The sequence below is a fragment of the Hyperolius riggenbachi genome, chromosome 11, assembly GCF_040937935.1.
Source record: "Hyperolius riggenbachi isolate aHypRig1 chromosome 11, aHypRig1.pri, whole genome shotgun sequence".
NCBI lineage: Eukaryota > Metazoa > Chordata > Amphibia > Anura > Hyperoliidae > Hyperolius > Hyperolius riggenbachi.
Genome location: NC_090656.1, coordinates 83,159,179 through 83,303,357, shown reverse-complemented (window position 1 = coordinate 83,303,357; position 144,179 = coordinate 83,159,179). Strand labels below are relative to the sequence as shown.

Here is a 144,179-nt window from a genome sequence, read left to right as displayed (position 1 = left end):
TGGGTGGGGAGGAGGGTAAGGGTGCCCGTGGGTGGGGAGGAGGGTGAGGATGGGTGCACAAAAAAAAAATGACCGAGGCGCCAGCCGCGCGTGGCATGCGGGATGCGGCCATATCATTACTACCTCCCTCCCTCCTTCCCTTGAGATCTGCCCCCCTGTGTCCCCCGTAGCAGAGTGCGCAGCGAGCGGAGCGGGCTGTCATTACCTGCGTCCATGCACGCATACCGATGTCCGGCTTCACTCTGCTTCCTGTGATGTCACAGGAAGCAGGAAGCTGGAGAAAGACATCGGTATGCGTGCATGGACGCAGGTAATGACAGCCCGCTCCGCTCGCTGCGCACTCTGCTACGGGGGACACAGGGGGGCAGATCTCAAGGGAAGGAGGGAGGGAGGTAGTAATGCTATGGCCGCATCCCGCATACCACGCGCGGCTGGCGCCTCGATCATTTTTTTTTTTTTACTGCTGCCCACTGCCGCCGGGACTTGGGGGGCTCATACCGTGACAGCGGGAGAGCTCCCCCAAATCGTGACAGTCCCGACGAGATCGGGACGGTTGGGCCCTCTGAATCACCCCGTCACCACCTGTCACTGCTACCCATCAGATTAGACCCTAATCTGCCCCTTGCGGGCACCCAATCACCCGCCCACACCCTCAGATAGCCCCCCAGACCCGCTCTGATCAACTCACCAGTGCATTGCTTGCATATATTCTCCCCTGTAAATCACCTACTGATCACCTATCAATCACCCCGTCACCCCCTGTCACTGCTACCTAGGGCTGCACGATTTTAGGGAAAAATCGAAATTGCGATTTTTCTCTCAGAAATTGCAATTTCGATTTTTCCCTGATTTTTTTCAAATGCTGGGGGTGGCCGCACTGCCCGGTCTGCTGACTGTAATACTTTGCTTCTGGCCCCGCTGTGCGCGGATTGGCCAGAAGCAGTGAATATGTATGAGTGTTAATGAGCAGGGGGGGGGGGGGGAGTGGCGGATCCACTCGAGCAAGTGGCCGGGCACATACAGCATTACCAATAAGTGGCTAGCGATGGAATGACGGCAGCGGTAGGCGGAGCTGGATGCTCTGTACAGCTCCGCCTACCACTGCCGTCATTTCATCGCTAGCCAGTGATTGGTAATGCTGCTGTATGTGCCCGGCCGCTCGCTCGAGTGGATCCGCCCCCCGCTCATTAACACTCATACATATTCACTGCTTCTGGCCAATCCGGTCCGCACTACCCGGTTCACTGTCTGTAATACCTTGATTCTGGCCCCGCTGTGCGCTGTGAGCATACAGCTCCGCCTACCGCTGCCGTCATTCCATCACTAGCCAGTGATTGGTAATGCTGTATGCAGGCATGGGCGCAAATTCGGCTTCGGGTGAGTCCAGATAGTTCTATCCGGATCTCACCCAGTAATGCTGTGCGGTGTGGGCGGGGAGGTGAAGCTTACCTATCTGACGTCTTCTTCGGTCGTCCCTCAGAGCCTCCCACGATGCGGTCCACACGCGTCACATGATTACAAACACTTCCTCCGAAGGAGGAAGTGTTTGTACTCACGTGACCGCCACTTGGAGCGCATCGTGGGAGGCGCCGAGGGACATACCTAAGAAGACATCAGACAGGTAAGCTTGACCTCCCCGCCCACACCGCACAGCATTACTGGGTGAGATCCGGATAGAACTATCCGGACTCACCCGAAGCCGAATTTGCGCCCGTGCCTGGCTGTATGTGCCCGGCCGCTTGCTCGAGTTGATCCGTCCCCCCGCTCATTAACACTCATACATATTCACTGCTTCTGGCCAATCCGCGCACAGCGGGGCCAGAATCAAAGAATTACAGACAGCGGACCGAAAAACCGAAGGTACTGACGTTTAGCAGATCGTCTTGCCACGAACCGCGGTTTCGGTTTTAAACTGAAAAACCGTGCAGCCCTACTGCTACCCATCAGATTAGACCCTAATCTGCCCCTTGCGGGCAACCAATCACTCGCCCACACCCTCAGATAGCCCCCCAGACCCCCTCTGATCAACTCGCCGGTGCATTGCTTGCATATATTCTCCCCTCTAATCACTTACTGATCACCTATCAATGATTCCGTCACCCCCTGTCACTGCTACCCATCAGATCAGACCCTAATCTGCCCCTTGCGGGCACCCAATTACCCGCCCACATCCTCAGATAGCCCCCCAGGCCCCCTCTGATCACCTCACCAGTGCATTATTTACATCTGTTCTCCCCTGTAATCACCTACTGATCACCTATCAATCACCCCGTCACCACCTATCACTGCTACCCATCAGATTAGACCCTAATCTGCCTCTTGCGGGCAACCAATTACCCGCCCACACCCTCAGATAGCCCCCCCCCCCCCCCCCCCCGACCCGCTCTGATCAACTCGCCAGTGCATTGCTTGCATATATTCTCCCCTGTAATCACCTACTGATCACCTATCAATCACCCCGTCACCCCCTGTCACCGCTACCCATCAGATAAGACCCTAATCTACCCCTTGCGGGCATCCAATCACCCGCCCACACCCTCAGATAGCCCCCCCGACCCCCTCTGATCAACTCGCCAGTGCATTGCTTGCATATATTCTCCTCTGTAATCACCTACTGATCACCTATCAATCACCCCGTCACCTCCTGTCACTGCTACCCATCAGATCAGACCCTAATCTGCCCCTTGCGGGCACTCAATCACCCGCCCACATCCTCAGATAGCCCCCCAGACCCCCTCTGATCACCTCCCTAGTTAATTATTTACATCTGTTCTCCCCTCTAATTACCCACTGATCACCCATCAATCACCACCTGTCACTGCTACCATCATACCCATCAGATCAGACCCTCATCTGCCCCTTGCGGGCACCCAATGACCGGCCCACACCCTCAGATCACCCACAGATACCCCCGATCACCTCCCCAGTGCATTGCTTGCATCTATTCCCCCCTCTATTCACACACTGAGACACCCATCAATCACCTCCTGTTACCCCCTAGCACACCTACCCATCAAATCAGGCCCTAATTTGCCCGATGTGGGCTCCTGATCACTCGGCCAAACCCTAAGATCCCCCTCAGACCCCCTTCCGATCACCTCCCCAGTGCATTGATTGCATCTATTCTCCCCTCTAATCACCCACTGAGACACCCATCAATCACCTCCTGTCACCTCCTATCCATCAGATCAGGCCCTAATCTGCCCCCCTGCGGGCTTCTGATCACCCGGCCAAACCCTCACCCGCCCCACTGCAGTGACAGAATTTTTTTTTTCTGCTCACTGCTGGTACAACTTAATTGTGGCCAACCGTTATGCCACACAATACGCAACCGCCAATCCAAGAAGCTACTATGCCCAGCCTTTTCGGTGGAAGCCACTCCAAGTTTCCGAATGTAAAATTTTTTGGGGCCTTCTCCTTAATATGGGTCTAGTCAAAAATAATGTATTGCGGTCTCATTGGTCTACACACTCAATACATCACATGCCATGTTCTCTGCTGCCAGGTCACGATTTGAGAACATCCTGCGCTTCCTGCACTTCAGTGCCAATACAACCTGTCATCTAAGAGGCCTCCCTGCTTATGACTGGTTCGACAAAATTCGGCCCCTCATAGACCACCTGTCATCAAAATTTGCAGATGCTTATACCCCTGAACAGTCATTTTGAGGCATTTGGTTTCTAGACTACTACTCACGGTTTAGGGCCCCTAAAATGCCAGGGCCGTATAGGAACCCCACAAGTGACCCCATTTTAGAAAGAAGACTCCCCAAGGTATTCCGTTAGGTGTATGGTGAGTTCATAGAAGATTTTATTTTTTGTCAAAAGTTAGCAGAAATTGATTTTTATTGGGTTTTTTTTCACAAAGTGTCATTTTCCACTAACTTGTGACAAAAAATAAAATCTTCTATGAACTCACCATACACCTAACGGAATACCTTGGGGTGTCTTCTTTCTAAAATGGGGTCACTTGTGGGGTTCCTATACTGCCCTGGCATTTTAGGGGCCTTAAACCGTGAGGAGTCTAGAAACCAAATGCCTCAAAATGACCTGTGAATAGGACGTTGGGCCCCTTAGCGCACCTAGGCTGCAATAAAAGTGTCACACGTGGTATTGCCGTACTCAGGAGAAGTAGTATAATGTGTTTTGGGGTGTATTTTTACACATACCCATGCTGGGTGGGAGAAATATCTCTGTAAATGACAATTTGTTTATTTTTTTTACACACAATTGGCCATTTACAGAGATATTTCTCCCTGCAATAAAAATCAATTTTCGCTAACTTGTGACAAAAAATAAAATCTTCTATGAACTCACCATACACCTAACGGAATACCTTGGGGCGTCTTCTTTCTAAAATGTTGTCATTTGTGGGGTTCCTATACTGCTCTGGCATTTTAGGGGCCCTAAACCGTGGGGAGTAGTCTTGAAACCAAATGTCTCAAAATGACCTGTGAAATCATAAAGGTACTCATTGGACTTTGGGCCCCTTAGCGCAGTTAGGGTGCAAAAAAGTGCCACACATGTGGTACCGCCGTACTCAGGAGAAGTAGTATAATGTGTTTTGGGGTGTATTTTTACATATACCCATGCTGGGTGGGAGAAATATCTCTGTAAATGACAATTTTTTTATTTTTTTACACACAATTGTCCATTTACAGAGATATTTCTCCCACCCAGCATGGGTATGTGTAAAAATACACATACCCCTTACAATTTAGCACCCCCCAAAATGCCAGGACAGTAAACACACCCCTCAAATGACTCCATTTTGGAAAGTAGACATCCCAAAGTATTCAGAGAGGGGCATGGTGAGTCCGTGGCAGATTTCATTTTTTTTTTGGTCACAAGTTAGCAGAAATGGAAACTTTTTTTTGTCACAAAGTGTCATTTTCCGCTAACTTGTGACAAAAAATAAAATCTTCTATGAACTCACCATGCCTCTTAGTGAATACTTTGGGATGTCTTCTTTCCAAAATGGGGTCATTTGGGGGGGATTTATACTATCCTGGAATTCTAGCACCTCATGAAACCAGACAGGTGCTCAGAAAAGTCAGAGATGCTTCAAAATGGGAAATTTCACTTTTTGCACCATAGTTTGTAAGCGCTATAACTTTTACCCAAACCAATAAATATACATTTATTAGATTTTTTTTTTAATCAAAGATATGTAGCACAATAAATTTGGACAAAAATATATATAGAAATTCTACTTTATTTGAAAAATGTCAGCACAGAAAGTAAAAAAAAATCATATTTTTTTGGGCAAAATTCATGTCTTTTTTGATGAATATAATAAAAACTAAAAATCGCAGCAGCAAACAAATAGCACCAAAATAAAGCTGTATTAGGGACAAGAAAAGGAGGTAAAATCATTTAGGTGGTAGGTTGTATGACTGAGCAATAAACCGTTAAAGCTGCAGTGGTCTGAATGGAAAAAAAGTGTCTGGTCCTTAGGGCTGGTTCAGACTGGCGTTTTTGTGGCGTTTAACGCAGCGTTTCAGACGCAGCGTTTTTTGGGATCTACTGCCATCGCATGCAAGTGAATGGGAGCGTTTAGAGCTGGCTTTTGCAGGCTTTCATGAAAGCCTGGCAGTAGATCCCAGCGTTGCGTCTAGTCTCAAAAGCAACATGCTGCTTTCAGAGGCAGTAAACGCGAGGAAACAATAGCAGAGACCAGAACTGCTAGCCTTGAACGCTTTTCAAAAGCTTTCAAAAGTTAGCTTTTAAACGCTGGCGTTTAAACGCTGGCGTTTGAACGCAATGCCAAGCAAAAGCTCAGCAGACGCCCGTGTGGACCAGCCCTTAAGGGGTTTTATGACTGCAGTCCTTAAAGAGACTCCGTAACAAAAATTGCATCCTGTTTTTTTATCATCCTACATGTTCCAAAAGCTATTCTAATGTGTTCTGGCTTACTGCAGCACGTTCTACTATGACAGTCTCTGTAATAAATCAATGTATCTTTCCCCTGTCAGACTTGTCGGCCTGTGTCTGGAAGGCTGCCAAGTTCTTCAGTGTTGTGGTTCTGCTATGAACTCACCCTTTCTGGCCCCTCTATGCACACTGCCTGTGTGTTATTTAGATAAGAGAGAAGAGAAAAGCTGCTCTAATCAGCTGGATAAATCATCCTCTGAGCTGGCTGGGCTTTCACATACTGAGAAATTACAAACAAGGGCAAAGCTGTTTGCAAGAAGAAAAGAGCAGCCTGAAACTTCAGTGCATGAGAACAGGGGGAAAGAAACACACAAATGATCTCTTGAGATTCAAAAGGAATGCTGTATACAGCCTGTTTATGTATGGATGTATTTTCTATGTGTGGACATACTGTACATCAACCTACTTCCTGTTTTGGTGGCCATTTTGTTTGTTTACAAACAAACTTTTTAAAACTGTTTTTAACCACTTTTAATGCGGCGAGGAGCGGCGAAATTGTGACAGAGGGTAATAGGAGATGTCCCCTAACGCACTGGTATGTTTACTTTTGAGCGATTTTAACAATACAGATTCTCTTTAAGTGGTTAAACAAAACAATCAATCAAGAAAACTGATTGTATTTAAAAGAGCTGAAGGAAACATTTGATGGTATGTGGCCACCTTTATATAGCTTTTGGCACACAGGGCTTTAACCCTTCAGCACTTACATTTATGTATCTATACTGGTATGTGTTGGGTGGTATATCTGTTATGTGGCACCTTGCTGTTTATTGGGGCTCCCAATCTGTACATTACATGTGCTGCAAGGCGGGAGGCATCTGCTCTATTGTTGGACTGGAGTGATGTGATTGTTTCTATGACATTGGATCTTATGGGTGGGTCGCTGTTTTTTTTTTCTTGGTTTTATCTTTTCATCTATTGAGTTTCTGTCTGACCTGGTCTTTATTATGTGTAACTGCTACGGCAACACACACGACTGCTGACAGGACAATGACTATTCTGTTATTATTTCTCCGACAGATTATGGTGCAGACGATAATGGTGCACACTACATTTACCAGCAGGAAACTCCATTGCAGAAAATATACACAGCAGACGTCACCATGAGGACAAATCACCACATCTCTCCAATCCTGAGGAATCTTCTGATAGATCCTATCCTGTTAGCTCACATACCCATCCTTTTTATCTTCCGAGTGTGGGAAATGTTTTTGTTTGAAAACTGGTCTACGTACACATCACAGAATTCACACAGGATAGCGTCCTTTCTCATGTGCAAAGTGTGGGAAATGCTTCAGTCAGAAATCTGATCTTGTTAGAAATCACAAAGGAAAGCGTTCTTATCCATGTTCCGAATGTGGAAAATCTTTCCGTGTCAAATCAAATTTTATTAACCACTTCCCGACCGCCTAACGCACAGGGGCGGCCGGGAAGTGGAGTTCGCAAGGACCAGCTCACCCACAGAGGCGGCGGTCCTTTTAGGGGCATGGGCGGAGCGATCGTGTCATCCGTGACGCGATCCTCCGCCGGCGCCTGACTCCGCTCACCCGCCGCAACATCCCGCCGGCCATACGGAAGCGCCGGCGGGATGTTAACCCCGCGATCGCCGCATACAAAGTGTATAATACACTTTGTAAAGAGGAACTGTAAGCTCAAAATAATTTATTGCCAGCAGGTAGCCTATACCCAATTTATAGATGAAAACCCAGTATTTTCTGCTAGAAATCCAGCATTTTGCTGGAATTACACCTTTAAGTAGGAAGCCACGCCCCCACTATCAGGTCAGCGACATGTGTTTAACTCTCCTCATCCCAGCTGGAATCCCTCTTGTCAGCTCTTCCTACAGCCTCCGATGATCTTATAGCTCTGCCTGCATGTCATGTGCATTCACCCGACATGCAGGCAGAGTTAGATCATCGGAGGCTGTAGGAAGAGCTGACAAGAGGGATTCCAGCTGGGATGAGGAGAGTTAAACACATGTAGCTGACCTGATAGTGGCAGCGGCAGCTTCACAGGGCAGAGAGGGATGATCAATCATCCCATCGGAGGCTGCAAGATAAACTTCTTCAGCCTCGTGCACATGTCCCACCTTGATGACAGTGAGGACTGCTGTTTTTCCCCCCTCTTAGCAACCCATGATGTCATTACCCAGAAGGCAGTGCGCACAAGCTTAATGAATATACAGCCGCGGAGCAGCCTCATGAGGGGGCGTGGCTTCCTACTTAAAGGTGTAATTCCAGCAAAATGCTGGATTTCTAGCAGAAAATACTGGGTTTTCATCTATAAATTGGGTATAGGCTACTGGCAATAAATTATTTTGAGCTTACAGTTCCTCTTAATGTTTACAAAGTGTATTATACAGGCTGCCTCCTGCCCTGGTGGTCCCAATGTCCGAGGGACCACCAGGGCAGGCTGCAGCCACCCTATGTCGCACCCAAGCACACTGATTTCTCCCCCCCCTGCCCCAGATCGCCCACAGCACCCCTCAGACCCCCCCTGCCCACCCCCCAGACCCCTGTTTGCACCCAATCACCTCCCTAATCACCCAACAATCACTCCCTGTCACTATCTGTAAACGCTATTTTTTTTTATCCCCTCCCTGCCCGCTCCTGATCACCCCCCCACCCCTCAGATTCTCCCCAGACCCCCCCCCCCCCCTGTGTACTGTATGCATCTATCCCCCTGATCACCTGTCAATCACCTGTCAATCACCCATCAATCACCCCCTGTCACTGCCACCCATCAATCAGCCCCTAACCTGCCCCTTGCGGCCAATTTGATCACCCACCCACACCAATAGATCGCCCGCAGATCCGACGTCAGATCACCTCCCAAGTGCAGTGTTTACATCTGTTATCTACCCTAAACACCCACTAATTACCCATCAATCACCCCCTATCACTGTTACCCATCAGATCAGACCCTAATCTGCCCCTTGCGGGCACCCAATCACCCGCCTACACGCTCAGATTGCCCTCAGACCCCCCTTATCAATTCGCCAGTGCAATATTTACATCTGTGCTTCCCTGTAATAACCCACTGATCACCTGTCAATCACCCATCAATCACCCCCTGTCACTGCCACCCATCAATCAGCCCCTAACCTGCCCCTTGCGGGCAATCTGATCACCCACCCACACCAATAGATCGCCCACAGATCCGACGTCAGATCACCTCCCAAGTGCAGTGTTTACATCTGTTCTCTACCCTAAACACCCACTAATTACCCATCAATCACCCATCAATCACCTCCTATCACCACCTGTCACTGTTACCCATCAGATCAGACCCTAATCTGCCCCTTGCGGGCACCCAACCACCCGCCTACACGCTCAGATTGCCCTCAGACCCCCCCTTATCAATTCGCCAGTGCATTAGTTACATCTGCTCTTCCCTGTAATAACCCACTGATCATCTGTCAATCACCCATCAATCACCCCCTGTCACTGCCACCCATCAATCACCCCCTGGCACTGCCCCCATTAATCTGCCCCTAACCTGCCCCTTGCGGGCACCCAATCACCCGCCTACACGTTCAGATTGCCCTCAGACCCCCCCTTATCAATTCGCCAGTGCATTAGTTACATCTGTTCTTCCCTGTAATAACCTACTGATCACCTGTCAATCACCCATCAATCACCCCCTGTCACTGCCACCCATCAATCACCCCCTGGCACTGCCACCCATCAATCACCCCCTGTCACTGCCACTCATCAATCAGCCCCTAACCTGCCCCTTGCGGGCAATCTGATCACCCACCCACACTAATAGTTCGCCCGCAGATCCGACGTCAGATCACCTCCCAAGTGCAGTGTTTATATCTGTTCTCTACCCTAAACACCCACTAATTACCCATCAATCACCCCCTGTCACTGCTACCTATCAGATTAGACCCCTATCTACCCCTAGGGCACTCAATCACCTGCCCACACCCTCAGAATGCCCTCAGGCCCCAGCCCTGATCACCTCGCCAGTGCATTGCTTGCATCTTTTCCCCCCTCTAATCACACCTTGAGACACCCATCAATCACCTCCTGTCACCCCCTAACACACCTACCCATCAGATCAGGCCCTAATTTGCCCCGTGTGAGCTCCTGATCACTCGGCCAAACCCTCAGATCCCCCTCAGACCCCCTTCCGATCACCTCCCCAGTGCATTGATTGCATCTATTTTCCCCTCTAACCACCCCCTGAGACACCCATCAATCACCTCCTGTCACCTCCCTAGCACTTCTATCCATCAGATCAGGCCCAATACAACCTGTCATCTAAAAGGCCACCCTGCATATGACCGGTTCCACAAAATTCGCCCCCTCATAGACCACCTGTCATCAAAATTTGCAGATGCTTATACCCCTGAACAGTCATTTTGAGACATTTGGTTTCCAGATTACTCACGGTTTTGGGCCCGTAAAATGCCAGGGCAGTATAGGAACCCCACAAGTGACCCCATTTTAGAAAAAAGACACCCCAATGTATTCTGTTAGGTGTATGACGAGTTCATAGAAGATTTTATTTTTTGTCAAAAGTTAGCGGAAATTGATTTTTATTGGGTTTTTTTTCACAAAGTGTCATTTTTCACTAACTTGTGACAAAAAATAAAATCTTCTATGAACTTGCCATACACCTAACGGAATACCTTGGGGTGTCTTCTTTCTAAAATGGGGTCACTTGTGGGGTTCCTGCCCTGGCATTTTAGGGGCCCTAAACCGTGAGGAGTAGTCTAGAAAACAAATGCCTCAAAATGACCTGTGATTAGGACGTTGGGCCCCTTAGCACACCTAGGCTGCAAAAAAGTGTCACACATGTGGTATCGCCGTACTCAGGAGAAGTATTATAATGTGTTTTGGGGTGTATTTTTACACATACCCATGCTGGGTGGGAGAAATCTCTCTGTAAATGGACAATTGTGTGTAAAAAAAAATCAAACAATTGTCATTTACAGAGATATTTCTCCCACCCAGCATGGGTATGTGTAAAAATACACCCCAAAACACATTATACTACTTCTCCTGAGTATGGCGGTACCACATGTGTGGCACTTTTTTACACCTTAAGTACGCTAAGGGGCCCAAAGTCCAATGAGTACCTTTAGGATTTCACAGGTCATTTTGCGACATTTGGTTTCAAGACTACTCCTCACGGTTTAGGGCCCCTAAAATGCCAGGGCAGTATAGGAACCCCACAAATGACCCCATTCTAGAAAGAAGACACCCAAAGGTATTCCGTTAGGAGTATGGTGAGTTCATAGAAGATTTTATTTTTTGTCACAAGTTAGCGGAAAATGACACTTTGTGAAAAAAAAACAATTAAAATCAATTTCCGCTAACTTGTGACAAAAAAATAAAAACTTCTATGAACTCACCATACTCCTAACGGAATACCTTGGGGTGTCTTCTTTCTAAAATGGGGTCATTAGTGGGGTTCCTATACTGCCCTGGCATTTTAGGGGCCCTAAACCGTGAGGAGTAGTCTTGAAACAAAAATGACCTGTGAAATCCTAAAGGTACTCATTGGACTTTGGGCCCCTTAGCGCAGTTAGGCTGCAAAAAAGTGCCACACATGTGGTATCGCCGTACTCGGGAGAAGTAGTATAATGTGTTTTGGGGTGTATTTTTACACATACCCATGCTGGGTGGGATAAATACCTCTGTAAATGACAATCTTTTGATTTTTTTACACACAATTGTCCATTTACAGTTATTTCTCCCACCCAGCATGGGTATGTGTAAAAATACACCCCAAAACACATTGTACTACTTCTCCCGAATACGGCAATACCACATGTGTGGCACTTTTTTGCACCCTAACTGCGCTAAGGGGCCCAAAGTCCAATGAGTACCTTTAGGATTTCACAGGTCATTTTGAGAAATTTTGTTTCAAGACTACTCCTCACGGTTTAGGGCCCCTAAAATGCCAGGACAGTATAGGAACCCCACAAATGACTCCATTTTAGAAAGAAGACACCCCAAGGTATTCTGTTAGTAGTACGGTGAGTTCATAGAAGATTTTATTTTTTGTCACAAGTTAGCGGAAATTGATTTTTATTGTTTTTTTTTCACAAAGTGTCATTTTCCGCTAACTTGTGACAAAAAATAAAATCTTCTATGAACTCACCGTATTACAAATTAGCACCCCCCAAAATGCGAGGACAGTAAACACACCCCACAAATGACCCCATTTTGGAAAGTAGACACTTCAAGGTATTCAGAGAGGGGCATGGTGAGTCCGTGGCAGATTTCATTTTTTTTTTTGTCGCAAGTTAGAAGAAATGGAAACTTTTTTTTTTGTCACAAAGTGTCATTTTCCGCTTACTTGTGACAAAAATTAATATCTTCTATGAACTCACTATGCCTCTCAGTGAATACTTTGGGATGTCTTCTTTCCAAAATGGGGTCATTTGGGGGGTATTTATACTATCCTGGAATTCTACCCCTCATGAAACATGTCAGGTGGTCAGAAAAGTCATAGATGCTCGAAAATGGGAAAATTCACTTTTTGCACCATAGTTTGTAAACGCTATAACTTTTACCCAAACCAATAAATATACACTGAATGGGTTTTTTTTTAATCAAAAACATGTTTGTCCACATTTTTCGCGCTGCATGTATACAGAAATTTTACTTTATTTGAAAAATGTCAGCACAGAAAGTAAAAAAAAATCATTTTTTTGCCAAAATTCATGTCTTTTTTGATGAATATAATAAAAAGTAAAACTCACAGCAGCAATCAAATATCACCAAAAGAAAGCTTTATTAGTGACAAGAAAAGGAGCCAAAATTCATTTAGGTGGTAGGTTGTATGAGCGAGCAATAAACCGTGAAAGTGGTCTCAATGGAAAAAAAGTGCCTGGTCCTTAAGGGGGGTAAAGCCCACGGTCCTCAAGTGGTTAAACATCAGAGAATTCACACAGGAGAGAGTTCACATTCATGTCCAGAGTGTGGTAAATGTTTCACGCAGAAAGGTAGTCTTATTATACATCCGAGAAGTCACACAGGAGAGTATCCTTTTACATATTCTGAATGTGGGAAATGTTTCATTCGTAAATGTATTTTTCTTAGACATCACAAAGGAGAGCGTCCTTATTCATGTCCAGAGTGTGGAGAAATCCATTTGGAGCAGGCACCACCGATGTAAATAGTCATCACTTTATTAATCACATAAGTTTAAAAGGCAGCAATACAACGACAGACCGCTGTTTCGAGCCTCCTGGCTCTTTATCAAGTTGTCAAAACTTGCAGTTTTGACAACTTGATAAAGAGCCAGGAGGCTCGAAACAGCGGTGACTAATGACTTTAAAAAGGTTTGGAACCATGGACATAGATGGTTGAAGTGTTTTTATTTAAAACAACATTAGTAATAAAAAAAAAAAAACACAAACATCTTGGCAAAAAAATTGGCCATGGTTAAGGCAACCATATATCTAGCGATGATGAGCCGACCAAAATACAAATCTCTCTGTAACCGAATTTGATTAGGAATCTGAGAGAGATTGATCAGCTAGAGATTGATCAGCTGACCATACACTGAGGCCGATCACCGGTCAATTTCATGCTGAAATGCCACTGTAACATTGCTGAAATTGATCACGTATTGGCCTTGTGACACTGCATCTGGCCACCTCGCTTGTGATACTATATCCCCTGTAATGTTAAATGTTCCCCCCCATTGCAAGTTATACATTACCTCTCCGCCGTTTGGCCTCTGCTGGCTCCTGGCTTCCTCCATTCTCCGTACACGCATGCTCCACGTGGTTGCCTAGTAACATCCCCGCGTGTGTGACATCTGACATCACACGCGCGTCCTTACTAGGCAACCACGTGGGTCGCAATTGTCAGGAGAACGTAGCCAGTGGAGGATACGGATAGGTAATGTATCACTTGCACTGGGCAGTGGGGGAACATTTAACATTAGGGGAGAATACGCCAGTCGCATTCTCAGTCGTGCATGCACTTGTCGCCACAGATTTTCATCCAATTCAATTATAATAATATAATTGGATGGTCGATCATCCACCAAGTCATCTGATGTATGGTTACCTTTACTCCACTTGTGCACAAGGCATTGCTACAGATGGTGATTAGTGTATTCCACATTCGAATTACAAAACTTTAAAGGAACAATTACAGTGTTCTCATTACTATTGTTTGAAAATATTTTGAGGTTGCAAGTACTTTCTAGCCAGCAATTACATTTTCACACACCTTTGGAGCCTCAATGAACATTGTACACAAAAAAGTCATTGTAATGAAAATGCTAGAACAGATAACAAGTAGCCATTGTTTTGTGGCCTTTTGAAGGGACAAGTAACCTGTTTGCAACATTAGAATATGTCTGACAACGTACTCAGGGTATGTGTACAAACACCAGCTGAGAGCACTACAACAACTGTGGAATAACTACTTGTTATGGTCAAGAGGGAAGATCAGAAGGGGACTTGGAAGGGTAGGGGAGAACAGAAACGGAACGCCGTGGCTGTGACCATGGATGCAACAGGATCTCCTCTGTTGCAGATGCCCATCTTGCCAGGTCGTCATCGCCTGCGCAAGCACGTGTCACTCACAATAGCGCTCGCATAATCTGGAATGATCTGCGCAGGTGAAGAACTACTGCACCTGCACAGAACACTCTAGACCAGTGCTGTCCAACTGGCGGCCCGCGGGCCGCATCCGGCCCGCCAGGCCTCCTGTTGCGGCCCGCTCCTCTCCCCGGGATGCAGGCATGGCGTGCGCTATGGGCACCATGCCTGCTCCCTCTTGTGTGGCCTCTCCTGTGTCCCCGCTGCCTCACAGCTCACTAGCTCAGACCTCACAGATCGCGGCGACTGAGGCTAACAGAGTGCGCATATTACCCGCATGGAGTACGTCACATGCGGAAGTAAAATCAGTCACTTCCGCATGTGACGTTCTGCCGCGCGGGTGTTATGCGCGCGCTCTGCTTGTTTCAGTCGCCGCGATCTGTGAGGTCTGAGCTAGTGAGCTGTGAGGCAGCGGCAGCGGGGCACAGGAGAGAGGTAACGGGCGAGGCAATGGGGGAAACGCCTGTCACTCTCACTGGGGGGCACCTGTCACTCTCACTGGGGGGCACCTGTCACTCTCACTGGGGGGCACCTGCCACTCTCACTGGGGGGCACCTGTCACTCTCACTGGGGGAACACCTGTCACTCTCACTGGGGGGCACCTGTCACTCTCACTGGGGGGCACCTGTCACTCTCTAACTTGGGGGGCACCTGTCACTCTCTAACTGGGGGGCACCTGTCACTCTCTAACTGGGGGGCACCTGTCACTCTCTAACTGGGGGGCACCTGTCACTATCTAACTGGGGGGCACCTGTCACTATCTAACTGGGGGGCACCTGTCACTCTCTAACTGGGGGGCACCTGTCACTCTCACTGGGGGGCACCTGTCACTATCTAACTGGGGGGCACCTGTCACTATCTAACTGGGGGGCACCTGTCACTATCTAACTGGGGGGCACCTGTCACTCTCACTGGGGGGCACCTGTCACTCTCACTGGGGGGCACCTGTCACTCTCACTGGGGGAACACCTGTCACTCTCACTGGGGGGCACCTGTCACTCTCTAACTGGGGGGCACCTGTCACTATCTAACTGGGGGGGCACCTGTCACTATCTAACTGGGGGGACACCTGTCACTAACTGGGGGGACACCTGTCACTATCTAACTGGGGGGACACCTGTCACTTACTGGGGGGGCACTCTTCTGCCTATTTATGTGAAATGCTCTCTATTTATGTGCCTCATGACTGCTGAATTTGTCGTGTTGGGGGCCTCATGATTGCTGAATTTGTCTTGTTGGGGGCCTCATGATTTGTTGGGGGCATCACGATTGCTGAATTTGTCTTGTTGGGGGCCTCAAGATTGCTGATTTTGTCTTGTTGGGGGCCTCAAGATTGCTGATTTTGTCTTGTTGGGGGCCTCAAGATTGCTGAATTTGTCTTGTTGGGGGCCTCATGATTGCTGAATTTGTCTTGTTGGGGGCCTCATGATTGCTGAATTTGTCTTGTTGGGGGTCACATGATTGCGAACTGCGAGACTATGGAAAAGCTGAATCGTCATCATGAAACAATAGCGTTAAACCTACTTTTTTAGCTTTTTAAAACGGAAAATAAAACTGGGAGGTTCTAAAACCCCCCACATTTTTCAGGAGTAGGATGGATGAAATTGTTTATCTTCACAGTTTATTTTCAACTTGGATTTTCCATAATGTTCATGTGTGAGTTAAAACCTTTGTATGTAGTTTAAATTGCTGTTTCCACTTTGCGATAGATAAGTGACTTTTGGGTTGCAGTTTGGACACTCGGCCTCCAAAAGGTTCACCACCACTGTCCTAATCTAATGTCCCACATTGCTAAATTCATGTAAATTTGTCTCCACCTGTGGCCACACCCGCATTCTGGTCCATGGCCACACCCATTTTTCGGCGCGGCGCGCTACGCTCAACGGACCCCTTGTGGTTTTTGGCACGCTGCGCGCGCCACACGTCTTCACCAACATCTTAAATTGCATTTTGTGGAAAGTGCTGCCAATCTAATTGTCCTTTAATTGCATTTTTTCCTGGGGGGGGGGGGGGGGGGGGGTCTGCGACACTAGCAAGAACCTTCGGCTCTCCACCATGGGGTCTGAAAAAAAAATGGCCCTCCATGCCCATGAAGTTGGACAGCACTGCTCTAGACTACGTGAGTGCGATGGCGAGGTGGGCATCTACTTAAAGCCAATGGGAACCGGGGGTTAAGGGTGACCACTGACGATCCAATCTTTTTCACCCAATCTTACCAAATCTATGTAGTAGAAGAGTAAACTGAGTGATTATACTTGAACAGATACTATAGGCAGGCCCTTCTATTACATAGAAATGGTAAGATTGGATGAAAAAGATTGGATGGTAATGGCCACCCTAAAATACAAAGCCGGATACTTACCCCAGGAGAGGGAAGGCTCTGGGTCCTAATGAGCTTTCCCTCTCCTCTCCCGGTCCTCTTGTTCAGGCGGCAGCTCCTGCATTCATTCAAATCCCCTGCTGCGCGGGACTTCAGGAGCCGAGTTCTTCCCGAAGACAGGTGGCTCCAAACTGCATACACACGAGTGCTGGTGAGTGGCCGCTCGCCCATGCGCAGTGTAGAGAGGCCCATCTTCAAGAGCACTCGGGCTCCCAAAGGCTTTTCCAAGGCTCCGTTCCAAACAAAAACGCAGCATGCAGTACCGATTAAAAATCGCAAATCGGAATTGCATGCTAAACCACATCAAAATCTCAATCACATATAATGTGCAAGAGGCCAGAGCCAAAAAGATGAGAAAGTGAGGGAGATGGCATGTACGATGAGCTGTCCAGATGCCCACTGTTCTCCACCTTTGCCTGATAAATTAACACCGGCAACCCCTTCTGGGTCGCCAGGCAGCACCACGCCTACGCTGGACCGGCTGCGTACACCCGACAGCACTCGAACCCAACTGGGAACTCTCTGCGCATGACGTCAAGATAACATCTTGCGCAGTGCACTCCTGGCCACAATTGCGTGCTGTATGATGCGCACAGGTGGGCCAGGGTGAGCACGGTGCTGCCCATCTTCAGCGAGCCGGGGGGGAACTTAGCAGGCAAAGTAGGGGAACGGGGGGAGTGGTGGTTATCAGGAAAGCTCATTGTACTTGCCTGTCCCCCCACATTTCTAATAAGCGAGTCGGCTCCGGTATCCTTTATGGTGACTTGCTCTTGGAATTCACCCTGACTGCACCAAAAACAATACTTTACTCTGTGACTGGACACATACTTAAGGGGCCTACTTAAGGGGCCCATACACCTAACGATTTTTCCGCCGAAATACGGGCGTTTCGATCACAGTGATCGAAACGGCCGTGAAATCGCTGCGCACACCGCTGACAGAACAATGGATTTCCGTCCGAAATCCATCGTTCCCGTCGATCCATTCGTGCGGAAGATTTTTCTCGGTCGCTGGCGGGTCGGGAGTGCGGTCGAATGCCCGACGACCATCGCAATACAGCAGGTATACATTACCTGCTCCGCTGGCGCGAGTCCCCTGGTCTACCTCTGTCTTCTCAGCCTGGTCCCGGCATCTTCTCCGCATCAGCTTCCGCATCCCGGCATCCGGCATAACTTCCAGTGTCACTGCAGTGACAGCGGAAGTACAAATAGAGGGCGCTCTATAAAGTTATACGCGGACGCCAGCCGGGAGCCGATGCGGAGAAGATGCTGGGACCAGGTGGAGAAGACAGCGGTGGACCAGGGGACTCGCGCCGGCGGAACAGGTAATGTATGCGGGGGGGGGGGGGGGGGGGCGCAGCTCCACAGATTGTGATCGGTTTCAGGCTGAAATCGATTCACAATCTGTTTGCAGTAAAGGTGGCCATACGATCCCTCTCTGATCAGATAGGGATCTATCTTTTGGTAGAATCTGATGGCAAATCGACCAGTGTATGGCCACCTTTAAACTCCATGGTAACAGGTCATCGGGACAGATAGTGTCAAGACAATATATACGATGTGTAAAATGTTGGCGCTATATAAATACTAAATAACGATAATATATCCCAACTAAAAAGTGTCTTTGCTCCTGGTAGTTATGTCACATAAAATAGGTCTCTCCCGTTAAAAAAAAGAAGTGCAGTGACTGTATTAATGTGGAAACTGAACAGCAGCTCGACGGCTGATTGGATTACACTCTCAGGCCTCAATTCACTAAGCTTTATCAAACACTTTATCGAACGTTTGATAATTTACCTCATGAGTAAAATCTAATTTTGAATTCACCAAGGTGTTATAGATTTATTGAATGTTTTATCGTTAAAATGTTCAATACATTTATAACACTTTAGTGAATTCAAAATTAGATTTTTCTCATGAAATAAATTATCAAACATTTGATAAAGTGTTTGATAAAGGCTCGTTTCCACTAGTGCGGTGCAGAATCGCCTGGATTCCACCGCTGATGAAATCGCATGCGGATGCGATTCCCCATGCGTTTTTTTGCCGCGAATTCGCATAGGTGAGGGTATATGCGATTTTAACCATGTCACTGCCTGTGTGAATTTACATTGGTACCTATGCGAATTCGCGGCAAAAAACGCATGGGGAAACCGCATGCGATTTCCCTATTAAATACATTGCATGCGATTCGCATGCATTCCACTCGCAGGCGAATTCTGCGGCTTTTGCGCGTTTTTTTCACCGCTGAAAAAAAACGCTTCTCAACAACGCTACAGTGGAAACAGGCCCATCCACTTGCATTACATGTGCGAATCCGCATGCGTTGGACGCATGCGGATTCGCGATAGTGGAAACGAGCCCTCAAGCTTAGTGAATTGAGGCCTCAGTATTCTAATCAAGCACTTCTGACTGCTGTCTGCCCTGCAAATTAACCTAACCTCCTGTCCTGTCAGTAATCTTCTCCTACAATCAGCCACCTTCAGCATTATGCTGGATACACACCATGAGTTTCCGCGTCGAATGCGATTATTTCCGAGCATTTCCGAATAAATTTCAATGATTTTTAGGTCGATTGCTATGTAAAGTATGGCAAATCGACCTAACGATCCATCGAAGCTTGAAGCGGACATGTCGGAAATAATCGAATCGACGCGTATCGACGGACGCCTCGAACGCGGAAACGCATGGTGTGTATCCAGCATAACAATAGACCCCATTCACAGCAGGGAAGTGCTGTGGAATTAATTACCATTGGAGGGCAGCTCTGCAGAAGCACAGTCTGAGCTGTGCTATGTCTGATTGTGCTGCCTTCTCTCTGCGGAATGAGGAAGTGATCTCCACAGAATGAGGAAGTGATGTCTGCACATGTCTGCCATGGAGAGCAGCTTTGAGGCAGCGTAATCAGACATTACACCGGCGGGGCAGAGAAACAGGAAATCTCCCCATCGGCATGGACGAGCTCAGCTCGTCATTAACGTTTTTTGCTGGACGAACTCAGCTCGTCCATACCGCCAGGGTGGCTACACCAGCCCTGGATATAGTGGAAGCATTTCAGTAAGTATTTGCAGCTCACCTTGTTCCATTCATTGCAGAACTCACATCCTAAGTTCTTCAGCCAGCGTCTTCCACCATGCTATGACATGGCTATTGTAACAGACACGATGCGAGTGGTAAGAACTATGGGGTTGTGTTGTGGATGGTCACATTAGATCTCCTATGACCATCCACAGCACAACCCCACTCTAATGTGAACGTAGCCTTAATCCTTAGACTTTAGAGGGAACCTTAACTGAGAGAGATATAGAGGTTTCCTTTTAAACAATACCAGTTGCCGGGCAGTCCTGCTGATCTCTTTGGCTGTAGTAGTGGCTGAATCACACACCTGAAACAAGCATGCAGCTTATCCAGTCTGACTTCAGTCAGAGCACCTGATCTGCATGCTTGTTGAGGGGCTGTGGCTAACAGTATTAGAGACACAGGATCAGCAGGAGAGTCAGGCAACTGGTATTATTTTAAAAGGAAAAATTCATAACCTTCTCAGTTTAGGTTCCCTTTAGGCATTGACCTAGCCTTAGCAGCTAGAACGGCTTCAACTATTCTGGGAAGGCTTTTCACAAGGTTTAGAAGGGTGCTTATGGGAATAATTTCCCATTTTTCTGGGATGAGAAGGCCTGGCTTGCAATCTCTGCTCAGCTGTTTTATCCCAAAGTTGTTCTATCTCGGGGGTGCCCAATAGGTCGATCGCGACCGCCTATCTGGTAGATCGCGGCCACGTCACTTAAAATTTTGCTAATTCAGTTGAGGAAGGCTGGAGAGCACAGGCACTGAGGGCAGCCTGCTTCTCTATTGGCTAGCGGCCAGCAGCAGAATTTGATGGGAGCTGCCGGCCGCTAGCCAATAGAGAAGCAGGAGAGGTGAGGCAGTGCTGCAGTGACATCATGGCTGGGGTTGGCGCCGAGCACAACGTAACTACGCACGCTACCCCCCCCCCCCCCCCCCCCCCCCCCCCGCCGGAGCTTTCCCTCAGCCTCCGCTCTGCACTCCAGCCTTCCTCAACTGAATTAGCAAGACAATGACCAGCCACACCACCGCTTCAGGGAGGTAAGTGGCTACCTACACTGCGGGCACATCTACCTGGCTACCATCTCGTTTTTCTTTCCTGTGCAAGAGTTCAGGTCCACTTTAAAGGATACCCGAGGGGACATGATGAGATAGACATGTGTATGTACAGTGCCTAGCACACAAATAACTATGCTATGTTCCTTTTTTTTCTTTCTCTGCCTGAAAGTAGTTAAATATCAGGTATAGTTGTGTTCAAAATTATTCAACCCCCACTGAAATTGAGTGTTTTGGCTAGTTTGACATTGATTTTGATCATTTCAGTCATCTTATTTACAATTAAAATTAAAGCGGCACTTGTAAGTCAGACAAATATAACAACATTAATAATGAAATAACCACAAATGTATTTTCTGTGCTCACATCATCAGTTTTATTCAACCTCAAGTGACATTCATTCTTAGTACTTAACACAACATCCTTTTCCAGTTATAATAGCTTTTAAAACGTGAAGCATAGCTTGACACAAGTGTCTTGCAGCGATCTACGGGTAGCTTAGCCCATTCTTTAGCGGCGCTATAGCGGCGGTTTAGCAGGGGCACACGTGCCCCTGCTAACTATGAGCTCTGAAACGAGATTTATTCTCGCTTCAGAGTATCTTTAAAGGGAAGGTTCAGGGACAGTTGGTAAAAAATAAAAATCCGAATCCACTTACCTGGGGCTTCCTCCAGCCCGTGGCAGGCAGGAGGTGCCCTCGGCGCCGCTCCGCAGGCTCCCGGTGGTCTCCGGTGGCCGACCCGACCTGGCCGGCAGCCAGGTCGGGCCTCTTCTGCGCTCCATTGTGCGTTCCACGCCGGCGCGCCGACGTCATCGGACGTCCTCCGGGCTGTACTGCGCAGGCTCAGAACTACTGAGCCTGCGCAGTACAGCCCGGAGGACGTCCGATGACGTCAGCGCGCCGGCGTGGACCGCACAATGGAGCGCAGAAGAGGCTCGACCTGGCCGCCGGCCTGGCCAGGTCGGGTCGGCCACCGGAGACCACCGGGAGCCTGCGGAGCGGCGCCGAGGGCACCTCCTGCCTGCCACGGGCTGGAGGAAGCCCCAGGTAAGTGGATTCGGATTTTTATTTTTTACCAACTGTCCCTGAACCTTCCCTTTAATTGTAAACAAGATGACTGAAATGATCAAAATCAATGTCAAACTGTCCAAAACACTCAATTTCAGTGGGGGTTGAATAATTTTGAACACAACTGTATGTACGGTAAGTGGCTGACTCAGTCCAGACAGAAAGTGACTACTGTGCGACCCTCACTGATAAGAAATTCCAACTATAAGGCTGGTTTCACAGTGTGACGTTAAAGTTTCACGTTACAGCAGCCAGTAATGCAGCCTAAGGGCCCTTTTCCACTAGCAATCGCTAGCGTTCACGCTGAACGCTAGCGATTGCTGAATCGCAATTACTGGCGATTCCCCGACGTTCGCGGCCGCGATTTTGCTATGCTATGCACTGCATAGCAAAATCGCGGCAAATATCGCTCCGCCGCGCATTCGCGTTCCCGGCAAAAACGAATCGCGGTAGTGGAAATGACCTACCGCGATTCCTATGTTAAAAAGCAAACCGTAGCGATTGTAAAATCGCTAGCGGTTTGCGTTTTTGCGATTCAGCCAGCGCTGGTGGAAAAGGGCCCTAACAGACAGCACTGTAAAATCAATGTGCTGTTCACAGTGCACACGTTGCATCAGGGTATAATGCTGCACGTTAAATGAAAGTGCAGCATGCTGTACGTTATACCTATATAGAGCTGCGTTAGATTGTTTGCACATGCTCAGTGACTAGCCACATGGCTAATTAATATTCACTGCACTGTGGTGACTCGTGGGACTCGTAGTGTTGTCCGGATCATGACCGAATCATTCATTTGATCTGGATTTTTTTGCGGGTCAAATCATCCGGATCATCACAATGAAAGATTCGGTTCACAGTGGCTATCTGTTTCGAAGAAACAGGAACATACAGAATGTACAGTGCAGGGAAACTCCTGTCCTGCTAGTCATTTCACCCAGTCTGCTTCCCTAGTAAAATGATTCAAATGATTTGGTTCAATGATCCGATTCGAATGATCCGAATCCTTAAAAAGATCCAGACTTCCCATCACTATCCTGGAGCGGCTGCTTTGAGAGCCGCATAACGCAGCTCAATCTGACGTCCAACTTCAACACTACCACACGTTGCGTTAGGGGCACGTTATGCGACCTTAACGTCCCCTAAAACGCAACATCTTGGTGGGAAAGAGGCCTAAAACAATTTCCTAGCAGAAAATGGCTTCTGAGAGCAGGAAATAGATTAAAAAGGTCAAGTAGTTCATAGATTTTTAGCTCTGGTATACTTCAATGAATGGGTCATGGAGCAGAAACAATAAACAGTTAAAACTTAAAAAGTAGATTTAAATATAAAATGAAACTGTGGAATATCTTAAAAAGTCATTTTAGGAGAAAGAAGATGCAATCGTTTATCTCATTAGTTTATTTTCTCCTCGGGTGTCCAAGCTTGTTTTTTCTATTTGGAGATCGGAAAGCATTAGAGCATGAAGTGTGCATAAGATTTGAATGATTTGGTAGGACCGCCTTTTATTTCTCTCTTTTGCATATTGCAGCACAGACATAGGGAGTTTACAAGTAGCACTTACCTTTGATAATCTCTTAAATACTAATCCTTTCCACACATGCAAATTAAGCTTAAAGAGTAACTGTCAGGCTGCAGAAGCTAATTTAAACCTCTATTCTCCTGTGTTAAACAGTTTAGACGGAAGCCAAAAAGGCAATAGTGAAGATAAAAATCTCTCTTTCATTTGATGTGTGCTTATCAGCAAAGCTGTTAGACCCAAGCTAGGACGCAAGCCGCATACCATACTGCAAAGCATTCTGGGGCCCTCCCCTCGGCTGCTAAGGAGAAGTTACAGGATCAAGTTTCAGCAGCTTGTTACTCAGTCCAGCGCACAGCACTGATAAATTGATAAATCTCCCGGCAGAGTACACTGCAGGAGTCCGCTATTGTTCCTAGCCACATGGCTAATTAATATTCACTGCACACTAGTGTTATTCAGTACAAGTTTTTCTGTGATCAGGAAGCAGGGAGGACATGACGACACATTTGGCTTCATAGGAGACAGACAAACATGGAACCTGCCATGAGCTGTCAGGAGCATCAATCTCTGCATATACTATATACAAACACTCGTACTACATGGGAGGTGGTAAAATTGGACAGTGATTGGCAAATCATAACTGAAACTGTTTACCAGATGGGCCAAGCATGCACAGAACAGCCGACTGGCAAAACTGAGCCAGATTACTTGGAGTGATTGCTGCTGAATGGAGGCATTCAGGAACATGGCAAGGGACGCATCAGTGCTCATGGGGCTGGAGGAACCCCCGGGTAAGTAATAAATCTTTATTCCAACATCTCATGTTTCCTTTAAGGTGGAACTACAGTTATTTACTCTAGAAAAAAAAATACTGCTTGTTTTTAATACCTATATAGATTTTATTTTAGGTTCACTCTATTTTATTTTTGGTCAAGCCAAAAAGCCTCTTTACCGTAACTTCCCTGTGCTGTGTTTACGTTTTGTTTCTCACAGGAAATTGCTACCTGCCAAGTTTGGCTTACTCAGTGTGTCTGCAACTTCCTGTAGGAATATTCATACAACCACATCCTAGGTTAAATTATAAAAACTTTCTGAAGGTTTGTGTGCAAAAAAGTAAGCACAGCATAGAATCTTAAAGCGGTTTTGTCACCATAAAAATCAAATTTCAACAGCAACCGGTCTGGGTGTTTAGTGAAATAGAGATCCTTATCCTGTATTCAAAATTAAAAAAAAAAAAAAATGTCTGCAGTTATGGTTTTGTTATTGCAGCATAATGCTGTACTGGACCTTTATTTTGCTGTCGCCTAGCACGCTGAGGGCTCTCCTATCTATAATATATTCACTAATTTCCCCTCCTAAACCACCCACCCCTCACTTGCTTCCCCACCCACATCTCTCCTCTTCCCTAGTTGGCTGACACCGCATGTGACGTCTATACTAGACGCCACAGGTGTCAGTCACAGCCACCGTGGGAAGAGGAGCTTTTATCGCTTGAGGAAGCCTGCCGCTGCCCGCAGCACTGCCGCTGCCCGCAGCCCACATCACCGCCGCTGCCCGGAGCCTGTGCAGCCTTCAGGGAAGAAGTGGAGCCCCATCGCCGCTGGAGGAAGAGAGTACGGCAGAGGAGCCGGTATAGCCGCCGGCCGCCGCCCGGATGGAAGCCTGCGCAACGCCGGGAGATGTGGAGCCCCATCGCTACTAGAGGACACTTACCCGCCGCCGCCTGCAGGCAGAGGAGCCAGTATAGCCGGCCCGATGGAAGCCTGCGCAGCTACCGGGAGAAGTGGAGCCCTGGAGGGGGAGGATCCCTTGGGTGCTGCTCTTACACTCAATCTCTCACACTCTGACTCTCACTCCAACTTACACTCACTCTGACTCACTCCCTTACACTCTCTCTCCCTCTCAGACTCACTCTCTCTAACATCCTCTCTCTCACTCACACTCTCTCTCACATTCTCTCACTCACGCTCTCACACTGACTCACTCCCTCACTCTCACACACTCATCCTCACACACACTCTCTCACTCTCACTTAACTCACTCGCACACTCTGACTCTCACTCCCTCACACTCATTCACATCCTCACCCTCTTTCACATCCTCACATTCTCTCACTCACTCTGTCTCACACACACTCACTCTCACACTGACTCTCACATCCTCACACTCTCTCTCTCACACACAAACTAACTCTCACTTACTTACACTCACTCTCACTGCGGGGAGAATGAGCCGTCTGAGGAAAGCCTGCGGGGAGAAGAGGAGCCGCTGGAGGGAAGCCTGCATGGAGCAGCTGAAGGGAAGGCTGCGGGGAGCAGAAGAGCCGCCGGAGGGAAGCCTGCGGGGAGCAGAGGAGCCGCCGGAGGGAAGCCTGCGGGGAGCAGAGGAGCCGCCGGAGGGAAGCCTGCGGGGAGCAGAGGAGCCGCCGGAGCTGTAAGGTAAGGCTCACACACACTCTCTCACTCCCTCTCTCACACTCACTCCCTCTCTCACACACACACACTCAAACTCACTCACACTTTCCCTCAAACTCACTCTCACACTTAGTTTCACTCTCACTGCAGGGAGAATAGTAGCCGCCGGAGGGAAGCCTATGGGGAGAAGAGGAGCCGCCGGAGGGAAGCCTGTAGGGAGAAGAGGAGCCACCGGAGGGAAGCCTGAAACCTGCGTGGAGAAGAGGAGCTGTAAGGTAAGGGTCACACTCATTCTCTTACACTCAAACTCTGACAATAACACTCACTCACGCACACACACTCTCACACTCTAATTTCCACTCCCTCACACTCTCTCAAACACACTTACACTCACTCTCACACACTCAAACTCACTCACACAATCTTACATTCTCACTCCCCCTCTCTCACATCCTCACACTCCCCCTTACTCTCACACACTAAACCTAACACATACACACACACACACACAACCTCTCTCTCACTTCCACTCTGACTCTCACACTCAAAACTTACACTCTCAAACTCACTTTTACACTCACTCACACTTTCCCAAACTCACACACTGTCCCACTCAAACTTACTTTCCCTCACACTCTCACATTCACTCTCTCACTCACATTCCCTCTCTCTCAAACACTCACTCACACACTTTCCCAAACTCATTCACTCTCACACTCTGTCACACTCACTCAAACGCACTCTCATACTTACTTTCACTTACACTATCACACTCTCACACTCTGACTCCCTCACGCACTCTCACACTCACTCTCTCACACAATCTCTAAAACTTACACCCACACTTTTACTGGGGAATCCTACCTAGCTACACTTTTACTAGGGGAACCTACCTACCTCAATTAAGTTATTAAATAAGTTATAGGGAGCCTAGGTAAAGAAGTTATTAAATAAGTTATAGGGAGCCTAGGTAGCAATTAGTATAAACCTTTAATTATTTCATGTCAAAATCAAAGCTAAGACATACTTTTAAAAGTGTAATAGATTATATCTATAGGTGAGACGGTTACTATACAAGTAGTTGATATCCCGCATAAATTTTGTGTATTGTTTAGAACCTACCTACCTGCCTATACTTTTACTAGGGGAACTTACCTGCCTATACTTATACAGGGGGGACCTACCTGCCTATACTTATACTCAGGGAATGTACCTGGCTATACCTAAACTGAGTGAACCTATGGGCTATACTGGGTAAACTATCTGCCTATACCTATACTGGGGTAAACTACCTGACTACACTTTTACAGGGGGAACCTACTGGCTATACCGATCCTGGGGGAACCATATACTGAAGGAAACTACCAGGTTACACTTATACTGGGGTACCTACTGAGCTATACCTATACTGGGGGCAAATACCGGACAACACCTATACTGTGGGAAACTACTGGCTATACCTATACTGGGGGAAACCACTTGGGTACACTTATACTGGGGGAACCTACCTGGCTATACCTATACTGGGGGAACCTACCTATTTACCTAACGCTCACCCCCTCTATCCTATGCCTAAAGGTGTGACCCCCTTGGGTGCTGCCGCTGTTGGAGGGAGAGACCGTAGACACCGGAACCGGAGGGAGAAGAAAACTAAAAGCCTATGGACGCCGCTGCCGGTGTGAGAGGACAAGGACTGGGCGTGGAGAGAAGATCCCAGTTGTATGAGGAAATGCAGTAATGTATTGAAATGAGTTCTTTTGAGGGTATTTAAAACAAAAAACTGACACTTACCTGGAGCTTCTATCGGCGCCTGCAGCTGTCATGTCCCGCGTCGTCCTACGATACACTGATCTCTCTTCCCCTCTGCCTGACTCTGGCCTCCCTTCTCCTCTGCCTGACTCTGACCTCCCTTCTCCTCTGCCTGACTCTGACCTCCCTTCTCCTCTGCCTGACACAGGCAGAGGAGAAGAGAGGTCAGAGTCAGGCAGAGGAGAAGAGAGGTCAGAAACTGGCCTACCTTCCCCTGCCTGACTCTGACCTCCCTTCCCCTCTGCCCGACCTCCCTTCTCCTCTGCCTGACTCTGACCTCTCTTCTCCTCTGCCTGACCTCCCTTCCCCTCTGCCCGATTCTGGCCTCCCTTCCCCTCTGCCCGACTCTGGCCTCCCTTCCCCTCTGCCCGACTCTGGCCTCCCTTCCCCTCTGCCCGACTCTGGCCTCCCTTCCCCTCTGCCCGACTCTGGCCTCCCTTCTTCTCTAGCTTAAAAAAGAAAAAAAAAAAAAAGCTTTACTTGGAGCTTCCTCCAGCCCAGCCCCACAGCTGTCCTGTGCTCTCGTCGCAGCTCCATTGGCTCCTGACCCACCTCTGGTGCAGATGCCGACCTTGCCGGGTGTGCAACTACTGCACCTGCTCAAGCTCCACTGTTGATCACACTCACGTTGTCTGAAGCATTCTGTGCAGAAGTACTGTGCTTGCGCATAATGCTCCAGACCACATGAGCGTGGTTGAAAGTGGCTCAGGCGCACTAGATGCAGACCTGTGAATGCATTTGTTTGAACATTTGCATGTGAGAGTGCGAAGGGTTAATTGATTTTTGCTGTTTCTAGCCACACCCCCTTCAGCACCTCCCTTTCCCTAATAATTTATTTAATGTCCTAACTAGAGGCGATGTGCCTGGATATATGTATGTTTATTCTTATCATTGACCCCTGTGGCTAGGGTCCAATTCGGTGCACTCCCTCCTTCCCCTGTATGTTTGTCAGCATGCAGACAGCTTATGCTGGTGTATGCGCATGGTGCACATGGACAGATAACGTTAGCTCCCTTGTGCGATTGGTAAGATGCACTGTCTTTCCCAGGAGAGGAAGTTAGGATGTGTGCTCCTAATCCATTGATAGGTTTGATGCAATGAATGTGTTTGCATGTCTGCACTATGCATGTTACAGGGCCAGAGTTAGGACACCTATGTTTACCTGGGTACTTCTACGCAGTATAGGTGACTAAGCATAAGAATGCATTCTTCTGTGAACTAAAACCCTGGCTTTTAATTTAGCTGTAGGGATAACAGTTGTGCCTGGATGAGTAAATCTGTGAATGCATTTGTTTGAACATTTGCATGTGAGAGTGCGAAGGGTTAATTGATTTTTGCTGTTTCTAGCCACACCCCCTTCAGCACCTCCCTTTCCCTAATAATTTATTTAATGTCCTAACTAGAGGCGATGTGCCTGGATATATGTATGTTTATTCTTATCATTGACCCCTGTGGCTAGGGTCCAATTCGGTGCACTCCCTCCTTCCCCTGTATGTTTGTCAGCATGCAGACAGCTTATGCTGGTGTATGCGCATGGTGCACATGGACAGATAACGTTAGCTCCCTTGTGCGATTGGTAAGATGCACTGTCTTTCCCAGGAGAGGAAGTTAGGATGTGTGCTCCTAATCCATTGATAGGTTTGATGCAATGAATGTGTTTGCATGTCTGCACTATGCATGTTACAGGGCCAGAGTTAGGACACCTATGTTTACCTGGGTACTTCTACGCAGTATAGGTGACTAAGCATAAGAATGCATTCTTCTGTGAACTAAAACCCTGGCTTTTAATTTAGCTGTAGGGATAACAGTTGTGCCTGGATGAGTAAATCTGTGAATGCATTTGTTTGAACATTTGCATGTGAGAGTGCGAAGGGTTAATTGATTTTTGCTGTTTCTAGCCACACCCCCTTCAGCACCTCCCTTTCCCTAATAATTTATTTAATGTCCTAACTAGAGGCGATGTGCCTGGATATATGTATGTTTATTCTTATCATTGACCCCTGTGGCTAGGGTCCAATTCGGTGCACTCCCTCCTTCCCCTGTATGTTTGTCAGCATGCAGACAGCTTATGCTGGTGTATGCGCATGGTGCACATGGACAGATAACGTTAGCTCCCTTGTGCGATTGGTAAGATGCACTGTCTTTCCCAGGAGAGGAAGTTAGGATGTGTGCTCCTAATCCATTGATAGGTTTGATGCAATGAATGTGTTTGCATGTCTGCACTATGCATGTTACAGGGCCAGAGTTAGGACACCTATGTTTACCTGGGTACTTCTACGCAGTATAGGTGACTAAGCATAAGAATGCATTCTTCTGTGAACTAAAACCCTGGCTTTTAATTTAGCTGTAGGGATAACAGTTGTGCCTGGATGAGTAAATCTGTGAATGCATTTGTTTGAACATTTGCATGTGAGAGTGCGAAGGGTTAATTGATTTTTGCTGTTTCTAGCCACACCCCCTTCAGCACCTCCCTTTCCCTAATAATTTATTTAATGTCCTAACTAGAGGCGATGTGCCTGGATATATGTATGTTTATTCTTATCATTGACCCCTGTGGCTAGGGTCCAATTCGGTGCACTCCCTCCTTCCCCTGTATGTTTGTCAGCATGCAGACAGCTTATGCTGGTGTATGCGCATGGTGCACATGGACAGATAACGTTAGCTCCCTTGTGCGATTGGTAAGATGCACTGTCTTTCCCAGGAGAGGAAGTTAGGATGTGTGCTCCTAATCCATTGATAGGTTTGATGCAATGAATGTGTTTGCATGTCTGCACTATGCATGTTACAGGGCCAGAGTTAGGACACCTATGTTTACCTGGGTACTTCTACGCAGTATAGGTGACTAAGCATAAGAATGCATTCTTCTGTGAACTAAAACCCTGGCTTTTAATTTAGCTGTAGGGATAACAGTTGTGCCTGGATGAGTAAATCTGTGAATGCATTTGTTTGAACATTTGCATGTGAGAGTGCGAAGGGTTAATTGATTTTTGCTGTTTCTAGCCACACCCCCTTCAGCACCTCCCTTTCCCTAATAATTTATTTAATGTCCTAACTAGAGGCGATGTGCCTGGATATATGTATGTTTATTCTTATCATTGACCCCTGTGGCTAGGGTCCAATTCGGTGCACTCCCTCCTTCCCCTGTATGTTTGTCAGCATGCAGACAGCTTATGCTGGTGTATGCGCATGGTGCACATGGACAGATAACGTTAGCTCCCTTGTGCGATTGGTAAGATGCACTGTCTTTCCCAGGAGAGGAAGTTAGGATGTGTGCTCCTAATCCATTGATAGGTTTGATGCAATGAATGTGTTTGCATGTCTGCACTATGCATGTTACAGGGCCAGAGTTAGGACACCTATGTTTACCTGGGTACTTCTACGCAGTATAGGTGACTAAGCATAAGAATGCATTCTTCTGTGAACTAAAACCCTGGCTTTTAATTTAGCTGTAGGGATAACAGTTGTGCCTGGATGAGTAAATCTGTGAATGCATTTGTTTGAACATTTGCATGTGAGAGTGCGAAGGGTTAATTGATTTTTGCTGTTTCTAGCCACACCCCCTTCAGCACCTCCCTTTCCCTAATAATTTATTTAATGTCCTAACTAGAGGCGATGTGCCTGGATATATGTATGTTTATTCTTATCATTGACCCCTGTGGCTAGGGTCCAATTCGGTGCACTCCCTCCTTCCCCTGTATGTTTGTCAGCATGCAGACAGCTTATGCTGGTGTATGCGCATGGTGCACATGGACAGATAACGTTAGCTCCCTTGTGCGATTGGTAAGATGCACTGTCTTTCCCAGGAGAGGAAGTTAGGATGTGTGCTCCTAATCCATTGATAGGTTTGATGCAATGAATGTGTTTGCATGTCTGCACTATGCATGTTACAGGGCCAGAGTTAGGACACCTATGTTTACCTGGGTACTTCTACGCAGTATAGGTGACTAAGCATAAGAATGCATTCTTCTGTGAACTAAAACCCTGGCTTTTAATTTAGCTGTAGGGATAACAGTTGTGCCTGGATGAGTAAATCTGTGAATGCATTTGTTTGAACATTTGCATGTGAGAGTGCGAAGGGTTAATTGATTTTTGCTGTTTCTAGCCACACCCCCTTCAGCACCTCCCTTTCCCTAATAATTTATTTAATGTCCTAACTAGAGGCGATGTGCCTGGATATATGTATGTTTATTCTTATCATTGACCCCTGTGGCTAGGGTCCAATTCGGTGCACTCCCTCCTTCCCCTGTATGTTTGTCAGCATGCAGACAGCTTATGCTGGTGTATGCGCATGGTGCACATGGACAGATAACGTTAGCTCCCTTGTGCGATTGGTAAGATGCACTGTCTTTCCCAGGAGAGGAAGTTAGGATGTGTGCTCCTAATCCATTGATAGGTTTGATGCAATGAATGTGTTTGCATGTCTGCACTATGCATGTTACAGGGCCAGAGTTAGGACACCTATGTTTACCTGGGTACTTCTACGCAGTATAGGTGACTAAGCATAAGAATGCATTCTTCTGTGAACTAAAACCCTGGCTTTTAATTTAGCTGTAGGGATAACAGTTGTGCCTGGATGAGTAAATCTGTGAATGCATTTGTTTGAACATTTGCATGTGAGAGTGCGAAGGGTTAATTGATTTTTGCTGTTTCTAGCCACACCCCCTTCAGCACCTCCCTTTCCCTAATAATTTATTTAATGTCCTAACTAGAGGCGATGTGCCTGGATATATGTATGTTTATTCTTATCATTGACCCCTGTGGCTAGGGTCCAATTCGGTGCACTCCCTCCTTCCCCTGTATGTTTGTCAGCATGCAGACAGCTTATGCTGGTGTATGCGCATGGTGCACATGGACAGATAACGTTAGCTCCCTTGTGCGATTGGTAAGATGCACTGTCTTTCCCAGGAGAGGAAGTTAGGATGTGTGCTCCTAATCCATTGATAGGTTTGATGCAATGAATGTGTTTGCATGTCTGCACTATGCATGTTACAGGGCCAGAGTTAGGACACCTATGTTTACCTGGGTACTTCTACGCAGTATAGGTGACTAAGCATAAGAATGCATTCTTCTGTGAACTAAAACCCTGGCTTTTAATTTAGCTGTAGGGATAACAGTTGTGCCTGGATGAGTAAATCTGTGAATGCATTTGTTTGAACATTTGCATGTGAGAGTGCGAAGGGTTAATTGATTTTTGCTGTTTCTAGCCACACCCCCTTCAGCACCTCCCTTTCCCTAATAATTTATTTAATGTCCTAACTAGAGGCGATGTGCCTGGATATATGTATGTTTATTCTTATCATTGACCCCTGTGGCTAGGGTCCAATTCGGTGCACTCCCTCCTTCCCCTGTATGTTTGTCAGCATGCAGACAGCTTATGCTGGTGTATGCGCATGGTGCACATGGACAGATAACGTTAGCTCCCTTGTGCGATTGGTAAGATGCACTGTCTTTCCCAGGAGAGGAAGTTAGGATGTGTGCTCCTAATCCATTGATAGGTTTGATGCAATGAATGTGTTTGCATGTCTGCACTATGCATGTTACAGGGCCAGAGTTAGGACACCTATGTTTACCTGGGTACTTCTACGCAGTATAGGTGACTAAGCATAAGAATGCATTCTTCTGTGAACTAAAACCCTGGCTTTTAATTTAGCTGTAGGGATAACAGTTGTGCCTGGATGAGTAAATCTGTGAATGCATTTGTTTGAACATTTGCATGTGAGAGTGCGAAGGGTTAATTGATTTTTGCTGTTTCTAGCCACACCCCCTTCAGCACCTCCCTTTCCCTAATAATTTATTTAATGTCCTAACTAGAGGCGATGTGCCTGGATATATGTATGTTTATTCTTATCATTGACCCCTGTGGCTAGGGTCCAATTCGGTGCACTCCCTCCTTCCCCTGTATGTTTGTCAGCATGCAGACAGCTTATGCTGGTGTATGCGCATGGTGCACATGGACAGATAACGTTAGCTCCCTTGTGCGATTGGTAAGATGCACTGTCTTTCCCAGGAGAGGAAGTTAGGATGTGTGCTCCTAATCCATTGATAGGTTTGATGCAATGAATGTGTTTGCATGTCTGCACTATGCATGTTACAGGGCCAGAGTTAGGACACCTATGTTTACCTGGGTACTTCTACGCAGTATAGGTGACTAAGCATAAGAATGCATTCTTCTGTGAACTAAAACCCTGGCTTTTAATTTAGCTGTAGGGATAACAGTTGTGCCTGGATGAGTAAATCTGTGAATGCATTTGTTTGAACATTTGCATGTGAGAGTGCGAAGGGTTAATTGATTTTTGCTGTTTCTAGCCACACCCCCTTCAGCACCTCCCTTTCCCTAATAATTTATTTAATGTCCTAACTAGAGGCGATGTGCCTGGATATATGTATGTTTATTCTTATCATTGACCCCTGTGGCTAGGGTCCAATTCGGTGCACTCCCTCCTTCCCCTGTATGTTTGTCAGCATGCAGACAGCTTATGCTGGTGTATGCGCATGGTGCACATGGACAGATAACGTTAGCTCCCTTGTGCGATTGGTAAGATGCACTGTCTTTCCCAGGAGAGGAAGTTAGGATGTGTGCTCCTAATCCATTGATAGGTTTGATGCAATGAATGTGTTTGCATGTCTGCACTATGCATGTTACAGGGCCAGAGTTAGGACACCTATGTTTACCTGGGTACTTCTACGCAGTATAGGTGACTAAGCATAAGAATGCATTCTTCTGTGAACTAAAACCCTGGCTTTTAATTTAGCTGTAGGGATAACAGTTGTGCCTGGATGAGTAAATCTGTGAATGCATTTGTTTGAACATTTGCATGTGAGAGTGCGAAGGGTTAATTGATTTTTGCTGTTTCTAGCCACACCCCCTTCAGCACCTCCCTTTCCCTAATAATTTATTTAATGTCCTAACTAGAGGCGATGTGCCTGGATATATGTATGTTTATTCTTATCATTGACCCCTGTGGCTAGGGTCCAATTCGGTGCACTCCCTCCTTCCCCTGTATGTTTGTCAGCATGCAGACAGCTTATGCTGGTGTATGCGCATGGTGCACATGGACAGATAACGTTAGCTCCCTTGTGCGATTGGTAAGATGCACTGTCTTTCCCAGGAGAGGAAGTTAGGATGTGTGCTCCTAATCCATTGATAGGTTTGATGCAATGAATGTGTTTGCATGTCTGCACTATGCATGTTACAGGGACAGAGTTAGGACACCTATGTTTACCTGGGTACTTCTACGCAGTATAGGTGACTAAGCATAAGAATGCATTCTTCTGTGAACTAAAACCCTGGCTTTTAATTTAGCTGTAGGGATAACAGTTGTGCCTGGATGAGTAAATCTGTGAATGCATTTGTTTGAACATTTGCATGTGAGAGTGCGAAGGGTTAATTGATTTTTGCTGTTTCTAGCCACACCCCCTTCAGCACCTCCCTTTCCCTAATAATTTATTTAATGTCCTAACTAGAGGCGATGTGCCTGGATATATGTATGTTTATTCTTATCATTGACCCCTGTGGCTAGGGTCCAATTCGGTGCACTCCCTCCTTCCCCTGTATGTTTGTCAGCATGCAGACAGCTTATGCTGGTGTATGCGCATGGTGCACATGGACAGATAACGTTAGCTCCCTTGTGCGATTGGTAAGATGCACTGTCTTTCCCAGGAGAGGAAGTTAGGATGTGTGCTCCTAATCCATTGATAGGTTTGATGCAATGAATGTGTTTGCATGTCTGCACTATGCATGTTACAGGGCCAGAGTTAGGACACCTATGTTTACCTGGGTACTTCTACGCAGTATAGGTGACTAAGCATAAGAATGCATTCTTCTGTGAACTAAAACCCTGGCTTTTAATTTAGCTGTAGGGATAACAGTTGTGCCTGGATGAGTAAATCTGTGAATGCATTTGTTTGAACATTTGCATGTGAGAGTGCGAAGGGTTAATTGATTTTTGCTGTTTCTAGCCACACCCCCTTCAGCACCTCCCTTTCCCTAATAATTTATTTAATGTCCTAACTAGAGGCGATGTGCCTGGATATATGTATGTTTATTCTTATCATTGACCCCTGTGGCTAGGGTCCAATTCGGTGCACTCCCTCCTTCCCCTGTATGTTTGTCAGCATGCAGACAGCTTATGCTGGTGTATGCGCATGGTGCACATGGACAGATAACGTTAGCTCCCTTGTGCGATTGGTAAGATGCACTGTCTTTCCCAGGAGAGGAAGTTAGGATGTGTGCTCCTAATCCATTGATAGGTTTGATGCAATGAATGTGTTTGCATGTCTGCACTATGCATGTTACAGGGCCAGAGTTAGGACACCTATGTTTACCTGGGTACTTCTACGCAGTATAGGTGACTAAGCATAAGAATGCATTCTTCTGTGAACTAAAACCCTGGCTTTTAATTTAGCTGTAGGGATAACAGTTGTGCCTGGATGAGTAAATCTGTGAATGCATTTGTTTGAACATTTGCATGTGAGAGTGCGAAGGGTTAATTGATTTTTGCTGTTTCTAGCCACACCCCCTTCAGCACCTCCCTTTCCCTAATAATTTATTTAATGTCCTAACTAGAGGCGATGTGCCTGGATATATGTATGTTTATTCTTATCATTGACCCCTGTGGCTAGGGTCCAATTCGGTGCACTCCCTCCTTCCCCTGTATGTTTGTCAGCATGCAGACAGCTTATGCTGGTGTATGCGCATGGTGCACATGGACAGATAACGTTAGCTCCCTTGTGCGATTGGTAAGATGCACTGTCTTTCCCAGGAGAGGAAGTTAGGATGTGTGCTCCTAATCCATTGATAGGTTTGATGCAATGAATGTGTTTGCATGTCTGCACTATGCATGTTACAGGGCCAGAGTTAGGACACCTATGTTTACCTGGGTACTTCTACGCAGTATAGGTGACTAAGCATAAGAATGCATTCTTCTGTGAACTAAAACCCTGGCTTTTAATTTAGCTGTAGGGATAACAGTTGTGCCTGGATGAGTAAATCTGTGAATGCATTTGTTTGAACATTTGCATGTGAGAGTGCGAAGGGTTAATTGATTTTTGCTGTTTCTAGCCACACCCCCTTCAGCACCTCCCTTTCCCTAATAATTTATTTAATGTCCTAACTAGAGGCGATGTGCCTGGATATATGTATGTTTATTCTTATCATTGACCCCTGTGGCTAGGGTCCAATTCGGTGCACTCCCTCCTTCCCCTGTATGTTTGTCAGCATGCAGACAGCTTATGCTGGTGTATGCGCATGGTGCACATGGACAGATAACGTTAGCTCCCTTGTGCGATTGGTAAGATGCACTGTCTTTCCCAGGAGAGGAAGTTAGGATGTGTGCTCCTAATCCATTGATAGGTTTGATGCAATGAATGTGTTTGCATGTCTGCACTATGCATGTTACAGGGCCAGAGTTAGGACACCTATGTTTACCTGGGTACTTCTACGCAGTATAGGTGACTAAGCATAAGAATGCATTCTTCTGTGAACTAAAACCCTGGCTTTTAATTTAGCTGTAGGGATAACAGTTGTGCCTGGATGAGTAAATCTGTGAATGCATTTGTTTGAACATTTGCATGTGAGAGTGCGAAGGGTTAATTGATTTTTGCTGTTTCTAGCCACACCCCCTTCAGCACCTCCCTTTCCCTAATAATTTATTTAATGTCCTAACTAGAGGCGATGTGCCTGGATATATGTATGTTTATTCTTATCATTGACCCCTGTGGCTAGGGTCCAATTCGGTGCACTCCCTCCTTCCCCTGTATGTTTGTCAGCATGCAGACAGCTTATGCTGGTGTATGCGCATGGTGCACATGGACAGATAACGTTAGCTCCCTTGTGCGATTGGTAAGATGCACTGTCTTTCCCAGGAGAGGAAGTTAGGATGTGTGCTCCTAATCCATTGATAGGTTTGATGCAATGAATGTGTTTGCATGTCTGCACTATGCATGTTACAGGGCCAGAGTTAGGACACCTATGTTTACCTGGGTACTTCTACGCAGTATAGGTGACTAAGCATAAGAATGCATTCTTCTGTGAACTAAAACCCTGGCTTTTAATTTAGCTGTAGGGATAACAGTTGTGCCTGGATGAGTAAATCTGTGAATGCATTTGTTTGAACATTTGCATGTGAGAGTGCGAAGGGTTAATTGATTTTTGCTGTTTCTAGCCACACCCCCTTCAGCACCTCCCTTTCCCTAATAATTTATTTAATGTCCTAACTAGAGGCGATGTGCCTGGATATATGTATGTTTATTCTTATCATTGACCCCTGTGGCTAGGGTCCAATTCGGTGCACTCCCTCCTTCCCCTGTATGTTTGTCAGCATGCAGACAGCTTATGCTGGTGTATGCGCATGGTGCACATGGACAGATAACGTTAGCTCCCTTGTGCGATTGGTAAGATGCACTGTCTTTCCCAGGAGAGGAAGTTAGGATGTGTGCTCCTAATCCATTGATAGGTTTGATGCAATGAATGTGTTTGCATGTCTGCACTATGCATGTTACAGGGCCAGAGTTAGGACACCTATGTTTACCTGGGTACTTCTACGCAGTATAGGTGACTAAGCATAAGAATGCATTCTTCTGTGAACTAAAACCCTGGCTTTTAATTTAGCTGTAGGGATAACAGTTGTGCCTGGATGAGTAAATCTGTGAATGCATTTGTTTGAACATTTGCATGTGAGAGTGCGAAGGGTTAATTGATTTTTGCTGTTTCTAGCCACACCCCCTTCAGCACCTCCCTTTCCCTAATAATTTATTTAATGTCCTAACTAGAGGCGATGTGCCTGGATATATGTATGTTTATTCTTATCATTGACCCCTGTGGCTAGGGTCCAATTCGGTGCACTCCCTCCTTCCCCTGTATGTTTGTCAGCATGCAGACAGCTTATGCTGGTGTATGCGCATGGTGCACATGGACAGATAACGTTAGCTCCCTTGTGCGATTGGTAAGATGCACTGTCTTTCCCAGGAGAGGAAGTTAGGATGTGTGCTCCTAATCCATTGATAGGTTTGATGCAATGAATGTGTTTGCATGTCTGCACTATGCATGTTACAGGGCCAGAGTTAGGACACCTATGTTTACCTGGGTACTTCTACGCAGTATAGGTGACTAAGCATAAGAATGCATTCTTCTGTGAACTAAAACCCTGGCTTTTAATTTAGCTGTAGGGATAACAGTTGTGCCTGGATGAGTAAATCTGTGAATGCATTTGTTTGAACATTTGCATGTGAGAGTGCGAAGGGTTAATTGATTTTTGCTGTTTCTAGCCACACCCCCTTCAGCACCTCCCTTTCCCTAATAATTTATTTAATGTCCTAACTAGAGGCGATGTGCCTGGATATATGTATGTTTATTCTTATCATTGACCCCTGTGGCTAGGGTCCAATTCGGTGCACTCCCTCCTTCCCCTGTATGTTTGTCAGCATGCAGACAGCTTATGCTGGTGTATGCGCATGGTGCACATGGACAGATAACGTTAGCTCCCTTGTGCGATTGGTAAGATGCACTGTCTTTCCCAGGAGAGGAAGTTAGGATGTGTGCTCCTAATCCATTGATAGGTTTGATGCAATGAATGTGTTTGCATGTCTGCACTATGCATGTTACAGGGACAGAGTTAGGACACCTATGTTTACCTGGGTACTTCTACGCAGTATAGGTGACTAAGCATAAGAATGCATTCTTCTGTGAACTAAAACCCTGGCTTTTAATTTAGCTGTAGGGATAACAGTTGTGCCTGGATGAGTAAATCTGTGAATGCATTTGTTTGAACATTTGCATGTGAGAGTGCGAAGGGTTAATTGATTTTTGCTGTTTCTAGCCACACCCCCTTCAGCACCTCCCTTTCCCTAATAATTTATTTAATGTCCTAACTAGAGGCGATGTGCCTGGATATATGTATGTTTATTCTTATCATTGACCCCTGTGGCTAGGGTCCAATTCGGTGCACTCCCTCCTTCCCCTGTATGTTTGTCAGCATGCAGACAGCTTATGCTGGTGTATGCGCATGGTGCACATGGACAGATAACGTTAGCTCCCTTGTGCGATTGGTAAGATGCACTGTCTTTCCCAGGAGAGGAAGTTAGGATGTGTGCTCCTAATCCATTGATAGGTTTGATGCAATGAATGTGTTTGCATGTCTGCACTATGCATGTTACAGGGCCAGAGTTAGGACACCTATGTTTACCTGGGTACTTCTACGCAGTATAGGTGACTAAGCATAAGAATGCATTCTTCTGTGAACTAAAACCCTGGCTTTTAATTTAGCTGTAGGGATAACAGTTGTGCCTGGATGAGTAAATCTGTGAATGCATTTGTTTGAACATTTGCATGTGAGAGTGCGAAGGGTTAATTGATTTTTGCTGTTTCTAGCCACACCCCCTTCAGCACCTCCCTTTCCCTAATAATTTATTTAATGTCCTAACTAGAGGCGATGTGCCTGGATATATGTATGTTTATTCTTATCATTGACCCCTGTGGCTAGGGTCCAATTCGGTGCACTCCCTCCTTCCCCTGTATGTTTGTCAGCATGCAGACAGCTTATGCTGGTGTATGCGCATGGTGCACATGGACAGATAACGTTAGCTCCCTTGTGCGATTGGTAAGATGCACTGTCTTTCCCAGGAGAGGAAGTTAGGATGTGTGCTCCTAATCCATTGATAGGTTTGATGCAATGAATGTGTTTGCATGTCTGCACTATGCATGTTACAGGGCCAGAGTTAGGACACCTATGTTTACCTGGGTACTTCTACGCAGTATAGGTGACTAAGCATAAGAATGCATTCTTCTGTGAACTAAAACCCTGGCTTTTAATTTAGCTGTAGGGATAACAGTTGTGCCTGGATGAGTAAATCTGTGAATGCATTTGTTTGAACATTTGCATGTGAGAGTGCGAAGGGTTAATTGATTTTTGCTGTTTCTAGCCACACCCCCTTCAGCACCTCCCTTTCCCTAATAATTTATTTAATGTCCTAACTAGAGGCGATGTGCCTGGATATATGTATGTTTATTCTTATCATTGACCCCTGTGGCTAGGGTCCAATTCGGTGCACTCCCTCCTTCCCCTGTATGTTTGTCAGCATGCAGACAGCTTATGCTGGTGTATGCGCATGGTGCACATGGACAGATAACGTTAGCTCCCTTGTGCGATTGGTAAGATGCACTGTCTTTCCCAGGAGAGGAAGTTAGGATGTGTGCTCCTAATCCATTGATAGGTTTGATGCAATGAATGTGTTTGCATGTCTGCACTATGCATGTTACAGGGCCAGAGTTAGGACACCTATGTTTACCTGGGTACTTCTACGCAGTATAGGTGACTAAGCATAAGAATGCATTCTTCTGTGAACTAAAACCCTGGCTTTTAATTTAGCTGTAGGGATAACAGTTGTGCCTGGATGAGTAAATCTGTGAATGCATTTGTTTGAACATTTGCATGTGAGAGTGCGAAGGGTTAATTGATTTTTGCTGTTTCTAGCCACACCCCCTTCAGCACCTCCCTTTCCCTAATAATTTATTTAATGTCCTAACTAGAGGCGATGTGCCTGGATATATGTATGTTTATTCTTATCATTGACCCCTGTGGCTAGGGTCCAATTCGGTGCACTCCCTCCTTCCCCTGTATGTTTGTCAGCATGCAGACAGCTTATGCTGGTGTATGCGCATGGTGCACATGGACAGATAACGTTAGCTCCCTTGTGCGATTGGTAAGATGCACTGTCTTTCCCAGGAGAGGAAGTTAGGATGTGTGCTCCTAATCCATTGATAGGTTTGATGCAATGAATGTGTTTGCATGTCTGCACTATGCATGTTACAGGGACAGAGTTAGGACACCTATGTTTACCTGGGTACTTCTACGCAGTATAGGTGACTAAGCATAAGAATGCATTCTTCTGTGAACTAAAACCCTGGCTTTTAATTTAGCTGTAGGGATAACAGTTGTGCCTGGATGAGTAAATCTGTGAATGCATTTGTTTGAACATTTGCATGTGAGAGTGCGAAGGGTTAATTGATTTTAGATGCAGACCTGGTGAGGTCAGCATCTACATTGGAGAGGACCAGGAGCCAGCGGAGCTGCGGCGAGGGCACAGGACAGCTGGACGCAGCCACCGTAGGGTTTGATTATATTGTATGAGGATGAAAAGTGACTACTTGCTTCATGGTGGATTTTGTGGATACAAACTCTTGCGAGTAATCCTTACGTTGTTGAATGTCTCCTTTGTTTTGTAATTTTGTTTACTTTGTATTTAAACGTAAAAAATGTTTGTGCTGAAAACATTTTTTAACCAGCTGAGCGGTCTGGACGAGCTCAGCTCGTCCAACACCGCCAGCGGCTGCCGCTCAGGCCCTGCTGGGCCGATTTTAACGAAATAAAAAGCAGCACACGCAGCCGGCACTTTGCCAGCCGCGTGTGCTGTCTGATCGCCGCCGCTCTGCGGCGATTCGCCGCGAGCAACGGCGAAAGAGGGCCCCCCTAGCCGCCTGAGCCCAGCGTAGCCGGAACAAAAAGTTCCGGCCAGCGCTAAGGGCTGGATCGGAGGCGGCTGACGTCAGGACGTCGGCTGACGTCGATGACGTCACTCCGCTCGTCGCTATGGCGACGATATAAGCGAAACAAGGAAGGCCGCTCATTGCGGCCTTCCTTGTTTATTCTGGGCGCCGGAGGCGATCGGAAGATCGCCTCCGGAGCGCCCTCTAGTGGGCTTTCATGCAGCCAACTTTCAGTTGGCTGCATGAAATAGTTTTTTTTTTATTTAAAAAAAACCCTCCCGCAGCCACCCTGGCGATTTAATCAGAACGCCAGGGTGGTTAATAAACATCATTTCTTACACAACCTGTAAAAACAGGAAAACTATGTTGTCAATGAATATGTATGTATGTCTATGCGGAGGAAGAGACCACCCGCAAGAGACCGGCGATTGGAACACAGGGAGGGGAGTAGCTGAATACAGCGCTTACCTGCGCTTTACTCTGCCGGGGAGGGGGGGCGGAGGGGAAGGGAGTTAGAAGTTGGGCCGCCCTCCCCGTGGCTGACTCCCCCCCTCCATTACGGAGAGGAAACCTACCTATCTAGCCTATACTGGCGGCACCTACCTAGCCTATACTGGTGGCAACTATACTGGCTATCTATATTGGAAGCACCTAAGCCATACTGGGGGCACCTATCTAACCTATGCTGGGGGCAACTATTCTGGCTACCTATATTGGAGGCACCCACCTAGCTAACCTGTACTGGGGGCACCTACCTATCTAACCTATACTAGGGGCAACTATACTGGCTACCTATACTGGGGGCACCTACCTGGCTAATTTATACTGGGGGCAACTATACTGGGGCACCTCTGCCTGGCTACTTATACTGAGTGCAACAAGACCTGGCTCCAAGGGGGGCGGGCCAATGTTTACACCCTCAACCTGGGTGCATTTTGGCCTAGAAACTGCCCCAACTGTATTGTTTCATATTTTCCCTTGGACGGAGGAGTGAAAAGGCGTGGCGAAGGAATTCAGGACTCAAAGGTAACACTGCTTTGCCAGGATGCTAGAGTACAGATAACTCAATTGCCATAGACTCGTTTTCGCATGTTGTCTTTTTTTTCTGTTCATGAACTCTGCAATAAAATGGATTTTGTTTTTTTTACCCTGTAAATGTTACGTAACCCGATTTCTTATGCAGGACACCTCCACTGTGTATGGTGCATTGATCACTGACGCCAGGCACACCTTATCTGTATCCATACTTGTGTTACCTGTGCCCTGGCTCCTAGCGGCACAAACCACTGTGCAGCATGAGGTGCTCGTATAGTGACAGCATCCACATTCCAGCTTTACCAGCACTCCGTGCTGTGCAGGTCAGGTACTGCTGCCTGTGTCCTAAATGTTTGCGATATGACCGCAAGCACAGAAACCTATTTCACAGCATGAAGCTCTGGCAAAAGGAAATCCAGGTGAATCTTTCATTGCCAGCTATGGAGTGCATGGTGGCTCTTGAAACCGGTGATTTTTGCCACCAAGCCACACTACCAGCAGCACAACAAGGTGCTCAGCCAAAGGGTGAACCAAATGAGTCTCCTATTGTCAATGCACCTTGTTATGTGGCGTGTTTTGTCGCTAACAGCAAGAGATGGACTCTACACCAGGTGCCCTTTGACCAGTGCATATTATCTCGATGCGGGGCAGTTTGGTGCGAGGTGACGGCTCTCCCCACTACTGCTAAACTCCCTGGAGGCTTTACTTATTATTCCCTCGTTCGCATTGTAACTCGGAGGGAGATGTAATTCAGGGTCTGGCAATGTGTGTCATGTGACACAAGAAACAAAAGTTCAACTATAATATTGTATTAGGCAGGATCAGGAACATTTAAATATGCTTTCTTTGATGGATTAATCACGAAAACAATTTACAATACCACTGAGATTGTACCATGTGTGACCTGAACAAAGATTCAATAAGATTTCTCAGTTTTGTTTTCAAAACCCATTCAAGATTACCATTCTTTCATTAGCATGGTTCCTGGGAGTAATCGGAGAGCACACACATCCTGAAGGGACAGCTGAAATCCGATCTCTGCAGACACAAAGTGTGCTCTGAAATCACCCTGCTTTTGTGATGTAAACACAGCTGTACTGAGTTGCACAATGATGACATAAGACAGTGCACTTCCTAGTATACACCTCAGTGGGAGTGTCTAAAGACTCTGGAAAGAGAGCAGCTAATGAATATACAATGAGAAAGAAGGGAGGGGGGGGGAAAAAAAAAAACTCAGGGAGGATAGGATGTCAGCATTAGCTAGGCAAAATGGCCACTGCCTAGAAAAGGACTTTCTGCTTCTCATTTATAAAATTCTCAGGAATCATAATGTGGACAGTGCAATACATCTGATATATAAGTTGAACTAGTATTTATCTATTTAAATATGTGCTTTTTATTTTTAGGTTAGCATTGGTGTCGCTTCCGCTTTAAGGCTGCAAAGAAAGCAGCTTTATTCTTTGTCGACAAAGGCCTCGATTCATAAAAGTGCTGTCGGGAAGGTAACGTCGAGCGGGGAAACACCGCTGTCGGTATTTCCGCCTTCAGGGTGGTAATTCATAAAAATTTTGCTAGTTGTGACAGGCGTGCGGAGATATTCCGCTGTAGGCAGGTGTTAGGCTGTCGGGAGACATGCGGAAACAGGAGAAGCAGGCGGAATCCCTCCGTGCGGTGTTCTCTCTGCAGCTGCTTGGGAGGTCTGTCCCATTCACTGCAATGTATTCCGCACGCTTCTCGCCACATCAGAGGTAGCGGTAATACCCGTCCGCATACCGCTACCTCTAATCTTTATGAATTGACTACTTGTTACTTTTGCTATGATAATCACCGCGCAAGGCGGTGATTTATCACTCTTCTCGCGAAAGTCGGCTTTTCATGCGGAAAAAGCCTTTATGAATAAAGAGTCTGCTGTGTGGTCGGTAAAGTGTGCCATTTTCAGCATTCCCGCATGCGGGAATGCTTTATGAATCGAGGCCAATGTACACATAAAGGTTCACAAAGATTGAACAGACTTGACATGTTCAGACACCATCATTGTTCTGGCTTTGGATTTTGGTATGTCCTTTCAGATCCCACACAGATCATACATTAAATCTGACAACACCACACAGTGTCAATGAACCAAAGTCAAATGAGTCACATATACAGTGGAGGAAATAATTATTTGACCCCTCACTGATTTTGTAAGTTTGTCCAATGGCAAAGAAATGAAAAGTCTCAGAACAGTATCATTTCAATGGTAGGTTTATTTTAACAGTGGCAGATAGCACATCAAAAGGAAAATCGAAAAAATAACCTTAAATAAAAGATAGCAACTGATTTGCATTTCATTGAGTGAAATAAGTTTTTGAACCCTCTAACAATAAAAGACTTAATACTTAGTGGAAAAACCCTTGTTTGCAAGCACAGAGGTCAAACATTTCTTGTAATTGATGACCAAGTTTGCACACATTTTAGGAGGAATGTTGGTCCACTCCTCTTTGCAGATCATCTCTAAATCCCTAAGGTTTCGAGGCTGTCTCTGTGCAACTCTGAGCTTGAGCTCCCTCCATAGGTTTTCTATTGGATTAAGGTCCGGAGACTGACTAGGCCACTCCATGACCTTAATGTGCTTCTTCTTGAGCCACTCCTTTGTTGCCTTTGCTGTATGTTTTGGGTCTTTGTCGTGCTGGAACACCCATCCACGACCCATTTTCAGTTTCCTGGCAGAGGGAAGGAGGTTGTCGTTCAGGATTTCACGATACATGGCTCCGTCCATTTTCCCGTTAATGCGATTAAGTTGTCCTGTGCCCTTAGCAGAAAAACACCCCCAAAGCAAAATGTTTCCACCCCCATGCTTGACGGTGGGGACGGTGTTTTGGGGGTCATAGGCAGCATTTTTCTTCCTCCAAACACAGCGAGTTGAGTTAATGCCAAAGAGCTCTATTTTGGTCTCATCAGACCACAGCACCTTCTCCCAGTCACTCACAGAATCATTCAGGTGTTCATCGGCAAACTTCAGACGGGCCTGCACATGTGCCTTCTTGAGCAGGGGGACCTTGCGAGCCCTGCAGGATTTTAATCCATTGCGGTGTAATGTGTTTCCAATGGTTTTCTTGGTGACTGTGGTCCCTGCTAATTTGAGGTCATTCACTAACTCCTCCCATGTAGTTCTAGGATGCTTTTTCGCCTTTCTCAGAACCATTGACACCCCACGAGGTGAGATCTTGCGTGGAGCCCCAGAGCGAGGTCGATTGATGGTCATTTTGTGCTCCTTCCATTTTCGAACAATCGCACCAACAGTTGTCACCTTCTCTCCCAGCTTCTTGCTAATGGTTTTGTAGCCCATTCCAGCCTTGTTCAGGTCTACAATTTTGTCTCTGACATCCTTGGACAGCTCTTTGGTCTTTCTCATGTTGGAGAGTTTGAAGTCTGCTTGATTGATTGATTCTGTGGACAGGTGTCTTTTATACAGGTGACTAGTTAAGACAGGTGTCCTTAATGAGGGTGACTAATTGAGTAGAAGTGTCTAACCACTCTGTGGGAGCCAGAACTCTTAATGGTTGGTAGGGGTTCAAAAACTTATTTCACTCAATGAAATGCAAATCAGTTGCTATCTTTTATTTAAGGTTATTTTTTCGATTTTCCTTTTGATGTGCTATCTGCCACTGTTAAAATAAACCTACCATTGAAATGATACTGTTCTGAGACTTTTCATTTCTTTGTCATTGGACAAACTTAAAAAATCAGTGAGGGGTCAAATAATTATTTCCTCCACTGTACTAATCTACTCCCATGACCTTCCAGCTAAAAAAGTTTGAATGACTGTCACTGAAATGGAGCTGCCAAACTGTGATTACCCCCTCTGGCATGGCTAAGAAGCATCACCCATTATACAATGACAGTCACCATAACCCCCAACAGGATCCCATCCTCAAAGAATTAAAGTAAAAGATCAATCCACACACTATGCAGTTTAGAAGAGGACATGCTTTATTCACTTATGTGCATAAGGGATATCACATCAACAATTGTTTTGGGACCCCGTAGGCAGGGCTGTGGAGTCGAGGAGTCGGAGTCAGGGCCATTTTGGGTACCCGGAGTCGTGATCTCAAACTAAGGAGTCAGAAGATTTTTGTACTGACTCCACAGTCCTGCCCGTAGGTCCTTCTTTGGCAGGTTATGATACACCCAATAGCATGCAACTGGGTTCTCATCATAACTTGACAAAGGAAACCCTGTGTTGCCCCAAAACAAGAGGTTATCCATTCTGCATGTAACAGAACACAAGGTGTGCATATTGCTTTATTTCATTATAAAAAGGGGATTACATTAATGAAGTGCCAATAGGCAAAAGTTGCTCTCATTATAAACGGAGATTAAAGGACAACTGAAGTGACGGGGATATGGAGGCTGCCATATTTATTTCCTTTTAAGCAATACCAGTTGCCTGGTAGTCCTGCTGATCCTCTGCCTCTATTACTTTTAGCCATAGACCCTAAATAAGCATGTATTTATTGTATTTATAAAGTGCCAACATATTACGCAGCACTAGACAAGCATGCAGCAGATCAGGCGTTTCTGAAATTGTCATATCTGACAAGATTAGCTGCATGCTTGTTTCTGGTATTATTCAGACACTACTGCAGCCAAATAGATCAGCAGGGCTGCCAGGCAACTGGTATTGTTTAAAAGGAAATAAATATGGAAGCCTCCAAATCCCTCTCACTTCAGTTGTCCTGAAGTGAACCTAAATCAGCATATAAGGGAAAAAAAAGCAAGTGTAACTTACCTGGGGCTTCTACCAGCCACCTGTATCCAAGAAGGGCGCTGCAGGGTACCAGAAGATCATTCAGTGACTGTGCGGGTACAGGGCGGCTGCAGGGGGCTGATAGAAGCCCAGGCAAGTTAAAAAAATGTGCTGTCAAGCAGTGCTTAAAGTGAACCTAAAAAAGCATACAATAGTAGGGCTACTTAAAAAAATGAGGAATGGCTTCTTTGGTGGTTTTCTCTAATCCCTTGTGGAGCTGGCTTCCTGGATATAGACAGACTTGCTCCTAAATTCCATATTTATCTGTCCACCGCCTGAGTTGAAAGGTGAGCTCCAAAGGTCTGGTAACCCTAAAAAAAAAATATGGTTCATACCACCTAGTCACAGATGCCTACCAGGATTCATCTTCAGATCACCCACTTAAAGACAAGCACGCGTATTACAACTTCCTGCTGGAGCCTCTTAACTGCTCCAGGACGTTTTTATAAGTTAAGCAGCGCTGCTGCTGTGCACGTGTGTCCCCTCGCGCGTGCACATGAGAGAAGTTAAAAACCACAGAAAAAAATACACTTTTTTCCAAATAATATATTGTCACCATACTTTGTACTAGGGACATCATTCACATCTTGTAATAACCAGGACAAATAGGCAGATAAAATGTGTGGGTTTTGTGTACAGTAGCAGTGTTTATTTAAACTATAGGGGATGAAATTTGAGAAATAGAGCTTTCATTTTTTCCTTGTTTTTCTTTTTTAAAATGCACAGAAAATAAAATTACTGAAAACAAATAACCCCAAAAAGCCTAATTGGTGGTAAAAAAATAAAATATATAGATAATTTCTATGTGATTAGTAATGAATAAGTAGTGATTAAGGTATTGGTAAATGAAAAGTATGAGCACTAAAAAGGTGACAATAGCTATTGTCTGTTCGGGTAAAAACCCCTTTGGGTGGAGTGGTTAATGTTCTCAAATCACATCAATTGTGGTGTACGGAAAAAAAAAAAAAAATTGTCAGCTGACAACCGTGGACAAGCATTTTTATCCATGCAAATTGACTACGCTGTATAGTTGCGGCCAAAGGTTAAAGGGACTCCGAGCTCATAAAAAAAATGAAAGTTGTACTCACCTGGGGCTTTCTCCAGCCCAGTGCTGGCCGGGAGGTCCCACGACGGTGTCCTGGCTCTTCTCCCTGCTCCGGAATGGCTGACAGGCCGCAGCCCGGGCGACACTCGCCCGAGTGTCGGGCTGCTCCTTCCACGTATGACGCAGATTACGTCACACGTCGGCCGCCTTGCGTCATCACGGCGGCCGGCGTGGCAGTACGGCGCATGCGCGCTTTAATCGCGCATGCGCAGTACTTTCACGTCGGCCGCCGTGTGACGTAATCCGCGTCATACGCGGAAGGAGCAGCCCGACACTCGGGCGAGTGTCGCCCGGGCTGCGGCCTGTCAGCCATTCCGGAGCAGGGAGAAGGAGAAGAGCCAGGACGCCGTCGTGGGACCTCCCGACCAGCACTGGGCTGGAGAAAGCCCCAGGTGAGTACAACTCATTTTTTTTTATGAGCTCGGAGTCCCTTTAAGTGCCATTTCTGAATATGTCTATGTCCCAGGCATAGTATATGAGGACGACAAATATTAAATGCAATAGTGCAGGGTATAGTATTAAAACCTGTACAAAAATCTTAGTTTTGTGGGTTTTTTTTTTATAAACAAGATCAAAAAGGTTTAAAAAAAAAAAGTTATTTTTGGCAACAACTTTCAACCCAGAATATTTTCCTTTTCAATGACAATTTTAGTGCATAATCATCAATAAATACAACTCCAATTTTATACGGCAACTAAAAGTTTATTTTACCTTTTCAGAGAATACAAAATGAGTACTGGAATTATAACCATAATGTTCCAAAATACAAGTGAAATGTTCAAACTAAAATTGCAATATGAAAAATAGGATAGCGTTACACTGATGAGTATACTTCTTTTGTACATAAACGTGCAGCACAAAAAGTGGCATTAAATGCCATATGTACCACAAAGAAAAAAAAAAAAAAACCTGATTTTTACTCTGTAGGAAAAATTTACTAAAATGTTGCAGTTTTAAAAAGCATCAAATCAAATTTCTACAAAGATGAGAAAGATTACGCCACAGGTGTATAACCCCTTCCTAAAACCTGGAGGATAAAAAAAACAAAAAAACAAAAAAAACCTTATTTGGACTGAGAAAAATAATGGTGCTTTAGGGAGTCTAGTAGGTAACAGTCCATTACCCGTTTCTGTGACAAACTAGCAATCACACACACACACACAATTCAGTAACTTGCAGTGCATATTCCCATACTGAAAACTGAATCCTGGGTCAAGTACTGGGAAGACAAGTCAGTAGACGAATAGTGGCCAGTTTTCTCCAGAATGGAGTCAGCTATGCACTTTTCATGGAATGTACCAGCAGAGGCCATTCCTAAACGCTTATTTATGTTCACTGCAAGAAAGCAATTTGCAGACCAAATCTATAAGGACTTTAGACAAGTTAAAAAACCCAAATATTTAAATGCTTAATCTAGTTGTGGAAGCTACATTAACATGACCACATTTTACATTAAATTTACCACAAAAAGGTCAAGACACAAAAAGTGTATGGTTCTCCTTTAAAGGACTCCATGTGTGAGATTTCATATACTGGTCATTCAGCAAGAACATTTGTAAGTAGAGGTTTTTTTTTCTTTGCCTTTAAGTTTGCCCTATAAGTTTAGTTGCAGTAGTTCTCAGTCCCAAAAAACACACCTCTACACAGTTGTCAGCATACATCCTTAAAAAAAAAATGTATCCTATCAAATCCTTAATTTATAGTTGACAGAAATTGTTTTTTTTCTTGACTGGAAAATTAGGCAATGTACGCACAGGAATCAAATTGGAAAAAAGTTTGCTTATTACTGGGGTGGATAATTAGAAAAGCTCACTAAACATTTGATTAGATTGAAAACATGACTGCTTGATACACGCTTTTCTGCTTTTAGAACCATCTTTCAAAGCCAAGCATGCATGTGTTTGTATTAATCATAAATGATGTGAGTCTAAACTATTCTAATACATGGAATAGCTTTTAGCACTAATCTATCATCAGTTATGGCAATATAGGTATGTAAATTCCTATGCTCAGGAACATCGGAAAAACTTCAGGTAACTTTAAAAAACTGTTTTTATTCAGCTATAGTTGTAAAGATTACGGTTTAACATTCGACATAAAGCCATGGACAAGTCAGCTTTCTTTTCACGTATGTACACAAAATTAAAGCAAGACCATGAACGGGGGTGAAATAAAAAGAAATAAAAAAAAATCTTGATTTGAAATTCCTGCATTTGATATCATGCAGAAAATGCTCTTAACCTATAGACATTTTCCAACCACCCTGCAACATGTTTACATACGGCGCTGATAGCCAGGCGCGGCTGGCGCTCTCATGTACTCGCTGTAAGAGTTTGCCGAATAATCAGAATTGGGTTCAGCCATGCGACGGTAGTCCATCTGAGATTTGGGCGGCGATCGGCGGAAAGGATCTGCTGGCTCCTGTGTTAAACGGCGGTAATCAGCTAATTCTGAGTAACGGCGGTCAGAGGCAAGCCGGCTGTCGAAACACAAAAGGAAGTTTTAATTGGAGAAGAAATGCAGTAAACGCCATTAAGAACACCAAGGTTGTATTATAATATACTGCAGATGTTAATATGCATTCTTTTGACTTTAAACAGACGGAATGGGTCTTCAGAGCCAAGTACGTTTCTGCAAATACCAGTACGAAGACATAGAATGCGCACTAAGTAAATCAAGTGACATCTTATTGGGTAGCACTTTCATCTTCCAATGTAACACTTCACGCTCAAGATGGACCACAGGAGTTCTAACATTGTACAGCTTCTAAATGCCTCGATTTCAAGTTAGAAATATTGCAATCGTGATATTTTGAAGTAACATTCCCCAAATTAAACAGCATGCTCTACTCCATTAACACCTCAAAGAGTTAGGAAATAAGGTCTGTCCGCAATTATGCGCCTAGAAGCTGCCACAAGACATTACTACAGGAATAAAGTATGGCAGCTCAGCCACCATACAGATACTACACTTTAACTGCTCCCGAACCATTCATAGTTTGGCCACAATCACCCCTTCACTTACAAATAGTCTATAATAGTGTGCTTAAAGCCAGATATAGGCGATACATGCTGCAACTGCTATTTTGTATCCATTATGTGCATCCTGTGATACCACAAGTGTGAAGTGTACTATGTATGAGGAAAACCAGGCAAGCAGTGGCACTAAAGAGTTGCGTGCAGCAGCCAGTGTGACCGTGCCCTAGAACTTAGGATGGTCCCCCAGTAGCGTTGGCATTTGAATTCTTATCCAATTCTGAACAGTCAACTGACCCCATCTGCTTGTTCAGTATGGATATTGTGCGTTTCTGGAGAATTTGGGTGTTCAAAATTCAACAACACTAGTTCGAAAACCAACACTATTGAATGAATGGTTTGGTTCTTGCCCATTAAACTACTAAGGTCGCAATTTCACCTACAGTCACTTTTTCATGTGGTCCCTATACAGTATGAATGTGTGAGCCAGTATTCGCCTGAATACATTCACTTACCCAGTCTTACCTCACCCCATAGCAAATTCTTTCCTCATATACATTTAAACAGTTGCAACACAATGCATGTTAGCCCAAAAGTGCTTGGAAAGACACACAAGAGGCCAAAAAGCAAAGAAAACAGTGGGAACATAAAACAGACGGGAAAGGCACTGAAGGATCATATTAGCTTAGTGAAGGATGGTCCTGGGAGCAGAGGAAAATAACTGCAGGGAAAAGTGGACACTGAAGGAGCAAGAGGGGGGGAAAAAAAAACGCATGTTTGCCAGGCAACAGCAGAAACAAGCACTGTAAAACAGATCTGCCTAATGTAAATACCCTAAAATGTTTAAGCCAATACTAACAGATTCTTCAAGCACCAAACATGGTAAAGAATACTAAAAAAGAAAAGCTTCCCATATCTGTGCCTAAAAGGTTGGTTAAAAGGTTTATCCACCTAGCAGACAAGGATTTTCAACTTCTGGTTGCTAGCTAGGTCAGGAGAATGGCCAATAGATGATTTACTGGACAGTGTCTTGTGTGCAGAGTTCATGCATAGTTGAAGTGGTAGGGCTCCTTGATAGTGCCACTCAATTCAGCAACATGCAGATAGGTGGCAACCAATGCCAAGACATTCACACAACCACCCAACTGCTGCTTGTGTGGTTAATGAGATGCAAACAAGTTGATGCAGGATTAAGCCAATTGTGTGTGCAGCCTGAAATTGGACCATTTCACCTTGGCAGGATTGGTCCATTTTCAAGCTGCATATATTTGCAAAATTCCATATCAACTCAGATTTTCATCTCAATGACCATCCCTGCGGCTAATCCCTACATCCCATGTGGATAGCTACAGTTGCATGCAGTTAGGCCTAGTGCACACCAAAAACCCCTAGCAGATCCGCAAAACCCTAGTCGTTTTTGAAGCGTTTTTTTCTTATGAAGAGTTGTGGTTTTGTGTACTTTTTTTGTGTAGCAGATTACAGATATTGTTACAGTAAAGCTGTTACTGAACAGCTACTGTAACAAAAACGCCTGGAAAACCGCTCTGATCTGGCGTTTTATCAAGAGTTTTGCGTTTTTCCTATACTTAACATTGGAGGCAGAAACTCCTCCGAAATAAAAAAAAAATGCTGCAGCCTGGGAGTATGCGTTTCTGCAAAACGCCTACTGCTCTGGTGTGCACCAGCCCATTGAAATACATTACCCAAGCGGATTAACAGGCGGAGGCGGCCGGCGGATCACATCCAAATCCGCTCGATGTGCACTGGGACTGAGTGAGTGGGTGTCAATCCCAGTGGCTGAACCATATGGTATTGGTGGTTCAACCACAACTGTGAGAAGAAGCCTCAAGTGCCTATTCCTTAACCCTGTGGGTTAATGCTACAAGACTCCATTCTTCTCAAAAGCTTCCTCAAGTGCACAAGCAAAGCTGTGGAGGAGCCACAAGCTCCATCTCAGCTCAGTTTTTACAGGTGCTTAGATTAAAGGGGGTAGCTGATGTCTCTGGTACACTTTAAAGGACAACTGAAGTGAGCGGTATAGGGAGGCTGTCATTTCCTTTTAAGCAATACCAGTTGCCTGGCTATCCTGCTGATCCTCTGCCTCTAATAATTTTAGCCATAGACCCTGAACAAGCATGCAACAGATCAGGCGTTTCAAACATTGACAGATCTGACAAGATTGGATGCATGCTTGTTTCTGGTGCAATTCACACTTCCGCAGCCAATTAGACCAGCAGGGCTGCTAAGCAACTAGTATTGCTTAAAAGGAAATGACAGCCTCCACATACCTCTCACTTCAGTTGTCCATTCAGCCTGACAGGGTCTGGTATTTGAACCCTAGGGCGACACTGCAGAGCCAAGGCTACCAGCCTGCAGTCTAAAGCCCAATCTACATGATACGATTCTTTGTACGATTCTATTTACGATTCAATTAAATCCGACATGTCCGATAGGGATTCGATTCAGTTTGATTTGCAAGTGCAAAACAATGGCAAATCGAATTGCATCGAATCCCGATCGGCCATGTTGGATTTAATCTAATCGTAAATAGAATCGTAATTAAATCGTATAAAGAATCGTACCATGTAGATTGGGCTAAACAATGTGTGCTTTTGCTATGCAGAAAGGGGTGGGGTGGAGAGCTAGCAGAAAGGCATGGGAGTGACGTTATGCGGCAGCAGCCACGGTGAGAACAACGCTCTTGGCTGGCAACCCGCTGAATTGAACCGCCGGGCCGATTAGTGGCTGTGGCATTGGGGGCCACTGCTTACACACTTCTCAGCAAAGGTGTCGTATCTGCTGCTTTGTCAAAGTTTCATCTAGCAAGTGTAAGAGGCTTTTGGTTCAGCTCATGCTACAAAACAGAAAACTGAATGACTGTTTAGTTAGCCGGATCGCAGCCAAAGCAGAAACGGAGGTCAATAGATCCTATGTTAAAGGGTTCGTTCGCATCTACCCTTGACCAGAAGGTTAATAATTGGGAAGAGATTGGAACACAAAGCCCTAAGCCGCATGATAATCTCCTGGTACGGATATGTCCTCCATAAGACTATATCGTTTGGAACACAGATGACGTGTGAAAGTCACCCCGAGCAGTACAGTGCATCAGATATACTTAACTACAAAATGCAGTTCCTGGAACTCACTGGCATTAGCAACTGTGGAAACCTCACCAATATGAGGGAGCACGAGTCTGGCAGGTGCAAAAAGCCAATAAGTAAAAAATCGAGGTCAGGCGCTGCTTCAATTCCACCATTAAATTTTATAAAAAAAAAAAAAAAAAAAAAAAAAAAAAAAAAAGGTCATACAAAACGCTGATTAGTCACTAAATGTGTCACTTTAAAAACATTAAAACACACTGCGGAGATGTACATTGCACAGCCGGCTGGGCTCACACACAGCACAACAAACGCACCAATCGCATCTGGGATCCCACCATACAGCAACTAAGTCTGCACTATTCCCTAGGGGGAGGAGTCCTGTCCCTGCCAAATTGATTTTCCACTTCAAGGAGTTCTTCCTTATAAACGAAAGTGAAGCTTCCACTAGGTCACAGTCATTAAACAGTTGGAACGTATAGGCATAACTCAGCAGATCCTTTACCTTCATGCAGCATAACAACTACAGTTTATGAGCATATAACATGGTTCCACCTCAAAGAGGCTCTCACCACTCAGCAGCGCTGCAAAGGGCCATCCAGCATCCTGTAGGCTACAGGTAAAGGTTCAGTGCATGGGTTGGATTCTAGCCTCTCCCACCGATAGATCCATGTGCAGTAATGGTGGTGGGCTCCCCTTGATAGTATTAAGCTGGGGCGGTCGTGTAAGATAGTGCGCAACATCTGTCTCTGGTCAGCCACGCTGCCCCTCGTTTCACTACCTCCCGCATGGTCCGGCGCCAGACAACAGCGTTGGTATGCTGCATGAAGGTAAAGGATCTGCTGAGTTATGCCTATACGTTCCAACTGTTTAATGACTGTGACCTAGTGGAAGCTTCACTTTCGTTTATAAGGAACGCCTTGAAGTGGAAAATCAATTTGGCAGGGACAGGACTCATCCCCCTAGGGAATAGTGCAGACTTAGTTGCTGTATGGTGGGATCCCAGATGTGATTGGTGCGTTGTGTTGTGTGTGAACCGAGCCGGCTGTGCAATGTATATCTCTGCAGTGCAGTTTTAGGTTTTAAAAGTGACACATTTAGTGACTAATCAGCGTTTCGTATGACTTTTTTGAATAAAATGTAATGGTGGAATTTAAGCAGAGCCTGACCTTGATTTTTCCTCATCAGATATACTGGCTGCTCTGGCTGGCCAGCTTTCAGTGTGAACAGAGCCTAATGTCTGGTACAGAATGCCATTTCCTGTCGGACTGACGATCAAATCAATTTCCGACAGGCCTGATGTTTGTAAAGAAGTGATTGGAAAATCAATCAGAAAAATGTTTGGAAATTAGATTGGACTTGTTGGAAATTTACTAATTCGACCATCAATCTGACAGGAAAGTGCATTGCATGTACCAGGCATAAGGGCGCAGGTTTTAGGTTTCAGTTTTCCGTACGTAGAAAAGCATTAGACTATGGAACGCAGATGAAATTTGAAGTCCATATTCTATGAAATGCAGATAAAGTGTAAACGCCACCAGATCAGTACTGTGCATCGGATATACTGTCTGCTCTGGCTGGCTCACAAATTGGGGATGATTCACAAAGCTTTTTCTTCAGTTTCCCTCAGTTTTCACACATTAAGCTCCCAAAGAGCAAAAATACATATAATAGAATATAATTAAGGTAAGAAAAATATTGAAATTAAGTTTATCAGGAACAACTTAGTTTGAGGGATCATTTTTTCTTCTAAATGTGCTGAAAGGTTTTTTTTTTTTTATCAATTAGGTGATAAGTCATTTCTGAGAAGTTTTGCAAATACAGCCCATTGTGTGCACCAAGCCTAAAGGTGACCAGTTTTAGGTTTCAGTTTTTACCACACGTACAAACTTATTACAGTTGATGGCCCAAGTTAATCAATGGGCCGTGACCTAAAGCATTTTTGTATAAACAAAAAAAAAAAAAAAACTTGCAACATGTTACTTTAGTTCAACATGTCATTTGTGTTTCCATTACAATTCATTTCACTACTGCCGCACATTTAAACAAACGGGTACACGCACTAATTAAAACGGAATTGCGATATTACAGGCAAGGATAACAGTTGTACAGCCGATTGCCACTGACCGATTCCTGCAATTTTTTTTTTGCCTGATCCAATCATTTTCTTCATCAGAAATAGGATCTGAAACGAAAATTGCATATGTACCAGCCTTAACATCACGAATGTCACAGTCTGACACATGGTGGCGTTACCTGGTGGCAAAGAACGCGTCTAAGTACGGCTGCTCTCAGATTTGGTGGCTATCAGTTCGGCGCCGGTGCTAAGCACTAACAAGCGCCCAGCTGGTGCACAAGAACAGCTTGTGCAGCAGTCTTCAACTGCCCATGGAAAAGTGGTAACAGAGATAGGGAACCTGACGTGAGAGGGATATGGAGCTGCCATATTTAACTCTTTTTGAAGGGACTCCGAGCACCTCATGGGCATGCCTTTAAGCCAGACTTCCAACAAAGTCGTGCTATGACCCCTCTGGAGGAGCCTCTTGCAATGGCCATGCGCGTCACTTCCTGTTCCTGCTTCATTCAGTGATGCACTTTTTTTTAACAGAGAAGACAGTGGTGATCCAGAAGTTATAACATAGCCAAGATGGCAGCCACGATTTTTAAACTGATATCGAACAAAAACTATTTGGTGTAGAACGGTGATTCAGGCATCAAATGAAAGGAGAGCACAAGCTACAGAACGGTATGAATCTTTAAGTACTTTGCAGTACTGGTCGGAGTCTTTAAGCTGAGTACACACGTACGATAACGATCGTTCGAAAACGAACGATAACGACAATCGGACCGATAATCGTGCGCTCCAAATTTTCCAACGATCGTTTTTTTTGGACGATAACGACCGTTATCGTTCAATCCGACCGATCCAACCCGGCGGATTTTTTCGAAAGATAATCGTTCAATCGTTGCAGTGTGTACAAAGATCGTTCGATAACGCATGTTCTTATTGCCTGTCATAACGTCACTTCCGTTTGCGCACGCATTTTTTAATCGTTCGTCGTTCAGTACTTTATACTTATATCGCTCACGTGTGTACACAATCGTTCATTACGAACGATCTTTTCAGTCTAATTTGAATATCGTGTAAACGTCACGAATCGTTCGTAACGAACGATCTTTATCGGACGTCTATACGAACCCTTAAAGGCATAACCATGAGAGGGGCTCGGGGTCCCTTTAAACAATACCCGTTGCCTAGAAACCCGCTGATCTTTCATGCATTAGTAATGTCTGAATCACACACCTTTAACAGGCATGCAGCTAATGACCTGATCTACAGGCATGGACTACATGTATTAGGGGCTCAGAATGACAGCCAGGCAATTTTCATCGTTTAAAAAGGAAATTAATATGGCAGCCTTCACACCCCCTCTCACTTCAGGTGTCCTTTAACATAATGGTAAATAAAAATCATAATTTGATTTCAGGTGAAAGTTTTTTTTGTTTTTTTTAAATATCCCTCTACAGACAACGCTGTTGAGATGTCTGCTGAGCAGCCTGTTCTGTTCTTGGGAAAGGGAAGACGAGTGGGAAGCAGAGCTGTGGAATCAGTACAAAAACACTCATCCAACTCAGTTTATGAAACCACCGACTCCATACCCAAAATTGCTCCAACTAATGGTGTGTACACACTTGAAAGATAAATGAAAGATCTTAAAGAAATTTTACCACCTTCCATGTAGTATGAGAGCTTACGCTACACAGTCTATTCTATGGAGCTGAACTCCCCATCAGAAAAATCTTTGCAAGATGCTGTACACATTTAAAAGATCAGTATATGCAAAAGATCTGTTCCTGCAAAATGCATTCATAGTCTACGATATCTGCAGATCCTCATACACACCTTGTTTTAAGCCCCATCTACACGATACGATTCTTTGTGAGATTCGATTACAATTCTATTTATGATCTGATTAAATCCGACCGGTCTGATTGGGATTCGATTTGCCATTGTTTTGCAATGGCAAATCAAATCTACTGCCGATCGGACATGACGGATTTAATCGGATCGTAAATAGAATCGCAATCAAATCGCACAAAGAATCGTATTGTGTAGATTGGGCTTAACAGACATTCATCTGCAGATCAGATACACCAGGATGGATTTTCAAATCTGCAGATGATTGTCAGATATGCAGATGAAGGTCCGTTAAACAAGGTGTGTATGAGGATCTGCAGATATATAGACTATGAATGCATTTTGCAGGAACGGATCTTTTGCAGGAACAGATCTTTTGCAGATACTAATCTTTTGAATGTGTACAGCATCTTGCAAAGATGTTTATCTGATGGGGAGTTCGGCTCAATAGAATAGACTGTGTAGAGCAGTCTTTCTTAACCCTTTTACCTTGGAGGAACCCTGTAAATAACTTTTGGATCTCAAGGAACCCCGGCAAACAATTTTTTGGTCTCGAGGAACCCCTACATTTATTTTTCAGGAGGCATAGTCTAAATAGGTTAGGCTGCTAATTTCACTATCTCCTAACACTGCCACTCATACTGTCTCCTGACACCCCAATTTAGTGCCTCTTGTTACAGTACCACCTATTATAGTGTATTATTTTATTACATTATACTTCCCCCACGATGGGGTAAAATGCCAAGGAACCACTGCAGAGTCCTCAAGAAACCCTGGTTGAGAAAGCCTGGTGTAGAATATGGCTCTCATACTACATGGAAGGTGGTAAAATTGGTCTAAGATCTTTCATTTATCTTTCAAGTGTGTACACACCATAATGCTTTATTTTAATACTTACCAGTAGGTATGGTCAATGCAAATGTATGAGATGCATGCATTTTTGCATACATAATTTGCATAATCCTGCACCAACCCAAAATTATTTGCATCTCATTGACCATCCCTACTTACCAGGGCTGTGGAGTGTACAAAATCCAGACATGCAGCTGCAGTGACAATAGCAGCACTGAACTGTTTTTCTGGCTCTAGTAATTGCCACTGAAGAGCCCACTATTATTGGCAGACAGTAGTACACACTCCCACCTGATCTAATGCTGAACAATGGCACCACCAACTGACAAAAATAAAACATGTGTACATAGCTGTTCAGTGATGTGTTGGCATTCACACATGCTACCTATTCTTAAAAAGTCTACGCTAGAGTACAAAATGAGATTTACCAGATGAGAGGGAATCCTCAGGATCCTATTGAGGCCTCCCTCAGTGCTCTGATGCCCCCCCTCAGAGTGCGGCTCCCAGGAATATTGGAGACTAGGCATTTTAGCCTATCATATCAGGGCTGCACATCACCTCTTTCCATCAGCATGCCCACGCATGCACAGTAAGCCGGAGCAGCTCAGAACTACAACGCATGCGCAGCTGCACTTGTAATAGGAGAGGAGCGCGGAACCAATGTGAAGGGAGGTCATGCTGAGTAAGGGGGGGGGGGGGGGGGGGGAGGCGCATAGGTGCACGAAGGGAAGCCTCAATAGAATCCTGAGGCTTTCCTTTCTTTAGGTAACATCCCTTTTTGAACAGAGCTTCGGCTTGGGTTCCCTTTAAGCCTCATACACACTTGATTACGGTCATCTGGAAGGGATCGGGACACAATCCCTAGGGTGACAGTTTGTGCCTGTACAGACAAATTGCAAGCCAGTGGGCTACGGACAATCTGCAGTGTACGACAGAGGAGGCAGAGCAAGGGAGAGAATAGTGTACGACAGAGGCAGAGCAAGGGAGAGAATAGCGTTGGGCTTGCAGGACCACTTGCTACATTCTTACCCAAGGCAGTCTATTAGTTGCCTCAGCTAAGTTTTTTTTTTTTTTTTTTTAAAAAGAGAGGGGGATGGGAAGTGGCCACCCATGCTAATGCAAAAACACAACTAAATACACAAGCAGTGCCAATACACGACTATGGTGTTTTAGATGCGATGTCAAAAAAAATGTTAAGCAGGCACTTTTTTCCTTGCATGCGAATCAGAACTTATTTTAATAGGTTGCGTTTCCGCATCCAAATTTTCATGCTGCAAATCGCCTACTATAGCAGATTTGCAGTTCTTCCTGGCATGAGAATTTGGAATCGCAGCCCAACAAAATCAGTAGGCCAATTCCGATTTGTATGTGGGGAAAGGTGGGAAACCTAATCCCCTAAGAAATTGCTCAGCCTGCTCAAGGGCTTCAGAAATGCATACATGTAAGAAAAAAGGCGCCAAGTTAGCCGGTAGTAGAATCTTGCTAAAATTAGCGATTTTCTACTACTAAATGTCCATAGTAGAATATCTGTATTATGTACAGATATTTTACTATTGCTAAACCTAACCCTACTCTTACATGAAACATTCCCCTAACCCTCCTGGTGGTGTCTAAACCTAACCCCCCCTCTGCCGCAAAGCCACGATATGCGGCTAAGGTAAATTTGGGCACCCAATTACTGGCAAGAGGGGACTTTTTTCCTCACAGGCTTGCAGATATATATTGCAGCACTGCATAGCGGGTGCGGTATTCTATGCAGCAATATAGGTATCTGCAAGCCATTTTCTTTTCTGCAAACCTGTGCAAGGGGGGGGGGGGGGAATGTCCCCTCTTACCAGTAATCAGGCGCCTCAATTTACCTTCATAGGCTTCAATTCACTAAGCAGTTTAGACTAGTCTACTGATGGTTGGTCAGTTGCATTAAAGGGGAATTCACTATTACCAAATGTTACAGGTCAGATCTCGCCGTGGCCGATTCCCCGCGAGCGAACAATAGCGGGGAATCGAGCGGAAGATAAGCGGCGCTGGCGGGGACAGGGGGGGGGGAATCGAATCCAACGCACGGACAGACGAGCGGGTACACGGCAGAGTCGATCCGGGACCCGGCTTTAGACTTGGTCAAAACCATTTGGTAATTAGGTGGGTAAAGCAGGGGAAATGATCAAAAGATGCAATTCACAAATGAGTAGCTATGACTGACATCCTTCTCCTTTGATGAGCTCTCTGCATACAATTAAACTCCTGCATAATTAATTCAAAAAGGTTCCATCCTCACATCTAAAATACCTCACAGAATTAAGCTGGCCATTCACTAGGCCGATTCCCCGCCAATCGACAGAATCGATCACCGGGATCGAATCTGCTGTCAAATTGTTAACGCTAAATTTCGATCTATTTCGTGCCGAAATAGATCGGTCCCGTCGATCGCTCCGTGCGGGAAATTACCGCACGTCGCTAGCACCACAGATTGTGAACGGTTTCAGGCTGAAATCGATTCACAATCTGTTTGCAGTAAAGGAAACCATACGATCCCTCTCTGATCAGATTCGATCAGAGAGGGATCTATTTGTTGGTCGAATCTGATGGCAAATCGACCAGTGTATGGCTACCTTTACTTTACCAACAAGAAATCAGCTGGTCTAATCTGTTAGAAAAAGTGGGCCTGGTTACTCCTCGTTTGCCTTTGTGAATTGTGTAATTACTGAATGTTAGTCCAGGTCTAAAAACAGAATACATTTGAAATCGGTGCAGGAAGACTTTAGCGCAGGATACAGCCTGTATATGGCTGATCCTGCTTCTGCACAAGTCCTGGCCATGTTAATTACTATTCCCCCTACAGGTCGCCATGGATAGTGGGGAATGACATAATTCGGCTTCTAGCCATTGGAGGCCGAATTATTGTGTTTTAAAAGCAACTTCAACTCCGTCTGACGGCGCTGACGTTACTCACCGAGTGCCGCTATAGATGAAATTACTATTACAGTCTATGGTGGCGCCGGCTGCGCGCAAATCCTCCTGCGCTGAAAAGCACTGCTCTGCTAAAAACAGGTCTAAAACATTACACCAAACCATCAGTAGACTAAAAACCATCTGTAGAATAGTCTGAACTGCTTAGTGAATTGAGGCCCTAGTCACATATTTTACCTTCATAGCCATATATTATGGCTTTGTGGAAACCACGATATGCGACAAACATGGTATAATCGGGTGCTCTAAAGGCGCCTGATAATTGCAGCCGTCATGCGCCCAAATTTCACCCTAATGGTGCTAAATGTGGCTTTAAACATAGGCGCCTATAGCAGCACCATTTTTTTCTTAAGGACTCCGGTGCCCTTTTTACCTGCTCCATCAGAAACACCCTCCACAGTGTTCTTACCAAGTCCCATTAGCGAGATGCTAGCCTTCTGAACTATACAGCAAAATACTTACCCATCAGGCCAGATACACCCCTATATGCATAGTTACAAATGCTGATCTTGAGTTGCATCACAGTGAAATAGCATGATGCTCATTGATAGGCAGCCCACTGGCTGAACTATGCAGCGAGCGTGCAGTATGGTTGTCCGTGTCAAAGGAGTCTATTAAAGTTAACGCACACTTATTTCAATACTGCAACACAATACAACCTAACGAAACTTCAACGTTAACATGCGCATTTTCTTTTGGCGCAACAAATACTTCGATTACCAGGCACACCACCAGTACTGCAGGACGCTTGTAGGTCTTAAGCTACATACCTTTTGTAACTATCCATTGCCTTCTTATAGCTGTCAGACGCAGACACAAGCGGCGGTGAAAGACGGGTGCGCTCATAGCCTGGAGCAGATAGCGATGAGTAAGCAGACTGCATTCCAAGATCAGACATCTGAGAACTCTCATAAGCAGATGACATTTGCTGAGGGCGATATGTACCGGCCAGTGCAGAGGACGCCGCATAGGAGGATCCAGCTGACTGTGATGCATAGGGATTGGATGATTGTTGAGAGGTGTAGGACGCCGCCATTGCAGATGGGTTTAAACCATAAGCTGAAGACATAGACGACCCTTGAGAGCCATAGGCTGCAGAACTATGGGAGCTGTAGGAAGAAGGTGTTTCCATCCCGAAAGTGGAAGACTGGCTTTCATAGCCTCCCTGATTTCCATAGGCAGAGGACATTGCACCGGTTCGGCCTCCATAGGCTGAAGATAAAGCAGCGGACTGACTACCAAAAGCCGAGGATAAGGAAGACTGTTGGTCCGCATAGGAAGACATGGACCCAAAGCCTGATGATGCAGAACGGTATTTTGATGCAAGGGACGCGGCGGACTGAGCAAGCCCATAGGGTGATCTTGTGGGTGATCTTCTTATAGGACTTCTGTCTCGTGCAAAGTAGGGTGGAGAAGGAGGACGCATTCTACCTTCAAGGGCCTCATAACGGGCAGTATCACCCATATAACGCTCATATGGCGATCTTACAGCAAAGGATGCATAGGCTGCTTCAGCGGCCCTCCTACGATTATAGGACTCAGAGCGGTTCTGTGGGGCTTCTCGAAAATCTGGAGGCCTACGTGAGCGATTAGGAGCACTGCCGTTAGTGCTTCCAGGCTTTGATGTTTTATTGGACATCTCCACGTTAATCCGCTTGCCTTTTATTTCCTTTCCATTCATTTTCTCAATAGCTTCCCTAGCTTCACTTTCTCTCTCCATATGAACGAACGCATAATCTGATGAAGAAGTACACATGGGAAGGGGAAAAAAAAAAAAAAAGTGTTATAGACACGGAAAACATAAGCAGAATAACTGAAGTTAGTTCAAAGCTAGACAATTCTCAGGAGCCAAATTTACACCTGGAACAAACATTTTAGGCAAATTGCCAGCAAAGCTGGCTCCAATATTTCCTTCTGCCTCTTGGTTTTGACGCTCTTTAATTCCATATTTAATATGGCCACCGCTAGTATAAATATAACAGCTGTGCCAGCTTAAGTTGGTGGGAATGCCATCTCTCCAGACAGCATCCTGTGACAGCCCATGTGGCCTCTGTATTGTGCCTCATTTTCAATTGCCAGCAAATACTTTGTGCCTCCCAACGAGAAACATGTATACTGAGCTTTAGTCAAGTAAAACACAGCAATCTTCTCATCCGAACCATCTACTAACAGGATTCACTTTCTGCTTATTTACTAGAAGGAAGGGAGGGCAAGGCATCAAAGAACACATGGGCTGATGAAGGAGCCTGCTGGCCATAAAGAATTGATCCCACTAAAGCTTGCTTAAAGGGTACATATAATCAGAATAGGAAAAAAAAAAAAGTTACTTACCCCAGTAGGGCAAAGCATCTGCATAGTCCAGAGGCTTCTTCGGTCTTCCTTCACCGCACTGGGACCCTCTTAAAGTGAGCCTGATAGTTTGCCATCGCCAATTTATACTTACCCGGGGCTTCCTCCAGCCCCATGAGCAACACAGTCCCTCGCCATCCTCTTAGGCCCCTACGACTCCTGATAATCCGGGCAGTCACTGGCTTTTGCACATGCGCAGCTGGGCCAAAAGCAGACCCCTTGGTCGTGCTCACAAACGCTCCAGGGGACTGGATTACTGGGAGTCGTACCACCAGAACGGAGGGGCTGAAGAGGACGGCAAGGGAAGCCAAAGTGCTTATGGGGCTGGAGGAAGGCAAGCCCCAGGTAAGTATAAATTAGCAATAGTGTACCATCTCTGGTACACTTTAAGAATCATCAACATGAAAGTCTGCACAGTAGCACATAGCTGCTTGTGCACCACTCTGCTGCACAGGTGTCCATGCGCCTGAGCAATGTGGCCATGCTCTTACATGGAGGAGAGAGTGTGGCTGCAAAGTGGGTCCCAGCCAACAGCGGAAGGGTAATTGGCATTGGGGGAAGCCTCTGGATTACCAAGAAGCTTCCCTCTACTGAATAAGTTACTCCCCTCCCCCCCTCCTTTGCATATTACAGGTGTACTTTAAGATGCCCATTCCTTGCAGATTCGATTCATCTACCAGGAACTGATTCCCCATAAACGTAATAAAATGTAAATCAATAAAAAAAAAAAAAAAAAAAAAAAAAAAAAGATTGAAAGCATCAACTGGACAATACCTAGGTCGAAAAGGCCAGGACAGGAATGGTAGTCGATCAGCAGGCCATAGTGTTGCACTGCATTAAACACTGCATTACTGCAGTTCACTCGATTTCCTCTGCTGGAATCTTAGGAAAACTGATGTGCTGTGTGTGGTAGGAATAGATTCCTTTCTGAATCGATTCCTATCAGATGTCGATCTAAGTGTATAGCAAAGCTCAACAGCATCCCTAAGTAATTGATATCTATGCCCAGTTTGTGTCCAGCCATCTCTGCCAGGGCATAGATGTTAATCGACCGGACTGGTGAATTCAGCTGTCATTTGACATCTGATCGCCAGTGATCACAAAAAGGCAGGCAACCACTTTCACCTCTCCTAGTTCCCCCAACAATCTCGGCTCCACTCAGATCAGCAGGTCCCTTGATCTAATCAAGCCACGACCAGGTACTTTCTGATGTTTGAGGCTGGATGCCGATGTAAGCAGAAGGCAGAGCTGCTCATCACTGGATCTAGGACGGTGAGCAATGTTTACCCCAGCATTGCTCCCTGCTGCAGCTCTCTGCATATGGGGGACCCTATGCCACCAGGAAAAGTACGGGGGGAGGGGGGGGGGGAGGGGCGACAGCTAGTCTACCAGGAATGCTATGGGGACCCACTAGGCCATCAGGGACGCTATGAAGGCGAGGGGGGGAGGGAGACACTAGGCCGGCAGGGAAGCTATGGTGGGTGACCACTAGGCTACCAGTGAAGCTATTGGGGGACCCCCTTGACCACCAGGAGGCTATGGGGGACCACTAGAACTAAAAACTAATGGGTAAAAAAAGGAAAACGTATATTTTTAGTTTTCTGGGGGACAGCGACCACAACATTACTGTACGATCCATCAATCGCGTCGTCCCGAGATCTTTCCAGCATATTTGATCAATACTTCACAGATTTAAGCCCAAAAATAAGTCGAATCGTTTATTAGGCATATGCTTGTTGCAGCACAGATTTTCTTACAATTCAATAAAATTATCTTATCAGATGATCAATGGGGCGCAAAATCAATAGATGTATGGCCAACCTTTAAGGTACCCATACAGATGTATGGGCATATCGAGCAAGAGACAGATCTATCTGATCGGAGAGAGATCTGTTGCCTGCCCATACATGGCAAGCCAAGTCCTGACTTGATTTGAGCATGAAATCTCTCGGAAATTGGCCTTGCAATGCCACATCTGCTTCCCTGGCTCTGTCCCCCCTAATGTAAAGTTGTCTCCCCTGTGCCTCGTGCAGTATGCTTTACCTGTTGGTGTCTGCCACTGGCTCAATCCACATACACGCGCCGCTAAACGTGGTTGACGGCGTAACGTTGGTGCGTGTGTGATGCGACGTGGTGTCACATCACATGTGGCGTGTGCGGTCACAGACAGGTGAGGAATACTGCACAGGGCACATTTTACACTGGAGGGCCCAGAGCCAGGGGCCCCATTCCATGTCAGCCCTACATCTTGCAGCATGTCCAATCGATACACGCAACCAATTTTGGCCATCGATCGGGCATGCTCTTGGCGGCACCGATTTTTATCCGGTTATAATCAAATGGTTGATCGGCCGCATTGTTGTCCGATATATGGCCATCATTAGATTACAGCTATGGAGAACAGAGAATCTTTGTACAAAGAGGTCTATAAAACAGATCCACTGGCTGCTGTCTGACGTTTCCCTGTCACAGATTCCCTCCAATGTGCTGTATCTGACTGCAGCCAGTGAATCTAGTCAGATTTATAGACCTGTATGCAGATAAAAAACTGTCCTGTCCCTCAGTAGTTGTAATGCTGGATACACACCATGCGTTTCCGCGTTCGAAGCGTCCATCGATACACATCGATTCAATTGTTTCCGACATGTCCAATGCAAGCTTCGATGGATCGTTAGGTCGATTTGCCATACTTTACATGGCTATCGACCTAAAAATCATCGAAATTCGTTCGGAAATGCTCGGAAATAATCGAACCGACGCGCATCGACGGACGCATTCGACGCGGAAGCTCATGGTGTGTATCCAGCATTACTCATACCTAGCCCAGCTGACACTACCTTTCCACCATAATTGTGCTGATTTCACTGTACAGCTGACTCCACGGTGCAGTGTGCCCTGCACATATAGCAAGGAATATCAGCAAATGTTTAACGCCGAGGGAGAGAGCCAACATGAAATGTACAAGACCAACTGTAAGAGGTAGAAACTATACACCTGCTCGACATTACCTTGCCTATGTGGAAAAAAAACAAAAAAAAAAACAAAAACTTTGGAATACCTCCTCCCTACATGCATCACATATAATGAGAATCATATAAGGTTCTATTTTTATGGTATAGAAATCCAGATGTTAATAAATGGAACCCAGCAGTCTGTCTCTTGTTGGAGATGTCAGGAAGCACGAGGTACTATATGTAATTTTTTGGGAGTGCATTCGCATAATCCCTTTCTGGAATAGAGTTAAAGATTTTTTGAGTGAAATATGGGAAACAATTAGAATGTAGACCTCTAAACATTTTATTGGCGTATCAATTTCCTAGACCCATCACGTATAGCTCGTAAACTCACGGGCATTAGCCTTAACCACCCTGGTGGTATTGACGAGCTCAGCTCATCCAGGAAAAACTTGCTGAAAGCGGTATTGAGCTCGTCAAAACTGTCAGGGAGATTTCTTGCTTCTCTGTCCCGCCGGCTGCACTTCTCCCTCATCAGACGGCTGGATGCCTGTCAGCACGCTGTGGGTAGCGATCTGTGCTACCCACAGCGTGCAGAACTAGCATCCAGCCACCCTGGGGAATCCCTGTGCAGCCATCGGAGCAGAGAATGTGCTCAGCAGCGTGCGGGATTCCCCTTCTGTGCTGCGGGTGTCTGGTGCGGGGATCCCCTCTGTGGGGGGGTGTCCCCTGCTGTGCTGCGGGTGGCTGGTGCGGGGATCCCCTCTGTGGGGGGGGGGGGGGGGTGTCCCTTGCTGTGCTGCGGGTGGTTGGTGCGGGGATCCCCTCTGTGGGGGGGGGGTCCCCTGCTGTGCTGCGGGTGGCTAGTGCGGGGATCCCCTCTGTGCGGCGGGGGGGTCCCCTTCTGTGCTGGCTGGTAGTGGCCGGCACCGGCGGGGATCCTCTCTGTGGGGGGGGGGGGGGGGGCATCCCCGTACTGTGCGTGCGGGTGACCCTGCAGTGTGTGTGTGGGGGGGGGGGGGGCGGGTATCCCCCCTATGGGGCTGGTCTTGGCCGGTCGGGGACACCCCCTTCTGTGCGGGGGGGGCTTGGGAGGTGGGTGTCCCCTTATATGAGAGCTGTGGGTGGCCTCTCCCTCCTCCCTCCCTCACCCCCGATCCTGCCCCCCCCCCCCCCCCCCCGGATCCCGTGTCTCCCCCGTCAGTCAGAAGCCCTGCTTTACTCACCTGAGGGCTTTCTCCTGCGCTGGCCGAGATGGACACCCTCCATCTCCATCGCGAAGTCTCGTGTTCACTGTAATTACAGTACGCGGCTTGGTGACGTCACCAAGCCGCGTACAGTAATTACAGAGAACACGAGACTTCGCGATGGAGGAGGAAGTGTGCCGCTTCCGCCGCAGGAGCAAGCCCTCAGGTGAGTAGTAGATCAGGGCTTCTGACAGGGGGGAGACATGGGACTGGGGGGGGGGGGCACGGGGGATCGGAAGGGATGGGGGGGGGGAAGAGGAGGGAGAGGCCACCCACAGCCCTCATAGATGGGGACACTCACCTCCCCCCCACCACAGAAGGGGGTGTCCCCGACCGACCATGACTAGCCCCCATAGAAGGGGATACCCCCCCACACACACACACAGAAGGGCCACCCAGCCACCTGCATGCACAGTATGGGGATTCCCCCCCCCCCACAGAGGGGATCCCCACCGGCCACTACCAGCCAGCACAGAAGGGGAACCTCCCCACAGAAGGGACACCCGGCCAGAGTCAGGGGGCATCGGGGACAATGGAGGGGGGGGCAGAGGCAGCCGCAAACCTGGCTCCCTATACATATGACTCCCTACACCTGGCTGCACATCTGTCTTCTATACACCTGGCAAACATCTTGCTCCCTATGTACTGTACCTGGCAAAACATCTGGCTAAACCATTCCTGGCTAACTACACCTGGCTAACTACACCTGGCTAACTACACCTGGCTAACTACACCTGGCTAACTACACCTGGCTAACTACACCTGGCTAACTACACCTGGCTAACTACACCTGGCTGCACATCTGGCTAACTACACCTGGCTGCACATCTGGCTAACTACACCTGGCTGCACATCTGGCTAACTACACCTGGCTGCACATCTGGCTAACTACACCTGGCTATACATCTGGGTCTTATACTCACCATTGGCATGCTGACCCCTCGTCGCGTACCTCTGATAGCTTCCCCAGTGCCTTCTTCCATGTCCCTTGGCGGATTTTGCTTCTCCCATGGAGATCACATGTCCCCCGTCGATCGGCGTTGATGGAACCAGTGTCACACAGCATCATCAAAATCTCGCAGCAAACACTTTTTTTTTTTTTATTTAATTCAATACAATAACCTGTATTGAATTCAATATAAAAAAAAAAAAAAAAGATTGCAAAAAAAAAAAAAAAATTGGTTGAAAATTATGGGAAATTAATTGAACCACTTTTTGCACGGAAATCCTGGGGAAATAGAACGCCAGGGTGGTTAATACTGCTAAACAGTTGATTGCTGCACTATGGCGTTCACGAACTCCGCCAACTAAAGAGGCTCTGATCAATGAAATCCTGGAGGTAAAATAAAAAGGAAGAACTCACATCTCGCCTGAATGATTCCTTAGATAAACGTAATATTTGGCGACTTTGGGAAGTTTGGTGGACTATACAGTAATATGGCAATATTGCTTGAGGATATTCAGATAGTCTATATTAATGGAATTCATGTTTCCCTTCCTTCTCCTACCTGGCATTGCTAATCCTGTTTTATTTGAGTGGCGGCTGGGCTGCGACAGCTTGAAATTATATTTTGTTTCTTTTGTGTTTATATATGTCTTTTTGTGTGACCGATTTATATACTCATGTTTATTCAGATATTAGTATTATATTCTGTTTATGGCTGATATACTATATATGTCTGTATATTGTCTTATTTGCTTTAAAGAGACTCCGTAACAAAAATTGCATCCTGTGTATCATCCTACAAGTTCCAAAAGCTATTCTAATGTGTTCTGGCTTACTGCAGCACGTAGAAGTTCTACTATCACCATCTCTGTAATAAATCAACTTATCTCTCTCTTGTCAGACTTGTCAGCCTGTGTCTGGAAGGCTGCCAAGTTCTTCAGTGTTGGGGTTCTGTGATGCATCTCCCCCCTCCAGGCCCCTCTCTGCACACTGCCTGTGTGTTATTTAGATTAGGGCAGCTTCTCTCTGCTCTATTATCTTTTACAGGCTGGATAAATCTTTCTTTGAGCTGGCTGGGCTTTCACATACTGATGAATTACATACTGGCAAACCTGTCTGCACTCTGCAGTAAGAAACAGCCTGACACTTCAGTGGATGAGAGCTGAAGGGGGAAAGAAACACAAATGATCTCCTGAGATTCAAAAGGAAGGCTGTATACAGCCTGATTGTGTATAGATGTATTTTCTATGTGTGGACATATTGTACATCAACCTACTTCCTGTTTTGGTGGCCATTTTGTTTGTTTATAAAACTTTTTTTAACCACTTTTAATGCAGCGGGGAGCGGCGAAATTGTGACAGAGGGGTAGGAGATGTCCCCTAACGCACTGGTATGTTTACTTTTGTGCGATTTTAACAATACAGATTCTCTTTAAAAATTGAATAAAAAAAAGGTATTAAAAAACAATACACCTGCCAGTTTGGTTCAGCCCAAATACAGTCACTGATCTCTTTATGTAAAATTAAATATTGATCATGCCATCATCTATAACTACACCCACTAACAATGTGATAGGTTAAATTTATTTTTTTTTAAACCGAGATATATTACGCACGGAGGGAGATGCTTGGCAGTTGGAAACAGCCATCATTTCCCACAATGCAACAAGGTCCACAGGCAAGAAAATGACCGTGAACGCAGATCAGGTGTTTGACATTATTTTCAAATCTGACAAGGTTAGCTGCATGTTTATTTCTGGTTTGATTCAGATACTACTGCAGCAATCAGCAGGGCTGCCAGGCAATTGGTATTAATTAAAGGGGTTCTGTGGGGTATAGAAAAAAACCCCAAAAGCATCACTTCCCTAGGGCTTCTACCAGCCCCCAGCAAGCCCCATGTTGTCACCGAATCCCCCTCAGTTCGTTGCCGCCGGTGACCTGCTAATTATTAGTCTAACTAGACGAATGGCATTGTGGCTGCACGGCCACACGCGCTCGGGCGCTTACTGCGCAGGCACATACGGTTTTTTATACCGCACCAGCATAGTAAGCTCCCAATGACACGCGGGAGAGAAGACGTGCACGGCCGCAGCGCTATTTGTCTAGTTAGTACCGAGTATATAGAAGAATTGATACTTCCCTGGGGCTTCCTTCAGCCCCATGAACTACATGGGTAGTCCTCAATCCTGCCTATTAGGAAGGCTTCAGTTGTATCAGTCAAGCTTAACGGCGCAGAATGTTCCCAGTACCGGGAGCATGATGGGGGTGTGCATATTGCCGAGGCACAAAGTGAATACCGACTGATGCAGCTAATGCCTAACGGGAAGGATTGCAGATGTACTGAGCAGCACGGGAGGCCAGCAAGGGTAGCCCATGGAGTTCATGGGGCTGGCGGAATCCCCAAGTATAAATTCTTCTATTTACTTGGTCTCAGGTTTCTTTTAAAATGAAATAAATATGGCAGCCTTCATATAACTCTCACTTTAGTTGTCCGTTAAATAAACTTCTTGTCTGCAAAAATATTCCTTTCACCCTGGCCTACAATTAAATATATCTTTGATATAAACATCCTTTATAATTGACCCTTGCTACAATAAATTCAACAACTCCACCCATCGTCATGTGATTGGTTAGGTGAAGGAAAGTTCGATAGAGAGATTCTTTTTAAATTGAGGAAAAGTTGAGGCAGCAGGTAATGTGGACCAATTCGGTCATTTTCCTTTGCTAGTTTTTTTTTTTTTTTGCACAACATTGACTATAAAAATTGACATCACCAGCTACAAGTGCTTACAGTATGCAATGGGGAATCCATGTTATAATAAAGGTTTGCTCAACACAGAAAAGGGAAGGGAATGTATAATAGGAGAAGCAGTCTTTTGAACGCAAAGGTTGAATTTAAAGCACAGTATGGGCCGCACAGCTCGTCACGTCTACTAAGCACAAGTTTATGGGGAACATGGGCAATGTAGATACAATGCAAATTCTACATGTAATACTTGGTCATGCAGGTGTAAAAGAAATTACAGCAACAGTGAGGTAGTTACTAAGGATGAATTACAGGTGCCGTACGGGCCATGTAGCTTTTAAGAACAAACGGTCATCTCAACATGAACCGTGTAGATACGAAGTACAAATTTGAGGCGCAGTATTGGCCAAATGACCTTGACGTATACATCTAGGGCACAGTAAGAGCCATGTAGATAGAGTTCAATTTTAGGTGCAGCATTGGCTATTTAGACACAAGTACAAATTTTAGGTGCAGTATGGGCCATGTACCTGAAGAGTATGATTTCAGACACGGCATGTGCCATTCAGGTATAAAGGACAAATTACAGGGACAACGCAGCTAGAGATGACATACTGTAGGCAAATTTTGGTCCCTGAAGATACAGAGGAAGTAATAAGGAAAATGCCGCACAGTGCAAGGTCAATCTTTAGACGAACAATGGATCACACAGTTAAAAAGGAACATTACGTGCTATGTAAAGGTGCGTATTCACGCAGATGTTGCTGGGCCAGCCTGTACAGAGGCAGCTGACAACGCGTTGTTGCTACGCAGGGGGTCATTATTGGCCACCAGTAGTCAGGGGTGTGTACGATGCTTAAGGCTACAGAGGACGTATTTTTATAGAGGACACATGGGTCAACGATTTGCAGCACTAGGATGTGGGTAACAGAAAAAAAGTAGGCTTCAAGGTTGTTGGCGTACCCTCCATTTCTTTGCTGGTAAGAAAGCACCCCTGGCCCCTTGAGGAAGCCGGCGACATTATCGGGAGCAGACGCTCACATGGAACGCCACCCTGCATCTCCACAGAACGGGCCTGTATAAGGGCCTTACCACCCACAAGAAGAGCCTTCTCGGGCCACCACTGCACTGGCCAGTTTCCTTGCTGCCTCCTCACCAGCACACCGCAGCCTTGCGCACATACAGTACCTTCCCCTACCTTGGGGAAGGGGGGGTTTCAGTGGTTGGCAGCCAGCATGCTGGGTATGGATTGCATCAGAGGTTTAGAAAACCCTGTATGGTTGGTGGGGGGGGGGCTGCTGCTGCATTGACAGTTTGTCTTGTTCAACTGTGTGCACACTGCTCAGCCTGTTGCTTTGCCTATGCTGCTTCATGCTATTTTACATCATCTGGGCCTTCAGAAATGGAGGGTTCAAATTTGCAGTGTTTTCACGGACCCTGGATACTCGCAGGGGTAGTGAAACCCAATGCAAAAGCAGATCTCCCTCTACACAGACACTGATCCGTTTCCAGTGTCCTAGCCCTGTCTGTGGGTGGAGAGGGGGCTGGCTCCCCCTACAACTAGTTTCTTTTAAAAATCAACTGGGCAGCGAGTGGCAAACTCCCTTCCTTGCATTCCACCGCTCACCACGTCACTTCCTGCAATGCCGCCCTCTGTACATCATACCGCAGCATTGCAGGAAGTGACGCAGAGACACAGTGGAACAAGGATGAGAGAGAGAGAGTTCCCCGCTCGCTGCCCAATTGATTTTTAAAAGAAACTAGCTGGAGGGGGAGCGGGAAAGGTGGTCCTAACTGCCCTCGCCCCTTTCTGCCTGCAACCCCCCTCCAGCATGGCAACCCCCTCCCTACCCACAGACAAACGCAAATGGATTTGAAACATACGCTGCAAAAGGGCAGCCTCACTTAGCAAACTGCACTCCACTTCCTGTATCAATAATTGAATAGGACAGCGCTCATGCCACCACAACACCTTGAATATTCTCTGCTGGAACGTAGACAAGTGAAATTGTGCTCGCTCTGTGTGAAAACTTCCATTCATCTGGAAATGGAAAATTTGCATGGGGTAATCAGAATCCCAAACAGCTGATACATTTACACACCGCTGGCTATTACCCAAACAACTAGTTTGCCTGAACGATTTTAGGAAAAAATTGAATTGAGCGATTTCTGTCTGAAATTGCAATTTCGATTCGATTCACTATTTCCTTAAAATCAAGCTTTGTCCCCCCCCCTCTGTGCCTGCTTGTTCCCCCTCTGTCCACCTGTCTCTTTGTGCCCCCTTTGCCTCTTCTTGGTCTCTTGCCCCCTTTGTGTCTCTGTGCCTGCTCTGCCTCCTCTGTCCCCCAAGCTGCATCAGTTCTGGACATAGCTTCCAGCATGAGTCCAGCGATGCCTGTCTATCCACTTCTTCTCCTGCAGGCTCTAATGCACAGAAAACTTCCTGTATGTCATGTGACATACAGGAGCCTGGGGTTTTGCCAAGCACAAAAGCCAGCAGACGGCGATAGACGACGGACAGCGTTGGACTCGTGAGGAAGGTATGTCCAGTGCTGCAGGCCGCACGCCCCGGGACTTTGGGGAAGTTCGAAACCGCTTCTTTTAACTTCCCCCATGTGGAAATGACGTGATTACGATAATCACCGCTTTGATGATTCCGAAATTGTGATCTTGGCAATTGCGATTTCGGTTCAAATTCGATCTTTCAGGCCTAATGCGCGTTCCTTTAATTGCCAGCCACTGCGGTGAAGTATCGCAATACTTCACTACAGCGGTCGCTACTATGTTAATTTAAAGAGACTCTGAAGTCCCCTGAAAATGAGGTTTTTATTTTAAAAACCTCATTACCATTGGCCCTCTTAAAATGCTGCAGAACTAGCAGCAGAAAACCCAATCACTCCAAACTAACGGGGTACATCGCAGGCTCCTTCCAAATAGAGGCAGCGCAGCTCTGCCTCTATGTGCGTCAATCAGCCTGCATCGCCGCCTCTCCCTCGCCCCTCTCAGTCTTCCTTCACTGAGAGGGGCAGGGGAGAGGCGGAGATACGTGCTGATCAACGCGCATAGAGGCGGCAGCAAAATCCACGACTAAGAAAGTCGTGGCTTTTGCCTGCTGTGTACCCCCGTGAGTTTGGGGTGATCGATGGGGGTTTTCATCCACGGTTCTGCAGCGTTTTAAGAGGGACAATAATGGTAATAAAGTTTTTTAAAATAAAAACCTAATTTTCAGGAGACTTCAGAGTCTCTAACCACCTCCCTGGCGTTCAATTTCCCCAGGATTTCTGTGCAAAAAGTGATAAAATTAATTTATATAACTTTTTTCCTGTAACTTTCAAAAATGTGTCAAGCAAGGGTCTAGTACACAGTGCTGGAGAGTATTGATGTGTATGCACTTTTATACTGTTCACAGCATGTTTTGTATGGATGCATAATCTGTCAATACCGCTAGGGAGGTTAAAGAAACCGCATTGCTATGTAAGCAACGGACGTAACTAAGGAAGGCAAACTACACTGCAAGAGTGAGCATAGCAGGCAACCTTGAATTTAGAGTGCAGTGCTGTCATGTAGCTCAGGCTGCTGTAACTTAATGAATCAGCTCCAAGAAAATTCACTATAAAATTTGTTTTTCCTATGTTGCTGTCACTTGTTTTTCCTTTATTCTTACAAGAGCAATCCCTGGAGCAGATCTATACAAGGATTCCAGCCAGCCTCCCGACTCTTTGCACTCCATTTTGGCAGATGGAGAGCAACCACCATTATGTAATAGCTTTTAAAAATTAATTGAATTCCTGTAAGCTGCTCCTGTTCACCAGCCAGATGCTTGACGTGCACGACAGGGGGGGGGGGGGGGGGGGGGGGGAATGGGCGGCCCGGTGCCACTATGGAGTTACAACTGAGCACAGCGGTTTCTGTCCTCAGGCGTGTCAAAAAAATGCCAGATAATGCCACCACATGTCAAACGTAACACACCGGAGGTTACTAAACATTGCCATTCGGCTGTATGCAATTACAGCAAAAAGGCCCGTGGATAATGGGCCTTAAAGAGTATCTGTCGGGCATAAAATCAAAAATCAATTCTTTTTATCTGGTGAACAAGTAATAAGGATGCTAATCAGGCAATCCAAAAGTAAAAAAATAAATCACTTTTCTTGTTGATAAATCATCATTCCCCAGTTTACCTACCTCTTATTTGGTACACAAAGTTGCAGGGCATGCTAGGTTGTCTTTTTTGCTTCTCTACTTCCCCTCAGACTTAACTAATGCAGCCTGATTGGCTGAAGCCTCTTTCCCTCCCGTTTTCCACTCCCACACCTGTTCCTCTCTGACTGGCCAAAATTTCTCAGGCTGAAACAATGCGCTTTCTATAGTGAAGGGCGGGCAAATCAGGCAGAGGAGACTAAAGGCAGATATTACATCACAACTGGCTTCAAAATAGCCACAGTAAATATGGAAACTGTCTTGAATAGGTTTCCCTACTTTACCTTTATAAAATTCACAGGAATCATAACATGGACAGTGCAATACATCTGTTAAGTAGAGCAAGTATTTATCTACTTATACATTTGTTTTTTTCCCCTGAGATAGTATGGCTGACAGCTCCTCTTTAAGTAGACTATACATTCTTCCCTGATCGGGATCTGTTCAGAGTGTTCTATCCCTTCCACACACTGCCCATACATATTCAGATTTCAGTATAAAGATAAGGGACCGTCGATCTAATGCTGCTTCGTGGTCGAGAACATCTGATCAGGTAGATTTGCTGAAAATGGATCGAAATTGCAAGCAATCTGACGTGGCATAGATGTCTGGCAGATTCGAACAGTGATCAAATCTGCCAGGTACCAATGAGGAAAATCTATTATAAGTGTATGGGCAGCAACATCGGGGAAAAATGTATCATGCGTTTTACTCTGCAAAAGTGCATGTAAGATGTGCATTTGTTCCAAACCGTAGGCAATTTTACACAATGTGAAATCACACTGCAAACAGCACAATTTCTACAGGCCTACCACGATTTCAGGAAGCATCTGCAATTTCCCATTGACAAATATTGGTACTGTACAAAAGTGCCCGCATTTAAAGTCAAACGCATATATTGGTCAAAAAATTGTGTGCGAGAAATGTCACCTAACCTACCTCACACTAACCGTCCTCTACTGCACATTACGGCCTCTGCTTCAGCTGCAATTAACATTAGCAGTAAATAGCATTACAGAGCTGCACCAGCTTGCTGCGCAGTTGTAGCTGTTTGTGCAGCAGTACAGCTGTGCTCATGCTTCAAGAGGAATGCGGCCCTGATCACATCACCAACAAGCCCTTGTCAGTAGTATCTGCAGGGTCTGTGCTCTGTGATGCGGGGCCAGATGACAGTAAGGAAAGCCTCATTAAGATCCAGATACAGCTCTCCACCACTGCCCGAGGCTTCTAAAGTCTTCGGGAGCCTGAGTGCTCCTGAAGCCTACCCCTGTGGGAGATTTGAATCGGGAATCCAGCACTGGAACGCGGGGACAGTGAGGAGAACAGGAAGGCTCATTAGCCTTCCCTCCCCTTAGTTAAGTATCTTTTTTGTTTTAAATTCCACTTCAGATTTACTTTAAGCGCGACTGCCAGGGGCTTGTTTACAGAAGGGATCCCCCACATCAAGACGAGTGGCAGTGCTCAGGTTGTGTTTACCACTGACTGCACTCGTACTGCGTGCAATTGAATTTTCTGAGACCATGCACGTAGCTTTTAGCATCAGCTGCAAGCTGAAACCTTTGGGTGTTGACATGCTATCATGCGGCTGAAAAGCCAACAGAAGACTGTTCTATAGCAGGGTTTCCCAACCGAGTCAGATTTTAACTCCCTACTTTTTTCGTGCTAGTGGTCCTTTAAAGGGAACCTAAACTGAGAAGGATATGGATTTTTCCTTTTAAAATAGTACCGGTTGCCTGACTCTCCTGCTGATCCTGTGTCTATTACTTTTAGCCACAGCCCCTCAAGCATGCACCTCAGGTGCTCTGACTGAAGTCAGCTTAGAGATGATAGGAGGCGCCCGTGTTGGATCGGGGAGACTTTCGGTATCGTCCCTGGTTTGTGTGCATGTATGTGGTAACTAATATTACAATTCTATAACTTTAGAGATAGCCTACCTTATTAGTAGTAATCAAACCGTGTAAAGGAGGTTCAAAGTTTAATTGTGCACATCGACAACGCGTTTCACGGTCGTAGCCGCTTCATCAGGTCAAATATACGTGCTTGAAATAACATAAAAACAGTTTGCAAAGGCGCTCAGGATTCCAATTTGTGCCAAAATCAACATATAAAATACATACAAAATACATATAGCTAAAAGAGCCGGAGTTTTTTTCAAAAAACATAATGTAAGTTAAACATTTTAAAAAACATAATGTAAGTAAGTCCATATAGCAACCTAACCTACAGAGGCATAAAATACCTAACATAGGTAGTAGTCTTAGCCAGGATAAGTGAGTGATAGATATCACGGTTGTATAAGGAATAGCGTGGTGGTCTGTAGACCTAAAGGGGCTACTGTTGCCCTAGGCTCTAACAGAACAACGCAGTAATAGGGAGGGAAGGGGTTAACATCAGTGCTCACATGGTTATGCCATTGATAGCGCTGCACCGAGGATAGGGTATGGATACCCCGTATGAGTTATGAGAGGTTACACATGAACAGGTATAGCGTCTAGCCAATAGCAGTATAGTATGGGGTAGAGGTATGAGGTGTAAAAAAGGGGGGTTAGAGCTAGGGGGTAGGTACAGAGGGTGTAGTAGTCCGTAGGGGACCAGTATAGGAGTGCAGTGTCTGATGCAGTCCGGAGTGGCTGAAAGAGCTTAGAGCTAATTGAGGCCATCGTGCTGGGGGTGAGGAAATTACCTGAAGTATCCTGCCGTATGCCTGGGCGCCAATAAGCGCCGTTGTCCTGGCTGCCTGAAGGATATAGCGCCATTAGTTGTAGGCGGGGCGGGGGTGGTGGGCGTATGTGCTCCCAACTAGCCCCAATAGTATTCAGAGGGGTAGTAAACGGGGGCGTGGCTGTCTAACCCCAGGTAATGTGTGGCCAGGGAAGGAGGAGGTAGGGGGCGTGATCCTCTGAGGGCGAGCAGCGTCACCTTACGGATCACGCCCCCTACCTCCTCCTTCCCTGGCCACACATTACCTGAGGTAGACATACCTCTACCCCATACTATACTGCTATTGGCTAGACGCTATACCTGTTCATGTGTAACCTCTCATCATAACTCATACGGGGTATCCATACCCTATCCTCGGTGCAGCGCTATCAATGGCATAACCATGTGAGCACTGATGTTAACCCCTTCCCTCCCTATTACTGCGTTGTTCTGTTAGAGCCTAGGGCAACAGTAGCCCCTTTAGGTCTACAGACCACCACGCTATTCCTTATACAACCGTGATATCTATCACTTACTTATCCTGGCTAAGACTACTACCTATGTTAGGTATTTTATGCCTCTGTAGGTTAGGTTGCTATATGGACTTACTTACATTATGTTTTTTGAAAAAAACTCCGGCTCTTTTAGCTATATGTATTTTGTATGTATTTTATATGTGTATTTTATATGTTGATTTTGGCACAAATTGGAATCCTGAGCGCCTTTGCAAACTGTTTTTATGTTCTTATTTCAAGCACGTATATTTGACCTGATGAAGCGGCTACGACCGTGAAACGCGTTGTCGATGTGCACAATTAAACTTTGAACCTCCTTTACACGGTTTGATTACTACTAAAAAGGTAGGCTATCTCTAAAGTTATAGAATTGTAATATTAGTTACCACATACATGCACACAAACCAGGGACGATACCGAAAGTCTCCGCGATCCAACACGGGCGCCTCCTATCATCTCTAAGCTTATGCTATATCCTCTTGGAGGATCCACAGATACCAGGTATACCCTGTCAGATCTGAATTTTCCCTGGAGAGACGACCGGACCGGACGGGAAAAGGCCGAGTGAGGGCGGTACTCCCCCACATGCCAAGACGAGTGGTTGCCCGAGCAACCCACACTTGTGAGTATTATTCCTTATTACTAGTAACTTGACATCAGTCCAACGTTAATACACCAGATTGGGCTCCCGATCTCCCTGTGTTGTTGTCATTTCAAGTTTGGACTGACTGAAGTCAGACTGGATTAGCTGCAGGCTCTTTTCAGCTGTGTGATTCAGCCACTACTGCCCCAAAGAGATCAGCAGGACTGCCTGGCAACTGGCATTGTTTATAAGGAAACATCCGTATCCCTCTCAGTTAAGGTTTCCTTTAAAGTGTCCGTTAAGGGCCCATTTCCACTAGACACGTTGCTATGCGGAAACCGCTCCGCATCGCAAGGAAACTGCAACCAATTCATGTCAATGGAGTAATTTCCATTGATGCGAATTTACCTACGCGAGCCGGCGCGATGGGACGTTGGGGAAATTATGGATAGAATGCTGCAGTTTTCTGCAGCACGCATCCGAGTCCCCATAGCCGTCAGCGGGAAGCTGGATCCGGTTCTATGGAAGACAACCGAAAGTACCTGCAGAGGTATGCGAGGCGATGTGGCGATCTCCTCAAATCCTAAACGCTAGTGGAAACGGGCCCTAAAACTAACTGACCACTGGATTTTTTTAAAATACAATGGTGTATGCCATATGTGTCGAAATCCAGGCCTGGAGGGCCAGATCCATGCCAGTGTTTAGGATGGACTGAGAAAGAAAGGAATGTGTTCTACCTGATGGACCACACCTTTCCTGAGTCAGACCCATCAATTCATTTGAGCTGTGTCAAAAATGTGTGAGGATCTCGGCCCTCGTAGGACCGGTTTGACATACCTGGTGTAGGCTGTTGTGGTTGCAGGGATTACTTACCTACGAGGTACTGCTCCTCAGTTCACATGAAAAATGCCATCTTCACCCTTCCACCAGCTTCTGCAATTCCAGGCAGGGTCATGCATGCAGGGAGATGCATCTATGGACTACATCTCCTGGCATGCATGACCCAGCCAGGAATTACTATAGCAGGCAAAAGCAGATTGTTGGGTGAAGAAGTTAGCGCATGCTGTTACAGCCAAGGAAGAGTGGAGCAGGAAGCACCCAACCCCCCCCCCCCCCCCCAAAAGCACACATCATTATGAGCCTTCCTTATGGGGCGATTCAGGTTTATAAAAAAAAAAAATGTAACTGCTCTGTTTGCTTTAAACAGTACAATTTCCTCAAATGGGATTTGATCAGAGGTTTATGATGGAATTACACAGAAAACTATGCGCTACATGGAGGAAATCAATTTTATGGTCGATCAGAATCTTGGATTTTATGACCCATATCTGAAGAAAGTTCCCTTAACAATGAATAATTGCCTTCCAATTACTTACAATACTGCAAATCTGATTGGACGATCACACCTGAGGAAAATATTGTACTGTTAATGGGCATCTTTAGGGCCAGTTTCCACGATGCCACCGTGTGTCCTGTGGGACGCATGCCAGCACGTGCAGTGATGCATGTACGCATCCAAACAAGGAGCGCAGCTTGGAGTTGTCGCAGGCCAGACTAACATTGCCCACAAAGATCGTCCAGGTGTTCTAGGGATTTGGATGGGTGTTGCAGTTCACATGTGGGGAAATGCTGCAGATTCCACACCAATGGAAATAGGCCCTAAGGTTTTATCCTGGATACACACAATTCAATTGCCCATCTAATCAATGAGTGATCTGATTGGCAGTTGTATTATGTGATATACAAACTGCTTCCGATGGATATGGAATACATTTTCCCATGATAAAAATCAATACCGTTGTCGAATGGGAACAGACCAGGCATGTTGGAAATAATTGATCGATTCCCATCAGACAGGAAATTGCATTGCATGTATTTAACCTTAATGACATGTGAATCGCCAGTAAAATTGCACTTGTTTAAATATTGGAAATTGTGATCATCACAGCGCCAATCACGATTTACGATGTGAAAAGGGACAAAACTCACTGTGCAAATCATTACAATAACACACAGCTGTAGATAGCTACATCTAGTCCTAAGCAGGGGTTGTGGACGCAGCCTCTGCACCTCATAGCATGCTACAAGTGAAGGGAGGCAATGCGCTATTGCTCCTTTAGGTCTTGCCAGTGGTGTAGCTAAGGCGCTACGGAGCCCCTGTGGGAGTCTTACATGGGGGCCCCCCAAGCACTCTATACATAACAATTGCAAAGGCTCACCAAAGCCTGCCAAGGACAAACCACAGGGTCATATGGGGGAACAGGAATAGCTTGTTAACGATTATTATCATTCGAAGCATCTATAGAAGGTAATTATGAGCACAGGACGAATAAAGAGCTCGTGCTGAAGTTGAGGGAAGGCCCTATGGGGCCCCGGTGCGGTAGAGACCTCGGTATCCCCTATTGGTACGCTACTGGGCCCTGCCTGCTGGTGAGGAGGCCTTCAGGCCGCCATTCCCCCTCGCTTCCCTAGCGGGCTCCTGCCTCATTACCTTTCACCACATCGCACTCCACCACCTTGCCGTACGCCTCAAACATGGAGCGCAGCTCGGAAGCGTCGCAGGCTGGGCTCACGTTGCCCACGAAGATCTTCCAGGTGTTCTGAGGCCGCGGCTTGGAAAGCTCCACCACCATCTTCTTGCCGTGCAGCTTCCGCCCGTTCAGCTCCTGAATGGCTTTATCGACGCGGTCGACGCCCCTCATGTGGACGAAGGCGTACTGCTTCATGACGGCGCAGCTCAGCACGGGGCCGTACTGCTCGAACAGCTCGGTCACTTCCTCTTGAGTGGTGCGGTCGTCCACGTTACCAATGAAAATCTTAAGGGCGTCTTTCATGCCTGCCAGCGGCTAATTTATAGAGCGAGAGATGGCGAGAAGATGGACGCTACGCTAACAAAGGTGGCGTCGCGACCTTCGCTCCGCAGCGTGTCACAAAATGGCGGCCACGCTCAGCTTCCGGCTTCAGGAGATGAGCGAAGGATTCAGACGAGGATGCTGGCGGCGAGATTGTGAAGAGTACTGCTGCTGATTGTATTGTCAGTGCGGGCGGATTATGGAAAGTAAAACGTAGCTCAGCAGCGGAAGTAGTGTCAGGAGGAAGAGGAAGGGACGAGTAGCCTATACGCAGATAGTGGCAGACTGCATGCTAGGACTAGGAGGGAGGGACTTAAATGACGTCATCATGGCTGCTTCAATTCATTTTTCTTTCTTCACTGGATGGCAGAGAAAAAGAATGTAGACGTTATCATAACTCTAGGAACAGAAATGTGTCAGTATAGTGTGAAGACAGGCCAGGATAAAATCTAAAGCCTTGGCCAAGGAATCAGTTTTTATTTATATAGTGCCACCATTTTCCACTGCACCCCATACTCACTGTCCGACTGGTCCTGCAACATCCCCTTGTTGAAGGTCCTCAAGCGGGTATGCACGACAGCACGCAACGCTGCACACCAGGAGTGAACAAGACTTAGTCCTGCACATTTCAAATCCGATTTATGTTTCCAATTTTTGCAATTCCGATTCGCGATTCCAATTTTTCCTGGATACTATCAAAGGAAAAACGCAGCATGCAGTAGCGATTAAGAATCACAAATCAGAATCACATGTAGTGTGCAAGAGGCTTCAAAATGATCGTGGTACTTTGCACGGGAGTTGCTGGGGATCTTAGTGATTCAATCTGCTGTGACAGTCTTTATTACGGTATGACGCTAAAGGACATTCGTGTGGTCGTGTGACTGTACCCACATCGCGATATCACAGAAACGAACGCTCACCATTCAAAAAATTGTCAGTCTTTGGAAAAATCGCAATGTAGTTACATAGCTTAACAATCAGGGGTAGCTCTAGGCTTGTAGCTTTGGGCAGAGAAAGAATCAGAGGTCCCTTTGCCCATCAATGCCAATATGGTATTTTATACAAGGTAAATAGCCACGTCCATTGTGGACACTGCATAGCCGCCTTTTACTCATGAGAAAAATATTCAACTGTTGGCGAAGTTTGCCAATGAGTTTTCCTTCCTTCCCCCGTCAGTGGGCTCTATTCATAAAACCTTACCGCAAGTTTTCCGCTCAAAACAGCGGATTTTCCCGTCCATTTAGCAAAGTGGGCATTCAAAAAAGCTGTTCCCGCATGAAAATCTACGATCCCCCAGCAGAGCGAGAGATTTCCACCTTCTCCAGTGTTTTTCTAGATTTATCTAGAAAAAAGTAACAAAATGGCCATTCATAAAGTTTAGAGGAAGCGGTATGTAGACGGGAAATACCGCTTCCTCTGATTTTGCGGATTACATACAAGTGAATGGGACAGACCTCCCAGAGAGAGCAGTGCACGGAGGGACTCTGCCGGCTGAAGTGTTTCCGCATGTCTTCCGACAGCTTACCGCCAGCTTTCAGCGGGAGATCTCCGCTCTGCTATCGCAGCTGGCAAGATTTCTATGAATGACCACCCAGAAGTGTAAAATACCGCTGCGGTATTTTACCTCCAGGATTTTTTCCGACTCAGAAGTTTTATGAATAGAGCCCAGTGTGTGGTGTCCCAGTGTCACTGACCTGCTGCATTGCAGTGACATGTGCAGGCATAGTGACCAGTTTGTCCTCCCCCAGGAATAGTGGTCCTGTGCACCTGCACAGATGGCATGTGTCTAAGGCCGCCCCTGTAGCCATACAATATACAATGCAACGGTTAAAGCAAATCTATAGGGCTCTATTCTCAATGAGTTACCGCATGCGTTAAATTAGGTAGTGATAAACACCAACCAAAATATCATCATTTTGAAATTCACCATTTTTTTTCTCCCTAAATTACCTCATGCGAAAAAAGTGAAGTAAAAGGGCTCTATTCATAAAAGGTTACCGCAAGTTTTCCGCTCAAAACAGCGGATTTTCCCGTCCATTTAGCAAAGTGGGCATTCATAAAAGCTGTTCCCGCATGAAAATCTACAATCCCCCAGCAGAGCGAGAAATTTCCGCCTTCTCCAGTGTTTTTCTAGATTTATCTAGAAAAAAGTAACAAAATGGCCATTCATAAAGTTTAGAGGAAGCGGTATGTGGACGGGAAATACCGCTTCCTCTGATTTTGCGGATTACATACAAGTGAATGGGACAGACCTCCCAGAGAGAGCAGTGCACGGAGGGACTCTGCCAGCTGAAGTGTTTCCGCATGCCTTCCGACAGCCTTCAGCGGGAGATCTCCGCACTTGCATCGCAGCTGGCAAGATTTTTATGAATTACCACCCAGAAGTCTAAAATATCGCTGCGGTATTTTCCCTCCAGGAGTTTTTTCGCCACAAATGTTTTATGAATAGAGCCCATTGTGTGGTAATTACCTCAAAATGTATCTCCAATTTGAGATTCTCAATTGAGAAGTTGGTGTTAATTAAGGATTTTTTTATCACCTACAAATGGTAGGTGATAATTATCACTTCTCTACTTTTGGCCATCAGGATGGAGCCTTTTGAGCTTTCTTTGCTCGAGTTTATGTCAATTTTACATAGAAGGCAGCAAAGACGAGTGTGTCTAATCTCAAGGTGCACTTTCACACCTCGTACAGTTTTTTAGATGATTTTATAGATGCCGAGGAGGAAATTCATCTCTGCTCTAAAAGATAAGCAACAGCATAATTACCTTTAAAGAAAAAAATTTGTTACAGCTGATACAAATTTAACAAAAAATCTCCAGTGTATGTACTTCCTGCTTTCATGGAAGCAGGCATAGGGTTAACATCCTGTGTTTACACATTAGCTGCTCTGCTGAGGCAGCTGGCACAGCTAGAAGCTCAAATTACAGCTGTGATTATTCACAGGGGGAATTAGACAGGCTAAATTATATACATACGGGGTGCATTTATATATATGTTTTCATTCTGTCTTGCGCAAGAGTTGAGGTCCCACTTTAAATGTGACAGGCTATCCTGGGTCATCTTTGTGTAATGGGTGGCAAGTATATGGGCTGCCCTACAGTGGTCAAAAAAGCTTTATTTCCATACATATTACTGACAGTTTTATCACCTGTTTTACCACACTTTTATCAAACATTTATCACACTTGGTACATTTTTAGTGAATACTCACTATTTTTAGTGAATTATCACTGGAGGTAATTTTTCACTCAAAAAATGAGTTACCACACATGGTTTTGTGAATAGAGCCCATAGTGGTAAAAATGTCAGACACTGCATGATTGAATGGCTCTGAATCATAAAGAGCCTTCCTGATCCTCCCTCAGTGTCCTGGTTCCCGTGTTGTCACCCCTGTTCAAATTTGCCCTCATAAGGCATCGGGAGAACTTGTGTCCCTAAGCACTCCTGAAGATGGGCGGCTCCGTACTGTCAGCCAGTCTTTGGGAGCACTGATGTCCACAGGTACTCCTGAAGATGGGTGGCTCCATACTGACAGGCATTCTTTGGGAGCACTCGTGTCCACAGGCAATCCTGAAGATGGGCGGGTCCGTACTGACAGGCAGTCTTTGGGAGCACTCATGTCCCCGAGTGCTCCTGAGGCAATCCAAGGGATAACCGAGATATATTCTACCAGTTGGTCGAATAGCTCTAATGGGGGTGACAGTACTGAAATGTGGGAACCAAGAGGGATCATAAGGCTCAACAGGATCCATAGTCTTCCCTCTCCATAGCTATCTGAATTTTTTTCACTTCTACTTTAGCTATACAAGACAATGGTGGATTGCAGCTGATGCAATTAACAAATCAACTATGGGTATTTACATAGGGGTGGAAGATATGCTGAATGATAAAGAGCCTAACCATAAATGAGAATTAAAAAAAAAGTGCAAAAGCGGGTTTACTGCTTAACACCAAGAAAACTGAAGTCATGTCACCTGCATGAATGAACAATCTACAAATAGAGAAAAAGTAGAAGCTGTAACATATTTTACCTTCCTGGGATTGGAGATCACTGCAGATGGTGACTGCAGTCATGAGAATACAAAATTTGTTACTTGGGAGGAAAGCTATAGCAAATGTGGACAAGATACTAAAGGAAAGAGATGTCACTTTACCAACCAAGATCAGGATAGTTAGAGCTATGTTCTTCCTAGTAGTAACATATGGCTCTGAAAGCTGGACTATAAATAGGGTCAAGAATAGAAAAATCAATACTTTTGAATTGTGGGTGTGGAGAAAGCCGCAGGATCCTTTGAGTGCTAGAAGATTAAAACAGTCAATACTTAAAGTGTATCAGAGCTCCTCCCCCCCCCCCCCCCAAAAAAAAAAAAATGTACACATACTTTGGGCTTCCTCCAGCACCATCAGCTTGGATCGCACCCTCACCGCCATCCTCCGATTTCTGCAGTTCTGGTACCGGGTCCCTGCACGTCCGTTAGTCAGCGACAGTCTACGCAGAAGAAGTGCGCTCTTTGCGTATCTCTCCAGCAGTTGCTGGAGAGATACGTAGAGGGCGCACTTCCCTTACATCAGACTGGCTACGACTGACGGAAGTGCGGAACCTGGTACTGGCGCTGCAGACATTGGAGGACTGCGGCATGGGAGCGATCCAAGCTGATGGGGCTGGAGGAAGCCCCAGGTATGTATAAAACTTTTTTTTCGGGAACTTCGAGTCCCTTTAATGAAATAAAGCCAGAGTGTTCACTAGATGGGTTGATAATACTGTACTAACAAAACTTTAATACTTTGGACACATAGGGGTTGATTCACCAATTGTAGCGCTGCGTAACAGCAAGAGCTATCAGCTAGTTCCCTGCTGGCTTCCAGGATTCCTCCTCTGCATACATTCACGCCCCACCTGGTTTCCTAGTAAGGGCACGGGTGTGACGTCATACGTCACACACGCACGCCCCTACTAGGAAACCATGTGGGGCGGCATGTATGGAGCAAACAGTGCGGCCGGAGCCAGCGAAGGGACAAGCAGAGGCCGCAGACAGGTAATGTATACCTTGCACGAGGCACCGGTGGGGGGGCATGTACCATTGGGGGACAGCAACGGGGGTTTCGCCACGTTCGATAGTCACAAAATTGCACGCCATTCCCGCCGCGCATCAAATCGAGCAAGTCAGCACAACATCTTGCAGCATGTGCAGTGCTACCATTTTCCGTTAAAAAAATTGGTCGAATTGTCGGTCAGAAATGCACTTCGCGGCACAGATTTTTATCCAATTTGATTATAATCGAATCAGATGGTCCAATCGGCCGGCAAGTTGCCTGATGTATGGCCACCTTAAGAGTAGAACTGACAGTAAATAATTGTAAACCACTTATCGTATTTTTCGGACTATAAGACGCTCCGGACCATAAGACGCACCTAGGTTTAGAGGGCAAAAATCAGGGGAAAAAAATTATATCAAACCTAGGTTCGTCTTTGTTGCAGGGGCGTCTTATGTCCATACTTTACCCCCCACACAGTCTCTATCTAAGCTACCCTAGCAAGCTATTCTAACCTCTGCTGCCCCCAGCTACACTAACCCCTGCTGCCATCACCAAATACACTCAGCTACACCCCTTAGGCCCTGTTTACACTTAATCAGTTGCTCTCAGTTATAACTGAAATGTCAACTGATTTTCAAAGTAAGTCCAATGTTTTCCTATGGCACCTTTCACACTTAACGCGTTTTAACTGAAATATTTTTCCTAATGCACTGCTATGGAGAAGAAAACAAAAAGCGTACCAACTGATTAAGTGTAAACGGGGCCTTACACTCACAGCTATGCTAACTACACTCACTGCTACACGAACTACAGTCCATACAATGCCATAGCAAGATGAATTCTAATTGCTTCTGCTGAACACTGAGCAAGACAAAAGACATAGGAATGACAGAATAACATTTTAAAGTGATTTACCCCAATGGATGTGATGAAGTTGTTGCTGTAAGTCTGCTGCCTCCAGATGCACATGGTCTGCAGATGAGTCTGGGAATGCTGGCCATGGTTGGATGGACCCTGGACTGGTGGATCATCTGAAAGTTGCCTTCCAATTGTGTCTGTGTATTGTCTAGAGCGTGTCATCCTCCTCCCGTGGTCGATGTATAAGCCACTGCATACCCGCTCTTGTCTGCTTCAAAAAACACGATGGGAGGTCCTGTGCCAATAACGACTTCTGCACAGCCACCGTGCATCTCCCGGACCAGCAGCAGAAGCGGTGGGTGACAGAGCAGGCACACGTTTATGGGCTTGCATAGAACCCTGAAAAGTGCGGAAGCGTTTCCCCCTCCTCCGCCGATGTCCCAGCCAGTAGAGGGCCTGTGCCAGAGGATTGCCCAAATGAGAGCTTCTCCCCAGGACCAGCATCGAAAGCGGCGCGGGGGGGGGCGACTTAACTGGAAGTTGATCCGGTTGGATAGTGTGCGGCAGGAACGCGTCCCCCTCCAGCCGCCAATGTCCCGACCAGTGCAGGGGGACTGCAATGATCTTCACTCATGGTCCAGCAGCAGAAGCAGCGCGGGTATGGCAGAGCTGGAAAGTCGGCGATGGGCAGTATAGAAGCCTGTAAGTTTGCGGTGGGAACGCGTTCCTCTCCTCCCGTGGCCGATGTCCCAGCCAGGGGAGGGCCTGTGAAGGAAGACCAGGACCAGCAGCAGAAGCAGGGGGGGGAGTGATAGAGCTGGAAGGGTGGTCATGGGCTGCATGGATGCCAGACAAGTGTGCACAGCTTTGCCAGTAGCTGTGGCCTGCTCTTCAATGGGAGGCTCTACAGAGGCGGAAGTATGAGGGTAATCAGGCACGTGATGAGTGCAGCCATTGACCCCAGGCATCAGGAACTTCTGCATCAGCGGCTTAAGACAGACGGGGACACCGGCGGAGCATCTCTGGATAGTTAAGAGCCGTACATTCGCACTATAAGACGCACTGACTTTTCCCCCCCATTTTGGGGGGAGAAAAAGTGCGTCTTATAGTCCGAAACATACGGTACGTAATTTCATCGTGTTTTCAAGTTTAACATAATGGGCATGATTCACAAAGCTTTTTCACCTGTTTTCACCTTATCTATGTTACTTTTTTAAGCTCACAAAGAGCAAAAATCAGCCGCCACATGCACACACGGTTAAAAGCACTGACACATGGACACAGCAGGACGCAGAGACACAGGGGTCCTATCCTACCTAATAAATAATAGGCAAGTGTCTCTGCGTCCCATGTCCGTGTTTTTTTGTTGTGAGCATATGCAGGGACACAAAGACACTGAGCTGGGGGAATGATGCGCGGACGGGGCCAGGAGGGGTGGGCGTGTTTGTGTGCGCTGGAGGCGCATGCGCCGGTGACAAACCTAGAGCCTGTGGTCACTAGTATTATATAATTAAGGTATGAAAAGTAATATTGATATGACGTTAATCAAGAACAACCTACTTTAAGGCCTGGTGCACACCAGAGGAGTTTTTGTGAGCGTTTTGAGTTTTTAATTCTGCTGCTAATGTTATCCTATGTGTCTGTGCACACTAGAGCAATGAGGTTTTGTAAAAAAACCCATTACATTGGGAAGAGCTTTTAGAGGTTTCAAAAGCTCTTTACAATGTAATGCTATGGGTTTTTTTTTACAAAACCTCATTGCTCCAGTGTGCACAGACACATAGGATAACATTAGCAGCAGATTTAAAAACTCAAAACGCTCAGAAAAACTCCTCTGGTGTGCACCAGGCCTCTGTGATTATTTTTCTTGTAAATGTGCTGAAAGGTTATTTTTATCAAATCGGTGATAAATAAGTCATTTATGAGAAGTTTCGTGAATAGAGCTCATTGTGTTTAGTTTTCTAGGCACACTTTAGAAAAAAAATCCACTTTAACAAGCCGAAAGTAGAATTTTTGTTTATTAATCTTCAAGGCAAATACATAATTTAGAAAAAAAAAATGCTTTAAATATGTTATTTATTATGCAGACTTATAAAGATTATTTTTCACTTAGAAACACATCATAGAATTAAAAATCAACCAAAATCGTTTTCTTTCTGCCATTTTAGTTCTGTCATTTATACCTAAGGCTACTTTCAAACTGACACAGCACACGTTACATTGTAATGAGCAGTTTACATCGGCACATTGCATGCTGTGTGGTAGCAGACGTGCCTGTTTACAGTGCAGCGAAGCATACTCTTCATGTGCTCTCTATGTACTCTGTAAAGTGCTGCTGAAGATGACCGTGTATAAAATTCTAAATAATAAAAATTTGTTAAGAAATAGGCAGCCAGGAGTTCTTCAAAGGGAGCAATCTCTCTATGTATGGCACGTGTATATTTAAGAAAGGAAAACTGACCACACCACAGAGTTTAATAACCCTGAAAATGTTTTCTGACCTCTGTCCAGTTATCAGTGAATACAATTTAAATAATACAAAAAATTGAAATTCAAAAACGGAGACTGCAAACAAAGGGCTTTAGCGACAAGCTGTATTAGTGAGCATGTAGAGGCACATACACAACATGTTTCGGGCGGAGCCCTTCCTCCGCCCGAAACATGTTGTGTATGTGCCTCTACATGCTCACTAATACAGCTTGTCGCTAAAGCCCTTTGTGTGCAGTCTCCGTTTTTGAATTTCTACGCCAGTGGAGCAGGAGTGGTGTACCTGCAGAAGTGCACCGGCACGAGGGTCTGTCTTAGGCCCAGAAGGTGGGTGACGTGTGAACTTTTGGAGTTAAATAAAAAAAAATTGGTACCAGTTAGGATAGGATCATGTTTCTGCATCATTTAAGCATCAAATCTGTAGATCTGCTTTATAATTTCAGAGGGCCCCCAAAACAATAGGCATTTTGTAAAATGATATAGGAGATACTGTGCATTGTTCAGCAATGTAGTGCAAGCTGTCAGTTCAGGGCAGGTTCCTCACAGGTGAGCATGCGTGTCCTGCACCTTTTTTCGACCTGGTCCAGCAATCGGAAGATCTCTCTCTTCCCAGAGAGTGACTCCATCACAAGAACAAATTTGCTTTAAATTCTCAAAAAGACCTGCTGACCGAGCAATGATTCCATATGCCAATCTGTAAAAAAAAAAAAAAAAAAAAAAACAAGATGAAAATTATTTGAGGTAGACCAAAACAATCCAAGTTAGCAATTAAACACTATTGAAAAAGGTTCCTAAAGTGTGCACAACGAAAGTTATTGATTTAAATGAACACACTTGGGCAGATTAATTTACCTCCAGTATGGGGTCAATTCATAAAAGGCTGCACAGGAAACAAAACTGGTCGTGAAAATATCACATTCGGCATTTTAGATTTTTGTGTGCCAATTCATAAAAATCTTTACAGTCGCAATAGAAATGCATTATTTTCCCAAACTAAGCTGGGGGTAACATGAGAAGCTGCCTGAGTTGATACATTTTCTCCTGCAGAGACAGCATTACAATAAAAGAGGCATCCTCAGCTTCCCTTTAGATGTACATTTTTTATTACACTGCCTCTGTTTGCCCTGAATCTGCGCTAATTCTGTCTATTAGTCTTTCTAAACAATCTAATTGCCACAGCTTAGAAGAACTTCAAGAAATGTAATGCTGGGCATACACGGCGTTGAGGGGAGGATTATCAATCGAGCCTAATGGCTCGATTGATAATATCCGACGTGTCCGATCACCGTGGGGATCGATTCCGCGCTCGATCCCTGCCGGCGGACAATAGCGGCGAATCGAGCGGGTGATAAGAAGTGCCGGCGGGGACGAGCGTGGCCGCGGCGGGGGTCGAGATCGACCAGTGTATGCCCAGCATTACACATGCAGGCTTTCTGATGTGAAATATATGTGAAAACAGGTACCCAAGAGGTTAAAACACACAGCCTGGGGTACTCCGGGAAGCCTTGTTTGTTCCGCTCTCACTGCTGCTGCCTGGGAGATCTGTCTCCATTAACTTTGCTCTTATCCGCTCCCTTATCACGTTTTCAAAGGTACTTATCCGTTAGCCGGGCGCATCCGGCAGGTGGCGCTGTTGATGTTAATTCCAATCATAATTACTTCAAATCAACCTGTGAATGTAAACGCCGGATGCGCCCGGCTTAAACAGATCAAGCCGCCGGCTTGCTTCGTGTCTCGCTCTTCTCCCCCTCTTGCCCTCTCTCCTATAGAACACTGGGGAGGGGACATGCGTGTCCCCCCAGAGTCGTTCGTCGCAATGCCGCGACGAACGACTCTGGGTGGACACGCATGTCCCCTCCCCAAGGCTCATACGAGAGAGGGCAAGAGGGGGAGGAGAGCGAGACACTAACGGATAAGTACCAGCGGATCGCTCAAACCCACCCTTATCAAGCGAACGACAGTCTGTACACACGCCCGATTTAGCGGGCGAACAACGGGACGTTCAAACGACCCGTCGTTCGCGGAAATCCAACGTGTGTATGGGCCTTTAACCAAACGCTTAGAGCTTATAATCTGGGTCTGCTTGGAAGCCAGTAAGCCTGCACTTTAAAGGGTGTTGAAGGAATGAATGAATGAATGGAGTACCCTTTAGCGCTGAAGTTTTTTTTATCTCTATCCATGTTCATAAAAGAATGATTTTTCATGGCACATGAACAAGAAGCAGGCATGCAAAGCACAAAACACTGAGCATTGCTAATTAACAGAAATGTACTCGTATGCATTAAACAAAATGTGAGGCTCACTCCTTGCCCATAAAGATGGCGGAGCTCCTGAATCAAGCACAGCTGCAGAAGACTGTGAAAATTGCACCGGGGCAGTGGTGTGCGTGGAAAGTGAAATTAAAGGCGATGTCACAATAGCTCCAAGAACTGTGGTTTATCCTAAAACTCGTATATATGCTGGTGTGGGACCAATTATTATTGGTGAAGGTAATCTAGGAGAGGAAGAGCAAGCTTTTATTCAAAATTTCCTGAAAATATTGTGCCTGACGCAGAAGTGGATGTGGAGCCAAAGCCCATGATCATCGGTACCAACAATGGCTATCATTCATAAAAGTGCTGTCGGTAAAATAAATCCGTGCGGGGAAACACCGCTGTCGGTATTTCAGCCTTCTGGGTGGTCATTCATAAAAAGGTTGCCTGTTGCGATAGGAGTGCAGAGATATCCCGTTGTAGGCTGGCAGTAGGCATGCGGAAACAGGAGAAGCTGGCCGCGTCCCTCCGTGCAGTGTTCTCTCTGCTGCTGCTTGGGAGGTCTGTCCCATTCACTTACATGTACTCCGCATGCTTATCGCTACATCCAGGGGAGCGGTAATCCCCGTCCGCATACCGCTTGAGTTAATTTTTATGAATTTACATTTTGTTACATTTCCGCATAGAATCACAGCACAATGCGGTAAATTATCGCTCTGCTCGGGAAAGTCCGCTTCGCATGCGGAAACAGCCTTTATGAATACACATTTTGCTCAGTGGTCGGTAAAGCCGGCTGTTTTTAGCATTTCCACATGCGGGAACGCTTTATGAATGATAGCCAATGTGTTTGAAGCTGGGTGCTGTTCTCAGGCAATGAAGATAGGAGACATCAATGTCATTGAGTCCAAAGCGTTTGTGTGCAGGAACGTCATTCTGACAAGCGGCTGCAATATTGGTACTTGCTGCAATGTGGACATGTGAGGTTATTCCAGAGAACACGGTCATATATGGATCTGACTGCCTGTGTAGAGTACAGAGTGACCATTCGCAACCACAAACCCCTCAGCTGGATTTCCTAATGAAGATTCTTCCAAACTATCACCATCTGAAGAAGATCACAAAGATCAGCCAAACCCAGATGAAGAACTGAAGATGCACTTTATTATTACATGCTTCATTTGTACTGATGTCTCTATAATCTTCTCTTTGTGCTCTTGTCTGAATACCAGGTATTTATATTTTTGTTCTGTGTGACTTATCATAAAATGTTCTAAACGTACAAAGTTAAAAAAAAAAATATTGAGGATCAGCAAGGGGTTAACAATGTGCATACGTACAAAAAAAAATGGAGCATATGGACATTTTTTCAAATACATTTCTTCCTTCTGTGCCATCAATAAAGTGCAGGTGGAGAGACCTAGGAAACATTAGGTATGCTGCTTATCTATGCAGAATTGTCACTGATTTTTTTAAACTGCGGAAAGCATGTAGCTGCAGAAATTAAAAAAAAAAAAAAAAAAAAAAAAGGAGAGAACAAATCTATTGATAAATGTACTACACTACAGCTGTCATCTGCATTCAATAAAGTGCTGATCGTGTACATTTTCTCTGTTCCCCTTTTTAGCTGCAGTGCCGTATGACCTTAATCTTCATCTGATGCTTTGAGTTCCAAGTGAATAGATCATCTTGCATACAAGAGCTTCCAGTATCTCTCTTGCTATATCGAGTTATACTTCCTAAATAAAAAGGAAACCTAGCACTGCCTCAAATCATAGTCCATGCTGTTTGCAAGTACCATCTGTACCACATTTTTATGCTGCAGACATCAACTTAGGATAAGGTCTTGTAAAAAGCCTAATGGAACTACAAAGAGATGGTCACCGAGATGACCATGCAGCCCTCTTAGTTTGACCACCTAGCAATCTCAAGAAGGGTGATATGGTCCTTTGTCTAAAAAGTTTGGACACCCCTGATTTTATGCAATATAGAGACTCATAAGAGGATGTCAAACAGGAAAGTAACAAAAAGTAAATAAAAGGTGAAAGAACAATATTAGTCAAGCCAGGCAACATATTTAAAATGAGAGAGGGCATCCATGTCGGCGCATGTTGGGTAACATCTTTCCACTCTGCAGACTGAGGGATGGAGAATTAAGTATAGCATGTAGGGTAGACCAGCATTAGCTGCATAGGTAATCCACAGGTCCCAGGTCTTCTGGAAGTGGTCCAGTGTATCATATGAGACTAACATTCTCTCATATATATCACTAATCTATGGACTCTGGTAATAACAGGTTCTAGGGTTAGGGTAGGTTTTTGCCACCGGGAAGCCAGGTAAGATTTTGCTGCCATAGCATCTGACTGAGACGGTGCATTGGGAATTTGGTGCCATATTTTTAATGGCCAAGTAGGAGGACCACAGGAAACTTAGGGAATGGTCTTTGGAGAACTTGCGAGATTTACAGTAATTCACACTTTACTCCAAAGCATGGGTCATGGTCAGGATTTACCATAAGGCACTGTAGGCGCATGCCTACAGGTGCCGTATGTGGCAGAGGCGGCTTCCATTATGTCTCCTCTCTCAGGAAAGACAGAGGGAGATGTCACTCACCACCCAGCTCCAGTCTGACAGCTGCTGACACGTAGTTAGGGGCGTAGATCCAAGGCTTAATCAGAACCTTCTGTGAAAGTGAGAGTAGCATGGTGGGCATTGTGGGTAATGCATCCTCCTCCCTCTGTCCCTGGACCGCACTAGCTGCAGAGCAGATCAGCTGTGCACTCTGGCCACACACACTGCCATTTGCCATCTACTCTTCTCATCTTGGTGGGGGCGGGGGGGGGGAGGGGGTGGTTTGAGGCCATGTAAGGTGGTGACTTAGTTGTGTGTAGCCCCCCATCGTGTGTAGCTCCGTCTCCTATAGCCTGTTCTGTAAGGTAACTAGGGCCATTTATATAAGTAGGATATATATTTTTTATTATTAAAGTAGAGGGGGCCTTATCGAAGATTTTGCTGGGCAGACCCACAATTACAATGCTGCTAGGTTCATGTACATTTAGCTTGTTATGTGATATAAAAAAAAATTAGGGATTGGTTTGGGGGTGTGGCCTGTCTTGATGGGCGGAGTTTAGAGCACTATAATCTCTGGGCCTACAAGCTCTTGAAGTGTAAATCTGGCCTTGGTCATGGTCAATATCAAACATGAAAGTGTTTCCTCCCCACCACAATTCCTAAAACAGAGGGAGGGATTATCTGTGGAGATTTGATGAAATCTAGAGGGAGTCATATAATACCTATACAATAGTCTTATGCTGGTCTCAATAGTGGAGTAGTATAGACTTCCATTCATTAGAGTAAGAAAACGCAGCATCCATTTAGAGGGAGCAAACTGTCCAGTCAGATCATTTTGCCAGGATAGTTTGAGTGTACGGTATATATTAAGGACAAGCGTGGCGAAAAATTAAATCTAGCTTTACTTAAAAAGAAACTGTAACCAAGAATTTAACTTCATCCCAATCAGTAGCTGATACCCCCTTTCCCATGAGAAATCTTTACCTTTTCATCAACGGATCATCAGGGAACTCTGTATGGCAGATATTGTGGTGAAACCCCTCCCACAGTGTGATGTCAGGACAATGATCTGACATCACACTATGGGAGCCTTGTTACATTGTGGGAAATAACAGCTTTTTACAGCTGTTTCCAACGGCCAAAAAAGCAAGCAGCATCTCCTTCCAGTGACATCACCTGCCAGCAGTAAAAAGGTCACCATGTGATAAATGTCAGAATGTAAATCAGGGAGAGGAAAGATTTTACAATGGGCAAACACTGATCAAATCATTTATACATAATTATTGTAGAAATTAAGCACTTTTACATTATTTTCACTGGAGTTCCTCTTTAAATGCGGCTTCTTCCAGTCCCTAGAAGTCATTTGTGACCCTCGCCATAAGCAGTGGCTGGATAGTGTACTGGGTAAGGGAACCACCTTTGACATGGGCGACCAGGGTTTGAATCCTGGCTAGGGTCAGTACCTATTCAGTACGGAATTTAAAGGGATACTGTAGGGGTTCGGGGGAAAATGGGTTGAACTTACCCGTGGCTTCTAATGGTCCCCCGCAGACATCCTGTGCCCGCGCAGCCACTCACCGATGCTCCGGCCCTGCCTCCGGTTCACTTCTGGAATTTCTGACTTTAAAGTCAGAAAACCACTGCGCATGCGTTGCCGTGTCCTCGCTTCCCCTGATGTCACCAGGAATGTATAGCACAATCCCAGTATGGTCTGTGTCTGCGCAGTACGCTCCTGGTGACATCAGCAGGATTGAGGATATGGCAACGCAGGCGCAGTGGTTTTCTGACTTTAAAGTCGGAAATTCCAGTAGTGAACCGGAGGCGGGGCCGCAGCATCGGTGAGTGGCTGCGCGGGCACAGGATGTCTGCGGGGGACCGTTAGAAGCCCCGGGTAAGTTCAACTCATTTTCCCCCGGCCCCCTACAGTATCCCTTTAAGGCAAAACTCCCTAACACTGCAGGGTGGCCTCTTGAGTGAGTTCCAGTGGCTGCAGCTCTTGAGCGCTTTGAGTCCGAAATGAGAAAAGCGCTATACAAATGTTCGCATTATATTCGTATTAAGTAAAGCTAGATTTTTATTTCTTGCCTCGCTTATCCTTTAATTCAATTTGTATGCAGCAAAGAACTGAGCGAATTTAATTTGCATTCAATTTGCATGACAAGAAATCACACCTGATGTAGGGCAACGACGAAACATGTAGTGCGAGACATTGCAATAAACAAAATGCAAGTTCTAGCCTGTATAAATGAAAACAGTAGCCCGAAATCTGCACACCTGAATTTCTGCACCTCTGCATACATGGAAATGTGTGGTAAATTTCGATGCTCTGACTTTGAGATTTGGTTTCATGAATACAGAGACAAGTGCAGTGGTTATAAAGCCGATAAAAGTAAACTCATAATTTCAGTTTAAGCTACCTTTTGACGATTGTCAGTACTACCCAATAATTAACAAGCTGACACATCACTGCACTGCATTCCAAGGGATAATTTGCATATTTCAACAGTGATGCATTGTGGGAAACATCCTATACTCACTCCAACCTGAATAATCGCAAATACCTCCTGTTTTAAGACGGCAAACTTTTGTTTTGCATTACTATCCAAGTGAATTTGCATACTGCTGCCTTCTATTCAGGGCTGTGGAGTAGGAGTCGTGGAGTCGGGGCAATTTTGGGTGCCTGGAGTCGGAGTCGGGAAAAAATGCACCGACTCCTAATGAATTTAAACTGTAATTAAAATAGAAAATATGATACAATGTTCTATTTCTCAGATAATAGTCATCATAAATAATTTATATACACAGTAATAGCTGTGCTTAGTCCACAAAAATCAAATAAACCAATCAAAATTAGTTACTTATGCTGCTTCAATAAAGCAGTCCCGTATTTTTAAAGTCAGATATACACATCTGATTGTGACTGTACATATGTGTACACAGGAACCCCTCATATATACTAAATAACATCTATGCTTTAAGTATAAAGCCTGATGTGTAGCCGTGTCACTAATAGAGATGGTCAATGAGATGGAAATAATTCTGCGTTGATTCTGATTTATGCAAATGTAAGCACTCTTTGCTCATGAAATCAAATAATTTGATATGTTGTTAAAATTTGGTTTGGTGACTACGAATTAAATGGTACCTGAGAAGGATGAAAAGAAAAGTGTTATACATACCTGGGGCTTCCTCCAGCCCCCTTCAGGCCAATCAGTCCCTCGCTGTCCTCCTCCACCACCTGGATCTTCTGCTATGAGTCCCGGTAATTCAGCCAGTCCGTCCACGTGCCACTTCCACAGCCAGGAACATTCTGCACCTGCACAATAGTGCTGTGCAGGTGTAGTACGCTCCCGGCGGCGGAGTGTGTGCATGCGCACTACGCCAGACTGGCTCAAGTACCTGGACTGATAGCAGAAGATCCAGGTGGTGGAGGACAGCGAGGGACTGATTAGCCTGAAGGGGGCTGGAGGAAGCCCCAGGTATGTGTAAAACTTTAATTTCATCTGTCTCAGGTTTACTTTGTTACACAGTAGTACTATACTCTACATATGCACTCTCCCCAGAGCTGCAGGGCATCCACTGAGAATGTTGTGCACATTGAACACAGAGGTGTTGTCTATCACCCATAAACCTGGTTCAGATTGTGCATGAAGAATGTGTAATAGAGGAAGAATCTCCTTATTCCCCTGCAGAGCACCTGCACATCACTCTTACATGTACCCACAGTTACATTGCCTAGGGCCTGATAGATGTTCTTTGTTTTGGTCTTTACCTTTTACAAGTACTCTTACCAAGGACTAGTTTTAGTCTATGACTAAAGGGAATAAATCTGGCAGTCTCCATATCCTTCTCACTTCAGTTGTCTTTAAAAATTCCTAAGCTTTGGCAGTTAAGAGATGATTTTCATGTTACATACTTTCAATCAACAAGATTGTAATATGCAAATTAGAGGAGTCGGAGTCGAGGAGTCGGAGGAATCCTAAACTGAGGTGTCGGTGGATTTTTGTACCTACTCCACAGCCCTGCTTCTATTAGGGATAGTGCACACCAAAATCGCAATCATTAGCGCTTAGCAATTTTCAATTTTGTCAAATGATTTTCAGAGCGATTTTTGTATGAATTAGCATTTTTACGCATTCCTTCAAGCTGATTCGCTCCCAAAAAAATGCTACATGCAGCATGTTTGTGATTTAAATACAGAAAAAAAAAAAAAAAAAAATAAAAAAAAAAAAAAAGGTCAATGTTGCTGTGGGAACACCCTCTTATGGTTACATGCATCAGCTTTTTTTTTTTTTTTTTTTTTTTTTTTGTAGGAAAAATAACCTGGTTGCTGATGCACAATCCTCAAACAGCTCACCACTTCCACCAAATAGAAACAAGATGAGGAGACACTCTACAGGCAAATCTTGCACTTAAAGTGGACCTGAACTCTTGCACAGGACAGAAGGAAAGTGTAGAGAAATGCACCCTGTATGTATTTAGAGAGTTTAGCCTGTTTAATTCCTCCTCATTTGTGTCTAACCACAAGTTGTAATTTGATACTGCCCCATGTCACATGACTGCGTATGGCACATAAGCAGATAAGCCCATTTGAAAGCAGAGGCTGTAAACCAGAGGTTCTCAAACTGGGTGCCACGTCACCCTGGTGCACCTTGAGCACCTTCCAGGGGTGCCTCTGCGTTCATCCCCATCCTTTGGGGGGTGCTGCTGAATAAGGGTCATAACAGCATTTCAGTCGTTATTTTTGTTGAGGGGTGCCTTGAAAAAAAATTCTAAGCCATCAAGGGTGCCCTCAACCGAAAAAGTTTGAGAACCACTGCTGTAAACAATATGTCTGCTTCCATCAATCAGGAAGAAGAAACTGTGCAGATTTATTTTAGGATTTGTACCAGCTGTAACAAAGCTATGTTTTTTGTTTAAAGGTTATTGTGCTGTTGTGTATCTTTTAGAGCAGTGATGATTTCTAAGTTCAGGTCCACTTTAAAAGGGACCCTGAACAGTGGTGCAAAAAGGAAATCTGGACTTACCTGGGACTTCTATCCAAAACATTTTGGACCAGCACCATGCATAAATTAAGAGATCCTAGACTAGAATGTGCTAACGGCTAAACTTGCAAGATAAATGTAAAAAGAAAAAAAGCACCCTTTTAAAAAAAAGCACCAAACTAATCATACATCATCAAAATATATAAATCTTTATTGTTCAAAACCATAATCCATAACAATAATTAAAAAGTCCCCAAACAAGGGTGACATGCAGTGTGTCTCAGAATACAAATATCATACTATAATATTGAATAGCAATAATTTACATCTGGCCAATTAGAAAAACGCACCCTATTATTGGTGATGATAAATAATACAAGTACTAGCCTAAGGGCTGTTTGCTGTGTCTCTCTCCTCCTGGACCCCTCTCCTGTCCTCTGGATTACTCCTACGTAAGCTCTCTTCGGGCTGGTGCACATTTTTTCCACAAACGCAAACTTGGGGGCTTCAGCATTTTTTTTATTTTTATTTCTGAGGCGTTTCTGCCTCAATGTTAAAGTATAGGAAAGTGGAAAACCGCTCTCAAAACCGCTAGATCAGAGCAGTTTTCCAGGCGTTTTTTTGTTACAGTAGCTGTTCAGTAACAGCTTTACTGTAACAATAGCTGATATCTGCTACACAAAAACACTCCAAAAACCGCTAGGCATGTTTAGAAAACGTCTCTGAACATGCCTAGAATCGCTCTGAAATCTGCTTCAAAAACCTCTAGCGTTTTGCAGATCTGTTAGCGGTTTTTGGTGAGCACTGGGCCTTCCTCTGCCTTATCAAGCACATTGTGTTTTTCATTTAGGCTGCTGCAATCTCTCTTTTCAAATAAAAAGAGGGCCCCTATTACCCTTATATTCCAGGTTCCTCCTTTTGCCTTAGATCACTCACTTTTTCTTATTGCGGTCAAATTGATCGCTCTGTTTTTGCACAAACCTATATTGCATATTTATGCTATGCCCACTTTAGGTCTTAAATAATTATTGCTATTTTTAAGTATACATTATCTTCAATTCACTAATGCTGGCAGTCTTTGAGGGTAGTACTTGTATTATTTATCATCACCAATAACGATGCGTTTTTCCAATTGGCAAGATGTAATTTATTGCTATTCAATATTATTGTATGATATTTGTATTCTGAGAGACACTGCATGTCACCATTGTTTAGGGACTTTTTAATTGTTTTTATGGATTGTTTATGGTAGTGATCTGCAAACTTGGCTCTCCAGTTAAGGAACTACAAGTCCCACAATCCATTGCAGGAGTCTGACAGCCACAGTCATAATTCATAAAGTCAAATGCATTGTGGGACTTGTAGTTCCTTAACAGCTGGAGAGCCAAGTTTGCAGATCACTGGTTTATGGTTTTGAACAATAAAGATTTATATATTTTGATATTATATGATTAGTTTGGTGCTTTTCAACAGGGTACTTTTTCTTTTTACATTTAGCTTACCTGGGACTTCCTCCAGCCCCATGTAGCCTGCAAGGTCCCTCTGTGCCCTCTGGTTCCCCTCCATCCAGATTTCCTTTTTATTTCTGCTCAGGGTGCTTTTAGTGTAACTGCACACTACATGTTTCATGGTTCAACACCTGAGGAAGAGGTTTCACCTCAAAACAGGTAGCATGCATTTACACTAATGAAATGCAAATTTTGCCTGTGGAGTGCCTCCTCATCTTGTTTCTCTCCAACGGTCAACCCTCCCTGAGGAGGAAATGTGCTTGGTAATGCTGGATTTCCACTGGTCAGTCACTGCTACTATTCCCCCTGATAAAGCTCTGTAGAAAGTTCCCTAGGCCTCCCATAAATGTATATTTACACATAGCCCCGGGCCGCCCATGAGGCAAGGTAAGACAGGTTCCTCAGGCGGCAGTAGTGGGGGTGCGGCGCCCGTCTGGCCGTGTGGGTGGGGGTGCGCTGAGCTGGAGGAGGTAGCAGCCAGGAAGGGGGCAGCGAGCACAGCGGCGGGGAGGGGGAGTCAGACCCCGCCTCCCTCACCTGGGAGGAAGTGACGAGTGGTGGTACAGTGGGCAGCATTGCAGGAAGTGATGGTATTACACACGCTGGAACGCGCAAGCAAGAGGTGAGTAATTACTTCACCTGCCTGCTGCTTGACACACTGGGACATGCTGCGCTCATAGTTGGAGGGGGAGAGAGGACGGGGGGAACCAGGTGAGTGAGTGGGGGAGAGGGGGTTTCCAACCCCCCCCTCCCCGCCACTGTGCCCGCTGGCCCCCTTCCTGGCTGTTACCCCCTCCAGGCTACCAATACTGGAGGCAATTATACTACCAATGGGGGGTGGGGGGTATCCTCACAAGTTTGCCTCAGGCGGCAAAAAGTCTAGAACTGTCCCTGTTTACACAACAGCTGCTGCACAGAGCTAGAGATTGTGCCCTGCATGGCCAAATATGGCATCATCTTTTTGTTTGTTTTTCTGTTAAATCCTCTCAGCTTTTTCATTGTTAGCAAAGGTGAACAGGGGACTATCCCATTAATGCCACTACCAGGGTTTGAATGCTGGCTAGGGTCAGTACCTATTCAGTAAGGTGTTCAAGACAAGACTCCCTAACACTGCAGAGTGGCCTCTTGAGCGCATCCTTGGTGGTTGCAGCTCTTCAGCGCTTTGAATCCGCCAGGAGAAAATCACTATACAAATGTTCAGATTCTATATTTGATGAAGCGGTTCATGCTAAATTCCCTTTGGAAGGGTCAATCACCTGACTCAGAGAGCAGCCAGCATGGTTACAGTGTCTTCTTCTGCACAGAGTTATTACCTGACCATGCCCACATCAGTTTTCTGCTCCCTCCCGGGAGCATGGAAAGAAGGTGGCCAAAGTCAGCTCTGTGTTCATAAGAAAAGACTGGTGGTGCCCCCTCCAAACCCCCACAACTTCCTCTTGTTGATTATTGGATAGGTGGGAGTAATTTCAACAGAACCCAGGCAGCAGGTCAGCTTAGAGATGCTGCACTTGGCATTCATAAAAAGTCAGCATCGGCTTGCTGGGTTTGCATGTAATAATTCAAATAACACAAAAATGATTTGAAATGCACACACCTTTGTCTAATGCAAAATATAATACATTCATATAATATGCATTAAAAACAACCAAACAAAAAAAGTGCACCTGAACTGCTGCTTTAAATATCTTACCCTTTGCCCGAGTTGCCTGTAATTGTAGAAAAAGGATGATTGCCACGTCCAAGATCATCTTCTGCTTCATCTACTACTAATGAGCGGCCAATGATATCCCACACCTAATATTGAAAATTAAATTGAAAAGTTACCTGAAAACATAGCATACATGGAATTTCAGTTACAAACAGCTTATATGCAACTGTACCAAAATCGCACAAGGCGATAAAATTAAAGTTCGAGTATAAGAGATAGTAGGACTAGGGTTATTTCAGTATTATTCCAGTAACCTGTATTATCCTGTGCATATATTACCTGCAATTACAGCATGCCTAATTCAGTTATCTGTATATACTTCAGAATAAGCCAAGATGTCTTGCTCCTAAAATCTCAGTTTTCACTTGGGTTAAAAAATACCTTGGTGTCTAGTGGTACCCCCTCACTCTTCCTTAGCATATTCCCTGGTGCAGGGGCGTAGCTAGAAATGACTGGGCCCCATAGCAAATTTTTTGTATGCCCCCCCCCTTGCCCTGCCCTATTCCCCCCCCCCCCCTACGCCATCCCCACCCCCCATTTCACCAGAAAATAATCGTAAAGTGGGCAGCATTTCACCAGAAATGAATTGTAAAGTGGGCAGCGTTTCACCATAAATTAATCCAGGGCTGTGGAGTCGGTACAAAAATCTTCCGACTCCAACTCCTCAGTTTATGAAACCATGATTCCAACTCCGACTCCAGGTACCCAAAATGGCTCCGACTCCAGGTACCCAAAATGGCTCCGACTCCTCGACTCCAACTCCTTAGTCTAATACTTAACAGGGCTGTGGATTTTGTACAGAAATCATCCGACTCCGACGTTTATGATATCAACAACTCCGACTCCAACTCCGGGTGCCCAAAATTCCCCCGACTCCGACTCCTCAGCCCTGAATTATTCATAAAGAGAGCAGCATTTCACCATAAATTAATTGTTAAGAGCAGCATTTCCCCAGAAAATAAGCGTTATGCGGGCAGCATTTCACCAGAAATCATAAAGTGGGCAGCATTTCACTAGAAAATAATCGCTATGTGGGGGGAGCATTCACCAGACAATAATCGCTATGTGGGGGGAGCATTCACCAGACAATAATCGCTATGTGGGGGAGCATTCACCAAACAATAATCGCTATGTGGGGGAGCATTCACCAAACAATAATCGCTATGTGGGGGAGCATTCACCAGACAATAATCGCTATGTGGGGGAGCATTCACCAGACAATAATCGCTATGTGGGGGAGCATTCACCAGACAATAATCTCTATGTGGGGGAACATTCACCAGACAATAATCTCTATGTGGGGGAGCATTCACCAGACAATAATCGCCATGTGGGGGAGCATTCACCAGACAATAATCGCTATGTGGGGGAGCATTCACCAGACAAAAATCATTATATGGGGAGCTATCACCAGACAATAATCGCTATGTGGGGGAGCATTCACCAGACAATAATCGCTATGTGGGGGAGCAGTCACCAGAAAATAATCGTTATGTGGGGAGCAATCACCAGAAAATCATCGTTATGTGGGGAGCAATCACCAGAAAATAATCGTTATGTAGGGAGCAATCACCAGAAAAAAATCGTTATGTGGGGAGCAATCACCAGAAAATAATAGTTATGTGGGGAGCAATCACCAGAAAATCATCGTTATGTGGGGAGCAATCACCAGAAAATAATCGTTATGTAGGGAGCAATCACCAGAAAAAAATCGTTATGTGGGGAGCAATCACCAGAAAATAATAGTTATGTGGGGAGCAATCACCAGAAAATAATCGCTATGTGGGAAGCATTCACATAATTATGTGCGCACTGCGCAGAAAATAAACCATCCCCCCCCCCCACAGCAGCCAGGCACATGTAGCATCATGGCCGCCGGCCAGGTATGGGTGGCGGTTGGCAGCAGCCAGCAACTCTCTCCCCATCCCCCTCCCCACAGCAGCCAGCACCTCTCTCTCCCCCATCCCCCCCCCCCCCACACACACACACACACACAGCAGCAAGCACCTTTCTCTCCCCCCCCCCCCCACACACACACACAGCAGCCATGATTCCAACTCCGACTCCAGGTACCCAAAATGGCTCCGACTCCTCGACTCCAACTCCTTAGTCTAATACTTAACAGGGCTGTGGATTTTGTACAGAAATCATCCGACTCCCATCCCCCCCACACACAGCAGCCAGCACCTTTCTCTCCCCATCCCCCCCCCCCCCACACACACACACACACAGCAGCCAGCACCTTTCTCTCCCCATCCCCCCACACACACACAGCAGCCAGCACCTTTCTCTCCCCATCCCCCACACAGCAGCCAGCACCTTTCTCTCCCCCATCCCCCCACACACACAGCAGCCAGCACCTTTCTCTCCCCCATCCCCCACACAGCAGCCAGGAACTCTCTCCACCCCCACCCCCCCTGCCAGAAACTCTCACCTCCCCAGCAGCCAGCACCAGCAAAAGCAACTCTCTCTCTCTCCCCCATCCCTCCCCCTCCAGCAGCCAGCAACTTTCTCTCTCTACCCTGCCCTATCCCCCCAGCACCAGGTTGCATCATGGCCGCCCGCTGGGCGCTGGCCAGGTATGGGTGGCAGCAGCAGGCAGAAAGTCCCCGGGCTGGCCCCATCACCCACCCACCTCCGTCTACTGCAGGCAGCAACAGCACCAGTGAGGCACGCGTCCCCACGCACGCACAAAGTACTTACAAGCTTGCGTGGGACGGTGCACGGTGGGGTCGGGTCGGTGTGCTCCGCTCTCCTCCTCGGTCCTCTCCTCCCTGCTCCTGGTCGCAGCCAGTCAGACAGTCACTCACCACGTGGTCTGACTGACTGTGTGTGCAGTCTCGAAGAGATTGAGTCACTCTCTGACTCCTCCTGCTGTCTCCTCCTTCTGCCTCCCTGGCTGGCCGGAACTATACAGTAAGTGTCGGCCCGGCAGCCAGGGAGGATCAATGCGCCGCCACGTGGTCCCCCTCCTCACCAGCCACCTTATCAGAGGAGGGGAGCCGGGGGAGGGCGGCGCGCCCCTGTTTTAAAATTATGGGGGGGGGGGGGCGTCATAATTAAAAAAATAAAAAATAAATAATAAAAAAAGTCCACTGACTCTACACGGGCCCCTGTGGCGTAGGGATACCGCAGGCCCCATAGCAACGCTATGGCGGCCATCCCCGTTGCTACGCCACTGCCCTGGTATCTAGTGACCTCCCTCCCTGTAAGATATGGACTGTGTGTTTCACTGCTTGCTTTTGTGGAGCAGGCATTGCATCCATTTTTAGAGCACATGTTTCTAAGACAAAAGACTTCACTTCCTGCTAACTGACCCTGGGCGGGGATAAAGTTCAAATCTGCTGAAAAGCTTTCTTTCAGCCAATCACACTGAGCCTTCTCACAGGGAAGTGATGTGTGGTGAAGGGGTGGAGTCAAGTATATAGAGTCTTTGACCATGTGGTTAGGGGGCTTTTGGCTGGAATGTGCTGGTGAGAGGGTTTAGCTGGAAACCATGGCTAAGGGTAAGATGTATCTGCGCATTCTGGGACTGTGCATTATGGGTATTGTTTCCTAAGCTTTGTGTTTATATGGTCCAATTTCTCTGTACTTGTCACTTACTGTAATACATCAATATCTGTACCTGTATCGCAAATACCACTTGCAATATAAACTTTATGAGATGCATTTCCACCAATTTGAGTGTTGCGTGGTGTCTGTAGCTCTTAGCTAGACAGAGATGATGTTCCATAGACTTGAGTGTTGTGGTTCTGTCTCTTAGCTGGAGAGAGATTATTCACTTAGAAGGGGGGAATTTTACCTGGGTTGCAGATCTGGGATCTGCTAAATTATCTTGTAGCTGCCTCCAATGAAATTGAGCTATCACTCCCCTCCTACAGTGTGTTCCCTCGTATCTAGTGGCCTGCTTCTGAATCACACACCTGAAACAAGCATACAGCTAACCTTGACAGATTTGACCAAAAAAATGGCAGAAACACCTGATCTGCTGCATGCTTGTTCAGGGTCTATGGCTAAAAGTATTAGAGGCAGAGGACCATCAGGATAGCCAAAAATCTAGGATTGCTTAAAGGGACACCGAGCAGTGCAGAAACTATGGAAAGATGCATATCATTTTTTTTTTTTTTAAAGATTCTTTTATTTTGTTTTTCCAAGAAATAGAGAGTACATACATACAAAATGAAGCTGACAACAGATATAATGCATGTCACAATTTTTGAAAAAAACAAGAATTATACATGACAGATATTGTGGTTAAACTTAGGTAAGTTGTATTACATAACTGTGCAAATAGAGGTTTTTCAGAGTCAATATCTAGCAAGAAAAGAGAAAAGAAAAAGGGAGGGATCTTCCGAGCCACATTAATATATCCTATGTGCAAGACCGCGAGCCAGTGCGGTCCAAAGAGATTCAACGGCGATCCATTCCATATAGACAGAACCTATAGAATGTAGTAGCTCTTATTGTTGGGAAGGGCCTTGTCTGAGATATCTTTGACAGCCTCATGCCCCAAGGGATCATGCAATGAGGCTTGTCAATTATCACGTTTATGTTCAGATTTAGGGCCAATATCCCAGTTTCCGTGTTCTGGTTTAGGGATACTAGTGCTGTGTTGGGTGTGTTTGGGAAACCATGCTATCCAATAGGTTATAGGAGATATCTGTAGTCATAGATGAGTGAGTACGGAGAAAGTAAAGAAAAGTAAGAGGAGGAGAAAAGAAAAAGAAGATACAAGTAGGTAAGTGTCGTGTCGAGAGCCTATCCCGGGAATGAAGCTTTTATTGTCCAAATGCCAAGGGGGGGAACAGAGGCCCAGCGTGAAGAGAGTGGATCAGCTAAGTTACAGGTATGAGTTAAGTTTTCACAGTCCTCCTTCAAATCTAGTGTATTGTTCAAGTACTGTTATGGTGTGCCCTGTCCATCCACAAGGGATCGATAGTGATCTGATTCTTTAAATTCAAACCAGCCGAACCAGGTCTTCCAATATTGTTCACGCTTTTCATGTATAGTAGCCGTGAGGTCTTCCATGTAACTTATCCGATCCACCTCTCTAATCCTCTAATCCATTCTAGTGCTGTGGGGGGAACCTTCGATTTCCATTTTTTAGCTATCAGGGCCCTGGCAGCGTTGATTAAGTGTCTCGTAAGGGTTTTTTTGGATCTGCGGATAGACCAGGTGTTGTGGTGCAATAAGAAGAACGCTGGGTCAGGTGGAGGGAGGAAGTCGGTCATGGTGTGTATTAAGTCTCTTATGTCTGCCCAGAATTGTGTAATCTTACTACAGGACCAGAATATATGTAGCAGGGTTCCTGCTTCTTGCCCACATTTCCAGCAGAGGTGGAAAGATCCTGGGAACATTCGATGTATTTTGGTGGGGGTGAGGTACCATCTCGTAAAAATTTTATATCTGGCCTCTTGGATTTTAGAGGAGATTGAAGACTTGTGTGAAAAGGTTAAGATTTTTCCCCATTGTTAATCTGAAAACGTTAGGCTCAAGTCCTGTTCCCATTTCTCTTTGTAGGAAGAGGCAGGTGCCTCCAGGTTGTTTAAGAGTGAGTACATAAATGAGACCATGCCTCGCATCGGTCCCTCCTTAAGACAGGTTTGCTCAAATACTGTTAGAGGTCTAGAGAAATTTGTTTTAGAACCCAGGGACAGAATATAGTGTCTAAATTGGAACCAGGACCAGTGGTCTAAAGTGGGAGAGTTAAGTGCTTGTCTAAGGTTCTGTAGTGTAATCCATTCTCCCTCAGTGAGTAGGTGCTGTGCACGTAAGATGGGGGTGGTTCTCCATGATGTGTAGCTAGTGGGAGGGAGACCGAGAGGGAATCCTGGGTTATCCAGTAGGGGAAGTAGGGGCGAGGGCCAGGGCGATAGCTCCGGGTCCCGCCTAAACTTCGCTAATGTTTTAAGTGTTTGATAAATCAAAGAGGCCTCTGGGTTTGTTATTTTAAGTAGGGGTGCAGACCAGGGAGCATGCATGAGGTGTCCGTTCATGACCTCATTTTCCATAGAGACCCATCTCTTGTGGTGTGAGTGTCTATGCCAGTCTATAATTCTAATCAGGGTGGCTGCTGCGTGGTAGAGGCGTGGGTTAGGAACAGCCATCCCTCCTTTCTCTTTGGGGGCTGTTTGGAGAGAGTATTTAAGCCTTGGTTTGCGGCCGTTCCAGATGAATTTTGAGAAAGTTTGAGTGACTGTTTTAAAATAGTGGGAGGGTATAAATATCGGCAGCGTCTGGAAAAGGTATAGGAGGCGGGGCATAATAGTCATTTTGATGATGTTAGTTCTACCAAACCAGGAGAAGTGAGGTTTGTCCCATGAAAGGAGGTCCTGTTTAATACGAGCAAGGGTGGGGGTAAAGTTAGTTGAGAACAGCTCCCTGGGATTTGAGGTTATTTGTACACCGAGGTATTTCAAGGCTTTATTGGGCCATTTGAATGGGAAATTAAGCTGAAGTGAGGTTTTCAAGTCTGTTGGTAATAGTATCCCAAGGGCTTCACTCTTATCATAGTTGATTGACATATTAGATAAGAGGCCATATTTTTTGAATTCACTTAACAGGTTAGGTAATGAGATGTGTGGGTTGGTGAGGAAGAATAGTAAGTCGTCTGCATAGGCAGCTACTTTATGGGAGGATGATGGAAAAGTAACACCCTTGATGTCCGGGTTATTGCGTATTGTGCATAGGAACGGTTCTAGGGAGAGAGCAAAAATTAAAGGAGACAGAGGGCAGCCCTGCCTGGTCCCATTATGGATAGTAAATGCCTCAGACAGTACTCCGTTAGCCTTCACCCTGGCATTTGGGCAGGAGTATAATGCTAGGATTAGTTTACACATTTTATCTCCTAGGCCAATATGGCGGAGGGTCATTTCAATGAAGTCCCAGTCCACCCTATCAAAAGCCTTCTCTGCGTCTGTGGATAGTAGCATAGTCGGGGTGGACTGGGACCTCACCCAATGAATGACATTCAGGGTGCGAATTGTATTATCTCTCGCCTCTCTGCCAGGTATAAATCCTACCTGGTCAGGGTGAACAATCTCAGTTAAGAATGGGGCCAGTCGGTTGGCGAGCATTTTAGCATACACTTTGATGTCAATGTTCAATAGTGATATTGGCCTGTAGCTTTGGCATTGGGAGGGGTCTTTCCCCGTTTTTGGAATAACGGATATGTGGGATTCAAGCATCTGGGCAGGGAATCGGGTCTGGTCCGAGGGGGATTCTATAATAGCATTAAAAGCCTTTAGCATAAATGGGGTTAAGAGGGGGCCAAGTTTTTTATAATATTCGGGCGTGTATCCGTCTGGGCCTGGGGCTTTTCCAGAGGGCATTTGAGATAAGGCTGTGCATATTTCATTGTCTGTGAAAGGCTCCTCGAGCTCTTTCGATTGGGCTTCTGAGAGAGTTGGCATGCCTGACTGGTGGATATAATCAGACATCTTGACCCTATTGGCTAGGGGAGGTGGATTACCCGTGTGTGGAGGTAAATTGTATAGGCTAGAGTAGTATTCTCGGAAAGCACCCGAGATGACCTCATATTTATGAAGCATCTTTGAATATTTATTTTTAATACCAGCTATATAGTTGGAGGTTTGCTGAGCTTTTAGGGCCCTCGCTAAGATAGAGCTACATTTATTGCCATATTCGTAGAAGGTTCGGCGACATCTTTCTGCTGCATGTTTGGCCTTATGGAATAAAAGTTTTTTAAGGGATTCCCTGAGTTTAGTAAGATCAGTGAGCACTTCTGGTGAGCAGGTCTGTTTGTGCTGGGTCTCTAGGGATTTAATAGAGGACAGAGTATCCTGTATGTCTTTCTTCCTCATCCGCTTCCTTCTGGCCCCTTCTCTAATAAGCTTCGTGCGAAGCATTTGTGGGTTTCCCATAACGTGGTTGGGGATACCTCCGCCGTATTGTTGATCTGGAAGAATTCTTCCATTTGTCCTTTAAATTTTTGGTGAAAAGTCTTATCTTGGAGTAGGGAATTATTTAGTCACCAGGAGGTATTACCCCGTCTGTTCTCTCCTAAAGCCAGGTCCACTGACACCGGTGCATGATCAGATAGGGAGATGTTGCCAATTTTAGCAGCGGGTGTGACGGACAGTAGGTTGTGAGAGGTGAATATATAATCGATTCTGGAGTATGAGGAGTGTGGAAAAGAGAAGAATGTGTAGTCTTTCTGTGTAGGATTGTGTATCCTCCAGACATCTATTAATTGCATTTTGTGGAGGAGAGACTTGCATTTTCGAAGTAGCTGTCTGGAGACCGGGAACTTTTGAGAGGAGGAGTCGAGAGAGGGGTCTAGTGCTAGATTAAGGTCTCCCCCTATAACTATGCTACCCTCCGCAAAAGTGTTGAGTTTGGATAGGAAGGCTTGGAAGAAAGTGATCTGTTGGATATTGGGGGCATAGAAAGATCCAATTGTGATTTTTTGATTATATAGTGTTACTCTGATTAGGTTAAATCTGCCCGCTGGATCACTAGATTCAGCCTGCAGGGAGAAAGGTGTATCTCTGGATATCAAGATAGCTGTACCTTTGGTTTTAGTGTCTTGTGGGGAGCTATAGTATGCTTGTTTATAGTATTTATTAAACAACTTGGGAGGTTTGGGGCCTTTAAAATGAGTTTCTTGCAAACAGATAAAGTGAGCCCTGTCCTTGTGGCACATATTTAAAATAGAGGATCTCTTTTCAGGAACATTCAGCCCCTTGGCATTTAGGGTTAGCAGCCTAAGTGACTGCTGGAATGTGAGTCCATACCGGGCAGGTCTCTTGACATTTCACATAGGGAAAGATATATGAAGAGGTGACAGATCGGGTGGCAGGAAAGAAGAGGTAAAAGAAATAGAGAATGAAGAGAGGAGCAGTGTGTGTCAGAATCCACACATAAAACATAGGTGAAGTACAGACAGTACAACATTTACCTGTGGGCCACTTAGTGGTCCCAAAGAGGTAGTATATTAACACTTTTATTAAGAGACTCTGGGTCTCCCGGGTATATGGCATTAAGCCGTGGGGTAAAGAAAACCACACCATAGGGGAGTGTGTGACCCGGGGCTCCCAGAGCCTCTACATGCATTTGATAACAGTAAAGAAAACCGAAATGGCGTATAGCCGCAAAATGTAAACAACCTGAGTAATTCTTCCATTGCTGGGGAATGAGCTGGCCGTGAATAGCCCGCAGATGATGTATATAAACCTTAATTGATCCCCTTCAGGGCCCATTAGTCCATTCCATTCCAAGCCCCCCCCCCCCCAGAGCCCCACACCGAGCACTCATCTGTACGCCTCAAGTTTTGTGTCCCTGGTGGAGTCCCGCCCCCCCCCCCCCCGGGGCTAGGCGCCTCGTGTCCCGTCCCCCAGGCCGGCAAACACCCCCCCCCCCCGGGGCAGCCCGCATCGCGGGGCCCAGGGGGGGAGGGGGCAGCCAGGAGGGGGACGGGAGGGCCCATCATCGCAGCCGGGAGGAGACCGGAGGGGAGCCCGCCGCGCCCCACGTCCACATCCAGTGCAGGCGTCATAGCGTGCCCGCATCCGCCCAATACACAGAGAGAGCCTTACCACAGCCATGTATACACTGCGCTCGTAGAGAGGTGTCGGGAGGCACCCGGCGGGAGCCCGGGGACACAGGGCCACCCCAAAGGTCAAAGGCCGGCGTGGAAATTTTTTAGCAGCTCAAGAGGGGGCGGCCCCCCGTCCCAGGCGCCCCCGGGCACACCCCGACCCAGTCCGTCCTGACCCCATCCTCCCCCCCCCTCCAGACACAACCGCCTCCAGGCCCTGAGTGAAAATGAGGCACAATTCTGCAGACCTGGGGGTCTGGCCCCCACCGTCCCGCTACACACGGATATAATATCACCATGTCCAGCGAAAGACGGCGGAAAGGCCCCAACCCCCTCTCTTAGCTCAGATAGACACATCTCCCCCATCCCCAAATCAGGCAACCCATAGCAGTCACAGATGGCAATAACAGTGAAATGTTAGCAAAGCTAGAATAATCACATGGTCCAGAGCGTGCTATAGCTGATGTTTCCTCCGTTAGTGGGCTCAGCGCGTAAGTGGTGCATATCAGTGGATAGGGTAGGGGTCCCAAGTATGGGAAGAGCAGGGGAGATGAGCACATTAATCGTTCCGTGTCTGCGAGTCTGAAAATGAAGTTCCTTCTGTAGGATATAGTGCGGGGTACGAGGTCCTCAGGGTTCCTAGAGATTTGCTATGTTGTGTACGACATGGCAGGTGAGGGATGGCAGCGGACCAGTATATTCCGAGGATGGGGGCTCAGTTAGATATACGGCCAACAGGAAATGTACCGCCAGGGCCCAGCGTGGGCAGCGGGCTCCCCCCAGGTACGGGAGGGCGAGGTAGAGCGCCTAGCAATGGGCGAGGCAAGCGTCAGGGCAGTAACAGAGCACCATGTCGGACACAGGGCGGAGCGAGCCAAAACAAGTGGGACCGTAGCAACCGGGGAGCATCGGGGCCACGAAACCTTAGCGGCGAGGGCCACGCTTTCTCGGAGGCCGAGCGACGTCCATAGAGTCCGGGTCCCATTCAGGCAGTTCCACAGCTGACATAGCGAAAGCTTTGAATAGGTCTGGTAGTTCCGAGGGGTGTCGCAGAGTAAAGGATTTGGATCCATGCTTCACGATCATTTGGAAAGGAAATCCCCAGTAGTAAGTAGCACCGATGTCCTGCAAGGCCTGTATCAGGGGCTTCAATGCCCGGCGTTGAATTAGTGTAGAAGGCGCCAAATCCTGGAATAGAGTGATCGCCTCTCCCTGCCAGGTGATTGAGTCTGCACCACGTGCGGCTTTCATAATGGATTCCTTTTCGGTAAAGTTATGGAGCCTGCATATAATGTCTCGCGGCGAGTCTTGGTCCGTTGGTGCAGCTCTCAGGGCCCTGTGTGCCCTATCAAACTTGAGGCGTTGTTCAGCCGGGCGGTTCAGTAGGCCATTAAAAATGGTGCGCAGCGTGGCAGTGATGTCGTCTGGAAGTACAGTTTCGGGGACACCGCGCACTCTTATGTTGTTGCGGCGGTTCCTGTTCTGCATGTCCTCCATTTGGGTACGAAGTGTGCGATTGCACATAAGCTGTTTCTCCTTCGCGACTTTAAGCTGAGCCACTTCTGCTCATAGCTCTGTGAGGCCGTTTTCCACCGAAGTGACTGTCAGAGAGGCCTGTGATATCAGAGTGTATGGAGGCTATCTCCGCTTTCGTAGAGTTGACGATACGTTCTGTTTGTTCTTCTAGGTCCTGTTTGGTAGGGAGACCACGGAGGTATTTCCAGATGTCCTCCAGGCTGCAAAGAGCAGACGGACCTGATTTGAAAGAAGCAGGCGTAGAGGGTGCGGCGTCCGCCATATTGGTGGATTCTGTGGCCGGGCCTAAGGCTTGGAAATAGCGTGTTACCGGTCTCTGGTTCGGGGTTGGAGGGCACCTGTCGGTTGCTGAGGCCTTCTTATCACCCTTCATACCCTTCTTAATGTCGCCAGGTTCGGTATTCTATCTAGTATAAGCTGTTGAGTGCATGCAGGGTCGGGAGCTCGGTGCACTCACGTCTTCACTCCTCCATGGTTGGCTCCACCCCCGATGCATATCATTTTAAAGCTCTCTTTCTCCTCTTTCCAATGATATATAAACCGCCACCCTATGCCTTTTAGTTTTCGCTATTTTCGTGATTGAAATTGCCACGGACGCAATTTCGATCGCGAAAATAGTGAAATAAATATGGCAGCCTCCATATACTGTACCTCTTGCTTCAGGTGTCCTTTAAAGAGAACCTGAACTGAAAATAAAAAGTCAAAATAACCATACACAGGTCATACTTACCTCCTGTGTAGTCTACTCCTCAATCTCTTTCTCCTCTCCTGCGTCCCATTTGTCCACTGTGATCAATGGAATTCTCCGTCCTCCATTTTAAAAACTACCATTACCCAATAACAGCTTCCTGGTCAGCACACTGTTAAACTGTAATATCACCCACTTGAGTCATATGGAAACATGGACATTACCTTGCACATTCAGTTGTAACTGTCAACTGCTGATATATAACTGACAGCAACGGATATATTTCAGTTCTGACAAAATATTGTCAGAACTGGAAGGGACCACTGTAAGAAGAAAATGGTGAGCTTCTGAGTGGAACTGATGGTGAGGTTAGTATCTAATATTAATTTGTAGCTTTGTCATGTGTTTATTTTAAATAATTCTACTCGCTTCAGGTTCCCTTTAGGCTTGGGAGCTCTTTGGTCATCCTTTGGCCCAGTAATTAGGGCTGAAGGTCTACGCTGCAATCTGATCTCCCCAAAATCGCAGCAGTCAGATAAGCACCTCCACCCAGCTAATATGTACAGGTTTCTAGCGACACCCATTACAAATTGACTTTTTTTAAAAAATTCGTTGTTACTTTCCATATGTTTTCAGGGTTCTTCTCCGGGACCCACTTTTGGGCTTGGTTCCCTCTTGAGCTGGATCACCGACGGCCACCAGGAGCTGACAGTGTAGTGTCTGTTCCGATAGTCCGTTGTGGTCCAAAGTAACTCCGGAGCAGATGAGTTTCCATCATAGGCTTCTATGAGAAACTCATCCGCTTGACTGGAAAAATTGTGCAGATCACAATTTTGAGTTCTGCTTAGCGCAACGGATCCATTGTGTGCACGGATCCTATTGATAATGAGGCGTTCCTTCAGTTTACCAATATGGCAAAACAAAATGTCATTTTGTTGCTTTTAATGTGAACAGATCCTTATTCTGCCAGTTGTGGCCTGACTCCTCTTGTTGCTAGCAGGCTTCTTCATTGTTGCTTGAAGATTCTTTGGAGGATGTCCATCATTCTTGAGTTCTTCCACACAACTAACCTCCAGCCAATGGCTACAGCTCCATTTATAGACTTTAAACTACACTGCAACGGGAGGGAGGAGGAGTAACAGGCCCTTCACCACCTACACTGCATTGCTCCTATCCCAAGATGAATAGGGGTATGGAGGTAGGGTCGGACTGGAACACTGAAGGCCCACCATAGAAATTTCTGGGGTGCAAACGCCCAATGATTTGGAGCTCACATACCTTGGTGCTGTTTAAAGTGCAGAAGATGTAAGTGCTACATAAATACATAATATGTTAGGACATAAGACTGACTATGGTAGGGATTAGATTGTGAGCTCCTTGCGACATGAATATGTACTCTGTAAAGTGCTGCAGAAGATGTGAGTGCTGTATAAAACACAGTGGGGATCGGCTGATGCCGGATACATGTGCTCGCCGGTTGCTTGAGCAACTGGCTGAAAAAGCACAAACCTCACCCCCCGCATCATAAAATACTTACTGAGCCTCTGGGTGGTGCCTCCTACCAATCATGTAGCATCTAACGGCTTTCTGGCATCCTCAGTGTATGGCTACCTGAAAGCCACTAGGAGCTACAGGAAGGGTAGGAGACAACGCCCGGAGGATCAGTAAATATTTTATGCCCTACAATCCCTCCAAAGCACTGTCCCTGTTATCCCCCCAGGCATGCCAGTTAGTTCAGACGTCTGGATAACGGGTACTTTGATGTACATAATAACATGACTAGGACTTACGACTATGGTAGGCAGAGGTGTTAGGGTTTTTGCGGCCCCATGCAACACATTATTTATGCTCACACTTTGTTAGGATCCTGAAACATCTGGAGCATGAAAACTAAAAAGAAAAGACTGGTGTGCCGTGGCTAAAATTGGGCATGGCCATTATTATTATTTAGTATTTATATAGCGCCGACATATTACGCAGCGCTGTACAGTATATATAGGAGCTCACAATCTAATCCCTACCATTGCCATATATCTATATTATGTAGTGTAAGTACTGTAGTCTAGGGCCAATTTTAGTGGGAGCCAATTAACTTATCCGTATGTGTTTGGAATGTGGGAGGAAACCGGAGTGCCCAGAGGAAACCCACACAGACACGGAGAGAACGTACAAACTCTTTGCAGATAGTACCCTGGCTGGGATTTGAACCAGGGACCCAGCGCTGCAAGGCGAGAGCGCTAACCACTACGCCACCGTGCTGACCATGACATGATTCGGTCGGAGCCAACATTAATCTAATAGTGGAGAAGGAAGAGTAACAGGCTCCGGGCACCGACCACAAAAGCAATTCAAGTCACCTTTACTTTGTTCCCAACATCCCCACAGTACACAATGAAAGCCGTTTCGCAGGCTAAATGCCCGCTTCATCAGAGGCAAGAAATAATAAACAATAATAACAATAAAATAGTTATTATTTCTTGCCTATGACGAAGTGGGAGTTTAGCCTGCGAAACGTCTGTCGGTCCTTAACATTGTGTGTACTAATGAATTAAGGGTGACTTGAATTGCTTCTGTGGGCGGTGCCTGAAGTCTGTTACTCTTCCTCCTTAATCCAGCAGGGGCCCAGTCGGTGCTCTGTATGGAGGGCAAATGACAGGCTCAGTCATGGCACCTCTGAGAAGGCATTGCAGGAGGTGAGGATAATTCACGTCCCTGTTGCTCAGCTTTCTTCTAAGATTTCAAGGATTATACTTTTGTTTTTTCCAAAGTACAGTTTCTTTTTTGTGTGCAAGATATATGGATTGGGAGTTATGTGTCCAAGGCATCCACTTTGAGCCCTGCAAAAGTAGTTAAACCACTGAACACATGCCTTGTCATATCCTGCCTGAGCCCGATTCCTGTATGAACACTCTCTGAATAGCAAGTCAGTGGAATGACCCTTTACATATTTCCTTTGAGTGTCATCTCTTCTCTATATACGATTTTATTTGCTTGATTATCTTATAAATACCACAGATAATAAATTACACCAATGTAAAGACATGAAATAGAGAATTTTGGTGTGTTGGACAGCAGTGACATCTTTTCCAAAACAGGCCTGTTGAGAGGGTTTTAGTGTCAGAGTAAAGGAGGGGGGGGGGGGGGGGGGGGAGGGGAAGACATTTGAAAACATTACAAAACACGTTAATAAAATATCATGTAGGATTAATACACAAAAGTTTTTACCTTCAAACGTTCATTTTCAGTCCTAAATGCTGCTCTTCCTCCATCATTAGCCAAGATATTTCCTAAATCACCAACGTGCTACAGTGGAAATAAAATGTACAACTAAATGGAAGTTGCAAACAGAAGATAATGTACCATAGTATCAAAAAGCAAGAGAAGAGAAATAGAAGACCTAACAATCAGTTTAGGAACAAATCCAAGTTTGTGGATTCACTAAATAAGAAGATGCATGTTGCATAAGCAGTTATGCTCTGAATGTGAACACAGACATGTCAGTATGGGCATCATTCACTAAAGTTTGCTAAGAACTAGAGATGATCAAAGAGATGCCAATTCTTCTGAGTTGATGCAAATGTATGCAAATATATGCAGTTTGAAAATGGAGCACTTAATTTAAACCTGGGTTGAAATTGATTGGTCCATTTTCAAACTGCATATATTTACATAAAAATGTGCATAATTTCGGAAGTTTTTGCATCTCATTGGTCATCCCTACCAAGAACCACAAGGCCCTTTCACACTATAACATGCAAAGCCCACAGGAAGCATGTAGTTCTTTTTCCAGTGCACTTGCGCTTTGATTTTTGGTGTGATTCCCAAGTCCCCATGAATGGGGCTGAACAGCATTGCAACAAAAATGCAGAATGCAGTGTGCTTGCCAAAGCAGTGAAACAGATTGCACTAGTGGGAACGTCACACTATGGTTTACACTACTGTATTAGTATCTGTGCCATTGACAAACTGCATGCATAAATTATCTGCAGTTGAGTAGCACAAGACTTTTTTACTTCAAAAAAGACTAAGGCCTAGTTCACACTGCAAAGCACGATAAAAAGCACTTTTGTGAGCAATTGCTTTAGAAGAAAGTTGCGAAAGAAAAATCCGCAAAAGGATTAGGCCTATGCGTCAAGAGCCCAAAAACCAGGTGTGTTACTAATGTAAAGAAGGGAAATTACTTACACTGTCTACATCTCCAGGACCACCATGATTGTTACCACCAGGATTAAAATGTCCACCACAACTACAAAAAAAAAATATTAAAGTAAAATTTTACATAGGGCAGCATACATTTCACCTTTTCAACTACATTTTTTGCTGCTCTCGCCTTGCAGCGATGGGTCCCCAGTTCAAATCCCAGCCAGGGCAATATCTACATGAAGTTTGTGTGTACTCCCGTGTGCTTCCTGTGGGCACTCCAGTTTCCTCCTACATCCCCAAAACACACATACGACTATGGTAGGGATTAGATTGAGAGCCCCCCTCTGTTCATGACAAAACCATATACTATGTAAAGTGTTGCAGAAGATGTCAGCAAATAAATACTACATAATATTAACGTTGCAAGAGTCTCTCTATATCCAGTGCAATTTTATCCTGACAGATGGGTTTATATATGCCTTTTAGTAGTCACCTGTGACACTTCTTTTGCTAGATACCAAGGGGTCAATATATAAAAACTGGAGAGGGCCTATAAACAATATTTGTTCTGAAACACTGGTCTGCAATGTAGGAGGATATGCAATTAAGTTTTTTTTTTTTTTAGGTGTAATCTACCATCTATGAAGTCGTTTACAGGATACTTGTCTCGGATCTGGGTGTCGCAATGGTCCTAAAGTAATTTCATCTGTGTAAAATCTCAAGTCCCCCCAGCACCAAATACAGCAGGGAAACTGCCCCCCACAGTAAATGTATTGAATCAAATTAATTCAGGAAACTCTTACAGTGAGTGAAAAAAATATGTCTCTTTGCTTACAGTCACACAGAATCCTGCAAAAACAAACCCTTTCTGCTATGTTTAGTCAATCTTATCTACTGCAATTAATAACCAAAATTCAATCAGGAAAACTGTGCAGCAGCACAACCCATTACTTATAAGTTTGAGTAAAGTGAAACGTAATATATTAACCTTTTCACTGTCTAGCAAATAACGGTTTGTTTATAGAAGTATTTATTAGTATGGCTAACCTGATATTTTCACTACAGTTCAACTGTGAGGCCTGGAACCCATTAGGAATCGCTGCAGTGCTTTAAAAATCACAGCAGTGCTGTGTGCAGTGATTGCTAGTGTGACTGCGCTCATGCTTTCCCGACATTTAGAATCGCTGTACAGTAAAAAAAAAAAAAAAAAAAAAACTTTATTATACTTACCAGGTGTCTGACTTCTGTTTTTAGCCCCCACCCCCAGGAAGAGGTCATAGGTGCTTCTCTATGTCCAGAGAAGCGTATGTGACTTCTTCCTTTAGGAGGCGGGGCTAGACAGAAGCAGGAATTCCAGACACCTAGTGAGTATTACATAGTTTATTCAAAGCGCAATTGCTCGGCCCCCCAAAGCTTTGCAAAATTGCTTTGAAAAGCAATTTTGCAAGCGTTTATAAACACAAAATGCTACATGTTCTATGATTGCAATCGCACTAGTGGGTTCCCCCTCCCCCCACACTCTTTCATTGGCAAAGTGGTTTTAGAAATCGACTGCAAATGTCGGCAATCCCAAAATGCTGCCAAAATCACCTTAGTGGGTCCCAGCCCTGAGAGAGTGTTCTTAAAATGTCGTCGCTTAAAAAGGCTAACACCGCAACATATCCGAGATAACCTGCCAGCAGATTGATTTACAGCGCAGACTTTTGGCAGCTGGTCGGTGTTTCAAAACACCCGGGCGGCCCGTCCACCTAATTAGGCCTGGGGAGAACACTGCAGACTGTTAACCAACCAACTGTTTTGGGCCTGTTTCCACTACATGCAAATTCTGGATGCAGAAAAACTGATTCCAATGAATGCCTAGGGGCCGTTTTCACTAAACACGATTTTTCTGATGCAGAAAAATTATGGATGGCATGTTGAAAATTTCTGCATCATGCATCTGTTTCCCATACAATGATTGATAGCCACATCCTGAAATCTGGATCCAGAAAAAGTGATGCAGAATTAGTGGAAATAGGCCCTTAATGCCCTAGATGATTCATTGTACAAGCTAAAAGCTAAACCATCGTAATATTACCTGTCACATCCTGCAGAAACATCCCCAAACTCATGTATGTGAAGTCCATGGAGCCCTGGGCTTAAACAATCCAAAGTTCCATCGATAACGCAGGTGTCCTCAGATACCTGAAGGAAGCGTACAACTCCCTGTACAGAGCCCTCTCCGGACATGATTGCCACAGCTGCCCCTAGATTCTCTGGAAAGAAAGATTTGATCACATTAATCATGTGAGTGAAGGTATTCAAGCTACACTGATTATCCAGGCTTTGCAAGAAGTCACAAAAACATAAAACTACATTCACCATTAAAAAACTACGGAGACTACAATCTTGAGCTCAATCTAAAGATGCTAGCTTCATGGCTGTAATACCGGTTGTGGTAATTTCTGGGTTCTGACTTTCCTAATCTGAATAACTGCTCCAGGGTAGTGACTACCACAGCACTGTAAGAGCTTATAAACTCAAACCATGGCATCCCGAGTCTGATAATATTCTATACAAGGCAATTAACATTTATATTGCGCTTTTCTCCTGGCGGACTCAAAGCCCTTGAGCTGCAGGCACTAGGGCACACTCAGAAGGCAGTAGCAGCGTTGGGGAGTGTAGCCCAAGGACTCCTTAATGAATAGGCGCTGGCTTACTAAACAGGAATAGCCCAAGTCTCCTGTGTCAGAGGCAGAGCCCTTATCCATTACACTATCCAGCCAACCTTCTAGCAAAAAGATTTCAAATTTTTATTTCAATATTTGTTTTTTTAGGTGCGGTGTGTATCTGCACCAAGTTCCATCTGTTGTTGGCACTGTCTGTCGGTTTGTTAAATATCACCCTAGTGGCCATCTGCAGGTGGCTTCCTGCATAAGAGCAACTTCATGAGGAAAGACCCATGATTTTCCTGGTGATTGGTCTTTTGTGTGCCACAAACACCCAATTCACTAATGCCAAGAAGGTCAAAAGCAGGACCAGGTGATGCTCGGTGTCCTGTGCTGAGATTATATACCGTAATTGGCTGTCATTTAAGCTCAATCCCATTAGTGAAGCTCTTCTCCTTGGCTGTATCATCAGTGGATTTATTCATGGGGTCGAATTATACAGGTAGTCCCTGGTTAAAGTGAACCTTAAGCCAGGAAAAAAAAAAAAAAAAGTTTTACTTACCTGGGGCTTCTACCAGCCCCCTGCAGCACTCCTGTGCCCTTGCAGCCACTCACTAATCCTCTGGTCCCCCGCTGCCAGCTAGTTTAGTTTTTGCCGACAGGCCACGTGTATCTTTTTCCGCATTCCCGACTGTAATTAACGTTATTGCGGACCGCGACGCGTACAAAAATGTGCGTTGTCGCATTACCTACTTGTAGATATGCGGCAACGCGTATTTTTGTACGCGATGGTCCGCAATAGCGCTAATTACAGTCGGGAATGCGGAAAAAGATATGCGTGGCCAGTCCTGACTGGCCTGTCGGCAAAAAAGAACCTAGCTGGCAGCGGGGGACCAGAGGATTAGTGAGTGGCTGCGAGGGCACAGGACTGCTGCAGGGGGCTGGTAGAAGCCCCAGGTGAGTAAAACTCATTTTTTTTCTGGCTTAAGGTTCACTTAAAGAGAACCCGAGGTGTGTTTAAAGAATGTTATCTGCATACAGAGGCTGGATCTGCCTATACAGCCCAGCCTCTGTTGCTATCCCAAACCCCACTAAGGTCCCCCTGCACTCTGCAATCCCTCATAAATCACAGCCATGCTGCGAGGCTGTGTTTACATCTGTAGTGTTAGTCTCGGCTGCTCCCCCGCCTCCTGCATAGCTCCGGTCCCTGCCCCCATCCCTTCCCTCCAATCAGCAGGGAGGGAAGGGATGCAGGCGGGGACTGGAGTTCTGCAGGAGGCGGGGAGAGCAGCAGACTGACACTATAGAGATAAACACAGCCAGCTCTGACAAGCTGTTTGTCAGCAGCGTGGCTGTGATTTATGAGGGATTGCAGAGTGCAGGGGGACCTTAGGGGGGTTTGGGATAGCAACAGAGGCTGGGCTGTATAGGCAGATCCAGCCTCTGTATGCAGATAATATTCTTCAAACCCACCTCGGGTTCTCTTTAACAAGATAGGGACTGTAGGCTTGTTCTTACCCCGAATCTGTCCAGAATTCAAAACATTGTGCCATCTCTGTCCCCTGTACCTCTTCTATTCCACTCTGTGCCACATCTATTTACCCATTTCTTCTGTTCCCGTTCCCTCCCTCCGTGTCATCTCTGTCCCCCTGTGCCCTCAATGTACCACAGCAAAATGTCATTTTCCTAGTTTGCAACATTTTGGATCTATGTGTATAATAGACTGGATAATCTTTTCTAAGATGACAAATAGATAAAAGAGGGCATAAAGTGCGCAATTCATATCTGTGAAGTATTGACCTACGTGATTTAATGCTGCCCATTCCTTTCAGCACTGCCCTCCGTCCTGTGCTCTCTATCAGATTCTGCACCTCCATTGCTGGCAATGTTGTATTCACCAGAACAGACTGAGACTCCAAGCTGACAGTGACATCCTGCACACCTGAATATACAACAAAAATAAAAAGCAAGTCAGAGGAACATAAACAGAGTATGCAAAATCAAAGGGAACTTTTTCACAGTTGGGGAAGCGTGAGAATCTCTGCCAGTTTGTTACTGCTGCAGTGTTCCCATTACAGGCCGTTTAACCTTCGGTCCCTGTGACACCGTGGGCTTCAATCTGCAGAAGTTATTGGCAGCACTGGGGGAAACACAAATTCACTAGAGGCCTAATGAGAACAGGTTCTTAATCTTTTTTGCCCAACTGTATTTTGTTCGAGTGGCAATCATCTTTCCCAGGTAGCTGTCCTAGACAACACCTGGAGAAAACTGGAATGCATACATTGCTAATTAGTCACAACAGTAAAGTGGTCTGCTACACAGGTCTTATTTTGATACTTCCCATGTATCTGGAATAGAGAATAGTCTTAAAATAATAATAACAATAATGAGGTGGGCATGTAAGGTAAGGTCTATGCTGTTATGAATTACATGATGAGTGGTGATAGGATCTTTTCCCTCAGGGGTGTATTACTGATCCCAGCTGGTACAAGATACTTGACAAAGACAAATGGCCAACTTAGGGTGCACACGCTCACCCTTCTTCTTTCAGGCCCCCTTTTACACTTGCAGGCTAAACTTGTGTTGTGTTACCCAATTTTGCCACAAGGGGCTGCAAAAGCAATGGAAGTCTAAGGAGACTTTCACACTTACTGCAGCCCCTTACAGTGTGCCTGAAGTATAGGAGCCCACGCAAGGGCAACAGCGTGTTACCACAAGCACCACACTTTGCGCACGGTGCTTGGGGTAATGGTAGTCTATGGGTGACACAAGTATTGTAAACTACGGAGCGTAGTGTTTGTCAAAAAATAGATGTAAAATCAGCCTAAAGGGAACCTGAGGTGAAAGAGACATATGGAGGCTGACATATTTAATTCCTTTTAAACCATTCACATTGCCTGGCTGTCCTGACGATCCTCTGCCACTAATATTTGCACCCATAAACCCTGAAAAAGCACGCAGATTAGAAATTTCTGACAAAAATCTGACAAGTTTAGCTGCATGCTTGTTTCAGGTGTGTGAGTTCCCAAGTGTTTCCAAAGATGGGCGGCTCCATATTGCGCATGTACGAGCACACTGATCCCAAAAGATTAATCGACCAGATGATGGAATACTTGCAACGCAGTTGACAACGCTGGTATGAGGACATGAAGAGAGGACCAGGAAGGCTCTATACTATAGGATCCAGAGCCTTCCCTCTCCATAACTGAGTATATCATTTTTTTTCTCCCAGATTGCTTCAATATCACTTTAAAGGACAATTGTAGCAAGAGGACTATGGAGGGAGCCATATTTATTTCCTTTTAAGCAATACCAGTTGCCTGGCTATCCTGCTGATCCTCTGCATCTATTACTTTAAGCCATAGACCCTGAACAAGCATGCAGCATATCAGGTGTTTCTGTCAGATTTGACAAGATTAGCTGCAAGCTTGTTTCAGGTGTTATTCAGACACTACTGCAGCCAAATAGATCAGCCTGACTGCCAGGCAACTGGTATTGTTTAAAAGGAAATAAATATGGCAGCCTCCATATTCTTGTATACAAAGAAAAAAAGCCATCCATGTAGCATAAAATAATCAAATTGCATACAACAAATCCCATGAAAAATAAGCAAGTTTACTGGGGACATATCCCTTTAAAAGCAATTAAAACATGGCAAGGGATACAGGTCTGGCGTCAAAACAAATGACACATGTAATAATGGTCATAGTAAAATACATCATATAATATACACAGTATAATATAATTAAAAGCATATGCAGGGAAAATGTGGCAGATAATCATAGATAAATTAAAATACCCTACACTCGCCTAGCACGGTCTGGGAAAAATGCCCATCAATAGTAAGGAAAATAGAGCGCTTACCACCAAGATCCCCGCAAGACAATCAGGCCAGTACCCCCGCCAGATCTCACATGTATCGCAGACCCCTCTTCTTCAGAGAAGACGATATGAGCCTCCATATTCTTCTCACTACAGTGGTCCTTTAAATGAATCTAAATATGGCAGCCACCATATCCCTCTCAGTACTACTCCTGACATCTCCCTGTTGACCAGTGGTAAAGAGCAGAACAGAACATGGGGCCAGATTTATCAAAGCATTACCGACAGGTTTTTCTTCTAAAAAGGTTCTAACCAGCAGAGGAACGGTTCTGCATGATAGTAAGAAACTTCTCAAATCCTACTTAATACTGGCAGTTTAGCGAGGATTTCTAGAGCTGCACTACAGTTAAGAAAAGTGCAAATCCATTGCTAAACTGCTGCAGATTAAGAAGTACTTCATAGCAGTTCTCCAGATAGTGCAGCAGTGAAGGCTAAACATGATTTGTGAAGGGCTCCTCCTCCCTCAGTCAGAGCCTGCTGACAGCAGATGTGTTGGTTACCTCAGCAGCGGTAATTTCCCTCAGGCCAGAAACCCACTAGGAGTGGTTTCTAATCGCTAGTGATTTGAAAAATCTCTTGCTAATGCAATGCTATGGGGGATTTTTATAAAATCACATTGCTCACGTGGGATCACACCCATAGCATTACATTAGCAAGAGTTTTCAAATTGCAAAGCACTCGAAATATCGCTCCTAGTGGGTTTCAGGCCTCACACACTGCACTGCCTGAGAGACCTTCCTAACTCCTCCTATTCCTAACAGTTTAAAGAGGAACTCCAGTGAAAATAATGTAGTAAAAAAAGTGCTTCATTTTTTACCATAATTATGTATAAATGATTTAGTCAGTGTTTGCTCATTGTAAAATCTTTCCTCTCCCCGATTTACATTCTGACATTTATTACATGGTGACATTGTTACTGTGGGCAGGTTATGTAGCTGCTCATAGCTGTTTTGGCTGTTAGAGACAGCTGTAAACAGCTAATTCCTGTCTGTGAACATTGTTACATTGTGGCAGTTTGCCCAGAGTACCCCGGTACTCAGAGCTTCTTGTGGGAGGAGTTTTAGCACAAAATCAGTCATACAGCGCCCCCTGATGGTCTGTTTGTGAAAATCATTATATTTCTCATGTAAAAGGGGGTATCAGCTACTGATTGGGATAAAGTTCAATTCTAGGTTGGAGTTTCTCTTTAAGAAGGAATCTGCACTATTCAGTGATTTCTTAAGATGTCTGAGACAGTTCTGAAAGGATTTCTAAAAACCTACTAATATTTTGTCTCAGACACTCTTGATAAATGTCCCCCATGAACCAATATAAACGTGTTGATGCCAATAGAGTTGTGACATATCAGGGTTGTTAGATGACCTCTTCACAAATGGATTCTTGCCCATCAAAGTGGAAGGGGTTTGTTGTAGCTTACCTGGTACATCCAGTAGGGAGCTCTCTATAGCATAAACACACTTTCCACACGTCATCTGAACAGCAAACTCCAGCTGCCAGCAAGAAACAAAAAAATCATTTGTAATAAAGAGCGATACCAAATCTTACGACTGTTAAACAGTAGCCATAAGAGAGAATATGATTGTGCTGCAACATATTGGACATTCCATCTATACAAAACTTAAAAAGTGAATTTTGAAAGATTTGGAATCAGAATTCTGGGCAATATAAGTCAATGACAATGTGAAGTGGGAAATTATGATCTTGAAATAGCAGTCACATGACCACAGACTTGTTATCTTTTGTGGTCACCGACTTCCAGGTAGAAGCCAGTACTCTTATTCAGAACACACATCTTACAGTACCTTCCAGAAACAGACTGGCAGGGACAGAAAGCTGACATGGGAGAATTGGCAGAATATCCTAATGCTGGATACACACGGTGCGTTCCCGCACTCGATTCCCCACTCGATTCCCGTCCGCTCAATTATTTCCGACATGTCCGATTCCCGTTTCGATGGATCGTTAGGTCGATTTGGCATACTTTGCATGAGAATTGACCTAACAATCATCGAAATGCGCTCGGAAATAATCGAGCGGCCGGGAATCGAGCGGGGCATCGAGTGCGGGAACGCACCATGTGTACCCAGCATAAGACCAGGTCTCATCTGAATTAGTGATGGGTCGTTCGCGAACGACAAGAGCCGGTTCTCAGTTTTAAAAGAGCCGATGCCTCAGCCGCCCCACACAGCTCTGCTTTGCTCTGTGATAAAGGGCGCTGAGGCATGCTGGGAGATGTAGTCCTACTCTTTCAGCTTGTAGGAGTGTATGGGGCGGATGTATGGGGGGGGGAGCAGAGCAGTAGCAGGAGGGATTGCCACAGTCAGATAAGCAGTCATGGGGACAGGGGGCGGGGCTTTTACGCCGATTCTGAGTGGTGTCTAGTGACATTTAATGAAGAGCCGATTCAGAGCCGTAAGAGCCGGCTCTTTAATGGGAGCCGATTCAGAAGAGCCGATTCTCTAAAAAGAGCCGGAATTCCCATCACTAATCTGAATGACTACCAACAATGGCAAGCAGAGCCCCCTAGAGGCAATATTAGGTGTTTCTGACAGATCTAACAAGATTAGCTGCATGCTTGTTTCTGGTGTTAGTCAAACACTACTGCAGCTAAATAGATCAGCAGGGCTGCCAGGCAACTGGTATCATTTAAAAGGAAAAAGCTATGGCACCCTCCATATTCTTCTCACTTCAGTTGTACTTTAAATAAACTCACCAAAAGAAGCCTCATAAATGTGTCACGTCACGAGTTGTTAATACAGTAGAATCCCTTTATAGTAAAATGCAAGGGACCGGGAAAAGTAATTTACTAAATCAGAAGTTTACTATATCAGAATTGGCCATACATTATATATTTATACGGACGCATTTGCTGAGACCTGAGGACTGAGTTTACTATAATGAAATTCTACTGTACCTGCCCTAGGGATTGGGATTTACTATATCAAGAGGTTTACTATAATCAGAGTTTACAATAATGAAATTCTACTGTACCTGCCCTAGGGATTGGGACTTGATCCCAAGGGGTAACAGTTATTGTGCACATGTACCTTTAGCTACTGAGTTAGATATCTAGTCTCTGTAAAATGAGTACTATAAACTGTGGGTAATGCATAGATAAGCAATTCTGTATTCAGATATTGTTACAGTAAAGCTGTTACTGAACAGCTTCTGTAACAAAACCGCCTGCAAAACCGCTCTGAACTGCCGTTTTTTTAGAGCGGTTTGCGTTTTTCCTATACTTAACATTGAGGCAGAAACGCATCCACAATCCAAAAAAAATGCCTCACCCCGGGGGTATGCGTTTCTGCAAAACGCCTCCCGCTCTGGTGTGCACCACTCCATTGAGATACATTGCTCAAGCGTATCCGCAGCCGCAAGCGGCTGCAGAAACGCTGAAAAAGCCGCTCGGTGTGCACCAGCCCCAAGAGCACGTCTGAGTGTGCAAAAATGCTTATTCATTCACAAATCGCTCTGAAAATTGCTTTACAAAATTGCAAATCGCTAGCTATTGCAATTTTGGTGCACTAGCCCTTAGATCAGTGATCTACAAACGTGGCTCTCCACCTGTTAAGGAACTACAAGTCCCACAATGCATTGCAGGAATCTGACAGCCACAGTCAAGATTCATAAAGACAAATGCATTGTGGGACTTGTAGTTCCTTAACAGCTGGAGAGCCAAGTTTGCAGATCACTGCCTTAGATAGTATCCTGTTGACCAGACTAGCCTGGTGAGGACAGAGGGATTGGGACACCCAAATTCTTCACACAATGAGAGGGTTGGAGCCATTTTGAAAGATACCATGGTACTACCATTGTATGGTTGATGTGAGAGAGTGAGAAAGTCCATAGGGAAATTCCGCTAACGTGATTCAGTGGAAAGCACCCTCTCAAACTGCTAGGTTTCACATAGGTTATAGTAATACTACATACACACTATTCGGCCAATTACAATGCTTTAATTTGTAGATGTTACTGTGATCATTTGGACCCCTGCCAGCAGTGATCAGTCTTGATAGGAATAGAAAAGGTATGTTGCTGAGGAGATTTGGGAGCTTTCCTTGTGGATGCTAATGGGGTGCTGCAGCCTATACACGTATTATATGGATAGAGGCGCTCCACAACCTGCTGTTGTACCCCTGTGCTGCTGTGACCAGGATAGATCCTATTTCCTCAAGATAGCCAGTTATTCAATTTTATACGTGGCCAAGTGGGAGGAGAATTATATAGACATGAATAGACATACTGCACTACGATTCTGGAAAAGGTATATCGATGACGTGGTTTTTATGTGGGAGGGTGATGAAGCATCCCTGCTATTGTTTATTGATTATATCAACAATAACAATGAGAATTTAAAATTTACGTGTAACTATAGTACAAATCAAGTAGAGTACTTAGATTTAATTATCTCTAATGATAATGGTAATGTGAGGACCCACACATTGTTCAAGCCCACTGATCGCAATAGTTATATCCCCAAAGACAGCTGTCATCATGAGTCATGGTTAAAGTCAGTACCCAAAAGTGAACTCCTTAGAATATATAGAAATTGCACTAATCCTGAGGACTTCCGGAAAGAAGCGGACATACTAACATCTAGATTTATAGAAAAGGGATATACAAAGGGGGAGATTGATCAAATTAGACTGGAAGTTGAGAAGAAAGATAGGAAGGAGATCATTCATAAACAGCCTATGGAAAGAGACAATGAGAGAAAGGTCTCTATGATCACAGATTATAGTACACAACACCGGGAAGTAAAAAGGATTTTAAAGAGACACTGGCATGTGCTGATGGCAGATCCTGAAATGGCTGACATTTTACCAGAAAACCCTAGTGTCACTTATAGAAGAGCTCCGAACCTGAAAGACATTATTACTAAAAGTGCAATAGATATACCTACACGGGCCTCAGGACGTCTTGTGGATTTTACTGGATTTTATAAATGGCAGTTGCTATAAATGCAGACATTGTACCACGGTCGCACGAAAAACTACCTCCTTTTACAATAATACGAGTGGGGAAAAATTTGAGATAAGGTCCTTTCTGAACTGTGAATCCAAGATGGTGGTGTATCTCGAGTGCCCTTGTGGCTTACAGTATGTTGGTTTGACCACGAGGGCACTCAGGGAGAGATTGTATGAACACGTTAACAACATTAGGAATGGTTATATGGACCATTCAGTCTCGGTACACTTTAAGGAACACCACAATTGCAACCCTAGGGGTCTGAAATATTCGGCTATAGATCAGATCACAAGAAACTGGAGGGGTAATAATCAGGATAGGGACCTAGCAAGAGCAGAGATGAATTGGATTATAAAGTTGAATTGCATGTCTCCGATTGGTCTTAACATAGATTTTAATCTTAATTGTTTTTTAGCAAACTCATGAATTGTATCAAAAATACGTGTGCATTGTGGAAGGTAGGATATTTTGTCATTTACATTTTTAATGCATATGATATTCTTTATATTATGTAATTTATATTGGGGGTTTTTATTTTGCATATGCTAATGGATGTTTTATCCCTATTTCTTATTCAGGTGCAATATCAGTAGCAATACATAGGGAGATAGAAATAGAATTTATAATCTGTGAATGTGGACCTTTTTGGGATTAGGTGTAATACTATGAATGGACATTAGATGGTGCTATAATAGAAGTGGGAGACGGACATGTGTTCCTTGATTTTAATGCTGGTTTGTTCTTAGAATACATTTTATATTATGTTTTTATCATTAGGATCTAGTGATTATAACTGCTGTGATTCCATGTATCTTAGATTGCATTTTAAAGAGACTCTGTAACTTTAAAAAGATCCCCTGAGGGGTACTCACCTCGGGTGGGGGAAGCCTCCGGATCCTAATGAGGCTTCCCACGCCGTCCTGCGTCCCACGGGGGTCTCGCTGCAGCCCTCTGAACAGCCGGCGACAGGCCCGACTGTAATTTCAATATTTACCTTTGCTGGCTCCAGCGGGGGCGCTGTGGCTGCATTAGGCTCGGAAACAGACGGAAATACCCGATCTCCGTAGAGTCCGCTCTACTGCGCAGGCGCCGGAGACTTGCGCCTGCGCAGTAGAGCGGACCCGACGGCGATCGGGTATTTCCGCCTACTTCGGAGCCGACAGCCGTCAGAGCGCCTGCGCAGGAGCCAGGAAGGTAAATATTACGTCACGGCTGTACAGAGGGCTGCAGCGAGACCCCCGTGGGACACAGGACGGCGTGGGAAGCCTCATCAGGTTCCTGAGGCTTCCCCCACCCGAGGTGAGTACCCCCCAGGGGACGTTTTGCCGTTACAGTTCCTCTTTAAGTATGGAGTAATGACTGGGATGCTGCTGCTGTCATAAGTAAGGATGCACGCATACATGCAAAAGACGTGCACATCCTTATGTCTATGCGACGGGTTTTTTCCCTTATATAATTTCCGCATAGCAACATTGTTAACTTGTACATAATTCCATGGCTATGCGATATTTCCGCATAGAGGTATTGGTGGAATACATAGGCTATGCAAAATTTTCGCATAGAGACACTGGTGGAACGCATATGCGTTCCAATGACGCAAACCGGATCCAGTATGGCCGCCGACCGGAAGTACTCTCTAGAGCGTTCGGCGCTCTGACAGGTGACAGCAGCCGTACCTAGGAAAGGTAACTACGATATTATCTATATATATGTGCCCTAGCCTGCTCGCTCTCGTATCCCCTGATGACGGCGGAAGGCCGAAACTAGTCGGGACGAGAGCGGGCTGGACACTGCTGTTCGCATTCCTAACCATTCAGAGTACCACAAGGGTGGGAAGCGAAGTATCCAGAGAGGGTCCTATACTGGCATGGGACCCTCTTGATGTAAGTTACATGTTATCTTTTATTGGTGTGCCTTGCATGGTGAAATAAAGAGTTGATATATCCACTGAGGGAACATCTCTTCTGCTTCTCTGTTTCCGTGCATTGAGACATACAGGAGGAGTGCAGATGTACAAGAGTTATCCCTGGAGGTGGATTGGACTGCTTATTACCATCTGAGCCCCTGGCGCTGTGTAATTGAATAACTGGGGTGCTGCAGCCTGCCAGGGGGCTCCCTCTCCACCTATCAGGACTCCTAAAAAAACATAACCTGGGAACAGACCAGATGTACGGCTGGGGATGTGAAGGGGAGTGTGAGTATCCACCTTCTGCTAAGCTTACCAACACAAAGGATCTCCATGGCCATCACGCTAGTGCTCTATGAACAAGGACTGGGGAACTTGGGGTATACAAATGGCCCTTTAGTGCCCCAGAACTCAATAACCACACTTGGGACTTATTGGTGACTGTGCTGCAAGTATTAGGTTGTGGGCTACAGATGTCCCAATCCCTCTGTACTGACCATGATGACACCTCTATGGGTAGTTAATGGTTGCTGGGATAATATGACATTTCTATTGGTCGACAACATGATACATGATTTTTTTTTTTCAAACTGGAATCTGATAAACTTTCTGCACCAGAATTGTGGTGCCTGAAGTACTACACCTAGCCACCAGGATGACTGCAGAACTTCCTTGGCACAGTGTTGGTATTTGTGCAACAAATTCTACACTCTGAGGCCCATATGCAATTCACTTTTTCTCCTAAGGCCTCTTTTAGACGGACAATTGACAGCTTGCCAAGCAGTTCAGTCTCCCGCCTGCCAGTGCAATTTAAATGCAGCAGAATTGCAGCAGTTGTAACGCCACGCATGTTAAAGTCAATGTTAACCGATTTAAAAAAACAAAAGTCAGATACTCACCTAAGGAGAGGGAAGGCTCTGAGTCCTATTGAGACTTGCCTCGCTGAGTGCCCGGTCCCGCTCAGAATCCCCCGTAGCAGCATTCGACCAGTTCGGTCAAATACTTCCACTTCCGCTGCTGAAGGGAGGTTTCGGAAGTCTTCGGGAGCACTCGGGCTCCATACTGCGCATGCGCCCTCTATGACGCACTCGCGCATGCGCAGTATGGAGCCGTCTGTCTTCGGGAGTCTGAGTGCTCCCGAAGACTTCCAAAGTCCCCCGCGGCGGGGGATTGGAACGGGGGAGCCAGCGCAGCAGGGAGGACACAGGGAGAGCAGAGGAAAGGCTCATTAGGACAAGAGCTTTCCCTCTCCTTAGGTGAGTATCTGACTTTTGTTTTTTTTAGATCGGGTAACAATGGCTTTAAAGGGAATCTGAAGTGAAAATAAAAACTTATGATATAATGATTTGTATGTGTAGTACAGCTAAGAAATAAAACATTAAGAACAGAGATAGGAGTCTAATATTGTTTCCAGTACAGAAAGAGTTAAAGGATACATCCATGCAACAGCAACAACAAAAAATCCACTTACCTGGGGCTTCCTCCAGCCCCTGGCAGCCGTCGTGTGCCCTCGCCGCAGCTCCAGTGGCTCCCGGCCTTCTCCGCTGGAGAAGCCAACCTCGTCAGGTCGGGTTTCAAGTCGGCTTCTTCTGCGTTTCACCGCGCAGGTCATGTGGTCTTGCCGACGTCTTTAGGACGATACTGCGCCTGCACAGTACCAGCCTAATGACGTCGGCAAAACCATGTGACCTGCGCAGTGGAACACATAAGAAGAAGCCAACCTGGCTTTTGTTTTTATTTTTTTTTTGCCTGGACGTATCCTTTAAAGCGAACCTTAAGTCTACTAAAAAAAATGAGATTTACTCACCTGGGGCTTCCCTCAGCCCCCAGCAGCCGATCGGTGCCCTCGCAGCTCCGCTCCGATGTCCCAGGACCCGCCGGCGAGCACTTCCGGTTTGGCCGTCACCAGCCGACAGGCATGGGAATGCGAGTGATTGTTCGCGTTCCCAGCCTGTATATCGCCCCCTATGCTGCTATTGCGACCTCCTGGCCGCAATAGCAGCATAGGGGGCGATATACAGGCTGGGAACGCGAACAATCACTCGCGTTCCCATGCCTGTCGGCCGGTGACGGCCAAACCGGAAGTGCTCGCCGGCAGGTCCTGGGACATCGGAGCGGAGCTGCGAGGGCACCGATCGGCTGCTGGGGGCTGAGGGAAGCCCCAGGTGAGTAAATCTCATTTTTTTTTAGTAGACTTAAAGAGAGTCTGAAGCGAGAATAGATCTCGCTTCAGACCTCATAGCTAGCAGGGGCATGCGTGCCCCTGCTAAAACGCCGCTATAGCGCGGCTTAACGGGGGTCCCTGTCCCCCCAAACCCCCTCCGAGCAGCGGGGGAGCGCTTCCTGGTTGGGGCAGGGCTAACCGCCGCAGCCCTGCCCCATGCGCGTCTGTCAGACGCGTACCTCCGCCTCTCCCCCGCCCCTCTCAGTCTTCCTTCACTGAGAGGGGCGGGGGAGAGGCGGCGATGCGCGTCTGATAGACGCGACTGGAGGCAGGGCTGCAGCCGTTAGCCCTGCCTCCAGGAAGATCAGCTCCAGCGACCTTTTTCCGACCCAGGTTTGCGGGGGGTGGGTTGGGGGTGAAGGGACCCCCGTTAAGCCGCGGGATAGCGGCGTTTTAGCAGGGGCACACGTGCCCCTGCTATATATAAGACCTGAAGCGAGATTTAGTCTCGCTTCAGTGTCTCTTTAAGGTTCGCTTTAAGACACTCCAATTGTAATCTATTATTATTATTTATATAGCGCCAACATATTCCGCAGCGCTTTAATCTTTGCAAAAGAGCCACTGATCTCTGACTTTCAAAGTTGCAGAGAGCTCTGTCTTCTGAAGTGTGTTATTTCAACTGTCGGATTTTCTTTTTCTCTGCAGAGAACAGTTCAAAAGTTCACTAGCCTGCTCTGTAAAATCATTTAGAATGCCGAGTAGTGTGTACACTGCAATTAGAGAATGATACAATGTTACAAAAAACACTATATAACTGAATATAAAAATATAAGAATATTTTCTTTGCTACTAATGTTCTAGTAATTATCCATACTACACAACCAATTCATTATATCATAATTTTTTTCCGCTTCAGTATCTCTTTAAGCATTGACACGCAGTGGTGTTACTGGGCGGCAGAGAACTACAACGTCGAGTCTGAGTGCGGCTGCGCTAAGATCTAACTCCATATGGTGGGCCGCCTGTGCAGCGCCAGTACTGAACGCTACCAAGCGCCAGGCCAGCACAGGAGAGCAGCTGATACCTGTCAGTTGCCCGAGTGAAAAGCATCTAAGTTTTCTCCTACAAGATATTTTTTGTATCTTCTGTTTAAAATAAGTTTTCCACACATTGCAATTGAAAAACTACCAAAACTAGGTGAAAAAGTACTGGTAAAATTATTCAGATTATTTCCTTGCTTGCTGGTGGTTTAAAGGCATTTTATTAACTAGGTGTAAAAATATCATTTGCGACAAAAACTTAATTGCATATAGAGCTGAATCTCTTCTGAAAGAAAAAGCTGTCATCATTGTTACAGTATTTCGTTCTGAATTGATAGGTGTCATTATGATGCATGCAGTACCACACTCGTACCTACTCAGCTTATCTATCATCAATCAGAGACGAAACCACAATTAATTTCCAGCCCAGATCAATGTAGCACATTCACAGCAAAACTATCACGAGTTGATCAGCAGCCACACACATCCTGCACTAAAGTTTGTAAAATACCTTGCAAGCCTTCTCATGTTGCACTGACGGATCCATGCTTTATTTTGCCTGTCAACCTTTGGACGTCACCTTTAACCCTTCACCGTCACCGTCACCGTGACCGAGCTACTTTTCCCAGAACACTGCGTGTGAAACTCACACAGTTCCAACAATTACCCAGCGCCGCCCTCTCTCTTCCGATTAAATCACTGCCGTGTAATGTCATTTATGAGTACATCTATCTACAGTATATAGTCACTACAATATTCCTATTAACTGAGGCGACGAAAAGACACCGGTGCTCAAGTGAAAACCGCCGCCTGGTTATCAGCACCGTGTGGTCTCCAGAAAAATGGCGGATTTTGAAGACGCACAACGACGTTTGTTACTGAGAATGTATGATATGATGATAATAATATGAGATACATAGTAAAATGACAAAGAATAGATATAAAAAGACAGAGGAAGACTCTGGAACAGCAAGTGTAAGGTAGCATGCATAGTGGATGAGAGCCTTTGGCAGTATCGATTTCCATGTATTCATTCCTGCCCGACAGAATGTATTACGTAATGTAACCTCTCATAACAGGAAGCATTTTTATCTATTTTTTTTTTTTTTGCGCAAAGTGTTTCAGTTGCCTGGCTACCGGTAATTGAAAATCTATATACCACTAGCAAAGGTGTGCTTCTCTTGGCACTGATAGTGTATTTAAAGGGCAACTAAATGGAGGCTGCCATATTTATTTCTTTTTAATTAATGCACATAGCCCGGCTCGCCTGCTGATCCTCTGCCTCTAATACATTCAGCCATAGACCCTGAGCAAGCATGCAGCAGATCAGGTGTTTCTGACATTATTGTCAGATTTGACAAGATTAGCCATGTGCTTGTTTCAGGTGCGATTCAGACAGTACTGCAGCCAAGTAGATCAACAGGATGCCACGCAACTGGTATTGTTTAAAAGGAAATAAATATGGCAGCTTCCATATACTTCTCACTTCAGTTGTCCTTTAAGTGCTTGCCACACTCATTTTAAAGGTACCCATACATTACTTGATTTGTGGGATCAATGGCAGATTAGATCATATTGATCAAATCTGCCAGAGACCGATTACGCAATGTGGGCGAGCGATCGTAATTTTGAAAGGATCGATCAGAATTGCTGGATAGCTCTCGCTGGAAAGGGTTCGGTCAGGTTCGCGTCGGCAACAACGCTCGATTTCCCAACGATCGACGGACCCCCGGCTGTTCTTTTTTCACATGAAATATGTACACCTGACCCGTGGTAAGTGTGGAAACCTTGCTTAAGTTCACCTGTCTGCTGGCGCGCCTCCTCAGTGTTCTCGCCATAGTTGCTGGGCACCTGTGTCCTGAGGTACAAGGTCACACGTGCCACCGGGTCTTGGGGTACAGGCAACCCTGGAGGCAATGGAAGAAGACAAGGGACACTGGAGGTGGTGTGCCGCCAGATAGATGAGATGCACCGCTTCCAGGCCTTCCATGGGCCCGGGAAATAAATATTACATATAGGAGACCTAGAGCTCCTTGCAGGCAGAGGTGACTGCCAGGGGCGTTCCTAGGGTCCTTGGAGATCGGGGGCACCTGTGGGTACTATGCGATGTGCGCAGTGCGCCGTGGCAAAATGGGCATGGCCATACAGTGAGTGGGCGTGGCCATGGGTGGGGCCAAATGTACATGAACTTAGCAGCGATGTAAGCTACAGATAACGGGCCTGCCCATCAAAATATTGGATGGAGCCCCCTGTCCTTTATTTAGATAATTTACAATCAGTATAGGCATAGATCAATGATGTATACACACATACACTTTTGATTGGTCAATCACTGACCAATTTTACCACCCCCATGCAGTAAGTGGGCCAACAGACAATGCATTTGATGAACAGAGCTAAAATTGACTAATCAAAATTTTATGTGTGTACCAGGCTTTAAAGAGAACCTGTGGTGTGTTTAAAGAATGTTATCTGCATACAGAGGCTGGATCTGCCTATACAGCCCAGCCTCTGTTGCTATCCCAAACCCCACTAAGGTCCCCCTGCACTCTGCAATCCCTCATAAATCACAGCTGTGCTGTGAGGCTGTGTTTACATCTGTAGTGTCAGTCTCAGCTGCTCCCCCGCCTCCTGCATAGCTCCGGTCCCTGGCCCCGTCCCTTCCCTCCAATCAGCAGGGAGGGAAGCGATGCAGGCGGGGACTGGAGTTCTGCAGGAGGCGGGGAGAGCAGCAGACTGACACTATAGAGATAAACACAGCCAGCTTTGACAAGCTGTTTGTCAGCAGCGTGGCTGTGATTTATGAGGGATTGCAGAGTGCAGGGGGACCTTAGGGGGGTTTGGGATAGCAACAGAGGCTGGGCTGTATAGGCAGATCCAGCCTCTGTATGCAGATAATATTCTTCAAACCCACCTCGGGTTCTCTTTAACGAGGAGATCAAACTACTGAAACGCCACTCCCGGATAGCTGAACAGCGCTGGCGAAAAAATAACTTGCCTAAGCATTTTCACAGTTACAAAGAGGCTTTGCACACACTCAGGCAGGCCCTCACAGCAGCCAAACATTCATACTTCTCCTCACTAATCTCCTCACACTCCCACAACCCTAAACTACTCTTTGCTACATTCAACTCCCTCCTCCTCCGACCCCCACCTCCACCTCCCACTGCCTGCATCTCAGCTGAAGACTTTGTCTCCTTCTTTAGTGATAAAATCACCAATTTCCGAAAAAAAACTTTAACCAGCAGCCTCCTCTTTCCATACATACCCCAAACCTTACATCCTCCCTGACAACCTTCTCACCACTAACCAAACTCACTGTCTCCTCTCTCATCTCTAAATCACGTCCCACTACATGCCCCCTTGACCCCATGCCCTGTCACCTCATTACTCACTTATCCTCTACCATCTCACCTGCCTTAACCCCCCTCTTCAACCTTTCTCTCACCAGAGGCATCGTTCTATCCTCCTTCAAACAAGCTCTTATTATGCATATATTCAAAAAACCTTCTCTTGTCCCCTCTTCCCTGCCCAACTACCGACCTATTTCCCTCCTCCCCTTTTCTTCAAAACTACTTGAGCGCCACGTCTATACAGACTTAGTCCGTCACCTCACTGATAATTCTCTGTTTGATGACCTCCAATCTGGATTCCGCTCCAGCCACTCAACCGAAACGGCCCTACTTAACCATTTCAGCCCGCGGGGATTTTTCGCCTTATGCATCAGAGCAATTTTCACCTCCCATTCATTCGCTAATAACGTCATCACTACTTATCACAAGTTATTGATCTATGTCTGTTTTTTTCCGCCACTAATTAGGCTTTCTTTGGGTGGTACATTTTGCTAAGAATTATTTTTTTATAAATGCATTTTAACAGGATTAATAAGAAAAAAATTGAAAAAATTCATGTAATGAATACTGGAGAGGCAGCTGCGGTGAATTGCGCTACCACCTCAGCTGCCTCCGTCTCCCTGCCTAGTAGTCTACCCGTGCCTCGGGCGTCTAGCACGCCGAGGACGGGTTTGTCATCCGCACATAAGGTCGCCTTATCGCGTGCGCGCGCGCACAGACAGGACCTTTATGCGGGGAGGAGGCGCGTCAGCTGACCGGCCAGTCGGCTGACGTCAGAGGAGACACTCGCCGCTCCTCATTGGCTGAGAGGAGTAGGCGTGACGGAGGGGTCTCCTCTGCTTCATAAGCCAAGCTGAATCACTCGCAACTTGTCTACTGTTGTGAATACTTCGTGTTAGCTCTCAGACCTTAGATAGTTCCGGTGTGCTTTGATCCGGGAGGAAACCAGGGATTTCACACAAGATAGGAATTGTTTGATAGCTTAATTATCTACTTGGATAGACTGTATATTATCTGTGTATGACTCGTTCTGACTACTCTTCCGCTCAGTGATTCTGTACCTCTGCCCATCTGATCTTGCTGCCGACTCTGCCTGTTAAACCTTCTTGTCTTTGCTTCTGATTTTGTACTGTATCTGTCTGTCTGTTTCCAACCCGATAAGTCTGACCACTCTACTCTCACCAGAGGGCCCTGGCTCTGGTGAGGAGCTCTGTACTATTAGGACCCCACCAGCTCCTCTGGTGAGGTATTGCTAACCTATCAGTACTACTGTTGCACCAAGCACTATACGTTGCTAGTAGCTATCATATCAGCTGTCTAGTATACTTGTACTATTGGTGATTCTGCAGATCACCATATAATCAGGTATATATCTGTATTATAGGTGATACTGCAGATCACCTAATAATCAGAACTCTGTTTCTTGCTGACACAAATCGTTACAGAACAGCAGACCATAATGTCTATGGACGCACTGCGTAGCCAGGTTGAGGCCTTGACCACAGCGGTGAACAATTTAACCGTGTCGGTCAATACTCAACAGCTTCAGATCACCCAGCTGTCTGGGGTTGTACGGACCCGCCTCCAGACTGCAACGGCACCAGTGCAGTCCCCTCCAGTTATAGAGCCTACAACCAGGGGCGTAGCAATAGGGGTTGCAGAGGTAGCCACCGCATCGGGGCCCTTGGGCCAGAGGGACTAGGGTAGTAGAGGTACTACCCTAGGCGAGCCAGCGTTACCTCTAACCGATAATCGTTTGCTCCTCCCCTGTTCTATCACCTGGGAAGGTCAAATTTTGTCTACCCAGGCATTTGTGGACTCGGGCTCTGCAGCCAATTTTATTGACTATGATTTTGTTAAGAAATTAGGGATTCCCCTAATCCCTTTAGACAGACAGATTTTGGTTACAGCGGTGGATGACTCCCCTCTGCAGTATAAACAGCCCCTTTCTCAGACTCCCGTACTGTTGTGTCATGTGGGGGTATTGCATAGAGAAAAATTACAGTTTTTTGTGCTTCAAATGTGATCCTTGGGATGCCGTGGTTGCAAAAGCATTCTCCCCAGATTGACTGGAGTTCCGGACAGTTGTTAAGCTGGTTGTCCTTTTGTCATCATCATTGTATGGAGAAAGTTGCTGTTTGCGCCACCAAGGTTCAGGTAGAGGGTGTACCTAAGCAGTATGCAGAATTGGCTGATGTGTTTTGTCCCAAGTCGGCAGACAAACTTCCTCCACGCCGAAGTTTTGACTGCCCCATTGAGTTAAGACCAGGTTGTATTCCCCTAGAGGTCATTTGTATAACCTTTCCAGTCCTGAAAAACTCACTATGCAGGATTACATTAAGGAAAACCTGGCCAAAGGGTTTATTCGTCCTTCTAAGTCTCCGGCCGGAGCAGGTTTCTTTTTTTGTCCAGAAAAAGGACGGTGGGCTTCGGCCCTGTATTATCGGGGATTGAACAAAATTACCGTAAAGAATCGTTACCCACTCCCTCTAATTGAAGATTTGTTCTCTCAGGTGACTAATGCGAGTATCTTCTCTAAACTTGATTTAAGAGGGGCATACAACCTGGTACGAATAAGGGAGGGTGATGAATGGAAGACGGCGTTTAAAACACACCCGACGGGCACTACGAGCAGGCACGTGCAGAGGGGGGTGCTCTGGGTGCCCAGGCACCCCCCCCCCCTTTTTAAAATCAGCAAAAAAGGCCCCTCTGATCGCGCAAAATAAGCCCCGCCCCCTACCGCGGTAAGCCCCGCCC

At 45.7% G+C, this 144,179-nt stretch overlaps 2 protein-coding genes and 1 pseudogene across 3 annotated transcripts; 1 reads left to right on the top strand and 2 right to left on the bottom strand.

Annotated features, from left to right (window-relative positions):
* Positions 1–49,912: 49,912 nt before the first annotated feature.
* On the bottom strand, positions 49,913–84,393 carry RBM14 (RNA binding motif protein 14). Of its 2 annotated transcripts, XM_068260568.1 has the most exons (3): positions 83,770–84,385; positions 63,813–64,779; positions 49,913–51,710 (listed from the first exon to the last, which is right to left on the bottom strand). In XM_068260568.1, exons 1-3 carry the CDS (start codon positions 84,110–84,112, stop codon positions 51,506–51,508), a joined length of 1,515 nt encoding a protein of 504 aa, XP_068116669.1. In that variant the 5' UTR covers positions 84,113–84,385; the 3' UTR covers positions 49,913–51,505. The 2 variants fall into 2 exon arrangements, with proteins under 2 accessions (XP_068116669.1, XP_068116670.1); XM_068260569.1 differs by lacking the exon at positions 63,813–64,779 and having other exon boundaries at positions 51,591–51,710; positions 83,770–84,393.
* Positions 84,394–92,733: 8,340 nt separating this feature from the next.
* On the bottom strand, positions 92,734–138,928 carry CCS (copper chaperone for superoxide dismutase). Its single transcript, XM_068260570.1, has 8 exons — positions 138,581–138,928; positions 129,409–129,481; positions 125,914–126,051; positions 123,539–123,716; positions 121,504–121,564; positions 120,544–120,621; positions 105,518–105,621; positions 92,734–93,208 (listed from the first exon to the last, which is right to left on the bottom strand). Exons 1-8 carry the CDS (start codon positions 138,614–138,616, stop codon positions 93,055–93,057), a joined length of 822 nt encoding a protein of 273 aa, XP_068116671.1. The 5' UTR covers positions 138,617–138,928; the 3' UTR covers positions 92,734–93,054.
* Positions 94,833–95,917, top strand: LOC137538189 (dynactin subunit 6-like; annotated as a pseudogene).
* Positions 138,929–144,179: the final 5,251 nt, after the last annotated feature.

Coding starts and splice junctions, on each gene's coding strand:
- RBM14 (XM_068260568.1), bottom strand. CDS start 84,112: ATGAAAGACGCCCTTAAGATTTTCATTGGTAACGTGGACGACCGCACC. Junction 64,780..83,769: donor GGAGTGCGATGTGGTGAAAG/GTAATGAGGCAG, acceptor CTTCTTCATCAG/ATTATGCGTTCGTTCATATG. Junction 51,711..63,812: donor GCAATGGATAGTTACAAAAG/GTATGTAGCTTA, acceptor GTGTTTCGACAG/CCGGCTTGCCTCTGACCGCC.
- CCS (XM_068260570.1), bottom strand. CDS start 138,616: ATGGATCCGTCAGTGCAACATGAGAAGGCTTGCAAG. Junction 129,482..138,580: donor AACATGAGAAGGCTTGCAAG/GTATTTTACAAA, acceptor TCTTGCTGGCAG/CTGGAGTTTGCTGTTCAGAT. Junction 121,565..123,538: donor GTTTCTGCAGGATGTGACAG/GTAATATTACGA, acceptor TTTTTTTTGTAG/TTGTGGTGGACATTTTAATC.